Raw genomic sequence first — 140,687 nt, forward strand, 5'->3', positions numbered from 1 at the left:
AAAAGCAAAATTTTGGCTCATGGGTTATGTTCGGAAATGTGTTTTTAAAAACAATTTTGAGAACAGTTTGTTCATAACAGTTTATGATATTTTATAAAACAAAAATTTATTTGAGACCCTAAAATATTAATATATTTTCAAAAATAAATTTTATATGTTATATTTTATTTTTAATTATTTTTAAATAAAAAATAAAAAAAAATGAAAACAATTAAAAATATTTTCTCTAAAAATATCATATTTTTTAAAATAAAATTTAAAACATAAATAAAAATAACTAAAAGATATTTTTAGAAAATACCATGTTCCTATTTTTTGGTTGTCAAACCGTCATTTCTTGTTTTTTTTTCTAAAAATAGAGGTGTCAAACACTTTGAATCTTTTCTATGGTTTATAATAAAAAAATATATAAGAAATTATTTAAAAATTCATGTGTATTTTCAAATTTTATATTAGGAGATTATTTAAAAAGCTATATGGAAAATATAGGTATATGTAACAAGTTCAAATCTTTTTTTCATTTTTGTATTTTTTTTTTCTCTGTTTTATTTTCCACCTCCCTTCTCTCCCCGATTTTCTGAGTTCAGAAGAAGCTTAAATAACACACTCAAAATTTCATCTTATTGATGCTTTAAGACAGTAGAAACCACCTCAAATATTTTGCCAGACCATAATAATGAAGAGAGTTTAATTTAAAATTGAAATTTCATGAGCTGATGAATAATATTCAACCTAGACATACTCTACACATGTAATGAAAAAATCTTTAGTTGTAATATATCTTCCTGTCCATCTAAAGACATATTTTAGTTCAAAAATTGTAAATGATTTGGGAAAAGTAAAACAATTATGAAAAATAATTTTTGAAAATAGTTTTTAAAAATTGTTCTCTAATATTTTATAAATTAAACAAAAGTTTGGAAACTTAAAATGTTTTTAACTTATTTTTAAATATATTTTAAAAATAATTTTTACATCCAGTACTTTATTTTTAATTATTTTATATGCTTATATAATTATTTTTCAAAACAATTCTAAAAAAACAAGTAAAAATAATAGGAAACAACTAAATGATGTTTTTTGAAAATAAAAAATAGTTTCTAGTTACTAAACATATTTTCTTATTTTTTTTGTTCTAAAAAATAGAAAATTGTTCTTAAAAATAATTATCGAACATACTCTTAAGTTATTCTTTTCTTCCAATCAATTACATGTATAACCTTTATTTGAAATTTCAACTTTCCTTATACTTCAATTCACATCACCATTACAATATTTTTTTTAAAGATTTTCAATATTTGAAAATTGTATTTTTCTTTTAATTTTTTGAAAGTTTTTTATCATTAAAGATTTCTTTGAGAAAAGGAATAATATTCATATGCAAAATTAGTTTGGGTAATTTTATCAACTGTATTTTGAACTCTTTAATATTCTTCAACTCCTTTATTGATTATTATAGGAAACAATCCTAATCCGAGGTTGATGGAAAGTTAAGTCATGTAATGTTGATTTGAATAAAAAGTCTAGCCCATCACTAGTCGAGACAAATTATCATCAACCACAAAATGCAAGCACATCCTAATCAACCTAGCTAATTAGGATGATGATCGATAGCGAATTTAATCCAAATTCCAACTTATCCAATTGAGAAACAAATTTATAAGATACACAAACCAAAGGTTTATAGTCCCTATTTGGTAGCAATCAGCATTATCGGTATACATGAAAGCAAAGATGAGTACACAACATTTGCACAATTAAGATAATTCAGGCATAATGTAATATGGCTATTGGTCTTTTTTGTGTGTAATCACTCTTTATTTAATGAGATTTTCCTTAACAATCCCTCTTGCTATAACAGCATCCTTCATGAGCTTGAGTGATTCTTCAATATCATCACATAGCTGGTGAGGGTCAGGAATGGTCGCTTCATCAACCGATAGAATAAATGTCATTTTATTCGTGTAACTTTGAAAGTGAACCATCAATCCCTACACCAAAACACAATTATTATGCTTATTAAGACTAACCAAACTCATCTCTATGATATAAATTGTAATACTTTCATAGCCAAATGAAATTAAACAAAAGGCATATTTTGGCTTAATGAGATGTATATATATACTTACATGGGGTTGCCCATAGCAACTTGGAGCAATGAAAGCCAATGGATGACCATAAAAACCGATTTCTTCTATAGGTCCAACTATGTTTGAGAAGCACAGTGTGGTGTGATTTGGAACTCTATGGAATAGAAATGCTGCCGCCTGTTTTACCAAATGATTTCCAAAGTAGAATGATTAATTTAGACTAGAAATAGTGAAATTAAACAATCAAGAGGGAATTGTAAGCATATGTATATGTGTCCAATTTTTCGTGTATTTGGTTCCAAAAAATTTCATGGAAGTTCATACGTGCCTTAATTCCAAATAACTTGAGGACTAACTTAACAATGAGAAATGTGTATCCAGCTTCTTGAGACTGCTTCTTTCTGTCAATGGTAGCCTTAGCTTGGCGAACATAGTCTAACGGGTCATCTCGTAACGCAATAGCAAAGGGGAGAAGCACAGATCCAATGCAGTTACCCCATTTTGCTTTGGTTCCCTTCTCCATCATATCAGCTAAAGCCTAGCATTTTGATGATATGATACGATATAATCAATCAAATTTACAGTACATGGATAATTAATTTACTCGAGTTCATTTATAAATTTGAAAATTCAGATTTGATGTATACAAAAAATGTTAGCTGCACCATCATTTTTACTATCTTAACGACCATATTTTCATATAAATCTTTCGAATTCAACAGGAAAATGTCTCACATGAATCCCTGGGGAAGGTCTTATATTAACCAGAAGAGTGGCCCTGAGGCGAATGTTCTCAGGAATATTATTTTTCTTCTGTGTAGCTATTGCCTCTCCCTTAGCCTCACCTGCCATTAAGGAGATATGTTAAGAGTCTCACCTTACATTAGATGAAGTATTCTAGTTGTTTAGGTATAAAGTTGTAAGCTCACCATATCTTCTGTTGAGATATTGAGAAAGACCAGCCAGTGACACCCCCATGACCACATCGTTGATAGTCTGCAATGCACAAAACCACAATGATCTTTTTAGTTTATAATAATGTTTTTTGGAATAATATGGTGGTGTTTTTCTTAATTACTAATTATAGAATACAAGAATGGGTGTTATCCCATAAAATTGACTTAAATCAAGCTAATAGTTTATATCGATAATCTTTCTCTAGACTTATCTATAAGATCAATAAAATGTATTGGAACCACTTTAATATCATATTAAACTATTTATTAGCCCATACCATGAATAATCTTTCTTGAATTTACACTTGTCAATAAATTTGGTAAATCAAAACTCTAATACCATATTAAACTACTTACTAACCCAAAGGTGAAGATTTTAATTCACACCTTATGTATCAATGGCCGGGACAAAAGCCCTAGCAAAGAGATGGACTAAAACTCAAGACCTCAAACAACTTGTTAAGTTTTCTAATATTGACCAAAAAGATTAGGTAACAAGGCATAATGAATATTAAAATAAAGAATCAAAACTAAGGTTATATTTATTTCTCAAAAAGTTTGAAAGAAACTATAACATAAAAATAAAAATAAAAAATAAATAAAATAAATAAATAAATTTAAAATAAATAAATTTTTTTTATATACTATTTTAATATTTTTTTTACTTGTTTATTTCATATATATATATATATATAAATTAAATAATTTAAAAATATATAATTTTTTTTAATAATTTTAATTATATTTGATTTTTTTTTTTGTATTTTTCATACTAAAATCAAATAAATAATAATAATTTTTTTTCTAGCACTTTTCGAACAAAGCATAGCCTGAAAATATTACAAATAAACCTATTTTAGGTCATTATCATCAAAACATTTTCATTTCAGAGTCAACGAACCTAAAATCATAACACCAGTAATGGATAATACAAAATCAACTTACAGTGTTCATGGCATTCTTCACCAGCTTGATGTCATCAAAACTCACCGTCCGGTAAGCAAACCTCCTCGACTCTGACCCAACACCTTTTTTCCGGTGACGGGTGAGGGGCGTCACAGTATCCTTCAAGAACAGCGCCGTCGCAATAAACATCAAAACATCCACAAAAGTATACCAAACCATCTTTATAAGCGACCAAACCCCACCAGACTTGACTGGATTAGGATTCGAACTCTTCTGCACCGGCAGGGTTGGGAGGGCCTCCGAGTCGGAAACTTGGCGGGTGCAAGCGAGGACAAGGGACATGAGCGACACACCATCGCCGAGGGAGTGGTGGATTCGGAAAACTCCCAAGGACTCCGCGTCGGAGGTCTTAATGTTGAGAATGTGGAACTCCCATAAAGGCTTGGAGAGGTCCATGGAGGTTTTGCTGAGGTCGGAGATGTAGTCTTCCACCAACTTGTCCGCTGACTCCGTCTTCTGATCCAGGTCGGGCATGATAATGTGCTTGTCTAGATCAACTTTAGTTCGAACCCATCTCATTGCTCCACCTTTGTCATCGTCCTTAACCTAACGTTCCTCAGGTTAGAGGTATAACAGATCATGTGACAACTATATTTTTTAAATTAATAAAATATAATAAATAACCTTAAATTAGATTAATTAGTGTTTATTAGAAATATGAAGGTTGAATGGTATTTTTCTCTGGATATTTGTATTTAGAATTTAGGTAAATATAGACTTATTTAAATTCACAAATAAAATGCAAATGTAGTCATGCTTTTATCTTTTTGAGCTTTTGTTTATATTTTAAAAATGGGTAGGTAAGAAAAATATTAAAGATTTGTTTGGTAACTGTTTTTAAGAATAATTTTTTATCCTTCATAGCAAAAAATTATGTTTGTCAATTAAAATTTTTTTTTTTATTCTTTAGAATAAAAATAACGTATTTTCAAAAAATATATTTTAGTTATTTTCGAATGACTGTTTTAGAAAATAATAAAAACAAACTATTTTTTATAACAAATTTTTCTAGTTTTTTTTCATAAAATATTTTGAGCAACAATAAAAAAAATATATAGAAAATAAGTCAAGAAATCTGTTTTTCCCAAATAGAATTTTTTTCATAAAAATAATTGACAACTAAATGGTACCCAAAACCTATTTTTTTGAAAATTGTTTTTACAAATGTTGCCAAACTAACCCTAAAGATCTTAAGTCTAAGAACTTAAAAACCCATGAGAGTTAGAAAAATACATTTTGAAAAATATTGTGTAGAGCAAAATATTAATATCTTATGCAACTCGATCAAATGTGTAACCTTGAATAAAGATACAAATCATATCTCACTCACGGATAGCAAATAAGAATGTGACAATGCATAGCTTAATACCGTATTAGGTTACCTATTAATACAAAAGCTTAAACAATACATTTCTTTCTTTCTTTTTTTCCCTTTTTTTTTTGGTTCCATACCTGCAAGCTTGAGAAACGGGGGTGCTTAAGCAGTGTGCGTGGGAATTGGGCTTTAACAACCTGTAAATCCATCTTGGTTTTCCATCCCATGATGGCTATGATGTAGACATTGAAGTTTGGTTCATGGAAAATTCGAGCTGCTGGACTCAATGGCTCTTCTTCCTCCTCCTCGATATCGTAGGGTTTTTTCCCAGATTCTTCTTCTCCTGCTGCTATCTTCGTTCGAATAGGCTTGAGAGCTTGCTGCTTTGAATCCAGATCATTTACGGACTCCATGGCAGTGAGCTGATCAGCTTCTGGACTCAAAAAGGGTATGAAATATTAGAAACTGTTCCTCCGCTATCTCAGCGGCAATAAAAGCAAAAATGCTTGCAGAACTGTGAGCTTAGCAGAAGAGTTGTCAGTATTTGAAGGGTTTCACCAGATCGGTCCGTCCACTCCCCAACCTCTTTTGCCTAAAAACATAATTGAAGATAACCGAGTATGTGTCTGACAGTTACTCCGGAACTATGTGTTACATTTGTAACGATTATATAAAAAGTTTATACGGTGTTTTTATTCTTTCTAATACTTTAAAAAATAAAAATTTTTAAATATCAAAAATATTAAAAACACTTTTTAAAATCACTCAAACTCAATAACCTAAACAGTATTTTTAAAATAAATTAAACTTTTGACAAAATTTAAAAAATGCTTTTAAAATTTTCAAAAATCACTTATAATATTTTTTTTATAAATAATTTTTCTAAAAACATTTTTAGAGAAAACATTATCATTAAAAACATTTGGAATAAAAATATCATCGAACATATTTTAAATTAAACGAAGAAAGTGATAAATATTTTAAATTAAACGAAGAAAGTGATAAATAATAAATCCGGTTGATATTGTCGTAAAACTTCAAACAAAAAAACACAAGATTGTTGGTGTGGATTCAATGACTCAACTTAATTGATAATTAATATTCATGCCAATAATCTTCACAGAGTAACTAACTGAGTGAGGTTAATGTTCCTCATAAAGTCATATTTTTTTAACACTGCAATTTTCAAATAACATCTAAGACTCCAATTTTCAAATGAATTTCAAAAATCCAGTTTTCCTTCGAATAATTTTAATTTCCGTTTGGTGATGCATGTGATATGTTTCGTGCTCTATATTGTGTACTAACCCTCTCTATTGATAGCGCATGGTGGCTCGTTGCCCAGGTATGTACCCATTTTCCCTTTAATTGTTGTCTATGCATATTCCGATTCTCACACGTGCATGATCACCCTGAGTATTCATTGATTTCCACATTAATTGTCACAACAACTTCATTTTATTAGTAGAGACTCGACTTTAGGGACTTAGAGAGGTGCTATGGTCTTTACCGTACCTTCCCGATAAGTAACCTGACCCCCGAGCCCGATCCGGTTTTTCGTAGATCACCTTTTCCAAAATAAGGAGTCGCACTTAGAGTTTTCTTTCTTATTTTGTTTACCCTTTTAAAAATAAAACAAAAATATGTGACGACTCCAAGTCATTTTCAATAATAAAATCATTTTTCAAAACAAAAATAGAGTTCGCCATCGAATGGGAAACGAATAAGCCGAAATGCGGGTCCACAATAACATACTTAAATGAATTGATAGGGAGGTTATTGCTGGTCATTGGAGTGCTAGGACACGTCTTTCATATGGGACACCAGTGACATGATTTACATCAATTTTGATAGGATTTTTAATGGTCTGATGTAGTTCAGATGTTGAAATAATTGACCTTAAGAATGTGTGAAAGGCATAGAAGTCCAAAAGGTTATATAAATTAATTGGAAGGTGGCTGGTATTATTTCAACTAATTTCACCAAGGCTTCTACAAGTGATATTTATGTGTTGTATATTAATCATCTGATTCATTCGTGCATGCTTCATTTGGCTCAAGGTCATATAGTTCATTTGATAGAGCTTCACTTTTGCAGGTGGGTCATTTATTTGTCTAATAGACATCTTGTACTTGAGTAAGCAACTCTATTTTTTCAAAGTAATGGAGAAGAGTAACAAAGACTGCCGATGAAGAATGATAGGTATCATCAATGGGATCAAATATAAATCGTACATGAATGCTACTTGGAGTCATTTATCCTCCCGATCGAAGCTTCTCTCATCCGGGATTTTTGGGAAAATTGTTCAAGTTAGCTTTTACAAATAGCTTGGTACATCATCTTTTTTACTATCAACCATGTGTAAATGATGTAAGTTTTGATGTATGAAGGTTCTTCTAATTTGACAAACAAAATAGTAGAATCAGAAAAGGACAAACAGACAAACCAGACGTACACTTGGTTTAAGGAATGTACCGAGGTTCGTGAGATTTCCTATGATATAAACAATAATTAAATAAATAACTGGTATGCTTAGATTCAAAATTTGCTATATAACTTTTGATTAATCATTATCCTGACCAATCCTTGTAATCCCTAAAAGGCTTAATGATAATATTAAGAAAATCAAATCATTCCTCCCAAAAAACAAAAGAAGCCATTTGTTAATTATGTAGGTAGGTAGCCCTTTCAAGTCATTAAAACCATTGCCAATCACTGTTTTCGCCCTTCAAGGTTACGGCTTCTTCCATGGAGGCCTCGTCATCTAGAAATAACTTTTGATTGCCACCCGTCAAAATGTTATTGGCCTGTGCATCGAGTATAATAATAGTCTATTTTCATATAAAAAGATTGATTTGATGACGAGGGAATAGATTTGAATCCAATTAATAAAGTTCGGCAGACACACACATGGAGTGGAAGGTAGCCACACAGAGCATGTGGCAGGCTGGCTGCCGTGTAGACTGTTTATGTACCAAATATGAATTCAAATTCAATATGCTTTAATCATTCATTCATTCTCAGTCGGTTGAATATTGGGACCATCTAGACCTGCATTTAATTAATCGTCTGCCGCCCAGCTGTATGCCTTCACACCATGCTTCTCGTATATCAATATCAATACTCTTTCAGAAACGTTGCACCTGGGGAGGAACGAAAGAAAATGATTACGCTCCGATTACGTTTGAATTACAAAAGCAAAATTTTGGCTCATGGGTTATGTTCGGAAATGTGTTTTTAAAAACAATTTTGAGAACAGTTTGTTCATAACAGTTTATGATATTTTATAAAACAAAAATTTATTTGAGACCCTAAAATATTAATATATTTTCAAAAATAATTTTTATATGTTATATTTTATTTTTAATTATTTTTATATTTATATAATTATTTTTAAATAAAAAATAAAAAAAATGAAAACAATTAAAAATATTTTCTCTAAAAATATCATATTTTTTAAAATAAAATTTAAAACATAAATGAAAATAACTAAAAGATATTTTTAGAAAATACCATGTTCCTATTTTTTGGTTGTCAAACCGTCATTTCTTGTTTTTTTTCTAAAAATAGAGGTGCCAAACACTTTGAATCTTTTCTATGGTTTATAATAAAAATATATATAAGAAATTATTTAAAAATTCATGTGTATTTTCAAATTTTATATTAGGAGATTATTTAAAAAGCTATATGGAAAATATAGGTATATATATCAAGTTCAAATCTTTTTTTCATTTTTGTATTTTTTTTTCTCTGTTTTATTTTCCACCTCCCTTCTCTCCCCGATTTTCTGAGTTCAGAAGAAGCTTAAATAACACACTCAAAATTTCATCTTATTGATGCGTTAAGACAGTAGAAACCACCTCAAATATTTTGTCAGACCATAATAATGAAGAGAGTTTAATTTAAAATTGAAATTTCATGAGCTGATGAATAATATTCAACCTAGACACACTCTCCACATGTAATGAAAAAATCTTTAGTTGTAATATATCTTCCTGTCCATCTAAAGACATATTTTAGTTCAAAAATTGTAAGTGATTTGGGAAAAGTAAAACAATTATGAAAAATAATTTTTGAAAATAGTTTTTAAAAATTGTTCTCTAATATTTTATAAATTAAACAAAAGTTTGGAAACTTAAAATGTTTTTAACTTATTTTTAAATATATTTTAAAAATAATTTTTACATCCAATACTTTATTTTTAATTATTTTATATGCTTATATAATTATTTTTTAAAACAATTCTAAAAAAAAACAAGTAAAAATAATAGGAAACAACTAAATGATGTTTTTTGAAAATAAAAAATAGTTTCTAGTTACTAAACATATTTTCTTTTTTTTTTTGTTCTAAAAAATAGAAAATTATTCTTAAAAATAATTATCGAACATACTCTTAAGTTATTCTTTTCTTCCAATCAATTACATGTATAACCTTTATTTGAAATTTCAACTTTCCTTATACTTCAATTCACATCACCATTACAATATTTTTTTTAAAGATTTTCAATATTTGAAAATTGTATTTTTCTTTTAATTTTTTGAAAGTTTTTTTATCATTAAAGATTTCTTTGAGAAAAGGAATAATATTCATATGCAAAATTAGTTTGGGTAATTTTATCAACTGTATTTTGAACTCTTAATATTCTTCAACTTTTTACTCCTTTATTGATTATTATAGGAAACAATCCTAATCCGAGGTTGATGGAAAGTTAAGTCATGTAATGTTGATTTGAATAAAAAGTCTAGCCCATCACTAGTCGAGACAAATTATCATCAACCACAAAATGCAAGCACATCCTAATCAACCTAGCTAATTAGGATGATGATCGATAGCGAATTTAATCCAAATTCCAACTTATCCAATTGAGAAACAAATTTATAAGATACACAAACCAAAGGTTTATAGTCCCTATTTGGTAGCAATCAGCATTATCGGTATACATGAAAGCAAAGATGAGTACACAACATTTGCACAATTAAGATAATTCAAGCATAATGTAATATGGCTATTGGTCTTTTTTGTGTGTAATCACTCTTTATTTAATGAGATTTTCCTTAACAATCCCTCTTGCTATAACAGCATCCTTCATGAGCTTGAGTGATTCTTCAATATCATCACATAGCTGGTGAGGGTCAGGAATGGTCGCTTCATCAACCGATAGAATAAATGTCATTTTATTCGTGTAACTTTGAAAGTGAACCATCAATCCCTACACCAAAACACAATTATTATGCTTATTAAGACTAACCAAACTCATCTCTATGATATAAATTGTAATACTTTCATAGCCAAATGAAATTAAACAAAAGGCATATTTTGGCTTAATGAGATGTTTATATATACTTACATGGGGTTGCCCATAGCAACTTGGAGCAATGAAAGCCAATGGATGACCATAAAAACCGATTTCTTCTATAGGTCCAACTATGTTTGAGAAGCACAGTGTGGTGTGATTTGGAACTCTATGGAATAGAAATGCTGCCGCCTGTTTTACCAAATGATTTCCAAAGTAGAATGATTAATTTAGACTAGAAATAGTGAAATTAAACAATCAAGAGGGAATTGTAAGCATATGTATATGTGTCCAATTTTTCGTGTATTTGGTTCCAAAAAATTTCATGGAAGTTCATACGTACCTTAATTCCAAATAACTTGAGGACTAACTTAACAATGAGAAATGTGTATCCAGCTTCTTGAGACTGCTTCTTTCTGTCAATGGTAGCCTTAGCTTGGCGAACATAGTCTAACGGGTCATCTCGTATCGCAATAGCAAAGGGGAGAAGCACAGATCCAATACAGTTACCCCATTTTGCTTTGGTTCCCTTCTCCATCATATCAGCTAAAGCCTAGCATTTTGATGATACGATACGATATAATCAATCAAATCTATAGTACATGGATAATTAATTTACTCAAGTTCATTTATAAATTTGAAAATTCAGATTTGATGTATACGAAAAATGTTAGCTGCACCATCATTTTTACTATCTTAACGACCATATTTTCATATAAATCTTTCGAATTCAACAGGAAAATGTCTCACATGAATCCCTGGGGAAGGTCTTATATTAACCAGAAGAGTGGCCCTGAGGCGAATGTTCTCAGGAATATTATTTTTCTTCTGCGTAGCTACTGCCTCTCCCTTAGCCTCACCTGCCATTAAGGAGATATGTTAAGAGTCTCACCTTACATTAGATGAAGTATTCTAGGTGTTTAGGTATAAAGTTGTAAGCTCACCATATCTTCTATTGAGATATTGAGAAAGACCAGCCAGTGACACCCCCATGACCACATCGTTGATAGTCTGCAATGCACAAAACCACAATGATCTTTTTAGTTTATAATAATGTTTTTTGGAATAATATGGTGGTGTTTTTCTTAATTACTAATTATAGAATACAAGAATGGGTGTTATCCCATAAAATTGACTTAAATCAAGCTAATAGTTTAAACTGTTATTAATAAGTCAAGCTTTATCGATAATCTTTCTCTAGACTTATCTATAAGATCAATAAAATGTATTGGGAACCACTTTAATATCATATTAAACTATTTATTAACCCATACCATGAATAATCTTTCTTGAATTTACACTTGTCAATAAAATTGGTAAATCAAAACTCTAATACCATATTAAACTACTTACTAACCCAAAGGTGAAGATTTTAATTCACACCTTATGTATCAATGGCCGGGACAAAAGCCCTAGCAAAGAGATGGACTAGAACTCAAGACCTCAAACAACTTGTTAACTAATATTGACCAAAAAGATTAGGTAACAAGCCATAAAGAATATTAAAATAAAGAATCAAAACTAAGGTTATATTTATTTCTCAAAAAGTTTGAAAGAAACTATAACAAACAAAAAAAAATTAAAATAAAAAAAAAATAAAAAAATAAATTTAAAATAAATAAAATTTTTTTATATACTATTTTATTTTTTATTTTTACTTGTTTATTTCATATATATATATATATAAATTAAATAATTTAAAAATATATAATTTTTTTTTAATAATTTTGATTATATTTGATTTTTTTTTTCGTATTTTTCATACTAAAATCAAATAAATAATAATAATTTTTTTTTCTAGCACTTTTCGAACAAAGCATAGCCTGAAAATATTACAAATAAACCTATTTTAGGTCACTATCGTCAAAACATTTTCATTTCAGAGTCAACGAACCTAAAATCATAACACCAGTAATGGATAATACAAAATCAACTTACAGTGTTCATGGCATTCTTCACCAGCTTGATGTCATCAAAACTCACCGTCCGGTAAGCAAACCGCCTCGACTCTGACCCAACACCTTTTTTCCGGTGGCGGGTGAGGGGCGTCACAGTATCCTTCAAGAACAGCGCCGTCGCAATAAACATCAAAACATCCACAAAAGTATACCAAACCATCTTTATAAGCGACCAAACCCCACCAGACTTGACTGGATTAGGATTCGAACTCTTCTGCACCGGCAGCGTTGGGAGGGCCTCCGAGTCGGAGACTTGGCGGGTGCAAGCGAGGACAAGGGACATGAGCGACACGCCATCGCCGAGGGAGTGGTGGATTCGGAAAACTCCCAAGGACTCCGCGTCGGAGGTCTTGATGTTGAGAATATGGAACTCCCATAGAGGATTGGAGAGGTCCATGGAGGTTTTGCTGAGGTCGGAGATGTAGTCTTCCACCAACTTGTCCGCTGACTCCGTCTTCTGATCGAGGTCGGGCATGATAATGTGCTTGTCTAGATCAACTTTAGTTCGAACCCATCTCATTGCTCCACCTTTGTCATCGTCCTTGACCTAACGTTCCTCAGGTTAGAGGTATAACAGATCATATGACAACTATATTTTTTAAATTAATAAAATATAATAAATAACCTTAAATTAGATTAATTAGTTTTTATTAGAAATATGAAGGTTGAATGGTATTTTTCTCTTGATATTTGTATTTAGAATTTAGGTAAATTTAGACTTATTTAAATTCACAAATGAAATGCAAATGTAGTCATGCTTTTATCTTTTTGAGCTTTTGTTTATATTTTAAAAATGGGTAGGCAAGAAAAATATTAAAAATTTGTTTGGTAACTGTTTTCAAGAATAATTTTTTATCCTTCATGGCAAAAAAATATGTTTGTCAATTAAAAATTGTTTTTTTTTATTCTTAAGCATAAAAATAACATATTTTTAAAAAATATACTTTAGTTATTTTCTATTATTTTCGAATAACTGTTTTAGAAAATAATAATACAAGCATGAAGAATGATTAAAAATAAAACACTCGATATATAAATTATTTTTAAAACATATTTAAAAAAAATTTAAATAAATTAAAAACATTTCAAATTTTCAAACAAACTTTGTTTTATAAAACATCATAAAACGGTTTTCAAAAACTATTCTCAAAACGATTTTTCAAAACTGTTTTCAAAAACAGTTACCAAATAGGGCTTAAAACTCTAATTGAAACTATTTTTGAAAATTATTTTATGTTTCTAAAACAAAAAAAAAAAAAAAAATTGTAACTCATAAACATGTTTGATAAACTTATAATAAAAACATGTTTTTAAGAACTTTGTTTTAAAAACAAACTATTTTTTATAACAAATTTTTCTAGTTTTTTTTCATAAAATATTTTGAGCAACAATAAAAAAATATATATAGAAAATAAGTCAAGAAATCTGTTTTTCCCAAATAGAATTTTTTTCATAAAAATAATTGACAACTAAATGGTACCCAAAACCTATTTTTTTGAAAATTGTTTTTACAAATGTTGCCAAACTAACCCTAAAGATCTTAAGTCTAAGAACTTAAAAACCCATGAGAGTTAGAAAAATACATTTTGAAAAATATTGTGTAGAGCAAAATATTAATATCTTATGCAACTCGATCAAATGTGTAACCTTGAATAAAGATACAAATCATATCTCACTCACGGATAGCAAATAAGAATGTGACAATACATAGCTTAATACCGTATTAGGTTACCTATTAATACAAAAGCTTAAACAATACATTTCTTTCTTTCTTTTTTTCCCTTTTTTTTTTTGGTTCCATACCTGCAAGCTTGAGAAACGGGGGTGCTTAAGCAGTGTGCGCAGGAAATGGGCTTTAACAACCTGTATATCCATCTTGGTTTTCCATCCCATGATGGCAATGATGTAGACATTGAAGTTTGGTTCATGGAAAATTCGAGCTGCTGGACTCAATGGCTCTTCTTCCTCCTCCTCGATATCGTAGGGTTTTTTCCCAGATTCTTCTTCTCCTCCTGCTATCTTCGTTCGAATAGGCTTGAGAGCTTGCTGCTTTGAATCCAGATCATTTACGGACTCCATGGCAGTGAGCTGATCAGCTTCTGGACTCAAAAAGGGTATGAAATATTAGAAACTGTTCCTCCGCTATCTCAGCGGCAATAAAAGCAAAAATGCTTGCAGAACTGTGAGCTTAGCAGAAGGGTTGTCAGTATTTGAAGGGTTTCACCAGATCGGTCCGTCCACTCCCCAACCTCTTTTGCCTAAAAACATAATTGAAGAAAACCGAGTATGTGTCTGACAGTTACTCCGGAACGATATGTTACATTTCTAACGATTATATAAAAAGTTTATATAGTGTTTTTATTCTTTCTTATTACTTAAAAAAAAAAAAATTAAGAATCAAAAATATTAAAAACACTTTTTAAAATCACTCTTAAACTCAATAACCTAAACAAGATTTTTAAAATAAATTAAACTTTTGATAAAATTTAAAAAATGCTTTTAAAATTTTTGAAATTCACTTATAATATTTTTTTTATAAATAATTTTTTAAAAAACATTTTTAGAGAACATTATCATTAAAAACATTTCGAATAAAAATATTATCGAACATATTTTAAATTAAACGGAGAAAATGATAAAAAAAAAATAAATCCGGTTGATATTGTCGTAAAACTTCAAACAAAAAAACACAAGATTGTTGGTGTGGATTCAATGACTCAACTTAATTGATAATTAATACTCATGCCAATAATCTTCACAGTACTACTAACTGAGTGAGGTTGATGTTCCTCATAAATTCATAGGAGAAAATTTCATATACATCAAAAGTACAATTTTGCAGGTGTAGATTTAATTAATGACTCAACATTATTGACAATTACTACTCACACCAAAACTCATCAAGCCCATCACGTTACATGAATGTGTCCACTCCATATATAGATATAGAAGTTTATTTTGGCATTTTGTATGCAACAAGAACGAATTATTCCAATGTCTGGTCCAATTAATTTAGGGATTGCCCCATGGATGATGTACACATGACCTAGCGTAGTAGGTCACTGAGTAAATGTGGGAGCAGCCATTAAGACTATTATCTCTTTCACCTCACACTTTAAACTCTACCTGAACACTTCATTTCATAAATTCAGCTGATCAGACTTCAGATCTATTCCTTTCATCTTCACAAGTGGCTGTTGATGGAAGGGTAGTACACTGAATGGATTTATTATCTATTGGCCGACCTTTAAAGTCATTCGGTACAAGTATAAAACTGAGATAAATTCATTGGAGATTTTAGAAATCATGAGAGAAAATAATAAATTTTCCTTGTTAGGCGGTGTAGAAGGCTTCTCTTACATGTTCTATAAATTTTTTATAAAATTAAAAATATTTATATATTGATATTTGAAAGATATTTCATATACAATCTTTATCAAATTCAAACATTACATTTTATAAAAGTAGTAAAGTTTGATATATTTCACCAATATAATATGAATCAACACCTTTTTTACAAGTTTAAATTGAATATAAATAGTTTTGAATAAAATTCATGTCAATCTGTATAATTCATTTAATAAATAGGATAATTTTTAGGTCAACTTATATAACACGAATTTAATGATAATTAACCTATTTAATAATCTTGTTATTAATTTAATTATATTTTTAACCATTTAACTCATATTTGATTTATTTTAAATAAATAGATCAATTGAATTATAAACATATTTGATTAAAATATTAATAATATAAACATATACAAGTTGAATTCAATCTGATTTATTAAATAGAAAAACTTAATTATTAATTTGCTTAAATAAATTATATTACGTGTTATCAATTTAATAATTAGGTATTGTATATTCATGTTAGATTTTGGTTGAATTATATAATAAAATATTTAAACTTTAACATGACACCAACAAGATCTACCACCACAAATTATCACCCCAACTTTTGGTCTTAGCCCATCTTCCATTTTGTCTTATGTAATAATGAACAACTTGTATCTTTCGTTCATAAGTGAATATGGGTGTCAGGACTCTGTATGATAGCTTTCATGAACAAAAAATACAAATAGACATCAATCCATGAAATCACTACTCTTCTATATCATCTGCAATTATAACTATTTGTACTCTCATTTGTTATGGGTTGAGGCCATTTTAGTTGTCTAAAATAAAAACTTTTGATAAATAAAAAAATAGTTGCCTTGCTAGACCCAATATTCTTTCTCCTAATCTCCATCAATTTTATTTCAAAATTTTTAAAAACTTAGAATTTCATTTTATTTTGTATTTTGCCTTTAGGAGAATTAATTGGAGGATCCTTCATTTTCTATCTATTTCCATTTTTTCTTTTGAAGGTTCAAACAATATAGGATTTTTTTTTTTTTTTTGTGGAGATGGAATTTTTTTTATCTCAACATCAAAACACAAGCATAGAGAAATCATGTAGTATAAGTGAGATGAATAACGTTTAAAAACTGAATTTTAACCATATGCAATGCATCTAATAATTTAGGTACGAAAAGTCATCAAATTATAATTATGAAGGTAGGTGAAGATATAATAATTAATGTTAAATATGGAAGGTTTAAAATATCGAATACAGTAAAAGGTGGATGATGATTTAATGGATAACAACAAGTAATGTAGTAAGTGCATTAAAAAATATTTGGTCATTTATGTAAGAATTAACGGGTTAAAATGGATGAAATAGTACTCATATTTGTAAATTTAACTTCTTTCATGTTTTTACTTAAAGATTTTGACATAAATATAAAATATCTTTGATAATTTCAAGTATTTATATTTAGGTTTTAAAAGAAAAGGTTATTTCTATAAGAAAAGAGTAAAGACATTTTATCAAAATATGACCAAAAAAAAGGATGAAGGATTAGATTTTCGAAATTGAGTTTTCAGTGCCCCTTTTAATCCAATATTTATGTAACTAACTCTTTTATCTATAAGAAAATGATTGATTTTTCATCTATATTTTGTTTCCTAGTATATAATTTAAAAAAAACAAACAAAGTAAAGGGTATGTGGTAAAAATTAATACTTATTACTTAATGAATTAAGTTGATTTTAAGTTAAATTACTTATTTTTATTTTAAGTATTAAAGTTGTTTAATAAAATAAACTTAAAATTTATTTTAAATCATCAAATCAACACATTTACCTTCGTTAATTTTAATTAATATTTATCTTCATTAATTTTAACTCATTTATTTTTTATTAATTTTAAACAATAAATTTATTTATAGAATATTTATATTTAAATTAAGTTATTAAGTAATACTTTCTTAATTTGATGAAATTAAATTTTATTAATGCAGGGAAAAAGGTCTACAATCTATATCTTATACTATGATTTTTCTCTACAAGAGGAAATAATGACAATTTGAAGCTTTGAGTGCTACGTGATTAAAATTATATTAAAAAGGACATCAAATGTGTTGTTTAGAGACTAGAACCTTCAAACATTTTCTTCGAGGATTTTCAAAATCTTCAAGTTAATCTATAAGTAATCTCTCTAAGTAGGTTCTTGTGTTATGTTTTAAAAACTTTGAAGACTTTATTTATAGGATTTGAGAGACAAATTTGGATAGTTGTACGATTCCTTCTACATATTATTTCTTTTTTGTAATTAATATTTAAACATGATTCTTAGAATAGTTTTTATTCTTAAAATATTATTCTTTAATTATGGGACATTTAGTAAAATTTAATACTCATTACTTAATGATTTAAGTTGACCTTAAGTTGTAAATTATTGATTTAAAACTTATTACTTAATTTTTACTTTTATGTATTAAAGTTTTTTGATAAATAAACTTAAAATTTATTTTAAATTAAAATTTTGAAATATTTATCTTCATTAATTATAACTAAGGTAAAAGATGTTAAATAATAATGGAGGTCTTAGAATAGCAAAAAAGATGATGAAGGTAACTAAAACAAATAGGGGTAAAAAGGTAAAATAAAAATATGAACTTAAGAATAAATTAATTATTTTTACTTATTATTTAAAGTTATTTTTTACTTTAAGTAATATTATTAAGTTATTTTACCAAACATACTTAATTTAATTTCCAACTTAAATTAAGTTATTAATTTATTTTAAGTTATTAAGGTAGTGTATAAAACACTTACTAAAACTTATTAAAAAAAGGACGAAATATCATATTTAAATTTTTTAATTTATTTTTTAATAAAAATTGGTACTTACCTTTCTAATTATCATATGCATACATTTTATTTATTTTGATAATTATATCTTAATTTTCAAAATTCTTTAATTCTCTAATGTGACATTAGTCGTAATTTAATTAATTTGATGAAGTTATTTCCTATGTGATAATTTTTATTTTGCCACACTTATCATTGTATACCTTACTACATATGGAAATTTTTTATTTGGCTATTAATAGGCACATATCATTTAATTTTTTTATCACTCTATAAAAACATATTCATTTTCATTTTCTTATATGATTAATAGTATTTATATAATTTCATATAAATCTCCTTATAATAGATTTAGAAGAACGAAATGACTCTACACACTATAATGGTATTTTTGAAGCATATCCTTGCAATGTTCATTCCATGGATGATGAACAACCAAAAAGAGGATAAAAAAATTAAAATTAAAACACAGCTAACAAATCTTGCCTTTTCTTTGATGACACATAGCTAAGATCTCTTAAATTTACATTTAAAACATATTGATAGTAGATTAATAATTAAATTGAGTAATACTTAAGGAGTTAGGAGTGAGGTGGTTTCATAATTTTGAAACTTAATAAATTTTTATTTGATTTAGAGCACTTAAATTTACATTTAAGACTTATAGGTAGTAGATTTATAATTAAATTGAGTAATACTTAAGGAGGTAGGGGTGAGATGCCTTCATAAATTTGAAATTTAATAAATTTTTATTTAACTTTGGATTTAAGGAGATATACCTTTCGTTTCAGGTATAAGCAATTTTTAATTACAAATCATAAAGTAGTTGTTCATTCAAACGGTTAAAAGCTTCTCCTCCTCCATCGATGAGTCAATGATATTGTTCGTTTTAGGTATAACTAGTTTTTAAGTTCAAAGCATATAGTGGTTGTTCATTCAAAAGTTTAAAAGCTTCTCCTCCTCCATATAAAAAATCACATTTACTCTCTTATACAAATGCATCTCCATCATACCCTATGGGGCTAATGAATGGCCAAACTCGGCATTGTTATTTTAAAGAATAATTAATCCAACCTCAAAATATATCTAAGAGGGGGGATGAATTAGGTGGTGATAAAATTAATTGTTTTTCAAAACTCATGAAAGCAAGGAATAGAGTAATGAAAAAATGACATCAATATACATAAGATAATGAGGTGAGAGAGAGAGATAAAGAGAGATTACTATCAATGATTTATAGTAGTTTAATGATACCTATGTCCACTCCCTTCGAGTTTTTTCTTAAGTTTTTAGACCTTTTCACTACTTCAAGGGTTTTCTCAACCAAATCTCTTAAATGTCTTGTACACTTGGATTCCTAGGTTTCAAGGGAATTTTACATCAACCAAGAAGAATTCCACAACTCTTTTCAAACTCATCTTCTAAAGTACAAGGCTCAAGTAGACGTATAAAGATGTAAAAACTCAAGTGTAAGCGCACTTACTGAGAATGGGCAAGTTTGGATTTAAAACACTTATTTGAATTTAAGAGAATTGAATGAGCAACAAATACATTGTTAGGTTCTTGTTACTCTTTAAATATACCAGAAGTTGAGTTTGAATAGGTTTTAGAGTTAGACTAATCATTGGAAACAAACTTCCCAAAATCGGACATCTGCTTTATTTGTCCACTTACTAGTCATTAGAGCATTTAATGAGTGTAGAGAGTCATGGGAGGCTAAATGACAAATGTAGACATCCAACTAGTTGTCCACGTTGTCAAATGGTTGTTCAAGTGGATGTCCACTTAGCTTCCAACAGCTCAAAGAAATAATTGGTTAAAAGGAATGAAATACTCTTCATATTTTTAAATTTATTCATTTTCATGTTTTTATTTAAAAAGTAATTCATTTTTTACATAAATATCCTTAATTATTTTAAGTATTTACACTATGTTTTAAAAAAAATGATTATTTTTGTAAAAAAAATAATAAAGACATTTTTATCAAAATGAGGCCAAAAAAAAAAATTAAGGATTATATTTCCAAATTTCCAATAACAATAACCCTAGCCAAAAATAATTCATTGGCAGGCAAGTGGTCTTCGAGATGGGCGTCCACTTGAGCTCTACCTAGTAGCTAAAATACCCCTCACCAGAGCATGTGGCCATCCAAGTGGACGTCCACTTGGCCCATCTAGTTGCCAAAAGATACAAAAATAGAGCATCTAGGCGTCCATCTAGACATCCACTTGTACTCATGCATAAATAAAATGGTTATTTAGAGGGGGTTTCGAGGTATAATTGATTTCCAATGAATTTCGCTGAAGCTTAATCAACATTTTGAATATATTTTCAAAGTTAAAAGTGTCTTGGTTAAATTGAAAATCAATTCTATTGAAACCTACAAATTTTTATAAAAGAAAAAAAAAAAAAAAAAACTTTAAGTCCAAAGGTGTCTCTTATCCTAAATAGCTTAAAGACATCTTGAAATACAAACAAAAGATATTAAATTAAGAAGATTACTAAGATGCCATTTGTTTTTTTTTTACTAAATAAAAAAATTAAAATATTTTACTTTTTTTATTCAACTAGAAGTAATTTGTTGATATCAACTAATATACTTAAATTGAACCTATTAATAATTACTTTTAATTGAATAGAAAAAAATTTAAATATTTTAATTTTTTTTATTCAGCTAAAAAACAATTACTACCTAAGATCTTTAAAAAAGTATCAACTTTTTTTTTTGAGTAATTTTCTTGAATCTTGTATTTTAAACATACTTACGACACAAAAAAAAAAAAAAAAAAAAAAAAAATCTATCTTACACACTTGAATAATACAAAGATTACTATCATTCAATTTTTATTTTGTTATCATCAAAATCAAAATTATTTGACCCTTAAATATATATAATAAGCTGAAAGTCACCAATTAGAACATGAAAATTAAATTAAATTAGTTAAAACATACCACACACATGCTAATTAATCACAAGTCATGCATTTGCAGCCATGCAATTGTGACTCTCTTTATTTATTAATATATATCATGTACCCTCACACTCTTTGCATAACAGCATTCTTTATCAGCTTCAGTGATTCCTCAATATTATCACATCGTCTTTCTTGCCCTCACCACCTATAAATGCAATAAATTAATAAGAAGTATCTCTCTCTCTCTCTCTCTCTCTCTCTCTCTATGTTGAAAAAGGAAGTCAGAATAACTAATTTTGTGAAGCTTACCATATATCCTATTGAGATATCGGGATAAACCAGCTTGTGTAACTCCTGCAAAAAATAAGTGAAAATTATTTACTAAAATAATTTTTAAAACAAAAGGAATGGAAAATTGTGGATGATATTAGTCAAGCAGAATGCGTTAAGTTATGATTCACAGCGTTCATCTTATTCTTCACTAGCTTAATGTCATCCAAGCTCACCGTCCGGTGAACGAACCTTCTAGGCCGGAACTCAAATCCGGGGGTTCCTTTGATCGGCGTTTCTGTATCCTTCAACCACATCGCCGTCGCCATGAACACGACCACATCAACCACAGTATTCAAAACCCATCCCAGAGCCCACCAAATCACCATCACCCACCCCCACAACCCACCGTGGCTTTCGAAATCGCTCCGCCTCTTCTTCACCGGCACGGTGGAAGAGACTCGGGGTCGTGGAGGTTGCGGGTGGAGGCGAGGAGGAGGGACATGAGGGAGGTGCCGTCGCCGAGAGAGTGGTGGATGCGAAGAACGCCGACGGCGGCGGCCTCGGCCGTGCGGAGGTTGAGAAGGTGGACGTCCCAGAGGGGCTAGGAGGGGTCGATGGTGGTGGTGCTGAGGCCGGATACGTAGTCTTCGATGAACTTTTCCGGCGAGTCCATGGTGGGGTCCAATTCTGGGACTGTAACGTGGTTTTCTATATCCACCTTGGTTCGAACCCACCTAATTTTTCCGCCATTTTTCTCATCTGCAACCTGAACATTGAAGAAGAAGAAGAAGAAGAAGAAAGCAATATAGTAATATAATTTGAATAATTATTGTTTGTATGATATGACGGTGGAGATAACTCCACAAGGGTTGCAGTATGAAGTCGTCGACTTTGTGTGTCAGTCAGCTTGAGCAAATTAACACTTTTGAGACATAAATTAAAATACAGAGATTGTTTTTATAATTCATCCACAACAAATAAAAGATGAGTCTGGATGAATACAAAGGAATTTAATTTTTCTGAGCCGTCACCTGCAAACTGCAGAAACGGGGGTGCTTCACCAAAGTCTCCATCAATCTGGCTTTAACGACGTCAACAGAAATGGAGGTCTGGCACCCAAGTACTATTATGTTATACACGTTGAACCCCGGTTGGTGAAACATTATCGACGCCGGGCTCAACGGCTCCCCCTCCGCTGACTCTTGTTCTCCTTCTTCTCCTTCCCTCTTTGTTCGAATGGGCTTGAGGGTTGGCCCTCTCCATCTCAGAGACTCCCTGGATGCAGAGGTTGTAACGGTGGAGCAAACTTTTAGAGTTCCTCTTTTTTTTTTTTTTTTTTTTCTTCATTTTTTTAGGCTTTATGATTTCGGATAGGAAAAGACGGAAGAGCCCACCCCCATGAGACGGTTGGGATTAAGGCGAAGTGGGTAGGCATACTTATTACTTGTTTTGTAGCTTTGCGGAAAGAGGACAATTTAGTCAACAAGTCACCGCTAGACCAGAGTAACGGCATAGAATAGAATATTATTATTTAATTATTACAATTCTTTTGAAGAACCAAACGATGTGGGGGTGTAGCTCATATGGTAGAGCGCTCGCTTCGCATGCGAGAGGCACGGGGTTCGATTCCCCGCACCTCCACAATTTTCGTTTTCGATGTAAAGACCATTTTCGCGAGGCAGAGTGTAGAAATTGAAATTTCTCTCTTATAAATTCTACATTGGGGTGATCACATTACATTGAAGCCCACCTGATTTTACAAAACAAGTTGTATTTGGTCAAAATACAACTTATTTCTACATGAAATAAGCATTTTCCCCCCAGTTTATTTGATCGGTTTTGCATCAATTAGTTATTGATTATTAGGTATGTACCCCCCAGTTTATTTGGTCGGTTTTGCATCAACTAGTTATTGATTATTAGTTATTACATACCGTTTAATCAACCCAAAAATGGTAAGGCAAGACTGGCTTAATCAGAATTTTACAATGAACAAAAAGGCATTGGCAATATCAGTCAATAAATTAGAGTTTTACATGGAAAATAATGTCCTTTCTACCTGGAGCTGCCAACTTATGAAGAAATGGAAAAAAATAAATAGTGGATACAATCAGAGGTTATCATGTCTTCCGCAAAGCTGCATTCTACCGGAGGAAGCCGTGTAGCACGTACCCTACTCAGCTCGTAAAGAATTGGTATCAAGAATAAAAGAATCACAGCATTCCTATAAGACGATTCAAAGACTGAAGAATATGTATATATATATATATAAGCTGCAAGCTCTACTTAGACCAGGCCACTGCATCGATCTCTGCCTGAGCGCTTCTGTATAACTCCAGCCGCTTAGCGAGGTTGGTCCGGCGCTGCATGACTGCAGGGTCCTCATCCAACAAAGAACCCAACTGCTTTGTCTGCAGAGAAAATAACAAAAGCGTAAATAAGCATCGGTAAGGGTTTTCAGCTGGGGGGGAGGGGCTGCAGTGAGATCCTCACCTCCTTTTTTCCCAGATCGGCAAAGAAATGGTCGAGTAAGCTGCGCTTCGCCTCACGGACTTGACAGTAAACAACGGACTTGGGGATGGAATTCCTCAGACTTGCAACCACCATAGTAACATAAGACAAGACGGTTGTTCCTGTTTTTTGTTCAAGATGACGAAAGGTAAAAATTAATAGACTTCAATAAGTGAGAGAATCAATCTTATTCCGTCTCAAATGGCATATTTTCTAGTTTTTTCATGTAAGTAAAGAATCATCATGATCATATAGGCATTTTTCTAGTTTTTTTCTTTTGTACTCACCAATTCGGCGAAGATATGAATCATTATATCTATCAAAAATTGAATGCGTTGGATTGCCCCCCTTCTCAATATCTTGAGGAAGTTTCCGGAAGAATTCAACTGTCAGGTAACTCGTCTCCATGTCAACAAGTTGGACAGTTGCTCTCCTACTTTCTTCCTTCATCCTGTCCAATGCTTCACAGGCTGCATTTGTGACCTCCACTCTCAGAGAGGGATACTGCTTTAGTTCCTGCATGTGATAGGAAGAAACATCCATTTGGAAATCCAGAGAATTAGAGATTAAAGGCTTTATCAGAGTAGAAGTATTTTCTAGTTTGTGTCTAATTAGCATACACCATGACTACAATAGAATGAAATACAGATAAAAATAAAGCAATTTGGAGATTGCATAATTTAAAACGATCAGGAACTTGCCAGAGTCTCACTGATAGACTTGTGAACTAGGTCCTTGAGTATAGCATGAACCTGAAATCAGGGAAAAAGAAACCAAATAATACTGATTAGCAATAATGATATGATATTATGGAGTATATCTGCAACAAAAGGACAGCAATTTTGAAAGAAAGGATAAGGATATAGAATAAACCAAGTTTGCATCCCATCCTCCGTAGAGAAAAGAGAGAACTCTAAAACTTCAACAATTAGAAATTTAACAAAGCTCTATGTCCAATGCTTGCCATGATATAATAATAATTAAAATGGGTAACCCTTGAAAAGGAAATTACAAGGATGCACAAGGATTTAGCAGTTAGGCAAGCAGGAGAAAGAAATGAATTTAAGAGAGAGAGAGAGAGAGGAACAACAATGTAAGCTGGCTCCAATCAAAAATCTAAAAATCCATCAAAAGCACTTGATGACATTTTGTCAAGCTCAAGTTTAATTGGTGTTCATGAAACCAAACCTGAAGCTGCCAAAAAACCATTTTTCTAAAGATGGTTGATGGGGCGTCAGCCCCCAACACCACCTCCCATCCGTTAGCGAAGAAAGCATTTATTATAGTGCAATAACAATATGGAATAAAACCCAGACTGAAATAATTATTGAATTTAAGAGAGAGAGAGAGAGAGGAACAACAATGTAAGCTGGCTCCAATCAAAAATCTAAAAATCCATCAAAAGCACTTGATGACATTTTGTCAAGCTCAAGTTTAATTGGTGTTCATGAAACCAAACCTGAAGCTGCCAAAAAACCATTTTTCTAAAGATGGTTGATGGGGCGTCAGCCCCCAACACCACCTCCCATCCGTTAGCGAAGAAAGCATTTATTATAGTGCAATAACAATATGGAATAAAACCCAGACTGAAATAATTATTGAATTTGAATGCCTACCGCATCAACAGCTGCCTCCGCTGGACCTCTAATAGTAACTATAGAAGACTCAATGAGACGGCGATATCCTTGTTCAGGAGCTATTAGATGAGGTTGATATCCATCAGCTTCGGTAATTAGCTTTTTTACATTCTCCATTGAAAGTTGCTTGTCAAATTGCAGCCTTTTCAAAGCAGCAGGTAGCTGGGAATCAAAGACATTGTAGACTTTGTCACCACCAGGGCGTCTGCAGACATCATTAGAACCCAATACTAAATTGGAGATATCAATGTGAATAAACATATACCGCTACAGTGCAATACAGAAAAAAACTAGATATTCATAAATTTCAAAAATAAAATCATATTAATATGAAACTTACATCCCATCAAGATGTTCTTTGAATATTTGATCGAAACAACGACAGATTTCCATTATCATGTACAATTTGCCCTGCATTAGTGGAGAAAAAACATCATCAGTGCTTCACATTTTATCCATAATCTAAAGAACAAGCATCATGGATTCTGGGAGTACAGTAGACGCTATGCAGAGTGAGAAAAGACCCAAGTTATTGTAGCCTATAACAAAGCCATCTCCAAGAACAAGATAATACATCTCACAGATATATTAAGCTAAAATAAAGAAAATCAGTACAAAAAAACCAAAATAAGAAGCAATTCTTACCCCAGCATCAGAAGCTATTGGCTTCCCGAGCCGGCTCAACTCTGACTCAAGTTCAGCAATAGTTTTGCTAATTAGAGATTGAAGGCCTGGGATTCGAGACTTAATGACGGTTTCCAAATGCTGAAAATTTAACATAAATTAATTTCCATGATAAGGATAATGTGTTTTGAGTAAATTTGCCAAGAAATAATCAAAACAGTCAACAAGAATATAAAGATCCCAACTCTTTAATCAAAAATAAGTATCATGAGGGAAGTGATATTTGGACACATATATCCCACTAAAGAAAATTTACATCAGAACAAAAGAATCTGTGTACCTTAGAAAGCATCTTTCCTAAATGCTCAGAACCCATCCTGTGAGAAAGATGCCTGTACTCTGGGCTGTTGGAAAAATACTCCCGCTCTCGACGGCGAGCAGCAATCATGTCCACACTTTTGTTAATATCAGCTTGAGAGCGATTAACAACACCAATCCAAGGAAACTGTAGCTTATATGACTTCCCTTCCAAGATCTAAGAAAGCCAGAGGATGAATTAGGAACAGTTTCCTTAGGTGAAATTTAAAACCTTCATATAATAAAATCTTAAACACACATAAATGAAATGAGCCTTGTTTTGTAGGTAGCATTTTTGTTTATTTTGGGAATCAAACCCAGAACATCCCATGAAAAGCAGTGAAAATTTAACTGCAACTGTTAAACTATCCAAGAATGAAGAAATCTCTATTTATGATCTAACAATTCTATGAAGTAGCATACCAAAAGGGAGAAATCAGCAAAAGATTGCAGCAAACAAAGAACATTGAAAACTCTCTAGTAATACATGCAAACATTTAGAATGGTTAAGAATCACAAGAGGGAAGAGTCTGAAGACAAAAATAAATGGAAGGGGCTAATGTGTAACTTCCATGAAAAATGATGGAAAATAAGCAGTTGAACAAAAGTTCATATTTTACCCCTATCAGCGAACATGCATGTGGAATTGGGGAAGAGTGATGTCACTAGCAAGAGTTCGGACTTAAGCCACTATGAGGTGGCCAATATATAGACAAAAGATGTCTGCAAGTGCTCCATATCATTAGGTTCCTTTTCATGACATAATTCACTTAACAAAAAAGAACCATTGTAGCAAAGTTCAGTAAAAATGAAGCAGGCTTCACCATATTTAAATCCCAGAAAGAATAGCTTCTGAAATAAAATAAGGGAATAGTACCACAGTAGTTTTTCTATATCAATCAAAAGCTAACTTACATCCACTGCATCAGTACCCTTGTCCATAAGATCAATCTTCGTCAAAACTCCAAATGTCCTCTCCCCTGAAAATTGGACACAAAAAAAATTGTGAATTGGATACTAAAAGAAGAGACTTATAAAATCACAAGGAATCAGAATTTCCAAGTTCCAAAAGATTTAACTTGCAGATGGTGGACACCTTCAAACCAATTTTAAACAAATATTAAACACTTTTCCCTGTTCAAATAAACAGAGCTTCAGATATGAATTTCATAATAACAATGTCTTTTTTGTTTTTTGGATAGTCAAAAAAGTGGAAGCACTCTTTGGAAAGGATGCTGTCCAAGAGAACACCAAACTAATTAATTCACGTTTGTTTTGGCTGCCTTCTTGTCCCTCTCCTTGCTTCCCAAACTACTTAATGCACATTCTCGCTTTGTGCTTATCTATGAATTAGACTGTAACGAGATTCTGCCAGAATTAGACACAACTTTCACAGTTTTTCCAATGTTAAAGAGGCAAGTCTTAATTCTCTAAGTAGAAAAAATAACAAAACATCCATAAAAGGAAGGACCAAGTGCTCTTTCATAATATACGGCAGATGGATAAACAACGACTGACAATGAAAAGAAAAAAACATCTTCCAAAAGGACCCAAAGGGACCCAAGAATCCCCATCTCAAGATGAAAATTTTAATTGAATTGGGTTGTATCTCCAATCTGCGCAAAGTATTTGCAAATCCAACTATTTAGTGAAGTGTATTTTATATTGCATATTATATCAAACAACCCATTCTGATGCATTGGACACTATCCAAGTCAAGATGGATCCAATCACACTCCAACGGTAGGAAGGTGAACTTATGTGAACTTTTCTTTTCAAGGTTCTCTTAATTTTCATATTCACCACCCGTATAAGCATGTAGGAAGCTAACTCCCCTAAAATATTGATCCGCTTAAAGAGAATGAGTCAATCCACCCAGGTGGAATAGATATCACAAGTGAAAAAGAAATTGATAAAATTTACCTCTGGGATCAACTTCACGAGAGATCTTAATTGCATCGGATGTAGCAAGATCTTGATTGGCAGGGGAAATTGCTAGAATTATACAGTTGGGCTGCCAGATAAAGAACATAGGTAAACCAATGTAAAATTTCACTTGCTAACATTTTTCTCATGCAAAAGAGTATGGAAAATCACCATAAAAACAAATTTCAAGAATCTATAGAGCTTATAAAGAATTAAATTATACCATGAAATCTGTAAAGTAGAAAGCATGTAAACTTATTAAAACAACAATCCTTGAAGATTTCTAGACATTTTCACCCTAATTCATTGAACTGTAATGAAGTTCACATATTTATGAAAAAAAAACAGACCAAACTTGAACAAAAGTTCTGAAGAACTTCAATGCATACAAAATCAAATTCTTCAGTTGAATTAGACACCTTCTTAAAGCACAGAAATCACCTTCTCAATAAAGGACCGAACCATATTCTCAATGTCATGCACAATGCTGTCAGGTTGACCCTCTACAGAATCCCAGCAACCATAATGTCAATTCACCAAGTATTAAATGACACAAAACACATATGACATGGAGAGGCATATGTAAACATAAACATATAGCAAAAATTAAAGGATAACTCACCAACAGCTACTTTTGTAAGTCCAGGAAGATCAATCAGCGTCAAGTTCACAACTATTAATGTCAAACAATCAAAGAATACATTATGTTACAACTTCTAAAAAATTATTCTTAGCAATGAGCAGCAACATGAATAAGGAAACTCCAAAAAAACAAAAAACAAAAAATGAAACCCATAACACTCTCACCGTTAGGGGAATAGATACTCAGATGAATTGGAACAGAAGAAATTTGTTTGGAGCGGCCTGTCTCTCGATCAGTTTCATCAGAAATTTCCTGCCTTACAGCAGCTACAGAAGAAAGAACCAAAATTAGCATCTAAGATGGGGCTAAGAGGGTATCAATGGACAACACTTTCCTACACAATAAATAACCAAGACCAAAACTAACGATACAACGAAAGCAAATAAATACTAGAAAGTACTTTTCTGAGAAGAAACATACCAAAATCAGTGAACCTCTTTCTCGGGAGGTGAAGGAACTCAGCATATTCTCTTCCTTCATCAATCTTATGAAGCTGTAAGACAAGAGGACGACGAGTAACAATACCTGCATATGATTTGCATCATTACTGTGTTTGAGTAAATGAACCTCTCTGATTATATTATTTATAAGTTATAATTTAGTAAGTTCATAAATGTAAATGAATCATATTAACACCCTTAATTACCAGATCCACGAGGCAAGAAGTCCTTTCCTACAACACTCTCCAGCACTGAAGACTTCCCAGAGCTCTGCAAATGAATAATTGATATCATGAAACCAAATTATATTTCAGAGTTTCGAGACCAGCTAAACCATGATTGACACGAATCCAACTGCATACGCCCAAAGAAGCCTTATGGTGTCACTAATCTTAAAATATAAGCGTCAAGATTAAAATTTTATTGTTCGTTTTTTCCCATGCCTTCTCTGACCAAACACACAGCTCAAAATTTGAGAGCTTAATTCCTTCATTTCTTATCATTTTTCAGCAACCAAGTAGGAACTTTGAATCCAAAATTTAATTTCTTTCGCTTCACAACTTTTACGAGCAACCAAATGGAGCTTAAACTTCAAAAGCTTAACACTTATCGTTGTCCTACCATTTCTCATCAACCAAGACGAGCTTCAGATCCAAATTTTAATTCATTTTCTTTTCATAACTTTTCTCAATAACCAAACGAACCTCTAGCTCCAAATTTTTAATCTCCTTTCCTTTCATACCTTTTCTCAGCAAACAAAAGTAGTTTAGATTTAAATTTTACATTTGATATATTATATTTTATTTTCTGTTCTTTTCCTTCGTTCTCTCGGCATCCAAACGCATGGCAAAGGAACAAATAAAACCAAAACGCACCAACAATTCAAAAAAAAAAAAAAAACTCTTAACGTCTAAAACCAACAAAGAATCTTTCAAATCAAAATCCGAATACGAAATCGAGATCTGACCTGGCCTCCGACGACGGCGATAGCCGGCAACGCGTCCCAGAGAGTCGGCAACGTGCTTTCTTCACCGTAATCGCCGAGAGCGGTGCAAGCCCTCTGGATCTTGTTGACCAATGAGATGAGATTCTCCATAAGAGGATCGGCGAATAGGCTCCGACGGTGATTTGTGGCGGCGAGGAAGGTCGGTTTCGGAGATTGGCGAGTTGACTCGGTGCACACGGAGAGAATATTTAAAATTGTGAATGCAGCGTACGAAACGAACAGAGATTGAGAGTTGTTGGAGCGTGTCAAAACTTTTAAATGAGATTGGCGGTTCGAACCGGGTGAAGAGTGAACCTGGGCCGTATTTAGAAACCTTCCACATTCTTCTCTAAATGACAACCGCTGTCAGAAAATGTTTTTAAAAATCATTTTTAATCATAACTTTTTCGCCATTTTTATATTTTTTAGGTTATGTTTGATTTTTTAAAATAAAAAAAAATTACAAAAAATAATTCTCTTGTCTTTAATTTCATTAAAAAAAATACAAAAATAAATAAATATAATTAAAATTAATTTAAAAAATATATATTTTTAACTATTTATTTGAAGCAATATTGGATATAAAAATTAAAATTTGAAATATATTAATTATGTTAGATTTTTACAAGTGATGTGATGGTAAGATGTCCTTCCAAACTGCATGAGTGGTGTAGGTGATCAAATTTGAAAGGAGAATTAGAGTGAAATGATAAGGGGAGTTAAGCAATGTTTGGTTATAAAGAAAATACCAAAAAAAGAAAAAAAAATATTATTATTCTATGCTTCAAATTATAATGAAAAGAAAATATAATAAAAAGAAAAATAATAACTACAATTAAAATCAATAAATTATTTTTATATATTTTTAAAATTTTATTTTACTTATTTTTTTCTCTTATATAAAATATTAAATAATTGAAAAATCTATAAATTTTTAACTAATATTAATTATGTTTGATTATTTTCATATTAACAATGAAATTCTTTCATACTACTACATTTTTAGGACCAAACATAGCTGTTATCATATAAAATATAAAAGAAAATGAGAAAATAATTAAAATTATTTAAAAGTTTATACATTTGATTCCCAAAAAACACTAGAATTAAAAAAATGTTGAGAAAAATCATTTTCTCAAATTTGTTTTTGACATGGAAAATAGTACAAAAATAAATAAAATATGATTAAAATTTGTAAAAGAACTTTTTTTAAAATATTTAATTTTTATATAGAAAAGTTAAAATAAATTAAATGAGTTTGAAATGGTATATAAAGTAAATTATTGATTTTAAACCTATTTTTTATTTTTTATCACTTTTTATCTATGTTTACTCTCCCTCAAACTTTACGAAAACCAAATACACCTTGAATCTTTTTTTATTTTCCTTCACATTTTTCTTTAGTTCTTAAATCTTCCAAGAACTAAACATAACTTTAAAAAAATTTATGACTTCGAGATATTTATTGTAACTAAGGATGAAAATATTGAAAATTAATGAAACATGGGTGATGAATTTTATGAAATTTTTTAAAAAATATTGAAAATAGTGGATACAAATTTGAAAATGAAAATAAAAACAAACAAGATGTCTTGATGTATAAACCCGAGTCATGATATATGTCAAATAAAATTTGTAATATTTGATAATAATATGTAGAACTTTGTAATATCCTAGATCTAATAGAAAAAAGCTATCTACGTTTTTTACATGTATAAACTTCTTTAAATTTTATAAACACATTTTAATGTCACATGCACACTATAAGCCCAAAACATATAATATTTACATAGTTGGAATCAACTTATTATAAATAATACCAAAATTGATCATCAACCCTGACATAGGACTTTGTTTGTTTGATCCCACAACTTGGATGTGAATAGATGTTTATTTGGTTAATCCTACAATCATGTGATATGGAAAACATTTACACATTTATGATATACACATATATATCATAAATTTATGAGCTATCAGTAATTAGATTTTACAAAAAGTTTCAAAAATATCGAAGATATTGGATGGGAAATTTGAAGAAAAAAATGGATCAAAACTAGTTAAAATGTTGGGAAAACCTGTAATAAATGATAAAACAAAAAAAAAAAAAAATACATATATTGAAATTGTTTTATAGAAAAACCTCTAAAATTTGTAATGTCAACAATAACAAGCAAAACATAAAAAACATAAAAAAAAAAAAATGTTTATAATTGTATTTACTAATATGTTAAATAAAATTATTTAATTTACTTTAAGCATATTTAGAAGGAAAAATGTCAAAAGTGGTAAAGGGTAAAGGAAATTAGGTGGTATTTTTTTTTTTTTTTTTTATGGAATAAAGAGAATAAAAAAAAATCAAATATTTTGATTTTTTTTTTATTTATTAAAAGTAAAACGTTGATATCAACTTTACCCTTAATATCTCATACGCATTCATATACATTTGTTTTTTTTAACTAAATAAAAAAAAAAAGTTAAAAAAGCCAAATATTTTATTTTTTTCTATTCAAATTTAATGTTTCATATGCATTTATACACATCGGCACGAAAATGATATATTAAAAAAAAAAAAAACCCATTGGTTAAAAATTAGACCTCATGGAAGGATTATAACCCTTAAAGGGCAATTTTACCCTTAATGTCTCAAGTTTTATGTATTATTGTGAAATATTTTATCATATTTTTTTTTTCAATAAAACAATTTTGATACGTGTATTATTGTTTCTTATATTTTTTAATATTATTATGACTTTTGATCAATTTTTATCCCGTAAACATTTTTTTCTAAAATTTTATCAATATTTTTACCTAATCCTAACTAAAATTATGTAAAAGAAAAAAAAGGGAAAATTAAGTGAGTGTATGATAGAACTTAATACTTATTGCTTAATGATTTAAGTTGATTTTCAATTAAATTATACTTAAATTGTTGAGTTAAAACTTATTACTTAATATTTACTTTAAGTATTAAAGTTTTTTTTTTATAAAATTAACTTAAAATTTATTTTAAATCATCAAATTAATATATTTATTTTCATAAATTATAATTAGGGTAAAAGAGGTTGAGTAACAACCAAGGTTATGGAACAACAAAAGAGATCATGATTCATGAAGTTAGTTAGGATAAATGATGGTAAAAAGGTAAAATTAAGATGTTGATTTAAAAATAAGTGAATTATTTTTAGTTTTTACTTATTGACTTGAAATCATACCATTAAGTTACTTTATAAAACATACTTAATTTACTTAATAACTTAAATTAAGTTATTAAGACACTTTAACTTATTAAGTTGATTTATCAAACACCGAACCTTATTTATAATAATTTTAAAGTATTCTAAATTCGTCAACTCCATATAATTTAGGAAAATTTTCTACTATTCTAGAATTTTACATGTATTTTTTCATAATTCCTGATTTTTTTCTTGAATTACTGGGTTTTAATTAATGTGATATCACTAAAATAATTTAAAATCAGACACATGAAGCAAATTTACTAATTTTCATTTTTTTTTAAATCCCTAAGATTTAATTCTTAATTATGTTTTTTTATTATTATTATTTTTACTAATTTTCAATTGAAAAAAATCCTTGCAGATTTAATTCCTGATTGCCTAGAAAATTTTCTATAAATTCCTTTAATTCATACCTCCTGTATTCTTCCATGACTCCACCTCTGCCAAGTCTTCAGTAGCCTGTCAGGAGTCTCTTCAAACTCCGTCGCCTTTGGACTGGTTCACTGATTTGGCTTCTATGGCGGATCGAGAGAAGAAATTCTTGAGTGAAGGAACGATAACCTACGCTTATATTCTTCTATACATTGCTCTCTCAAGTGGTCAGATCTTCTTCAACAAGGTATCTCTTGAATTTTGTTTATATTCGCAGTTAATTTTGTCTTTTTCTGTCCATTTCCCTGCGTTTCAGCGCTGGGAAAGTTGTTAGATTTGGGATTGAATCCGAAAATTCGTATGGGTAGGGACGAATGATGGTTCATGGGTGTTATTTGGAATGGGGTTTTCGGGTTTAATGGGTCTTTTTGAAATGGAATTGACGGGTTAATGGGGTTTTCGGGTTGAATGGGTCTTTTTGAAATGGAATGGAAGGGTTAATAGGTGTGATTTTGCCTATTCCCTTAACCCAACACTTAGAACATTCTATCAGGATGATTTTAGGCTATCTGATATGGGATTTTGGTGGTGATTGCAGTAAGGCTGTTTGTGTTTGGGGAGAGTTGGATTTGATTTGGAAATTGGAGCTCCAATTTGTGGAATCTCAGAAACATGCAGTTGTTTCTGGCGTTTGGTGGAGTTAGGTTTATGAATTTTGAATGTAATTCCGATTCCATTGGTTCATAAAGCAACCAAACAGTGGGATTGGGACCTTTGTTTCTAATTGCAATTCACAAGTTCCCTAATTCAGTGTAAATAAATTCACCTAAATGATTTGGAGCAATATAAGGAATGAGGAAAAATTGGAAGGTTCCAAACTTTCTCCTTGTTCTAATTCTTTCTCAGTATTACCCTTTTTGGTTAGGCCCATTGTTTTTTGATTCTTGAATCCTTGCTTGTTAGTCTTGTGTAGTCAAGTAGATGTGTATGAAGTTGTCTGAGTGCTTAAACGGACTCATTTTGAATTAAGGGTATGCGGATTTTTCATGAAGAAAAATGGGTAACCATGGCATACCTTGAACAAAACTTAGCCATGAAGTGCAATAGTTAAATACATGAAAAATTATGTTAGATGGAAGACAGCTAGTCTTTAATTTTGTGCGTGGATCGGATTTTGGCATGAAAGTCATAGACCTCATGCTTCAAACCTCATATCTTGTGCATTTCAATGTTTTAAAAATGGATTTTCTCATATTTCCTTCGTCATTGGGAAATATTAATACTGCTCTGCTTGATGCAAAGTTGCATTTATTGCCATCATTCTTGCACTTGCATTAAATGTTTTCTTTCTTATAAATTGAAAAGATTAAGGTGTTTTTTTTTTTCCTTTACCTCTCTCTTATCCTTGATATCTCTGTTTGAGCTTTGCTTCACATGGCTAACAGATGATTTTCTTCTAAAATTGTAAAATGTAGTGGGTTTTGTCATCAAAGGAAATAAATTTCCCCTACCCACTTGGACTGACTCTGCTTCACATGGTCTTCTCCTCTGTATTGTGCTTTATTCTCACCAGAGCTTTCAAGGTATTTGGTTTACTTAATAGCATGTTGGGCTTTGTCATGAATCAGTTTCAGTTTGTCTGTGCAATTCTGATCTCGATATTTAATTCCTCACAGGTTTTGAAGGTTGAGGAAGGCATGACTCTAGAACTGTAAGTAATGGCATACTCCTTGCATGTGATGTTTTCCCTGCACAATGTCTCATATTGATCTATTTGGCCCTTCTGTTGTGACTTACTACAAAAAACTTTTATGTTCCCTTTTTTGAAATACAAGAGAAAAGAATTATCATTGGGCAAGAAAATTAAGTTCGCTTTGATCTTTCTTTACAAGAAAATGAATATCTGCTTATGGTCCAATTGGCCAATTTTTTGAAAAAATTGCACTTTTTAGGAAAGAAAATGGACTGCTGGAGAGTCAAATTGCTTAAAAAATTTTAAATTTTGTGCACAAGTTGATTAGAACAGAACGAGTTCCAGTAATTAACACTAAATGGGGCTGAGAATACTTGGATGTAATGCTGAAAAACAGAAAATGTTTAGATGTAGTTCCTGCAATACCAGCACAAAAGCCTTGAAATCTACATGCTATAGGGCTAAAGATCAAGTTCTTATTAAGCAGGAAAGGAGAAAAGATATAGCAAGTTGAAATCTTATGCGCACAATGTATTCTCTCCACACCCCCTCCTCCCTTCTCTCTCTCTCTGTCTCTCTTGCACATGTGGATAGCATGTTTATTCTATTGCATACTTGATGATGTTCCTTCCTTTAGAACAAATATAATTAAATTTTCAATGTTCAGATATACTACATCTGTGATCCCTATTGGTGCAACATTTGCAATGACTCTTTGGCTGGGGAACACCGCTTACCTGTATATTTCTGTTGCATTTGCACAAATGTTGAAGGCAATTAGTAAGTTCTTGCAATTCTTCTATTTCATCTATCTTTCTGACAAGAGATCTATACTTAATGATAAATACTTTAATTGCTACAGCTTCAAAATCTATATCAAGTTATATATTTAGATGGTAGGACTGCTTTCAGATGGTTCATATGATGGTTCCCCCCATGGGGGCCTATCTGTTTTCTTGGCAGGAGCTTAAGTTGGTATAAGCCCTGGGTCAAGTGTTCTTTATAATCATTCATCACAAGAGAGCTTCTGATTTTTCTTTCACAGTGCCAGTAGCTGTGTTCATTCTCGGAGTAGCAGCCGGCCTTGAAATTATGAGCTGCAGAATGCTCTTAATAATGTCAGTGATCAGTTTTGGAGTTCTAGTGGCTTCTTATGGGGAAATAGATATCAACTGGGTTGGAGTTGTTTACCAAATGGGTGGTGTTGTTGCAGAAGCTTTAAGGCTTATCTTCATGGAGATTCTGGTCAAACGGAAGGGTCTTAAATTGAACCCTGTATCTGTCATGTACTATGTTAGTCCCTGCAGGCAAGTAATGTTTGCTCTCCAAATTTGTGATTAAAAAAAAAAAGCAGTTCCTTCTTTTGAATCCAGAAAACTTCTCCCCTTCTGAATCAAAATTTGGTTTCCTATGCAGTGCTCTTTGTCTTTTCATTCCATGGATCTTTCTAGAGAAGCCGAAGATGGATGCTCAAGGGACATGGAATTTTCCACCTGTCGTGCTAGCGCTCAACTCACTCTGTACTTTTGCACTCAATCTCTCAGTTTTCCTTGTGATCTCCCATACCAGTGCTCTAACCATTCGTGTTGCTGGAGTTGTAAAGGATTGGGTTGTTGTCTTACTGTCAGCAGTTCTGTTTGCGGACACAAAACTGACAATTATAAATCTGTTTGGTTATGGAGTTGGTAAGTATTTGAACGAATGTTTTTTGCATTTTGATACTTTGATCTCATTGGAACCTGGCATTTCCTCTTAGAAATGGCTGATGAGTATGTCATATGTGATATGTAAATGACTTACATACTCAATAATCTACCATGAAAAACTGGAACTGGAAACTGCACCCTTTTCCTTAGATAAAAATTGGTGCTATTTTAGCATTTTCTTATGAGACCATGCCATTTCTCGTACTTATTTCTGTGAAATAAACTGGCTATTCTTTGTCATATTTAATTTTTACTTCCAAGCCTCATTCTCAGTATTCTATGGGTTGTTTCCTAATTTGTTTGTTTATTTACTGGTATTTGTCCAATCGTCTTCTATTTCGGAGCTTGAACAACACTTAGAATTGGTGTATGATCCTGTTACATGAAACAATCTGTGTCCCAAGTTCTGGAACATTGATGTTCCCCAAGCTTTTTATTAGTAAATTAACATGCTTGGCCCTTAAATATAAATAGGTAAAAACAAATGAAATGAAGAAACTTAGTAATTCATATAGATAACTTGCATTGAAACATAAGTAACTTGTCATTGTTCATGCAGCCATTGCAGGTGTGGCGGCATACAATAACAGCAAGTTGAAAAAGGAAGCTTCACGAAACACATCTGGTGAGCCTCAACATTTGGAATCTATACGAATGGTTTCACCATCAGCTCCTAACAAGTGATGGAGAGAGTGGTATGGCTAGCTACTCTTAGGTATGTAATTACTCATTTTTACAGTTTCCTTGCATTGAAGATTGTCATTTCCAACTTTCTCAGAAAGATATTAGCCGTTTCTCAACTTTCCACCCCTCAAATTCATGAGCCACCCACATACCCACATGCCCACATACGAATAGCTTTGGATGTTGGCTTGTCGGGCACCGATGTTTATGATCCTAAAATCCTTTCAATTGATTGTCGCAGCTGCTCCTTCATTCAGAATTTTTTTGGGGGGATAGTTTCAGGCCAAAGCAACTGGGGAAGAGGAGAAAGTGGTGTACTTTTTTGAGAAATTCATACATTTGTTCCACCTTGGAAGAGGCTGGAAGCTTGCAGAAGATTCGGTGTTGAGATACCTTTTTACTCATGGAGGTTTTACCTTTTTGTAAAGTATTATCAGAACATGACAAATAATGATGAATAACAATCTTGAAAATTGTCATTAGTCCAAGTATTTTCAGGAAATTTTAGAAACTGGGTTCCTTGTTGATCTTGCTGATTTTCCCTTCTGGCAGTTCAAATCCTCTATGTGTTTCTGTTGTACAACTTTGCCTTTTAGCCATAACCGAAAAGGGTTTAAAGTATGAATCTTTCAGTTATCCCTTACTGCTGAGACTATTTTTGGGCTTGGCATGGAAATGAAATCATTTCAATCTGTCACATAGCATTTTTTTAATCAAGTTCATTTTGTTCTTATGCCATTTAGAACAAGTCAATTTGGTTAAATCAGGTCCGGTGAGGGCCACCTTATCCTTCTACTAAAGATATTGTCCAATCGATCAACTCTCCCTTATAAGAAACAAGAAACCATCCTAAACTACTTTTTTAAATATCAAATTTTATGTATTTTCTAATAAATTTAATGGGATTTTAAAAAAGAAAAATAAATGTTAAAGCAAGTGGGTTTTTTTAGTTGATTTATTATGGAAAGTACAAGAAAAATATATATTTAAATTACTTAAAAATTTATAGATTGTTAAAATATTTAATTTTTATGTAAAAATTATAAAAAAAAAAACATAAAAACAATTTATTAACTTTAATTCTATTTAAAATAATAATAATTTTGTTTTCTAACTTTTATTCTTAAGAATCACTACCTAATTTTCACATACTTACATCTAATTTACAACAAAGCAAAGAACAAATATTTTTAAACTATAGTTTTTAATTTGAACTCACTAAAAGCAAAAAAGTTTTGATTTTTTCATATGTTTTATTAATTATAAAAAAATTAACCATGAAAAAAACTACATTAATTAAGAATAAAATAAAATACTAGGTCTTATTTTATAATATTTATTGGACAATTAAAATATATAAATTTAAAAATATTGCACAAATCATCTTACCATTATGGACCACTACTCCAAATCTAGCATATTCTAGGAGCCGAAAGTATAATGATGGCATCTTCGATATAATGAGACCAAACAAGGGCTCTTTCTCCTCCACACGATTCTCTCTCCCTTAACCCATGAACCCCTGTTCTCTCTCTCTCTCCACCTTCCCCACGGCTCCACCAATCTTTCCCTCTCGTCTCTCTGTTTCTCCCTCTTCTCTTTAAATATTTCAATGCAGACTCAGCTCATAAGCCATGGGTTCTTTCGTAATTAGCTCGACTTTCAGGGCATTTAACTTCAAATCTTCACCTTCCTTTTTCAGACCCAGAAGTTCTGTAGTCTCTCTCTCGCTCTCAAATCCCAAGAACCCCAGTCCAAAACGGAGTAATAACAGTTCAGTCATAAACCCTTTTGTAGTTTTTCACACCATTAGAGGATTGGCTTCGAGGGGATTCGGGTTTAGGGAGGAGTTCAATGGCGAGTACTATCAAAACGGTGCGTTTGGTGTGGCACTACTGAGCTTGACGACTAATGCGAAGGTGCGGTTCAGCCCCTTTTTGGCGACGCTGGCGGCGAACTCCACTTTTGTTTCGGGGGTTTTCGCATGGGTTGTGGCGCAATCGGTGAAAGTAGTATTGAATTTCTTTGTAGAGAGGAAATGGGATTTGAGGATTATGTTTGCTTCTGGGGGGATGCCGTCGTCGCACACGGCGCTGTGCACGGCGCTGACGACGTCGGTGGCGCTGTGTCACGGCGTGGCGGACTCGCTTTTTCCGGTTTGTTTGGGATTTAGCCTCATTGTGATGTATGACGCGACTGGAGTGAGGAGGCATGCTGGAATGCAGGCTGAGGTAATGTGCTGTTTGATTCTTTTGTGTTTTCTGCTAATTTTTATGGAACAGTGTTGATAGTGTAGATTTTCATGATTTATTTGGGTTATTTCATTGGAAAAAGGTCTAGTAGCTGTTGTGTGGATTCATGGATTGGTTTGTGGAGTTTTCTGATCAATTTGTCTGCTAATGCTGGTTGGGGAATTTGATAAATTGGTTGTTCATGAACACTTTGATTAACTCTCAATTAAATTTGCATCTTCCCCAATGGAGTCTTTTGACAAAATGAAAATGGATTTTTCCGGGAAAATGAACGCTATTAACATATTCAGTTTTGAATTGTTTTCAATGGCTGAAGTGTCTGTGTTTTGAGGTCTTCAACAGTTTAAACTGTTTCTGAAGATAACTTTTTGAGGTCTTGTTATTAAACATGCTTTCCGTGTTATTTTCATTTCTTCTTTCTTCAGTGCCAAACTGGACTAGGGTGATCATATGGAACTCAAGCAGAGGGAAACAAACATTGTTTTCCCAATTAACTATAGTGTAGGTTGGATTATTTAGAGCTATGCAGGACTGAGATTCATGAACCTGTGCTTATGCTACTAGTATTGAGTTCAGAATCACAAAATGAAGGAAAACAATTATTTGTCTTTCCTCTAGGAAGGAAAGTTTAATTAGAAAGACAAAAGTGATATATAGGAAGAAGGGCAAGGGCAAGTTGTCCAGAGAGCTCCACAAAGAAACACTACCAGACTAGGATAGTGATGTTCCGTTGGGGTTTCAATTGTAGTTGTGAAGGTACATGAGATCATGGGATCGTGAAGTGCATGGAAATAATTATTCATTGTTTTCTTTTGATTAATGGAAGGGTTTATTAGAAAGTGAAAAGCGACACAATGGAAGGGGAGTTATCCTTACGACTCCATCAAACCCGCTATTTGTTCCACCAGACTAAGAATGGTAAACAAAGAGATGTTCTATCGGAGGCTTAGAGCCTGGGTCATAGTCGGGAAAGGTATGTGATTGTGAGGTCTATGTCATGAGGCTCTCATCAAGACAATGCTCTACCTAACACATTTTGGTTCTGTTTAGGAGAGGCCATGTTGAGAATTTACAAGCATTCATGAGCATGTAGTGGTCCCATTCATGCTTGAGATGATCAACCTCGTACATTAATCTCTCTTGTCCTCTCTCTCAGTGTTTGTTGAAGCAGATGGTTTCATTTTAATGAACTAGAATTCTGAAAAAGAAAAGAAAAAAGGATAAATTGTTGGGCTCACTTCTGCAGCTATTTCATTTAATACTGAGATATCGATTGATGATATTTTTTTCCCCTTTCTATCTTGTATTAATTAAGGAAAATCTTAATGCTGGGGGTGCATGGTTTCCACTGAAACCTTTGTTTTACCCCATCATCATAACTTGTTTTGCGTCTGTCTGCTTTTGCTGCAACAGAGAAGTTTTAGATTTTGGGTTAAACCTCATGCTTTGAGTTGTAAAGGTCTTAAACCCTGTCTTAATACCTTCCTTCCCATGCGTACCTATGAGTTCTAATGCGTTGAATCTAGTTGAAACATATATACTGGTGTGGTTTTTGCTTGAGATTTCTTTGAAACCACTCACCATTGATTACCCATTTGTTCTTTTTGAATTTAGTCAGCAAATCATTTCATTTTCCCTGCCTCAACCAAAAGTGTGCCAATCTATGCAGGTACTCAACATGATCGTTGAGGACTTGTTTAAAGGGCATCCCATCAGTCAAAGAAAGCTCAAGGAAATTCTCGGCCACACTCCATCGCAGGTTCTTGCTGGAGCTGTGCTGGGCATCGTGATTGCATGTATCTGCTGTCAAGGTTGCTTAGTTGCAACCTAATCCACCGCTCCTGCAGGTCATTTTTCCTGATTGATCTGTGATTCATTGGGATGGATTCTGACTTGTATTTCATTTTCCTTGGAATTTTGAAATAATGTTGTAATTTCATAAATGCAAAAGGGAAGTTGTTTCTATGATATAGTATAGTTTTTACCTAGTTTTTTTACATCTAGAAGTCAGCTGGGAGGAATTCTGGGCGAGGTGAGAAGGAAAAGTGGAAAACCCAATTCCAAAAGGAAGACCATTAATGATGTGAAACAAGCCTCTTTTTCCTTATCTTTGTTCAAAGGGAATGATCAGACTGTTGGGAGTGTGGGTCCTTTGGGTCTTCTTTTCCTGGTTGGTGGCCAAGCTTGATGGCTTATATTCCACAGACACTGCTTCCTGGAAAGCTCCTACCATCTAGACGGTCAAGCTCTCTTCCACACTTACATAATGATTCTCTTCTGAAGATCTTAACCCTCCATTTATTTGGACATGGAAATTAATCAAAAAAATAAAAAGTTAGTTTTTTTCTAGTATTTTCTCGGAACCAAATGTAGTTTAAGATTTAAAAAAAAAAAAAAAACAGAAACAAAATATTAATGAAAATGTTTTTTCAAATAAAAAAAATTATCAAAAGATTTTGTTCTTCATCTTTCTTGAAAACAGATAAAAAGAATTTAGAAAAAATATATATATTATAAATTTAATTTTCTTTTTCTCAAAATTTTCAGGAAAAATAAAAAGAAAAAAATTATTTATTTATTTTCCTTTCACGTTTTTATTTTATTTTATTTTATTTTTCTTTCAAACTTTTCAAAAATCAAATATAGCATAAAAGTTTTATACTTTGGTCATAGTATTTATATATTTTTGGTCATATTTTCATTTGGGGGCATGTTCAACTGAGATGGGATGAGACATTTAATAGGGAATAGAGGTGAGGTGACCCCACAAAATCATCTTAATTATAATAATGTCATTGAATTAAATTCCATTTTGTTGGGTTTTGAAAGTTTGGTGGAAACCAGCTTGGAGAAGGGGCAAGATGGAAGAGCAGAATATTTCTTACCATATCTGTCAAAGTCAGCGGTTCTACTTGTACACCCTCCCAGGCTCCCCTCTATATTCCTTTCCACCCACCCCAACACGCGTCTTTCTCCATTCTCCATTCCAAATTCTCAGCTCTCCTAAAATAGCTGCTCCCCAGCCTCCTCGACTCCTCGCCAATTCATCCGACTTTTTGCTATTTTTGCCTCTCAATTTAAGCTCTGATCCGCCCCACCATTTTCTTTGGTTCTTCCTCTTTGGTAAGAACCCTATTTTCTTCTTTATTGTTATTATTTTTTTCATTTGATTCTAAAGCCCCGATTTCAATAATCCTACTGTTTTTAATTTTCAGAATAATTTCGTCATGGGTTTTTTGCTTATTAATTCATTTCTACGGTTTGTTTACGAGCAGTTGGTTCATACATGAATCTCCTGGCTTGAACATTACTTGTTATTTAGGGTGTTTTTTTTTTTTTCATTTTTCTTGTACAGTTTTTTAATATTTAGTTTCAAAACGATGGGTGTGTACCAATGGGAATTTCGTTTCAGTATAATCATGGGTCGACACTCGTTGATGAATTTCTAGGGTTTAAGGTTTTAATATTGGTTTAAAGCTTCAAATTCTTTAATTTTGTTGTGAAAACAATGTCATCTGCGGCTCTTGTACTTGCCTCAATTAACACTGAGGCAATATTTTCTCACAACCATTTTCACACCCAACCTGGATTGTTTTCAAACGAATCAATTCTGATTTATCTGGCGTTTTCGGGTTCAATGATTCCAATGCGTGTAATGGGGTCTGATTCAATTGAGGCTGTGAAACTTAGGATCCAAAATTGTGGAGGGTTTGTTGTGAAGAAACAGAAATTGGTTTGTGGGGGCAGGGAATTGGCAAGGAGCGATACTCTTGTCCGAGACTATGGGGTTTCAGATGGGAATGTTTTTCATATGGTTCTCAAGCTCAGAGATCTGCAAATCATCAATGTTAGGACTGCATGTGGAGAAGAGTTTACTTTCCATGTTGAGAGGTCCAGGGATGTGGGGTATGTTAAACAGCAGGTTGCTAAGAAGGGGAAAGGTTTGGCCGATGTTGAAGATCAAGAAATTGTGTGTGATGGCAAGCGGGTTGAGGACCAAAGGCTTATTGATGATATATGTGAGCACAGTGATGCAGTGCTTCACTTGTTGGTTCGGAAATCTGCCAAAATTAGCTGCAGGCCTGTTAGAAAGAATTTCAAATTGTCTGTTGTGACAGCAGAGCTGAATGAGAAGAAAGATTATGATGGAGTGGATGGAGAACGCGGCTGTGTTTCTAAGGATATTGTGCTGCAAAAGCCTCACAACAAAGATGTTTGGTTGGAGCCCATTATTATTAATCAAAAGGTTGAATTATCTCCAGTGATGAGGAGTTTGATTAACTCTACTTCTAATGGGCTTGATGCAGGGAACTATCCATTGAGGTCTTCAGAGGGTACTGGGGGAGTTTACTTGATGCCTGATGTGTCAGGGAACAGGTATATTTCTGTTTTTAAGCCGATGGATGAGGAGCCCATGGCTGTGAACAACCCTAGAGGACTCCCCATTTCAACAAATGGTGAAGGCCTCAAAGGAGGCACAAGAGTTGGAGAAGGAGCATTTAGGGAAGTTGCAGCTTACATTTTGGATCACCCAAGGAGCGGGCATCGCTCATTTTCTAGCAATGAGAAGGGGTTTGCTGGGGTTCCTCCCACAACTATGGTTAAGTGCTTGCACAAAGCATTTAACCATACTGGGGATGTAATGGTCAAGATTGGTTCCTTACAGAGCTTCATGGAGAACAGTGGAAGCTGTGAGGATATTGGTCCTGCAGGTTTTCCGGTGGAGGAGGTACATAAGATCACCGTCTTGGATATTAGATTGGCTAATGCGGACAGGCATGCTGGAAATATTTTGATGAGCAAAGATGATGATGGCCGGACTCTATTAATCCCAATTGATCATGGCTACTGCTTACCAGAGTCGGTAAGTTTGGTGAATCCTCACTTTCACTTGAGACAGTTCATTTTTTTCCTACTTCATATATGCCATTACCCTGCCTTTGCTTGCCATATTTGCTTTGTTATGGAGTGATCTTGTTATCTGAAATGCTCGGCAAATCTGTTGCTATTGGATACTGTTAAGCTTTAGATTTAGCAGTTAAAGTTAGGATTAACTAGTTACATTTTGCATAACTTTTGCTGATAGTTTTCCTCAAAAGCTCCCTTGGGGATGCATTTTTAGAAATAACCTGGTCTAAAGTTTATAGTTCTCGTGTTTGTGTAATTGTTATGGGTATTACAAAAATCACCCCAACACTTTCACCCGAATCTTAATTTAGTCTGTGAACATTTTTTTTCAAGTAATGTCAACTCTAAACTATATAAATTATGCCCTTTCCCAACATTTTTTAAAAAATATATATTTTTTTTTTATAAAAGATTTTCCATAAAAAAATGGATGAAGAAACCCATGAAAGGCGTATAAAAAAACTTGGACATATCCAAACATATCATATAAAAACTCATGTCAATGTCCATGTGCTTGTCATACCAGTTTCTCCATGCATTTATTTTTTGGTGGAAAATCTTTACAAAATGCCCTTTTTGAGATTTAAGCATAGTTTAGGGCAAAATTATTTTTCATTTTGTTAAGCAAGACAACATAGGTTGGTTGGTCATTCATGATCAGCTACTCACATCTTTGCTAATCCTTTCAGTTTGAGGACTGTACCTTTGAATGGCTTTACTGGCCTCAAGCTCGGGTGCCTTACAGTGCTGCCACCATCCGCTACATTCAATCACTCGACGCTGAGGAAGATATCGCCCTCTTGCAGTTCCATGGCTGGGATCTACCGCTTGAATGTGCCCGCATACTTCGTATCTCTACCATGCTTCTGAAGAAAGGAGCAGAGCTGGGGCTCACACCCTTCACCATTGGAAGCGTCATGTGCCGGGAAACCTTGAATACAAAATCAATGATTGAGGAGATTGTCCTTGAAGCTCAGGCCTCCATGCTCCCAGATTTCAGTGAAGCTTCATTCCTTGAATCTGTATCACAGATCATGGATCGACGACTTAGCGAAATCTCAGAATGAGATCAATGGAGAATGTAGGTAAGTAAATACAGAGTGTATATGGGTTTACTACATGCTAGGCTTCAATTGGATGACAGATTCTTTCATCTGTTCATTTGTTTCTATGTATTGTAATTTGTATTGGGGGGTTACCCACAGATTTGTGTTGAAAATACTATGCAAATCTTTTAAGTTTTAGTACTTGGAAGCTTTTTCTTTACATGGCAACAAAAAAAGATCATTAATATAAAAATTAAATTTCATTTTTATTTTTTATTTTTTATTTTTCTATGTGAAAATTCTGATTTACATTTATTTTTATTTTATTTTCATTCCTCCAGGGTCCGGACATGAAATTTTGTCATTTGTAATTACTATTTTGAACGGGGAGCGTAAGCCGTAATTATTACTTGCTCCAATCAGCGTTTGACGCATCAGATGGGACCTACATATGGGGCCCCAAGGGCTGAAATCCCTGCGGTTGGGAGCCCAATTTGGAAGTGTAATAATGGAAATTAGAAATATACTAAACGTAACTCTTACTCAAAAAAAAAAGGCATCAGGCAGTGATCCTCTGCACTCAACCCTTCTGAGAAATTTTTTCAAACAATGAAATCTGCGACGTGGCACTTATCCAGCCACTGTAGAATCAAATCTTGTCTCCCTTGCTTTTGCTAAATTCTAACTACTCCTTTGAGTCACTCTCTCTCATTTTACTCCCGTCACTTTCTCGGGAAAATACACAGAAAAGAACCAAGAATTGCCGAGGAAGTTTACAATTCAGCCATGAATGAACCTCGGCGACCAGGCCGTACGAACCTAGCTTCATGTATAGTGGCTACGGTCTTCTTAGTCCTCGCCGTCGCAGTTATTGTCATCGTTTACCTCTGCGTCTTCAAGCCTAAAGATCCAAAGATCGCCGTCCACGCCATGAGGTTCCCGACGTTCTCAATCTCCAACGGCTCTGTCGACTTCACCTTCTCTCAGTACGTGGCCGTCAAGAACCCTAACCGCGATGCCTTCACTCACTACGACAGCTCAGTCCAGCTCGTCTACTCCGGCAGCGAGGTAGGGTTCATGTTCATTCCGGCCGGCAAGATTGATGCCGGGAGGACGCAGTACATGTTGGCAACGTTCGCCGTGAAGTCGTTTCCGGTGACGCAGGCGCCGTTGAGTGGGGTGACGGCGTTGAATGATGGAGTGGGTGGGGTGGGCATGGGAATGGAGCCCACGATGGAGATCGAGTCAAGGATGAAGCTTGTGGGTAGGGTTAGGGTATTGTGGTTCTTCACACATACAGTTGATAGCAGAGTGAGCTGCAGCGTTGCCATTGAAGTGAGTAACGGCTCTGTACTTGGATTTCATTGCTGATGATTTTGTCAGAACTCCAAATTTTATGGGAAATTGCATATAATTTCGTCATTCCATGCCATTATTTTTTGATAGTTCTCTCTTCCCCGAGTTCTTTATCTTTTCGAAGTTATGACTCATCCTGATATGAACCTTAATTTATGGTCCCTATGATCTCTTTTTAGGGCAAAATAATGGTGAATTGATAGATAGTTAGGGCTCCAATTTTATTATAATACCGAGCAATTGGACAATCCTACTTAGGAATTGAAATAAATTTGTAATATAACCCTCAACATATCAGGCATTTTGCTAAAATCCTACTTTCTAAAATTATCTTGGCATCTCGAGGGAAGCATTGGGAATTCTGTACACCCACAAATAAAACTTCGCAGGTGGAACAGGACAAGGACTCTATGAATTTGATGAGATAAACTTCATTTCTTGGTCTTCTGCTCTTGCATGCCCGGAGGAGCCAGCAAAACCGGTGAGGACATACAACTGAGCCAGCTGCATGATTTGTGCGGGACTGCAAACAGGGACACCCCGTTAAAGCTCTCTTTTAAGGTCCGGGAGGGCAAGACGCCTGCACAAAATCAAAATCTTTCTGAGTTGTTGGCATCTAGCCTCCTAAAAGATTTAGGGCAAACATTCAACAGGGTGGTGGTTTCTGGCTCCCGATCTTGTTGGGAACATGATTAAAATTTTATTGGAAGTAAGACCGTGCCTACGAGGATCAAGAAGGCGCAAGTCAGTTTTGGCAATGTTACTCAGGTAGGTTTCTATATGGGTGCAAAAACAAAAAGGGATAGGGTCTATTTGGGAACATTTTCAGCAACAGTTCTCAAAAAACAATTTTTGAATCTAATGTGGAAATGGTTTTAATCTGTTTTTTATATTTCTAAAAAATTTCTTAAAAATAATTTTTATTTATAGTTTTATATTTTAAATTATTCTTCGGTATAATTATTTTTTAAAACAGTTTTTAGAAACAGTTTAAAACAATTAAAATATGTTACTAGAAAACATAATGTTTTGAGAACAATTGTTAATCAAATATGTTTTTAAATTCTTTTTGTTCTGAAAAAAAAAAAAACTACTCTTAGAAAACAGTGCCCAACACAGCCAAAGACACTCAAAAGTGAGAAATGTCAAAATGAAGGGGCAATACCTATAATGGAAGGGGTCCATCATTGTCTCTCCTGGTAATGCTCTAAGGTAGGAGCAGCCTTCCTCATTTGGTAGGCTTCTTCCGTCTCCGCTTCAATCTTCTTCTGGAAAAAAAAACGGAAGGAATTTAATTAGACAGACTGAAGCATCCAAACTATTTTGAGAGCAATGAAACTGCAGAATCTGGCCAAAGTTGCTTCAACAAGGTACAGAAATTACCTCTTAGAAGGCTTGGTTGGGTTGATGGGACCAAACACCCCCTTCATCAATGCGCTTATATCTACAGAGCGTTCTTGCGTGATCTTATCATGGTATATTTTGCTTCCAATCTCGATGATTTGTTCCTCCACCTCTTCCAATGTTTGGTCCACATTGAGCTGTAGCTGCCCTTTTCTAATCACGGTTACACTGAAACCATTTCCTTTGGCTTCCTGAAAAGCATCCTGCAGAGGTTTTAGACAGTTAATAAGAGGAATAACAGGGCTTCACCTCTGAATTCACTTCATCTTAGAACAACAAAACAATCAACAAAATTTCCTCTTCACTGAAAACTGTGAATAAAAGACTGAAAAAAAGATAGCCTACCTTGGGCGGTCTTGCGACAACAAAGGCATGGCCATTTCCAAGCATATCCATATGAGCTTGTATGATATAGCAAAGATTCTTGCAATCGCCAGGGTCTTCAAAAGCAATCACATGATACTGCTTTGGTTCCAATTCAAGGTCTGCAGCCATCTCCAATGAATAAAACCCTACTTTATGTTCCTCATTTTCAGTTGTGTATAGTTCAATGCACTGGAAGAATGGGCAGAAGATAAAGATTTTCTTCAGTAATTTTTACACCCTTGATGAGGAAGATAGGCTAAAAATTGGAAGAATCTGATCAAGATAACAGAGGAAGGAAGATGGGTATTTACAAAACTTACCAGTACAAAGGGAACATCTAACCACCATAGGTAATCCTCTTCCTTCTCGTCTCCATACTCGCGGTACTTGCTAACTACAGCTTGTGGTCCAAACAATTCCATCTCTCTTTTGAGCTTCTCAAGCCTCTTTTCCATGAGCTTTTTATTTCTTTCACGCATTTTGGTAATCAGATCAGCTGATTCCTGTATTTCTTTATCAGTGATCCATCGATCTAGGTCCTTCCCTATATCCTTCATGGCAGATTTAACTTCTGGGTCTGTCTCTGCATTATATGATTCCAAAAACCCACGAGACCATTTCTTTGTGTGTTGCCAATACTCCTTTCCTGATTTTTTGCTAGCTTTAATGGAACCGTCACTACTCTCTATAACTGTCTTCGATCTTCTTGAGGCCCCATCATGAAATTTCTTCTTTGGATCAAAGACTGCACCAGAAGTGGAAGGGCTTTCATGTGGGGGAGATTCTTTTGATTCTTGATGAGAAACTTGTTCATCATTCTTCATAGGGTAATGGCTTCCTGCATTTTCAGCAAAAAACACCTTCCTTTGCTCCACAAAATTATTGAGGAACTCAGGGTCTTTCTCTATGGGTGGACCTTTCCAGCGTGGTATAATTTTCTCTGGTGGATCATACAAACTAATACCATCTAGACCAAAAGCAAGAGACCCTATCAGCAACCGAAGCTTTCAAAAATTTGAAGTTCTAGGTTTTGTTAAGTAAATTTATATTTGAGCTATTCGAAATGTAAGAAACTGATGCTTATTCAGCAGTATGCAATGTTGGCCATCTGGAAAATTTTAACAATTCTAAAGAAACCAATATAAACTCGGTGGATCTCAGTGTAGGGTTTCAATATACATGTAAGTGTATTTTAAAATAAGTTAAAATATGTTCATTCCATGTTAAGAAAATATGAGGGGAATCCCAGTAAAAAGAACTACCTGTTCCATAATCAATGTTTTCGACGTTTGAATGGATCCACCCATGCAAATTCAACAGCTTCTCATTCTCCTTCTCGACTTTCCTCTCAAGACCCTTGAAGAATGCAGCTTTATCTTCATCATCCATTGAATAAAATGGATCAAGCCCTGCTAACTCATTTTCCCGAACTTGAAAAACAATTTCTCTAAGATTATCATCTTTCATCCACTCAAGTTCACTGTGGTCTTCACCAGAGTCAAGCTCTGGTACCTCCAAACTCATATTTAACTCTTGATTTACTTTCTCCCTAACAACCATGTAATTTTCTCTAAAGCCTGTTCCAATCTTCTTAACCACTGGCTCCAATTGGTGAAAATTTTTCTCCATCCAGTTCTCCTTAATCACAGATGGTCCTGTCTCTGGAAAGCTGTCATCGCCTTCATGATCCATGGAACCTCTCAATGCTTGAAGATTAACCACTCCAACTTCTTCCTCAGCATCTTCAGGGCCATTATCATCATTATCCAGTCCATGGCTTGTATCGCTCATCAATGCTTTATCAATAGATAGCTCTAAATCAGTATTACCTTCATCACTAGCATTGGCAGCAGGTGTGAAATCTGATGTTCCACGTACAATGGAATGTTCAAACACATTATCGTTCATGTCCAATCCATAGCTTGAATTATTGACCGATGCTTTACCATTCAATAGCCTTAAATCATCATGGCTTTCTTGTGCGACTCTAACTTGGAGCTCTTGTTTGTCTTGCTTCTTAGAGAGGTAATCCCTAGCTTCCTTCACAGACATTATGACCCTTGGTATTTTACTGGTAGAACCTTTCTTTGGCATGCTTGTTTGACCGTAATGACTATCAGTGGACTGGATTGCTTCTATTGCGTCCGGAGAGTCAGAAGTATTTTCACTATCTTCTAGATCCTGTGTAGTGCTTTGCCTGTCATATGGACCACTTAAAGCAGTTAGAGTTTGCATATCCTTATTCTTTGGAGAAGGTTCACTAGATAATCCAAGATCATCTCTTTCCTTTTCACCTAGAGATGATTGCTTTACAGTTCCATTAATGCCCATTGCTTGCATGGGAGCTCCTTTCGAAAGATTGTTTAGAAAACTCGCATCTTCTTCTGTATGCTGTTCGATCACTTCAGCCTCATCAGACAATTCCTCAATCACTATCTGATTTTCCTCTCCATCTCCATCAACAAGTGAAGGATCTTCTCCCTCGATTTCCCGGGCTCGCCTGGCCATTTCTCTGATTTCCTGAATTTTACCATCAAAATCCTTTGATGCCAAGTCATCTTTCATTCTCAAAATGCCACTCATGAGTTCTTGCTGATCAAGCTTAGGCCTTTCAGTGGACACCATAGGCAGCTCAGGGGAAGGTTGAACGACTTCTACACTAACATTTTCCACCTCTTCTTTCCCCATTCTGGACTTGATCTTTCTCCTCATCATTTCCTCCTCCAGACTTGTGAATTCCACCTTCCTATTTCCAGTAGTGAAAATTTTTTTCACTGCCCAAACAACAACAAATCCGCATAACACTGAAAACCCAACTCTCGATAACTTCTTGGACAATTCCGGTGGAAGAGTAACATTCCGAATTACATTCACAATACTCGATTTTTCACCTGAAACTACAAACTTAGCTATCGAACTGTTCCTTGGAATCACATTTTTCCCACTCTCCATCTCTCTAGCCAAAGACTTTGCATACGAAATTTTCAAATTCACTTGTGATAAATCCTCAAGTTCTCCATGCCCACTTCTTCTTAGAATCTCATTCTCACCAACAACAACCCTTTCAACATTACCATCTGAATCCTCGAAAATTGTAAAAATGGGACCCGACCCAATACCCCAGTACTCAGCATCTTTCCTGTACTGATCAACCCAATTCTCCAGCTCATTCAACAAAACAGATTCACCCAGAACTTTGGATTTCGATTCTTCCGCAGTGTGATTCTCTTTTACACTGTCATAATTCAAAATTTCTCGAAAACTTTCTGTATCATTTAAACTACTACTTGGGTTTTGAAAATCAGAATGTGGGTTATTTGAAATTGGATTGTGACGCACCTGTTGATCACCAACGAGCTTTTTCCTAAGCGAGTTTCGACGATTGGAAGGCCGGCGGAAATGAGCGGAAATTTCCAATTTCTTTGCGTTAGAGAAGGGTGAATTAGCGAAAAATGGGAAACACAGAGGAGATTTGAAGTGGGGTATTTTGAATTCGAATGAATTCTTCTTATTTGCAGTTCTGGAAGAAGAAAACGAAACCCTAGACAGAAACTGAGGGCGGTTTAAGAAAGGGGAAGTGAGAAGCTCCATGGACGAATGGCAGAGAAATTTTTGGAAATGAAGCTATCTATGATTCACAGGAAGGATCCTGTAACAAAGGTTAAGAAGAGAATCATCCTTTTCTTTGCGAATACGCTTGAGAAAAAGGGGCAAAAAACCCCTCATAAACCCTTTGTTCAGGGACAAGATAAACACCCACTGACGTCGTATATTAAACGACGCCGTTACATGTCAAAACGCAACGTTTTGGACTGCACCTAGACGATGGATTTCTTTCTTTCTTTCTTTTTTAATGGCTTATTTCACTGGAATGAATAAAACAGTCACGTATCCAAGAGAGCAACCTCCATGTTTCAAAAATACAAAATATAATTATTTAATATTTTTTAGCAAAATACTCTTTATCAAATTTTTTTTATTGAAAAATAAAAATATCAAATTAATAGATACTTATTTTTTAGAACAATTTTTTGTTCTCTAAAATAAATAAATAAATAAAACACGTTTGATAACAAAAAAATTATTTTTTGTTTTCTGTTTTCAAGAATATTAAATAAAATACAATATTTTCAAAGAAACTTTTAATTATTTTTTACCGTTTTCACTTATTTTTTAAGTACTATTTTTTAACAATCAATAGGCATAAAAATTATCTTTAAAAATATTAAAAGTTGATTAAAAATATTTTAAGATTTTCAAATAGAATTTTATCCCACAAAATATTATAAAATAATTGTTAAAAATTGTTCTCACAAGTTATTTTTAGAATTGTTTTCAAAAACCATTTCAAGAGGATGTTTTTTAAAATGTGAAAATTATATTATCCTTTTAGCATAAATATCACTTTTGAGAGTCCCTATTTTATTCCAACAAGGATGAGAAAGTGTATTGCAAATAAGAAAAAGACTCTTACTTATAAGACATGAAATCAGTACTAAAGGAAAAAAAAATATATAAACATTTGTAAAATCAAGAATTTTTATATCATGTATGTGGGGATGCATTAATTCAATCCACGAATCTACCCAACCAATTCTTTCGTGTTCTGCTCGTCTTCTTCGTCTTTGTTTACAGAGTGGAAAGAAAGATAAACTACAGAGGGAAGAATCTCATATCAATCGATCAACCAGTTTTATCCACACATGCACACACTGGAATCTGGGATTTCCTTATCCCACCTGTAATTTCAAGTTTTGGCTCTCTCGTCTCCCCTCTAAGGAATGCACCATGCTTCCCAGCACAATGAGGCTGTCCGCACTCTCCAAACTCCTCCTCTCACTCTCTCTAATGCTTCGTGGGATGCCCTCAAAAGTAAGCTTCCGCCCATTTTCCCCTATCTCCAGGCTGTAGCTGTAGTTGCAGGCCTCTGCTTGGTTGCCCATCAGGCTGAGGAATACCACGCAAATGGGAGTCGACGCTGAAAAGGAGGCTTCAGTATGAACACAGAAGTATTTGCCATAACAATTGATGATCTGAAAAAGGCAAAAGAAAAAATTCAGTTATTTGCCATAATCCAACAACCAACCATGTTATCATATTGGGACTGTTTTTCAGCAAACCTGTGAATCGTGTATGCAGTGTTTTTGGCATCACTCTCTTAATGTATGGTGCCAAGGTGTTTATCTTAAGGTCATGTTTTCTGAATCTAAATTTATGGCAATGTAAAAAAAAGTACTTACAACTGCTATCCATCTGCAGCCTGAGTGTTTACGGAGATCTTCAATTAAAAATCTAAGCTCGAAGTCGCAGCCATTGAACATGACTGCCTTGTGATAATCTGTCAGGTGAGAAACAAGGAATGGAATATCCCCAACAGCAGAGCACGGCAATCCAGGCCATGGGCAGCTGTACGGCCGGAAGTTACACGAGTCTTCATGCATGAGCTTGGCGTAGTAAGGGATGATCTCAGGGCATCCAAACTCCTCATACTTACAATGCAGTTGAAGTGATTCGGCCATCTTCTCCAGAGCTAGACACCTTATATCACCGAGCTGCTGCCTACAATTGGGACATTTGTTGAGTATCCTTGCTTTACAGCTTGAACAGAGTGTGTCCATTGTGGCACTGCAGGAACAAAAACTTTGTTTCAAACATCAACGAAAAACAAAAACTTTGGGGTTTCCTATTCCTAGACAAACAAGAAGACATCATTTACATATCTATAAAACTGGAAGGGACATCTAGGCAATATACCGATTCAAGGCATTCATGATCAAAATCACTCTATCATCAAAAGTGGAGGATGCGGATAAAAGAAAAGACCAAAGGAGATATAACCATTTTCAAAAGACACAAAAAAATGGAAGAAAGATAAAAAGGGGATGTTCAAGCTCCAGGGAAGCAATCAAACCAGGCCTGGGATAACCTCGCACAGGCGCTAATAACAGAGCAAGTAGGCACCTTATTCAGATACATAACACCATATTTATGACAGAAGAGTGATATACCAGAAATGGCAAGACACGGAAGTAAATTTCATTTCGAGCAAAAAGCACGAAGAATCTGTTTCCACTTCACTCTCCTATGATCTCCCAAAGGACCAACGTTCCAAAGTTTCCAATACTGTCACTCCCTCTGAAAGATTGGTGTGTTAATAAAGGCACTAGCAGGTGCCAAGTAGCTCCAAATTCTTCATCTCCCAAACACAGCTTTCAAATGACAAAACTATTCAAATTTGATCGTGCAACAGTCACATTTAGTTTTTCTGATACAAAGTTACGCATGCACCAGAAGTCCGCCTCCTAAATCCATCTGTTCCGAGGCCTATTGATAGTCTCTTCTCTTTGGTAATGCAATCCCAACACCTTTCTCTGTTTCTGCACCATTAGTATGTCATCTACTCTCCTCTCTCTGTAATTCCAATGACCTTCCTTTAGACCTTCTACTTTATCATATTTTCCCTGATCAAAGGAGTTTCAGATATCACTTAGTTTGTGTGAGGCATTGCAAGGTGTAGTCTTTGGAATTAAATAGGCAGAAACTCAATATAGTGTAACACCTCTGTGTGCAATAAAAAGGCATGTAAGGCATCACGAATTCTCAAACTCAAAGCCTTGCCATACTCATACCAAGAGATCCAAGTGCTTGATGCATAGAGGTAGGCGTATGCTCTTCTATAACCGTTCCTCTTTCTTGACAACCAAGGAACTGGGCAAGGAAGAGAACCAGTATTGTCAATCAATTACCACAAGCCCCAGGGGCCAGGGATAGGGAGAGGCTGTTCTAAAACCCAGTTGGCAATACAAATTTAGTGGCAAAAACCAAATCCAATTCAATCCAACTCAACCAAAAAAAAAATGCAATAAATAAAATCATCTAAAAATTTTTAATCCAATCGACAACTTCAATTTGGTATCCGTGCATCTCAGGAAAAAAAAAAATCCAAAACCTTCCCAGCAACCAACCACCACCAAAAATGAAAAGGGAAAGAACAAACGCACCTGATAAATAGGACGGTTCATATATTCAAAACAAACGGAGCACTTGAGCAGCTCCTCGAAGATGGTTAGGGAGTGAAGATCTCCGGGAACAACGCAGTTTCCCATTCACCGCCAGAGAATTCACCAACGCCCCAATTCCTGAGTGTCGCTCAGTTCTTATTTGTAGAAGATCCAGAGATGAATACTTGAATAGTGTTAGTTACTATTTCTGTAACTAGGAGGTAAGCTTTCCTTAATTGATTTAGATGTTTTTTTGGTTTTTTATTTTTATTATTTTTAATTTTTTTACTTTCTATTCTCAATATTATTTACTTTTTATTTATTAAAAAAAGTTTATAATATGTTTCTAATTTCTAAATTCTAAATGAAATCTAAGATAATCAGATCATATTGAATAGAAATCTTTTTACTATAAGAAAATATAAATAATAGATATACTTGTTTATAAATCCTTTTGTATTTTAACCATAAATATGCTATTACAATGTTAGTTAAGTGCATCTTTTAAAAATTATTTTAAAATCAATTTAGAAATTATTATATATATATATATATATATATATATATTTAAAAAAAAATCAAACTATAAAAAATATAATTATAATAGAAAATACAATGAATTATATCTATGACATTCAAAGATATAATATATAGGAAAAAGTAGGTATTCTTTCTTCACTAATTTAAAAAAATATAGAAAAAAGGATTTCAATTTTTATAAATCAGTTTTATTTTCATCCATTTAAAAAAATTTAAAAATATTATAATTTTTCATAAGTCACAATAATTATTTCTTGAATTGACCATTTTACTTGATAATATTAAATAAAATTTTCCAAAATTAATTTATTATTCTAATTTGTTAAAACTCTTTTACAAATAAATATATTATAAATTTTTTATTATATAATATGAGATACAAAAATTCTCTAGGATCCTCAAGGGATGAATAAAATCTTTCTAATCTTTTAGTTAATAATGATATTATATCTTATATTATATAAGTTCACTCGTACTTTTTTTTGACAAAATTGAATAAAAAATTTATTAATTGACATTAACAACAAAATAAAAAATTTTAAAAGTTAAAATACAATTAAAATTAAAATACATAAAAATATCTAAGTTGAAGTTATATTTACACTTTTGAATAAGTGAATATTATTATTCCAAATACGAGAATTATCTTCTTTTTTTTGGCCCAAATATTTCTATTAATTAATAAATGGAGCATTTGAGTGAATTTACAATTACAAATTCATTTTAGTAAATAAATCTTTACATTGTATTCAATACAACTTATTTTAACCCTTCTAACCAAATATTCCTATTTTATTTTTAGGATTTTCTCTATTTTCTATTCTTGATATTATTTATTTTTTATTTATTACAAAAAGTTCTTAATATACATGGAAAGTGTATAAATTATCTGACTATTTTAAAAAATAATCCAGTGAAAAACGGAGGGTCCTAGTAAAAATAATTTATTTTAAAAAAAAAATCTTCAAAGTAAATCCCTATCAAAATAATTCCAAAAAAATAATAATAATGAAAAATTCATACCACAAGGACATTGAGAAATACCAATTTAAAAATTAATTTGACTTGTGGATTTATAAAAAGAGAGTCTAGGTCTAGGTATAAGACATGAAATCAGTTCTATAGGAAAAAAAATAATATAAATATTTGTAAAATCAACAATTTTTATATCATGTGTCACTGAATGGATTAATTCAATCCACGAATCTACACAATCAGTTGTTTCATATTCTGTTCATGATTCTTCGTCTTTCTTTACAGAGTGAAAAAAACATAAATTACAGAGGGATGAATCTCAAAAACCCTTGTATCAATCAATCAACCAGTTTTATCCTGGAATCTGGGCTTTCCATATCCGACCTGTAACCCGAAGCATGGGCATTCTCGTCTCCCCTCCTAAGGAAAACGCCATGCCTCCCAGCACAATGAGGTTGTCCGCACTCTCCAAGCTACTCCTCTTACTCTCTCTAATGCTTTGTGGGATGCCCTCAAAAGTAAGCTTCCGCCCATTTCCACCTATCTCCAGGCTGTAGCTGTAGTTGCCGGCCTCTGCTTGGTTGCCTATCAGGCTGAGGAATGCCATGTAAACGGGAGTCGACCCTATAAGGAAGGCTTCAGCATGGAGACAGAAGTGTTTGTCAAAACAATTGATGATCTGAAAAGGCAAAAGAGAAAGTTCCGTTATTTGCCATAATCCAACAACCAACCATGTTATCCTACTGGGACTGTTTTTCAGTAGCCTGTGAATCATGTATGCACTGTTTTTGGCATCACTCTCTTAATGTATGGTGCCAAGTTGCTTATCTAAAGGTTACGTTTTATGAATCTAAATTTATGGCAATGTAAAAAAAGTACTTACAGTTACATCCCATTTGTAGCTTTGGCATTTATAGAGATCTTCTATCAAAAATTCAAGTTCGAACTTGCAGCCATAGAGCATGACTGCCTTGTGATAATCTGTCAGGTGAGAAACAAGGAGTGGAATATCCCCAACAGCAGAGCACGGACATCCATACCATGGGCAGCTGTATGGCCGGAAGTTACACGAGTCTTCATGCATGAGCTTGGTGTGGTAAGGGATGATCTCAGAGCATCCAAACTCCTCATACTTGCAATGCAGTTCAAGTGCTTCGGCCATCTTCTCCAGAGCTAGACACCTTATATCACCGAGCTGCTGCCTACAAGTGGGACATTTGTTGAGTACCCTTGCTTTACAGCTTGAACAGAGTGTGTGTCCTTTGTGGCACTGCAAGAACAAAAGCTTTGTTTCAAACATCAACAAAAAACAAAAACTTTTGGTTTCCTAGACAAACAAGAAGGCATCATTTACATATCTATAAAACTGGAAGGGACATTTAGGCACTATACCGATTCAAGGCATTCATGATCAAAATCACTCTATCATCAAAACTGGAGGATGCAAATAAAAGAAAAGACCAACAATAATATAACCATGTTTTTAAAGACAAAAAAATGGAAGAAAGATGAAAAGGGGTGTTCAAAGTCCAAGGAAACAATCGAACCAGGCCTGGGATAACTCCCCAGAGGCGCAAATAACAGAGCAAGCAGGCTCCTTATTCAGATACATAACACCATATTTATGACAAAAGAGTGATATACAAGAAATGGCAAAACACAGAAGCAAATTTTATTTTGAGCAAAAAGCATGAAGAATCTGTTTCCACTTCACTCTCCCCTATGATCTCCCAAAGGACCCACATTCCAAAGTTTCCAATCCTGTCACTCCCTCTGAAGATTGGTGTGTCAAAAAAGGCACTAGCAAGTGCCAAGTAGCTCCAAATTCTTCACCTCCCAAACACAGCTTTCAAATGACAAAACAATTCAATTTTGATCATGCAACAGTCACATTTAGTTTTTCTGATACAAAGTTATGCATGCACCAAAAGTCTGCCTCCTAGATCCATCTGTTCCAAGGCCTATTGATAGCCGCTTCTCTTTGGCACTGCAATCCCAACATCTTCTCTGTTTCTACACCATTAGTATGTCATCTACGCCTCTCTCTGTAATTCCAATGACCTTCCCTTTACACCTTCTACTTCATCATATTTTCCCTGATCAAAGGAGTTTCAGATATCACCTAGTTTTTGTAAGGCATTGCAAGGTGTAGTATTTGGAATTAAATAGGCAGAAACTCATTTTACTGTCACACCTCTGTGTGCAATAAAAAGGTACGTGAGACAAACCCTTTTACGACTTTATCTCACTTGTAAGATTGGCATCGCGAATTCTCAAACTCAAGAGCCTTGTCATACTCATACCAAGAGATCCAAGTGCTTGACGCATAGAGGTAGGCGTATGCTCTTCTAGAACCGTTCCTCTTTCTTGACAACCAAGGAACTGAGCAAGGAAGCAAACCGGTAATGTCAATCAATTACTACAGGTCCCAAGGGACCGGGATAGGGAGAGGCAGTTCTAAAACCCAGTTGGCAATACAAATTTAGTGCCTTTTGCCAGAAAGATTTAGGATTGGACTCTTAACAATTTATCATGCATGCATGGAAGTTATTCGTAAGTTTCATCACCAACTTCATGCAACCAAGAAACTACGTGGAAAAAGAAGCGAGTTCAATCAACAAACTCAGGAGAAAATCTTCCTCAAAAGGGAGAAAAGTTTTCAAGCAATCAATCCTATCAAAATTCAGAGCCTAAAAAACTCAAATCCTCACCAGAATCATATTTTTTTACTCATAAATATCCTTTACCCCACAAATTCACCTTGTTTCTTCTAACCAAATCCAAATAATAAAATCATCTAAAAATATTTTAATGCACAACTTCAATTTGATATAAAATAAAATCCAAAACCTCCCCAGCAATCAACCACCACCAAAAAGTAAAAAGAGAAAGACCGTACACACCTAATCAAACCCTACATTACAATTTATATAAAAGCAGAGAAAAAGCCCAAAAAGACCCTGTTAAAAAATTTTCTCAAGAAAATTTCTATTTTCCTTTTAAATAAAGTCAAAGAAAAACAACTAAACTTAGAGAGAAAAGAAGAACACATTAAGCAAAATCGATCAAAAAGCAAACCTGATGAATTGGAGACTGCATAAAGTCGAAGCAAACGGGGCACTCGAGCATCTCCTGGAACTTGGTTAGGGAGTGAAGATCTGCGACGCGGTTTGCCATTCCCCCAACGCCCCAATTCTACAGAGACTAGAGAGAGACTGAAACTGTGGAGAGATTGGTTTTTTTCCCTTTTTCTCTCTTGATTTGATTCACCTCGTGAGAGTTGTTCAGTTCTTATTTATAGAAGAACAAACCAATACTTGAAATAGGAATAAGTCTATAGTTACCATTCTTATTGAGTAGAAATCCTTTTACAATAAGAAAATATAAATTGTTTATAAATCCTTTTGTATTTTAATGATAAACATGATATTTCTGTGTTAGTTAAGACTTAAGTGTATCTTTTATAAAATATTTTTAAAATTAATTTAGAAAGATATTGTATAAATATTTAAAAAAAATCAAACTATAAAAAATATAATTATAATATTAAAATAATAAGAAATACAATAAATTAGATCAAATTAAAAAATAGTCGCTATCTTTTAAAAACATAATACATATATACATATAATATTTTTTTTTCCTACGTATCCAATAGAGCAACCTCCATGTTTTTTAAAATATAACTATTTAATTTCTTTTTTTTTTTTTGCAAAATACACCATACCAAATTTTTTATTGAAAAATAAAAATATAAAATTAATAACCGATTTGATAATTGTTTTCTAAAACAATTTTCTATTTTCTAAAAAAACAAGAAAATATATTTAACAATGAAAAATTATTTTCTACTTTCTTTTTTAATTATTTTTTACTATTTTCACTTATTTTTTAAAAGATTATTTTAAAAATTAATTATACAAATATATAAAATGATTAAAAATAAAATAATAAATATAAAAAATATTTTTAAAAATATTAAAAATTATATTATCCTAAGATTAAGCGGATATTTTTTAAAATATGAAAATTATATTATCCTTTTATATTATCATCTTATCTTATTTTATAACATAGATATATTTTATTCAATTGACCAATGTGTTCACGATTCATTTCCAGTCCACAGTTCACAGGTCAGATTGATGGTCAACGATTCATTTCTAGTCCACGGTTCAGGGGATGGTCGAATTTACGTCATAAATATATAATTTATATATATTATTAAAATTTAAAATATTTATAATAATAATAATAATAATAATAAATTATATATTATTTAAAAATTAACATTTTATTTGAAAAATCATAAAATTAGTTTCAAATTAGAAATTTAAATTAAAATCAGAATTTTAATTTAAAATTTGAAATTTTAAATCAAAAACTTATTTTATAATCATAAATTTATTTAAAATTATAATATTTATTATTTTCATTCATTTTAATTAAAATCACAAGTTTTAAAAATCATGGAGTAAAAAAATAATAAATATAAAATAAAATAAATAAAAATCTTGGCGGTCAAAAAGGGCGGCCAAAAAGGAAGGGCTTTGGGGCACGGAAAATGTCAAAAATCTAGGTGGAAGCACAAAGGAAAGGGAAAAAATCTAGGTAGGGAAGGGAGGGGTAGAAGGAAGGGTTTTGGGGGCACCGGAAAAAGGAAAAAATCTAGGTGGGGAAGGGCGAGGAAGAAGAAAGGGTTTTGGAGGGGAAAAAATCTGGTTGGGGGCATTGCGGGGCGGCGGCGCTGAGCCGGGCTGATGAAACGTTGGATGGGGGAGGAGAACCGTTCTGTTCACCATAAACCGGTCGGGTCATCCGATTTATCAGTACGACCACAGTTCCGGCGATCCGGCTCCGGTTTAAAGGCCCCGGCTCAAATGGCCGAACCGGACCGGACTGGTGACCGGGCGATGGTCAAACCGGTTGGACCGACCGGTCCGATCCGGTTTTTAAAACCAATGAGACCGTGCAGTACAAAATTGAATAAAAATTTTATTAATTGACATTAACAACAAAATAAAAAAATTTAAAAATTAAAAATAAAATACATAAAAAAATATCAAAGTTGAAGTTATATTTACACTTTTGAGTAAGCAAATATTATTATTCCAAATACGAGAATTATCTTCTTTTTTTTGGCCCAAATATTTCTATTAATTAATAAATGGAGCATTTTAGTGAATTTACAATTACAAACTCATTTTAGTAAATAAATCTTTACATTGTATTCAATACAACGTATTTTAACCCTTCTAACCAAATATTCCTATTTTATTTTTACGGTTTTCTCTATTTTCTATTCTTAATATTATTTATTTTTTATTTATTACAAAAAGTTCTTAATATACATGCTTGTTTATAAATTATCTGACTATTTAAAAAAAAAAATTCCAGTAAAAAATGGAGGGTCCTAGTAAAAATAATTTATTTTTAAAAAAAAAAATCTTCAAAGTAAATCCCTATCAAAATAATTCCAAAAAAAAAAAAGAAAGTTCATACCACATGGACATTGAGAAATACCAATTTAAAAATTAATTTGACTTGTGGATTTATAAAAAGAGAGTCTATGTCTAGGTATAAGACATGAAATCAGTACTATCTGTCAGGTGAGAAACAGGGAACGGAATATCCCAACAACAGAGCACTCCCATCCAGAACATGGACAGCTGTATGGCCGGAAGTTACACAGTCTTCATGTATGCACTTGGTGTAGTCAGGGATGATCTCAGGGCATCCAAACTCCTCATACTTGCAATGCAGTTCAAGTGACCTGGCCATCTTCTCCAGTGCAAGACACCTTTCACCAAGCTGCTGCATACAACTGGGACATTTGCTGAGTGCCCTTGCTTTGCAGCTTCAACAGAGTGTGTGTCCATTGTGGCACTGCAGGAATGGGAGCTTTGTTTCAAAGCTCAACCAAAAATAAAAGATTTTGGGTTTCCAAGATGAGCAAGAAGATATTATTTACATATCTGTAAAACTGGAAGGGACATTTAGGCACCATACTGATTTAAGGCATTCATGATCAAAATCACTCTTTATCTCAAAAGTAGAGGATGCCAATAAAAGAAAAGACCAAGGATAATATAATCATTTTTTTAAAGATGGAAAAAAAATGGAAGAAAGATGAAAAGGGGTGTTCAAACCCCAGGGCTGGAATATAACCTCCTGCAGACTACTAATAACAGAGCAAGTAGGCACCTTTAGATGCATACCACCATATTTATGACAGAAGAGTAATATACCAGAAGTGGCAAAACACAAAAGCAACTTTCATTTCGAGCAAAAAGCATGAAGAATCTGTTTCCAGTTCACTCTCCTATGATCTCTCAAAGGACCAACATTCCAAAGTTTCCAATACTGTCACTCCCTCTCAAGATTGCTGTGTTAAAAAAAGGAACTAGCAAGTGCCAAGTAGCTCCAAATTCTTCATCTCCCAAACACAGCTTTCAAATGACAAAACAATTCAATTTTGATCATACAACAGTCACATTTAGTTTTTTCTTATACAAGGTTACGCATGCACCAAAAGTCCGCCTCCTAAATCCATCAGTTTCAAGGCCTATTGATAGTCCCTCCTCTTTAATACTGATATCCCGACACCTCTGTTTCTACAATCCAACACCATCATTAGTATGTTGTCTACTCTTCTCTCTGTAATTCCAATGACCTTCCCTTTAGACCTTCTACTTTATCATATTGTCCCTGATCAAAGGAGTGTCAGATATCATCTATGCGCATGACAACCTAGTTTTTGTAAGGCGTTGCAAGGTGTAGTATTTGGAATTGAATAGGCAGAAACTTATTCTAGTGTAACACCTCCGTGTGCGATAAAAAGGTATGTGAGACAAACCCTTTTACGGTTTCATCTCACTTGTAAGATTGGCATCACGAATTCTCAAACTCAGAGCCTTGTCATACTCATACCAAGAGATCCAAGTGCTTGATGCCTAGAGCTAGGTGTATGCTCTTCTATAACCATGCCTCTTTCTCAACAACCAAGGAACTGAGCAAGAGAACTGGTATTGTCAATCAATTACTACAGGCCTCAGGGGCCAGGAATAGGGAGAGGCAGTTCTAAAATCCAGTTGGCAATACAAATTTAGTGCCTTTTGCCAGAAAGATATAGGATTGGACTCTTAACAAATTTATCATACAGTGGAGTTATTCTTAAGTTTCCCCAACAACTTCACATCCAAAATGAAACCAAGAAACCACGTGAAAAAAGAAGAGAATTCAATCAATAAACTCAGGAGAAAATCTACCTCAAAAGCCATAAAAGTTCAGAGCCTAAATAACTCAAATTCTAACCAGAATCATTTTTTTAACTCATAAATCTCCTTTATCCCACAAATTCACCTTATTTTTTCTGACTCCAATTCAATCCAACTTAACCAAAAACAAAAAAAATAAAATCCAATAAATAAAATCATCTAAAAAAATTTTAATCCAATGTACAACTTCAATTCGGTACCAGTGCAGCTCAGGCAAAAAAAATCCAAAACCCTCCCCAGCAATCAACCACCACCAAAAATAAAAAGAGAAAGAACATTCACACCTAACAAAACCCAACATTACAATTTCTATAAAATCCAAGAAAAAAAAAAAAACCAGAACAACCCTATTTGTTTGGACGAAAAAAAATTTCCCGGGAAATTTTGTGGTTTCCTTTTAGACAAAGTCAAAAGACTAACGTAAGAAAAACAACTAAACTGAGAGAGAAGGGAAGAACACATTAAGCAAAATTGATCAAAAAGCAAACCTGATAAATAGGTGAGGTACATAAAATCGAAGCAAACAGAGCACTTAAGCAGCTCCAGGACCACGGTGAGGGAGCGACGAAGAACCCCGGAAACGACGCCGTTTTGATGATGCCTCAAGGAGGACCTGTGGTGATGATGACAACCAGAACTTGCAACACATTCACTGCTTTCTCCGATTCCATTCACGCAACGCCCCAACTCACAATGAATGCTAGAGAGACTAGAGAGAGAAACTGAAACTGTGGATTTGATTCTTTGGCTCTGTACCTCTCTGAGTGAGTGTTCACAGTTTGCTTTTATGGAAGAAGAAATTAAAGAGAGCATGGATTTGGATTTTATTTTTTATATTTATTAAAAAAAAAAAAGAAGAAGAAGTAAATGAAGTATTTTTTCGATAAGAAAATATAAATAATAGATATGCTTTGTATATAAATCCTTTTAAATTTTAAGGATAAACATGACATGGAAAGCGTATCTTTTAGAAAATATTTCTAAACCCAATTATTAAAAAATAATCAAAGTATTAAAAAATATAATTATAATATAAAAATAATAAAAATAAATAAAAGTACAATGAACTAGGTCAAAGAGGCATATTCAAGAATAATCTCTATCTTTTTGGCTTACTTTTTTTAAACAAAATTATCCTCATTAATTTTTTTTATTTTTTTTGAAACTAAAGATAAAAATGTAGAATTAAAATAATAATTATAGTTTACTTTTAGAAAATGAAGATTATTTTTTCAAAGAGGAGGATTTTTTTTTTTTTTCCAAATATTTGTGGTTGTGGAAGGAGCTTCTCATGTTTATTCTATTCTTTCTCATAATTTAAATTTCAAATTAATTGTGGGTAACTTCAAGTAAGGTAATTTGATTTATTTTTAAAAAATATAAGCATAAATAAAATAAGGAAAGGATAATTTTATATAGATATTTAAATCTAATATTACTTTAGATAAGCATTCTATTTTATTATTCGTAAAATATTATTATTATTATTATTATTATATTTATTGAATGTACATGAGAGTAGAAACAATGAGATCAGAATATAAAAATATAAACTAATAAGACCCGGAAATTTTCATTTGGTACCACTTGAATGGCACCAACAAACCAGCGAATCATCAGACCTTAACTTTTTGATTGATTGTCAAGAAAATGGAGGAAGAAAGTGGAGGAAAGGGGTCCATGTATTTTCTCCAGCACAACCCAGGTAGTGATTCAGACAAAATTATGGATTTCAAACTACAAATTTTGTTAAATCCCAACAAATCTTCATTTCTAAGATCACATGTCAATGACCATAACAGTATTCATCATTCCAATATTAAAAGAATTCTAATTCAAATGTTTGAGACGCCTACTGAATTCTGAACCAAAGAATTTCGTTAGTCATTATTGAGAACTTTCAATCTAAATCTTTATTCATCTCCAATAAACAAAATCTATCAGAAAGATTTAAAGAAAAATGTAACATACAAACAAATATCTTACAAAATTATAGACTGGACGGCTCCCCTTGGATCATTCACCATTCTTCAAGCCCGGATTGCATTAAATCAGCAAATGGATTATCAGAAGGCAGACAGCAACAAGTTCATGCTCTAGGTTTGAGAGTTTGAATAAATAAACCTGAAATGCACCTGAGCATTACTGGGCGTATGAATCCATTGTACTTCCTGCCTCCAAGAAAGCCAGCCTATGGTGCAACAGGGAAAAGAGTTCTACCACTGATTTGGGAAGGCTTCTCTGTAGTTTGCATCCTCACCCAGCGTTAGCTGTCTCATAGTTTCATCCCTTACCCGGGTGTTCAAAAGTTTTTGACCTAACCGATCTTTTGTTGTTATTTTCTTGCGCAACATGGATGCTAGAGTTTGCTTCTTATTTCTGGCCAAGGGTTTATCCATATTGGTAGCCCCCAAATCCTCACCAAAAGCCTCCGATCTTGAAGTTGATGCCATTGCAGCTTCTCGTAAGACTGCTTCATTGTGTTCTCGGACTTTTGCAAGCTTTGCACGCTTCAATGCTTGTTTATCATATTCTCTCTTCTTTGTTTCTTCTTTATCTCTATCTCGAACATTCTTAACAGCCTGCTTTGCTAATTGCTCTACTAAATCAGACCCTAAATCAAGAGTTATCTCTTCTGTTGAAGAGTTCTCATGGATTGGTTTTCCTTCATCATCTCGAGGTATTATGGGCCCGTGAAAAGGGCAAACTCTCAAATCTTGTCTCTGACAAAGCCCGCCTTTGCTCAATGGAGCACGGCATGGTTGGATATCGACACGTTCTTCCTTGTAAACAGTTGTCTGAATGTTCAACTCTGCAATTTTTTCTGCTGGAATAACTGCATCATAATCTACCCTACCCCAGTGGCCTTCAAGCTCCAATCCTCTCTGGTTAGCCAAAACATCTTGCTTTGAACCCCAGTTATCCAAGAAGGAGCCCCAATTCATTAATGGAGCTTCAGCCAAAAGCTTACTTCTCAGGGAGGTTGAATCACTTTCATTGCTTTCCCGACCTGACCTCTTATTGCCATTAGACTCTTTATTACTACATTCAGGAGCTTCACTTTTTGCTTTGCTGGAAGTTGATGCCTTGGCAAGATCTTTACTTTGCTTGTTTGCTGCAGTAAAACTATCACTCTCAGATAGTTCTATCTTACCCTCCTCCCAAAAATCCTCTTCCTCATCATTCATAGTATTAGCAAGAACACAGCCTGATTCTTCACATTTCTTCTTCACTGACTGGATATGATTCCGGATATCAATGAACTCCTTCAGCATCGAGTCTCTGGATCTGTTATCTGCCACTTCAACCCTTATAAGAACAGAGATCCATTCTTGTGCTGAAACCAAATGCCTTGTCACTAGGACCTTGTACAGCTCCCTCAATGCATCAAAAACCACTTTATTATCACTATTCTCATGAACTTTTTCTGCTTCTTTCAATGAATCAAGACGGATCTGCCGCAATTCAGAACTACAGAACTCTTCCATTTCATCATCCTCTATGAAATCCAGCGGCACACTTTCATCTTTAGGACGTACAATGTCTAAACATTCCCTTATCTCATCCATTGTTAACTGAATTTCCTCTTTAATAGAAGAAAACTTTTCTTTCAGTGTTTCAAACTTCTTCAGTAAAATCTCTTTTGACCTCATCTCCCTTTCCTTTCTCTCTTGTTGAATCCGGGCAGCATTTGCTTGTAGATTAGGAAATTGAAATCTAAGAGTGTTTTTCAAGTAGTCAAACCCTAATCTGAGCTGTCTGTAATGAATCCCAAATGAAGTGTTCCACTTCTCTAAGAATTCAATTGCCTTTGAACGCAAAATAGATGCAACAGCAGCAGGAGCAGGGAGTGGTTGATTTCTTCTAAATCCGACACTTAAACTCAATAATTGATCCAAGTTCACAACAAGGAGGGTTCTGAAAAGCTTTGATCGCATGAACAGTTCATCAATTATGAGAAGTGAAAGGTACCGCACCTGCGGAACACATCCAAAGTATCAATTTTTATCAGCCAAAATTCTTCTCTCCCATGAGAGATTATCACTATGAGAGAGAGCACAAACAACTGAAAATAAAAAGAAGTAATTTAATACAAACCGACCCCAGAGCTATTAAACAAACAGTCTTTACTCTTAAGCACCCACCCTCAACCCGAAAAATGTTCACAAATAAAAGAAAATCTTTCAACACATAATAACACCACAAATTCAACCCAATAGGTCATCTCTATACCTGGATAATAACCTCATCAAGAATGCCTCAAGTGAATAACAACCAACACACATTATTTTTGTTCAACTCAACTCCCCATAATGTCATTCGAACTAGTTGGATTCATATGAATAAAACCAAATGATACAAGTATAACCGTAAACTATAAAAAACAGTGACTTATGCATTTCATATTTTCATTTCATCTTCGTCAATTTTTCAAAGAATTCCCATTAGAATCTGGAAATATTGATTTAAACAACATATTCTCTATTGTGAATTAGGATTCAAAGGAATTCTGAATTCGATTGAATCCCAACTGAGTTACATCGAAGCATAAATTTTCATTCGACATGCAATTCAACCTAACTTCGTAACCAAAACCTAGCACAACAAAACCCTAAGATTCAATCAATCTCTCAAAACCAAAACAAAGAACAGAAAATTTAAAACTGTCGTTTCTCTTCTTTCTTTTTCTCGGCTTTCTCAAGAAACCAAACATCAAGAATACCAAAAATAACAAACAAGGATTGAAGAAACGGAACCTGAGCATGGTCTCGCTTCATGAGGTCCATTAAGGTTTGGGCGGCGATTCGGAGCTCCGAATCGGAAGATCGTACCACCGATTTGATGGATTTGAGAAGGCGCGGGTCAACCTCCGACGCCGTGGAGTTCGTCGCCTTCTCTATCAGCGAAATCGCCACCACCCTCGGCCCTCCTCCGCTCTCTTCCTCCATCGTCCACGATCTCTCAATCTACACCTCAGTGCTCAAAGTCAATTGGATCGGGTTTATGCTCTCCGTAGCTTCATCCTTGGTACATTTTGGGCCTGGTTGGCCCATGAATCAATCTGGGCCTCAGTTTGAGACATCTGGGCCACATGCTGACCCCCTTGTCTAGTCCAAACAAATCAAGCCCAAATGAATTACTAAGCTTCAATCTATCTCTCTCCCTAAAGGATTAGACAATTGTTCTATCATCCAACGACCAATTAATTGCTTATATGTTTCATGTTCTTTGGTCAATGTCACATGGGGTTGGGAGAGGATTTAGGGTTTGGTATTCTCATGGAATTTTCTTATAGTGGGTGGATGTGGCATCTTGGACCCACCATAATCTTTGGGAAAAACAAAAGAAATCTTTCTTTGGGACTCATGGATAAAGTGACAGCAGTTACAGCTTTTGAAAAAAGCCCACTCACCTCTGCTGTTAGGTGTTGTAATAATGGGAAGGATTTGGTGGCCACCATTTTTGACTTGCTGCCATGTGCCTCCTCCTGAGTCCTGACCATCCTGGGGATGGCGGCATCTGCACTAGTAGTAGTAGTATTAGTGTATTACCATTACTAAGCATGGGCTCTCTCTCCATTTATGCTGGTGGTTGTGACTCGTGAGATTTGATTCTCAGCCATGTGTCTCATGTCTAGGTTTTGTTTGTTTCTAAAATCTAAAATAATAGAAGTTTGAAAAGTGTTTTTCAAAATCATTTCCAAGTCAGAAAATTACACCACCCCTTTGTTCCTTTGTTTTTCTTGTGTAGCTGATGGAGCTCGAGCTATCATATAAGCTGTTGGTACGAATCTAGACGTCATATATGACAAAAAGGGATTGGTTTGGTCAAGACAAAGCCTGCCGCGAATGGCTCTTGTTTGCTCCCTCTTCTATCACGAAAATCCACCTGTTGGAACTTGAAATTAAAATAAAATAAAATAAAAATTATATTTGATTCTAATTAAATTTTCTTATATGTTTAGATTTATTTTTACTTTCTTATCAAATAAAAGAATGCAACATCTATTTGGTAATATTTTTAGAAATAGTTTTTAATTATTTTTTAAAATAAAATTTTATTTAAAAACTTAAATATAAAATAGGGGTATTTTTGTACGTGATAATAGATATTTCATTTCTTTCATTCCTTGTTCCTATGCCATGTTTGGATTAACATATAAATGATTTAAAAAATCCAATCTCGCTCCATCACAAATTGGTGATATTTTGATTTATTCCTTTCATAATAAATATAAAATAATGTAAAATTATTATTTTACCTTTAGATTTCATTCAACAAATCTCATAATAAAACTATCCGTTTAGTCTTATTATTTAGTAAAAAAAAAAAAAACTCTAAAAATTTATATTTTTAAAAATAAAAATAAAAATAATATTTTAAACTATATATAAGGATATCATTTTTTTTTTCATCACTATTATTATCAAATATTAAAATAAAAACAAATAATCATTCCAAATATTCATTCAAACATTAAAAATAGAATCACCAAACTTATTAAAAAAAATAGGAATAATAAAAACAAAATATTCATTTCATTTTCTATTATCATGTACCAAACACCCTTAGATTATTTTATCGAAATATATATATTAAAAAAAAACCTATAAATTACCAATAATTTGTATAATATTTGGAAATGTCTAGTTTACCCTCAACTAGTCACATAAGTAATTTTTTTATACCGATTTAGGATTATAATTGATGAAAGAATTTAATTTTTTTTTGGTAATTAGCTATCCAATACTTAATGGTAATTGGGTAAACAAGATTGATGATTAAATACCACTTGGTTTCCACCTATAAATATCATTTTTCAACCTTATCTTCCAAACCACAATAAATTTATATAATCTCATCATTCACAATCACGACTAGAAGATAGAGGTAAACTCAATTTTGTATTTGACCAAATTACCCCTGTATTACACTTACATAATATATATAACCCACACGTGCGAGGCACGTTCCGCTTCCATTCCAAATCCTACTTCCTCTCTTTCTCTCTTTTTGCTGCTTAGGTTAAAATTGAAACTTAAAGAAAAACTTAAAAAAAAAACAAAAAAGAGAAGAGGGTAAGAAAGAGATTTGACCCTCCATGGCCTGACCCGGTTCAGGCACAGCCGCGGGCAGCGAACCCGATCCGTGAAGCCGCCACGTCGAAGACAACCCGGAACCCTTGTTGCTGGATGTTCCCTATGATGGACAGGCCGCTCATGGTTCCGGCGAAGGCGAAGCAGAAGACGCCGTTAGTGTCGACGGGAATCAGATAGTTCGTCGCTGGAAGCGACACGTCAGCTCCGCGGAAGTGCATTACCACTGTCGGCACCTTCACCTCCGTCTTCCCCGACAAATCAAAGCAGGTATCGAAGAGTGAGTAGTCTGGGGCCCGTTTCAAGTCCGCTGCTCCGGCCCGGAAGGCGTCGCGGAGGCCTACGTAAGCTCGCCGGGTGAGGCGGGTGACGGAGGTGCCGGAGTCGATGATGACCCCGCCGTTGCCGGCGGCGTCGAGCTTGAAGAGAGAGGCGGTGATGCCAGCAACTCTGGCGCCGCCGACACTGATTCCGGTGAGTTCGAGGTAGTAGAAGGTGTCGAGTTTAGGGTTTGTGATTAAAGGAGTGAAGACAGCGGTTCGCGAAACGGCGGACTGTCCGAACACAACGGAGGACGGTTTAGACGAGGCTGACCTGTCCACCAAGCAGTATGAAAACTTCCGGCCGAACCGGAGACCGGTTTGGGTGGGGAACGAGAGTCTCCCACGGCCGAGACCCAACAAACCGGCGGCACCCACGAATAAGCCCTCGTTGTCGTGGCCGCAGCCGAGAGCCACCTTCGGCACTCTAGTTCCGCGAAAGGTGAGCGTTTCAGTGGAGAACTCACCAAATGTGAACGACCCATCACCATACGCAACCTGGTACAGACACGACTGCCTCGAGTTGCAGCCGGGCGAGTCAAGCCGGAGACACAGAGGCGACCTACACGAGATACTCGAAAACGACCCAGATTTCTTCGGATCGAAGACAGGATCAGTCTGAGAATAGCATTTCCGGCACGGGGCACACTGGATCCACACGACATCCGATCCGGTATCCAACACCATGTACACGTACTTCGGAGGAGTCCCAACACCCAACCGCGTGAAGTACTCGCCGCTGCCCTGAGCGAGCCCCGACGTCACGGAGCTGCTAAAACCTCCGCCCTGGGCATGAGTCCCGTTTCGTCCGGCACGCCTGCCTCCGGCTGCGGCCGCCATTTTCGACAAGGCCTCAACCCGAAATGCGTCCCTCTGGAGCCTGAGGTTGAAGAGGGCTTCTGGGGTGGCGTTGAAAGCCAGAGCATCCCTGTGTTCGAGATGCATAGTCATGGTGGGGTCCGTCTCCGACACCGGCAGGGTACTGATTTGGGTCTCTGTTTCGGTCCATGAAAGTTGAGACTTAGTGGTTGGATTTTCACCCAGTGGACGCACAACCAGAGACTGGTATTCAAGAGGCTTATCGGCACCGGTGAAGGAGAAGAAAGAGAGTAAGAGGAAGGAAAAGAGGATAGCAAGTGCTTCTGCTTTTGCTTTTGCTTTTGCTTCCATGGTAGAGAGAGAAAAAACACTGAAGGGATTGCAGAGATGAGACAGTATATAAATAAAAGCGAGAGTGAGAGAAAGGAGAGAGAAAAAGCGGTTAAGGTGTGAATATTGAACTTTTAATAAAAAGAATGAAAGAAAATAATTACGACCCCACTAGTCACTACGCAGTGGGGCCCAATTTATATTATTTATTTAAATAAAATATTTAAAAATATAATGCTATTTCTTTAAAATATATCAAATAAATGTCAAAAATGGTTGCCAATTTTAAAAATAATAATAATTTTTAAAAATAAAATCTTATTTAAAAATATGAAAATTAATTTTCTCTCTTCTTTTTCTTCAAGGTGTTAAAATTGTAAAAATAATATAAATATTTTCTAAAAAATAATATTAAAAATTATTTTCTAATTATCAAACAAATCCAGATATTTTTATTTTCTTTTAATTAGAAATTAAAATCATAATTTTTAAAGAATTACAAAAACTTTATTAAAAAATATAATAATTTTTTATTAAATCAAGATTTTTGTTGGAAGCAATTTTTCTCCAATTTTTTTAATTATAAATAATTTAATTATTTTAAAAATTCAGTCTAAATTTTTTTACATTTTAATCACTAAATTTTCAAAATTCTCTCTATACATTAATTTTTGGTCATTAGTAATATTTCTAAAATAAAACAAAAGATAGAGAATCTTTAAACTTTTTGACAAAAGTGCAAGAAGACGAATAAGTTGACTGACAAATGACACATTTGAGGTACGTGTATAGCATAGTGGGGTGTACTCTAATGTACAATCTTTATGGAAAGATATCAACCAATAATTTTAATTTATTTTTGGGCGAAAAGTCCAAAATGCCCTTATGGGGACAAATATCCGAATTTCGTTTACTTTGTTTGGTAAAGAGTTGGGTTTGTATTCATTGTTTAATTGATGATTTTTTTCTAGCACTTACTATTGCTTTGAGTTTTTTTTTTTGGGAATCGCGCTTTCCCATTAGAAGAAAAATAATCTTGTACATGCATTCCCATTTAGGGAAGTTCCAATGCCATGTGTTGGAATCTCTTTCATGACGTTTTAGAAATCTAGATTTACATGGTACTCAATCTTTATTAGTATGCATTTGTGACATATTTAGATAAGTTTTTAGCCACTTAATAATGTGACGAGAGATTAAGATAAATCCAAATCAAATTTGAACACTCCTAGACATATTGACATCAATTAAAAATCCAATCTATTGCCTTGAGAGATGATTGGTCCTCAAACTACTTACAACCTTTTTTTGTCATACTATAATGTGGGTATTAGTGCAACTCTCCTTTAAGTATATGACCTTAAACAATAGAAGCCTATTTACCATGTTATCAAGATATTGATCAATTTAGGGCAAGGTACATGAAGTTCGAGAAAATTGTAGTGTCCCTTCGCACAATTATGAAAATCGTTTGTACTTATAAGAGCACACAATCAACATCTCGATGTAGCAGCCAATCCGAGAAACACTTTATAAGTTAAAGTTGTCTAAGCAATTAGTAATATAGGTCATTGAGTTGTGGGATTTTAGTACTATCTATAAATCAAGTCACATCTTGAAGGACTAAGTCTCAACAAATATCATATGAGAGCTCCCACGCTGACATGGTGTCTCTTATGGTTGAATCATCAAGGTTGAAGGAGAGAACGTATTGATCTTGAGCATTGAAGATTCCTCACAAAGAAAAAGAACAAGAGATGACATTATGTTATAACCTAATCAACTTATGGTATTTGAATTGGGTGATGGTTAATTTTTACAAATTTATCAATTATGAATGCAAATAGATAACTTAAGCAATAATATCATATAAAACAATAAAAGAAAATTTGCTTAAAATAAATAAAGAAGGGAAAAGAAAATCTAAATTCCAAGTTTTATAGTAGTTCAACCTAGTCTCGGCCTATATCCACTTTACAAAAGATCCAACAAAGTGAATGTTTCACTATCAATGAGGTCTTTCAAGCCAAAGCCTCCAAACATTTTACACTTAGATTGTAGTTCAAAAGACCTTTACAATTTTCAAGTGATATTGTACACTTGAGAACCCTTAAGTAATACCCCACACATAATTTTTTCCTTATAGAAAATTTGTTGAAGATTTTTCCTCACAAAAATAAAAACAATTTAGTTTTACAATTTGGCTTAAGGGATATAAATAAAATTAAAATTGAAGTGTACTAATTAAAAATGCAAGATTTTGAACAATGGTATACTAAAAAAACATTCTCCCAATGAACGATAATCAATATTAGGTTCTTAGAAGAACAACAATGATAGTTAAAAGGCCTTTTATACATGCATTTGAAGCAAACTAGCTGTCATGGATATTTTCTAAAGGCTCTAATCAATAACTTGATCAATTACCCATCTAACCGGTGGGCATTTAATACACTACAAGTTATCCTTATTGGATTGGGCAAGTGGATCCCTAAGGACTGCCACCTCTTGCATGGCTAAGGCTTCATTCTATTAACCACTTTTTTCACCATCTAGAGCTTTGTAGTTATTGTTATCTTTTTTACTTCCACCATAGTGAGGTTCATAAGCTTGAATTGAGTTAGTAGGACTTGGTTTGTCATGCAAATAATTGAGGCACTGATCAAGGTCACTAATGCCCATGTAGACCTACATAAGAGAACAAGAAGGAGTAGAGCCAAAAAAAAATAAAAAAGAAAAAGAAAAATAGTCTAAGTAACACCAAAGATGGTAGCAATAAAGAGAATAACGGTTGAAAAAAAAAATGATGGCAAGCTTGAAAAAAAGTAAAATGTGGCATTGTAAGGAAAGATTAGCTATTTATAAATGAAGGTAGATTGGGGATTATGTAGCCACCATTTGACGTCAACCTCGACCCATCGATGCACAACTACTTAATGTGATGCATGGTGGTGCCAAACCCTATGTTGCCACATGTCTTACATTCAAAATTCGATTTTTAGAAGTCCCATACTTTCTCCTGATTCCTTCTTAAGTTGAACCAACTTCCCATCCATAGGTGTACAGAAAGTCCAAGCATCATTTAACCTCTCATGCACCATATGGTCGAGAATTGCAGCATTGAAGCAATGGGTCCTCCTAGACAAATCTAAACCCTAAAAAAATCCACAAAGACCTTGAGGCCAACACCGTTATGGACAAGCAAGAGTTATCATTCCCCAAACACTACGAATCTACAAACAATTAGTCTATAAAAAAGCCCTTAACAGTAAGCCTGAACATTGATGCACAACCAGAGCTATTAACTTGATTGAGTATTATATAGCCTTATGTAAAAATCCACAACTACAAGGCTACTTAAATCCTTTAAGTAGGTTCACTCTAAAAGTTGGCACAACTATGGGCATGTGGATGTTGACTTATCCCATTAGTATGGAGCATTTCTGATTGTCCATCAAACACTATTTGGGCATCCCTAATCAACTAATAATAACTAAGGCATGATAGCTCATATGTCGCCTAGGAGATCAAGAGTTTACTAATAAATGGTTTCTAAACTTTATTACTGTAAGCCAACTAAATGTATATTAACCTAACTATGGTAAATCACCCATGGTTAGGTCAATGACGACTAGATGAGAGTACTTAAGCCTTGGAAGAAAGCAATCATATTTGTCACCCTTTCAACCCTAATTCATCACCCATACTCAACTTTAAACTCCACATTTGTTGCTAAGTTTGAACTTCCAACCCTGAGCCAATTGTTTTATGCATGATTAGGCGTCCTTAAAATAACTTGATTCTAGAAAGGGCAGAAGTTCATTCCCACAAAGCAAGCTGCCATTTGCTCACTAAGCAAAGGTTAAGATGATTTTAGGCTTGGTCATCTACCAACCTACAAAACTCCTTACACCAAGAAATACTATTTATATTTCATTAAATATGAAAATATAAAGTTAATTAAAATATTTTTACGAAAAATAAATTATATTGAAATTTTTTTAATACAACCATAGTCATCCTTGTTTGAAAGTCAAAGAGGTCTCATTTGTAAATTCTTCCTCAAAAGGTTATGAACCTTGATGCATGTTCTTTCATATCACCCTATTTGGTCGTCTAATCCTCCAAGTGAGTCCATTATTGTGATTTTTGCATCGAGATTCATAATTTAAAAATCAAAATAAAACATTCATCACAAAACTCCCCCGTGAGGTTCGTACTGTCCTCGGATAACCCAAAAGTAGACTACTTCACCTTTTATCCTTAAACCTTGTGTCCAAAATTTAAACTAAGCTCCAAAATAGAGATCTAATCAAATTAGATGGAGTTGAAAGGAGTAAAATCTCATAGACAAAGATTCCGATGTCATTTACTTGGACTTAGAAATTCAAGTATGATAAGCTTTTCTCAAAATGCCAAAGCCGCATCTATTACAATACTGTATTAAAACACTTATTTAATTTAAATAATAGCCTTTCACATCTTAAAACCAATCCAACAAAACTTAACAATCAACTCAAAAGCATACTTTGGTAATAGATGAATAATTGCATATAAATCCAATGAGTAATATTAAATACATACTCTCATCTTCATAAATATTGAATGACCTATTAATAATCATTGAGTTATATGTTAATTAGAAATATAATTAATTTAATAATAGTCAATAATGTATTTTGGCTGCATGACACTTGCATATGTGAAAATTTTCATTTAATCAAATCATATAAAATAAAGAAAATAATTGAAAACCAAGAAATAAATTTAAAATTATTATTAATGTAGCTATTAAAATTTTATTTGACTACAATATTATATTAATAAAATTTTAATAAAATCAAAATTTCCCTTTTTATAATAATAATAATAATGAATCCAATGAAATTTTCCATGATTCACATCCCATGTTTCATGTCCCCAATCAATCCTATCTCTCCCTTTGAAACTACATTCATGGAATTCTCATGTTCTCATTTATAAATTTTATCTCCACAAATGAAAAAGAAAATACAAAAATAAAAAAGCCAAAAAATGGGTGAAAAAAAAAATCATGCTCTTTTGCAATGGCATTGGTCACTCCACGTGACCTTATGCATGGGGCCTTATCTTGTGAGTTGTGTGCCCTTATCTTGTGAGTTGTGAGTCTTGTGACTTCCTTCTATAGATATTTTCCACCGTTATTGCCATGACTCATGGAATTGTACGTTCAAATCCTCCATTTTTTTTTAATAACCCTTCACGACATTTCACATCACATCCTAGAGGGCTTTTCAGTCATTGTATCTAAAAAATAATTAATTATTTTATCTGAAAACTAATTATAAATTTTTCATATACCATTTTAATATAATTTATCATTTTATTTAAAAATTAATTAATAATTTTTAAAATTTATCATTTTAAGACTTTCTAACAATCTAAACTCATGGTCTTATTAAATCAAGATTTATATGTTATGTTTTATTTTTTTATTTTTTTATTTTTAATATCGACAAGGAATTTACTTTACAACCATCTATTTATCAATCGTGATCATATATAAAAATCAATTATTGCAAATATTTTTAAAATGAGAATTGTTTTTATTATTATTTATCATAAATAAATGATCATGTTTCAAATAAGAAGAACGAAGAAATTTGATTCAATTTATTAACATGACTTGAACCTTATCATATTTTTTTTGAATTTGCATAGAGTGTAATCATATTTGAATCAAATTTTTTTCCACTCACATAACTTATTCAATAAAACACTTTTGTCTTTTTTAATCTAACTTAAATAATATAAATTTAATCTGAAGCAGTCTATCTAATAATCATGTTGGTTAAGAAACTACAATTATAACTTCCTTAACATGTAACTCATTTAAAATTTTATTTTTTATAAGTAAGTAAATTAAATCATGAATATGTCAAGTTAAGAAATTAGTCACGTTAACTCAAAGAAAACTTAAGATGATTATTAAATATGTTACACAACGTATTACATATTTAATAAATATATCGTAATTTGTATCGTATTTGAGTTGACTTATTTAGTCATGTATATAACTGACAAAAGAAGATGGGAGGGCACATCTGGATGGTCCCTTGTGAACGTGCATGAACCATCATGTGGGCTACTTGCATGTGGTCCATTTGTTCTTATAATGGGAGGAAAACTACCACTCATTCCCCATTAAAAAAGTTGATTGTCCAAAATTTTAGAAATTTTATTTTCAAAAAGAAAATAAAATTCATATATTTTTATTTATAAGTGCCATAATTTTAAAAAAAATAATCAACCATTAGAAAAATATAGATGCTATTTGGAGTTATTTTTAAACCTTATTTGGATTAACTTCTAAAAAGGAAAAAGTTCTTTATTAAATCTATAAAAAAACTTTATATTATATTTTTTTTAAATTATTTCATTAGTTGAATTAAAAACAAAAAAAACAAAAAACAATTTACAAGTTGATGTTTTTTCTCTTAAAAGAAAAAAAAAAGGAAAAATCTAAATATGTCTAAGCTTTTCTGGAAATTTGAATAAAGATTTATACAAAAATATGACTCGTCTATGTTGTATTACAAATTTAACTTGTTTTTCATTTAGAAAAAAATCCAAAAATAAATTTAAAAACAAAGAGTTAATTTCATCGGGATTTTTACTAAATAAACTAAATTTAAAACTTCACCAAATACCTCCCTTACCATTTTCATTTGCAATCTCTCTCAAGGTATTTTCTAAAAAGGTTCAACACATTTTACCCATCAACATTTGATGTATTTTACTCTTTATATTTAAAAATCAATGTTTTGTCTTCTAAACTTATTAAACGAAGAACAAGATAGAAATGGAAAAAAAAAAAGTGTCGTCTAAATTTGAAGTTACATGCAAAAATAACTAACACTTACGTGATCATCTATTTAAAATTAAAAATCAATCATATTTTAGAAGTATTTGAAAATTTTCACTTCAAAAATTGATACTGCCCAAATTCAAATTCGTGTTCAAATTAAAATACAAAAACAACAATCTCTTCAAAGATTTTATAGCTAGGAGCATAAGTGTATCTAACCCTGGATGAAATTTCAAATCAATTAGGAAGTGTATTTAGTAAAATCCAAAACAAATATACTTGGAATCTATTTGGTAATAATTGTAGGAGTGTTTCTAGTCCTTTTAATATTTGAAATATATAAATTTTCAAATGTTAAAAATACTAAAAGCGCTTTCTATAATCAATACCAAATGACTCTTAGAACCCATTTAGCAGTAATTATAGAAAACACTTTTAATATTTATAATACTTGAAAATTTTTATCATTCAAGTATTAGAAATATTAAAAATGTTTTATAGAATTATTCTTGAATGCATTTTTATAATCTATTTGATAGCGATTTATACATTTTTATAATTTATTTGATGGTGATTTTAGAAAAGTTTCTAAAATTTTTAGTCTTAAATTTTTTTATTATTCTTTGTGTTAAAAGAAATTTAAAAATGTTCCTTAAAATCATTAATAAAACACATTCTTCATGATGGGTTACAAGTGACATTGATCCGTACATAAATAATAATAAAAATATGTTAATTTAAGAGAGGAAAAAGAAAAGCAAACAGGTTTTGATATTTTTCCAAGCAACCGACAAAAAAGGAAAGTCACTTCCCTCTTCAAGGAGACAGGTGCCATACTCAGAGAAAGCAAAGCCCATGTTGGCTGGGCCCACAGTGCTGTCTGGGCCTACAATGAAGTGAAGGTTCGGGCCCACCACACCTCACCGCCTCGTTTGTTATTCGTAGATCTCGATCATCGCCGCTGATCACGCAACTCAATTATTGCTCGTGCGTGCCAGCACCGCTCTGCTCTTGCAATATCCACTTAGGGGCTGCCACGTAAGTAAAAGATGAAGAAACAACCCTTAACCAAAGTTCACTCCAACTTTAGAGATATTGGTTAGATTAGTCTCGCATTGGATTCAAAATTCATTTACAATATTTTTTTAAAACTTTTTTTTATATATATTTATATCAAAATTTAAATAATAAATAAGATAATAATAAAAAGGTAAAAATAAATTTATTATTTAATAATTTAAAAAAATAAAAATAAATAAACATTATTATAAAGGACAATAAATATTATAAATATTATAAAAATATTAACTTAAATTCAAATTAGGCTTCGATTTTACAAAACTTGGATCCCGATTTGAATATAAAAAATGATTATGCAATCCGTCCAAACATCGAGTTAGGCTCTGGTCAAATAAGACTAACCCACCGAAATTATCCCTCTACAATTGTCAACCTTAAAAGTTATAAAATTACATTATAATCTTATAAAATTTGACAAAATAAGGTATTAATTAATTTAAAAGGTTCCTTTAAAAAATTTAAATTAAAACGCTCTCACCCGAACACTGATGCACGTCACCTATATTTACAGTAGAATTTCCGTGATTCAGAAAATTTTCCAAATACTAAAGTATTTAAAAATTAATTTTAAACATTAAAATTAAATTAATGGGTAGCTAGAAATTTAAGATAGGTAGCACAAGGACACCACTCGAATTTAAATACCATAGTGAAGTGTTGTAAGTGGATTGGCGACATGTGATGTGAGAAAAATTTATGACTTCCAATTGCCAACACCTAGAAATGCATGGTCAAGGCAAGGTGGTTAGGCATCAATGCTCACTGTGACTAGTTTTAAGGTATTTGGGTTTTTTATTTAAAGCCGGGAAGTCACCTGTCTTAGTACTATTATCATGCAAGTATGCTTAATTATAAAGTTTAATTTTAAGATTTTAGGATTTTTTTTTCCCTTTAAAGCCGTGTAAGAAAAGGAATATCCATCTTGTACTAACCATATAAGTGTGCTTAATTATAAAGCTTGCTTTTAGGGTTTTTTTTAAGTCATGTAAGCCAAGAATTTCGGAAAGTCGCCCATCTTAATACTACTCTCATGCAAGTATGTGTAATTATAAAGTTTAGTTTTAAATTTTTAGGGTTTTTTCTTTAAAGCCGTGTAAAATGAGGACTTTTGGGAAGTCATCCATCATAGTACTAATTTCATGCAAGCGCATTTAATTATGAAGTTTTGATGGGATCCGATGCATCACTATTAGCATAGTTGTGAATCTTGTGATTTATGGGTCGCTCTAAACAAGGATTCACAACTACATTTTCAATCAAAAGAAGAGCTAAAAGGAAAATGAGCTTTCTAAGGCTGTACGGATGCCATCTAATTCATAGAAAAATGGTATCTTTGTAAGGTGTCTTGGCACAATCACCACCAACTTATACTTAAAAGCAGCCTGTTTCTTAAACAGTTGAGGGTGAGCATTTCTTAAAAGCAAAAGGGAAGATCAGAGGAAAGAAAAAGAGGACTCTAGTTGGAAAAGAAAGATAGAATGTAGGACATCACATCAGGGGAAAGAAGGATATGGAAGTAATAACCAGAAGATTAAGCCTTTGGACCACACCAAAGTAAAGTTTTTTTCCCCAAGAGGAAACGAAATCAAGACCATTCTATATTTGAAGGGTGAAATTTTCAAGAGTAACAATTCTATGTTGGTGATTGACCTTGATGATTGTGTTTTCACTAATGTCAAGAGAACAATCAAAGACCGATGATCATTGGCAAACATGAAATTGAATATGAACTTGTACCTAACAGTGTGTTAGAGGTCCATCACTCCTTTCTAGTCCAGTCCCCACTCTTGCCACCAGTTTTACGCTCAAGTTGTATGCCTGTGATCTGAATATCCTTTGAAGCAGCCTTGCACATATCGTATACTGTTAAACCAGCAATGGACACAGCTGTTAGTGCCTCCATCTCAACCCCGGTTTTCCCAGTGGAAGCTGCTTCCCCTACTATGTCAACACTAAAGTCAGTTGGGTTCAATGTCAGATCAACGCAGACATGAGTCAGGATAATGTTGTGGCATAATGGGATCAGGCTGCTAGTCTGCTTTGCTCCATTTATTCCAGCAATTTTTGCCACACTAAGAACATCTCCCTTGGCCATTTGGTTAGCTGAAACCAAATCGAACACCTTCTTGCCCAGAATCACTTTGCAACTAGCAGTGGCAGCTCTCTTAGTACTTTCTTTAGGTGTGACATCCACCATTTGAGCTTCCCCTTTGCTGCCAACATGGGTCAGGCCAAGTCCATTCCCGCCCATTTTTGGAGACACAAACTGATGTTCTTGAGCCATAAAATCTTTGCTAATAGAACTGGAATGACTAGTTGAGGATGGTTCCCCAAAGACCGACTCCATTTCCTGTAACAGGGATCATCACATAAGAAGGAGAAGATTGGACAATGTCCCACCTCAGCCATGTATTGCTTCACTCAGAGAGAAAACCCCATATCGAATATTGATTTGCGGAATGATTAATTAAGTAAAATTCTCTTAGATATGACTACATTCAATTTAAGCTGCAATTGTCTAGTTCAATGAGAAACTTTCAAGCAAGCACAAATGCAGGGGTTCACCCATCTTAGGACCATACTTTGCCAGGAGCAACACAGCATAATGGTGGTTTTGGATTCAAACCTCTATCTGCTTTGTCTCCATTCAGGTTCTAATTGAAATTTCTACAAAAACCATTGATTTCATATGGGTGAAATTTCAGACAACCAAGCTTCCACTAAAGGAACATATGATGGAACATATTTTCCCTTTCTTCAATATCATCAAATCAATTCCATTTCCGTCTTTTCACATGAACTCATGCCACTATCTCATTATTCCATCACGCTACCGTCCACTTTCTCACAAAAAAACGAACCACCCACTATCGCACTGTTCTAGTTCAGTACACCACCATAAAAATAAATAAATAAAAAGGGGAGCACATTACCTTATTGAGCTCAGCAATGGCGCTGGCAATATCATGGCCACCATGACTGCAAAAGCACCTCCTCGAGAGATTCAACGCCCGAAGCAACATGAGGCGTGCGATTTGCAAAACCCTTTAGGCCTATAGAGAACCCCATAAATTCAAATGAGCAAGGAAGAAAAAGTACATCAAGTTAATCATGAGAAAGGCAATAAAGACTGAGGCATTTCTACAAACATGTAGAGGGCATACACCATATGACTGTGAGATTCTCAAAAGTAAATCATGGTGCTGTGTTTTTATAGAATAATTGATTACAGAGAGCATTCAGATAATCAACTTACTGGAAATTTGTACTTTCGATTTGCGAAGAAACCGATCGCGTGAAAGAAAGTTGAAAATTGGGACTTCCCCGTAATTTTTTGAAGTTGAGAAACTTTCCGGGTTGTTTTTGTACTTTGCCCTGGCGTCTTAAATCCTAGCGCGAATTCGAAGGCCTCAAAACGTCGTCGTTTGGATGAATCGAGTAGTTTGGGAGTACCGGTTAACACAATATTTTGGAAAAATAAAAATCTAAAAATTTGTTTTGATTTTTAAAAATAAATATATAATAAATTACAATTTTCTTTTACGATTTTTAATTTTTAAGACGTTTGATTTTGTAAAATCTATGATAAGATGAAGACCAAAATTCTCGATGTTAGGTTTTTAGGACCAAAAATTCCAAATTGGCATGAAAATTCTAAGGCCCTTTCCGCTTGTATGCCAAAATTTGGTTCATAACCCCACTGGTATGAGAATGTAGTCAGCTTTTAAAGTAGTCCAATTTCCAAGGAATTTTCTTTCTTCTTTAAATGTGCCCATTTCAAGAGGAAACTTCGGGATCGTGAGTGGATTTTTCCGAGAAAGTGACAAATACGTTATATGTTTGGAAGTCCATCAATAATGGGTTTTTGCTTTTCTATTTTTTAACTGTCACGAATGATTCCACCTGCTTTATGGACGGTTCAAGAAAGTGATGATAATTACCCACAAAGTAAAATCAAAAGCATATTCCCGTAGAAAGCGTAATGGGAAGTTCCATCCGGTGCTTTCCAGCCTTTCCACCACACATCTTTCGATTCTAGAAGATTTAGGAGAAAAATCAGAGAAATTACCAGGAAAAAATATTTTAATAAAAAAAAATAATTAATTAAAAAATAAGAAAAATTTTAATACTCTTATTAAAAAAAAAAGAATAATTTTAATATTTTAAAAAAATAATTAAATAAAAATCATCTCGTGTAATTTAAATAAAAAACATCAAAAAAAAAAAAAGTCACAGTTGGAAACGTCATAATTCAAAATATTTCATAATTCAAATAAAATTTCACGTTGGATTTCACTCTTGTAGTTCTATTAATCCACTAGGAAAATATATTTTTGGTTGGTGAAAGTTGGATAATGTACATAATCTGATTTTTCTAATCAATGCTTCTGCAGACATTTTTTTTTTTTTTAATAAATTTTATTCTAAAAGGCATGATAAGGGGGTTTTATTTTTACATGATGAAACTACCAACAATTTGACTAAGGCTGTATGCAGTTATGAACAAAAGGTGTTGTAACATCATTCAGCAAACAGATTAAAGTCTGGTTGAACTGAAGGGAGCTAGCTCAGGAAAACTTTTATTTGAAGAACTTGCCGGGAGGTCAGTTACTATATATGATACACATTGAGCACAAGAAAACCTTACTTGAGATTTGAGATGATTTTCTTAGCTTCTCTTACAGCTGAACTTACAGCATAAAGGGTCATCTTTTTAACCTGCAAAGAGAAGAGAAACTGGTAAAGCTTGATTCCGACATTCAGAAGAATGCATGAAGGGTGATCGGTAGAAGACATGAAACATGGTCAAGTCGGTTATGTGAGTTTTGGATGACTTCTGAGAGGCATATAGAAATGCTTTTATGGAATTCTTGATTATGTGATTTGCAAGGCACATAGCATGGAGCGAAAAAGGCTTCAAAAAGCCGAAAACAATCTGGAACTAGAGACCACTAGAGCCTTCATTTAAGGACAAGACTTCCAAGCACATAAATGATAACTAAATTTGGATCTCCTTAAATCAAATCTATGAAGTTTGAACTGACTAGTGCACATCATTAGATTCAGATTAAGACGATTGGGGTTAGCCAAATGCAGAAAACAGAATGATGGAAGAAAGTATCCAGAACATAGCATGTATAAAAATAAACTTTTGTTAAATGACTAGATTATGATGATAGGCCAAGAAGTCTTGCAGAAAAAAAAAAAGTCAATATTCCCATAGATATCCTCAGAAATTATAAAATCAGAAAGCATCATAACATCCTTAATAGTTTGAAGCTTGATGTAGCCCAAATAAACAGAAAATAATGGAGATGATGTAATGAAAGACTTTTGAATAAAAAGAGAGGTACCTCCAATTTATCTTCCTTGGCTCTATGGTTTTTTGGGAGTAGACGAAACTCATCAGTTAGCCGAATACATTCTTGAACATTCTCAGGGGAAACAAAGTCAAGGGCCACCTTGATGCATGACTAGAAATTAAAAATAGCATTGAATCAACAACTAGATAACACACTTCATCAAGGGAAATAAAAATAAAAATCTTAGTAGCAAAAAGTGGGTAAGGAATTTGAAATATGGGAAGTTGCCATGGGCAACAATACAATATGGCCCAAGGCAGTTCCTATATTTTTTTCATTGTTTGCTTGTCTTTCCTGTGATTCAGCATGACCTACATGACACCAGTCCATACAGAATCCACATATATCTTGATATGAAAAGTTCATCCTCATGCCTAACTTGCTACACAAAAGAAGCTTGTACTTAGCCAGTGAATTACTTGTCTATTTCTCACTTGATGAGGACACCCTGCTGGAATGAAAACAGCCTCACCAAGGTTTTGCTCAAATGTCCAGGGCTCAACATCTGCAAAGAAAACCAAAGAAGTAATTAGAACTACAGCAGTGTATTTCATATTGCAAGACTTGGCCACACAAGTACAGGGGAGTTTCTTACTGTACTCTTCCTTCAGTTGTTTTTTATGCCTTTCATTCAAGAAAAGGGTCTGATCATGAATAGGATGGATGACCTGAAAGAAATATATAAGTAATTCACATCTCTCTCAAATATGAATATGGTGTATAGAAACAAGTAATGATACTTACAGACTTTATAGAAAGATTATTTATGTGGCGAAATTCCTTTTGGTGCTTTTGCAAGTACTCAATCAACTTAGGAACATCCTGCCTGCGAAAGATGTCCCAAACAGCACCACCATGGGCCACAGTTGAATCATCTATATTCTGAAGAGAATCGTTTGTAGTTGTGTCACTAGAAGAGTTCAGGCCATCTTGATTGGATGCATCTTCTTCAGCCATAGTTTCATTCTCAACTTCAAGTCCATTGGCATGATATAAATTTTCAGTGGCAGAACAAGTGGAGCTTGTACCTACCTCATTTCCTGAGGAGGAATCCCTCTCAGCATCATCCCTGCAATTCGAAGGCTGGTATCCTCTCTTTTCAGATCGTGCTGTTACCTTTGCTTTTAACTTCTCATTCATATTGTCAGTTGCATTTGACTTGGAGTCTGCATTGTTAACATCCTCATCCAGTTGATCCTTTGTAGGGTGATGTTGAACTCCATTCTCAGTAACAAGATTTGCTATATCACATGGCTTCACCTTTGACTTTTTCTGTTCTGGTAACAAATGGTCCTTCTCAACTATGTTCTCACTTTCATCCACAGCTTCACTTATTCCACCATAGAGTTCATGCAAATCTCCAATAGCATGTTTCTTCTGCATTGTTTTTATTCTTTTATGCTGCCATGGGGCAACCTTCACCTTCGCAGTATGTGTCAGTACATTAACCTACAACCAAAGTAAATGACAATTAGGCATCATGGCTCAAAACACCAAGTAAGACATTTTAAAAAGAATAATGCCATATTAAATACAATGGACCTAGTTATATGAGAAAGAAAGCATCAGGTTACTGTAATAGTCAGATAAGAATATACCAAATAAAGTTCAAAGTCAAAGTTGTGGCTTGAATACTCTACACAAAATAATTTCACAGAAGACTGGCTGAAGATTAATAAAAAATTCAACATCCAGTATATTTATTGGAATTGGTGGATTCTTGGGCATAACAGTTGCCCTATAAGATGGAGAGTAGGAAGCACACCCAAACTTGAGGGAGGAAATGCAGTATGATGGGGGCACAAGTAAGAAGCTCCAGAGTCCCTTGTGGATGAGCCTCAATAAAGGTCCCAGCACAATTGGACGTGCCTGGAGCCAACAGAAAACCTCTAGTTGCAAGTTCAGAGTCCAGCCCCTGAAGGGCCTACAGGCCATCAAAAGGGATCTGTAGGCCAGGCGGGCCTCTGCTGCAGATAATAGAGCCCATCACTCTTTCCCAGGTAGATCACAGCTCTTATGGGCGAGGCAAACATCTGACTTAACAAGCAAGTTTGCAACAAATCAGTAGGAAATCTTTCAGAAGTCATTATGAAAACATACCGCATCAGACATGTCACAATGCAGCTTTGTCACTGAATCTCCTCTACCGAGCTCCAAAGGAAATCCATATGCAATATATGTTTTGGGTCCTAAATCGGGTTTCAGGGACTCAGTAGGAAGTTTTGTAGCAATGTTCAAAAAACCTGATTTTGGATCAGTATAGTCACAATATGGGAGTGCTGCAATAAATTCAGCACCATGCCTGGGCAAACGCTCTTCGAATAGAGTTGATGAGGGCCAATCTTTCAGCTTCAACATCTCTGGCCATCCACCCTTATGCATACGACCCTCTAAGTAGCCCGCAAAAAATTGATGAATATTAATCTCAACCTATAGGACAATAAAAATCAAAACCTTAGTTTAGGTTTTAGTAGCTGCAGATATGACAAAACTCCCAAGAAGAGCCTACTGATCGACTCTAACCTACAGTGAAACTGAAAAATTGATTCCAGAGTTCATAGTTATTACCTGAAGATCCCAAATTTTCAAGTCAGGACATAGTTTTACAAGTGTTCAACAGAGCCACTCCAAATAAATAAAAGACTCCTAATTATCAAGACATGACTATTTAATAGAATAATTTCTTAAACTATCTATTATGGTGTCCTCTTAATGCACCATTTCTATGTGTCTATGTGCCAATACATTCAGCGAATTACACTACTCCGGTTACATGACACAAAAAGGTAGAATGACTAGGGAAAAGTCAGGAAGCATAGCTAACCTCACACCAATCCAGGCAATCTATGGCCTTCACACTCCGTGTCTCCTCTTTGAACTTTGTTTTTGCACCTGTTTCTCTAAAAGCCCTCCACATTACCATTGGTTCCCAACTAAGGCCAGATGTCTTGTCAAGAACATTTCTGACAATCACAGGTTCCCCTCTCATCCAATGCCTTTGGAAATGCTCGATTTCATCATCAGTAATGTTGACAGCATTTGGGCAGTACAAGAAGTTATCATGACCATGCTTCCTGAAAGCAGCCTTCCTCATTTCAGAATTTTGTTCACTGTTCCTTCCAGTAACATTTGGCCAGCATAAAGAACAACCTTGAGAAAAATTATGATCTGGTAACTGATAATGGCAAATAAGATCCTCTGAACTCTGAATCAACTTCATTACCCAATTAGCTTTGAAATTGCGTCTCAACTCCAGTATTGCAGTACCACAACCTCCACGCTCTTTTGGAGGGCATGGAATGCTACCATCACCAGTTGCTCTCCAATCAGGAAACTGATTGGAGACATCAGCTTTAGAATCATCAGCAGCAAGCTCCACTTCACTCACTCTACCATTTCGTTTTCTTTTAGTTGTAGCCTTGCTCTTCCCATCTGCGACTTGCCCATGAGCTCTTTCTACAAACTGCTGGTGGGATGTTTCTGCTTCACTTCCTCCAGGCTGACGACCTTCTCGTAGCTCACGACAACATATGAGACAGAGATCATAAGAGCAATCAGGGTTGGGGCAGCTTCTATGAAAATCAACAATGGATGTATTGCAATTATCACTGTCAAATAGGGAGGCGAACTCAGTTAATAAAAGACAATGTAATAATTCTTATTTCAGGATATCATGCAGAATTCAGGAATAGTGAAAGCCAAAGAAAAAAAAACAAATATGACAACCGTATCAAGACTTATTCATGCTGCTGGCTCTGATCAAACTCAGAACAAGCACAGAATCCCCACTGAGGAAATTAATGCATGACACAGTCATATCCAACATAAAATACAGAAACAAACCGTTGCTAAAAAAAACAAAATGACATCTCAAAATCACATTTACATGTCCACTCCAAACACCATCCTTTCATGCCTAGAGAAGCATGGACACGCTTACTGAGAGGAGGACTAGGATCAAATACCAGAAAGCCAATGGTTACTCGCATGAACTACCTATATACTTCAACATTTTGATAATTAGAATACTACAAAAATAAAGCCAATAAACAAATAAAACTGGAAGTTAAAATTACAACTGCAAGCATACCAGTAAACACATAAACAAAATCAAATAAATAAAACTGGGAGTTACAATCACAAATGCAAGCATACCAGTATAATCGTTCATTTTTCTCAAGTTTAGACCTTGTTATATCACTCTCCATCAATTGAACACCTAAACAGAAAAGAAGAAATGATATAAAACTACAAGAACCCCCTATGAAAGTGACACATTCATTAAATCATATATCAAATTATGTTACCTCGTATCTTGGCTTCTATCTCTACTTCAGATTTCTGCTCCTGGTGAACATGCCTGAGAACAGGCAGGGCTTTGAATAGTAAGTACTGCAGTCGCTGCAATTTGACACTGTCATCTAATTCCTTATGATTAGCCTGCCAAAAGAATATATATATATTATGAAAGAGCAGCAAACAAACAAATGAAATGTGGTACAAGAATTTTTCCAGAAATTACGGTAAATATAACAAGAAACTAGAAGAGAGAGAGAGAGGGAGAGAGAGGAGGAGGAGGAGGAGCAGGCATTTACCTTCACAAACAAAACCTCCCGCAGGCAAGCCTTGCAATTACAATTGCCACAACAAAATGGGCATGCACTCTCAATTTCATCTCTTGTTTTTTCAGGGTACCTGTTTCATTTGTTTCAAGCAATGTAGTGTTGTTAGTACAAAATACATCAAATAAGCCAAGCAGCATAAGTCTATTATCAAACTTTTTCAAGCCTAATAAACAGGAATATGGACATCCTAATTATCACATCAAGAGAATCCAGTTCATAAGTTGGTAACCAGAATGGCCAATTATGACTGTTCATGTGATTTTAAGCATATTCCTGATGGAAATGGTTACCATTTTGCAATGCACTCAAAGCAGTAGCGTTTCCTTGTACAGCTGGAACAGTGAACAACACCACTCTTATCATTTCGCTGACATTGATGACACATTAAGCTACCATGCTCTTTGTTCTTATTGAGTTTGTCCTGAAAAGCAAAGCTTATTAGAACAAAGTTCGAGATTCATTATTGAACATTAGATGAAACTGTCAACAAAAAGATAGAACTACAGAATGACTCAAATAAAAGATGCTATCTAATTTAACTTCTGGGAATGAACAAGGGTCAAAGTTTAGCTCCTCCTTACCTGACCAGAATTCCTTACACCCTTACAATTACTGCCACTATTCTTCTTATTATCACCAAGAACCCCATTTTCCTGTAAAAATTTCTATATGTTACCAAAAGTCGCTACTTTCTTATATTCATCTCATTATTTCCTCAAGTTAGCCAATGTGTCATCAATCAAATAATCTCAAAACCATGTTCATATTTCATATTATCACCCCCAAATCTTCAAGCCACTGTCTCCTAACCCTCTAATTCCTGCTTCATCAAGCAAATGCCTCTGCAACCTCAATCACTTACTCATGATCATCTAAATTTTAATGTACTCAATTGCAACAATGCAAAGCCAATTGAAAGTATACTATAGAAGCACCAAATTTTCACAATCAGATGCAAATTCAAACAGTTCAATTTTAATTTTCCTTTTTCAAAAGGAAAATATGAATGTGAAAAGACTTCTACAGTAAAACCCTAAATGAATTTTCTGACAAAAAGAATAAAAAAAAAACAACTCACAGGTATTCTAGAACCGGATTTGCTCTGGTCTTCAGTTGAACTCCTCTGTCCTCCGCCGGATTCCGCTTTTCCATTACCGCAGTTAGACTCAATTTTATCTGAATTAATATCCACAATCCGGTTCACTCTATCCTTTTTAGTGATAGGGTGTCGTTTGCGCAGGTCTTTCACCAGAGTCGAATTGTCATCTGATCCATCGCTGTCGGACTCTTTCCTCCTCCTCCTCTTCTCACCGGTCCTCTCTCCACCACCGCCACCGGCGAATTCTCCAGAACCGATTATCTTTCCTTCTCTCTCCCTCTTTTTCCTCTCGCTTTGATTCTTTATCTGCCAACAGTGCTTCTCACAGTACGATTTCCCCTTCGACGCCGTCTCGCTGCACCGCCATTTCCCGGCAGATTTTTTGCACCGGAAATCGACGGAGGCTTCCATTCGATCAGAATTACCAGCTGATATCTTTCTCCGGCGGCTATCAGAGAACAGCGGCCGCACAATGGGACCCGGTGATCGGACGAAGAGTCATCAAGTTCGCCGGAGAGAAATCAGAGCTCGAAGTCTGACATCATTCGAAAAAAGGTCATCAACATTAGCGCACGAACAATTGTGAATTTCAATTCATTCTCATTTGATACTGAGATCAAAGGATGAAACCACCTGAAAAAAAAATTAATAATAATAATAATAAACAACCAAAAAACATACGAAGTTTGAACAACTGCTGAATCTAGAAGAACAGGTGGTGTAGAAACTGTATTTTCGCGAGTAAAAAAAACCATGCACTCGCTGCTTAAAATGGACGCGTTTAATTGAAATATTAATTCTTTTATTAACTGAAATTAAAAAATAATAATAATGAAAACTGAAATAAAATAGACGTGTAAATGAAACATTAATTTTTATTATTAACTGAAAAAAAATAAAAATAAAAATAGAATAATATGAATTTTTTTTTTTTTTTACTATGAATTCATTATCTTAATCATTTTTAAGACCTAATATATTTTTTATTATTTATTTTTAAACATAACTTTCTTAATATTAATTTTTTTAATTTTCTTTTTAATATTAAATATTTTTATTTTACAAATCTATATGATAAGTTTTTACATTAAAATTTTTTCAATCATTTTTATTTTTATTTCATCTTGTAATTGATAAAGTTTTTAAATGAATAAATTATTTAATCTTAAATATATTATTTAATATTAGATTTATAAAATATTAGTATAAATTTATTGAATTAAGTTTGCGGTTTTTCTACAAGTCAACTACTAAAGACATACTGATGATGTGTCATGTACGCTTATACGAGGCAACTCGATTTGCCTACGTGGCATAAGCTGAACATGCATCATCAATGCATGTACTTTTGGGCACCACCCTGTGGCCACGTCACTACTTGTGAGGACGACAACCCAAGATTCAACATGAGAGTATATAAGAGTTTTTTTTTTCCGAACTTTTTTTCTAAAAAATAAAATTGATGTAGATTTTGTTTTTTTTTTTTTTTAAGGAAGTGATAAAATATTTACAAATTCTATTAAAAAATTTTAAAATTAAGTTAGTATTTATTTTTTGACCCAATGAAAAACTAAAAGTAACATATTAATTGACATAAGATCGTATCAATAATTTTTCGAATGCCCATTTTTCAATTTGTTTTATATTATCCTCTAGATTTTTTATATTAAGTTTACTATAAATTTTTACTTTTTTTCTAGATGCTAAAGTTTTTTTTATCCGTTGGAAAACATTAGAACCTAAAAATCTAATCCTCCTGAATTTGTAACCAAAATTTCTCACATTTAAAGGGTTTGGTTTTTATCTTTATATTAATTTTGTCTAAGTTCAAGATCATAGGTCCATAATCAAACTCCCATTATGAGTAAATTTTTAACTTTAGCATCCTAAAAGAAGAACACTATTAATTATTTATAAGAACTTTATCGAACTTTTCAAATTAACGAAGAGTTATGTTTATTATTAAGAATACGTTTGATTGTAATTTTAAAAAGTGTTTCTAGTCTTCTTAACACTTAAAAAAAAAAATATTTTTCAAACATAAAAAAGACTAAAAACATTTCCTAAAATTACTATCAAACTCATTCTAAGAATATGTTTAATAATGATTTTATAAAACATTTCCAATATTTCCAACATCTAAATGATAAAATTTTTAAAGTGTTAAAAATATTATAAATATTTCCTAAAATCACTACCAAACAGAGTCTAAATTGAGTATATAGTAAACTAAATGGTTAGATAAGCCTTAATTTTTATTTCCAATAAGAACAAAATATCAAAAGAGCATGACCTTTTTATAACTTTCAAACTTAGGGACACAAAATCAGGGTGACCAAGCCGTCTAACATCCAAAGCAACCTAGGTCACAAGGTGAGAACAAATTATTCAAGGACTTCTTGTCCACTTTTTCCTTTTTCTTATTCTCTTATGTTTTTGGTTCTTTCCTTAGCTTTAGTTCTCCACTTTGGTAGGACTTAATCCATGGTTCTTATTCCCTTCCAAAATAATTCCTCTTGCAGACTTGTCATTTTCACCATCTACATCATTTCAGTTCATAATCTTATTTCCAACTTTCTTTTCCAATTATAGGACACTCTTTAAGGTTGTAATAAACAAAACCAGATCTAAAACAACAAGGTTTTGAATTTAAGTTTATAGTTTTAAACTTAAATTTAAAACTTGGCTCTATTAAAAAAAGGCTTAAAAGATGGGATCGAACTCATTATTAAGATGACATATATAACGACTCGCACCTAACTATGTAGATATTGTCCGCTTTGGGCCCAAGAGAGTCCGACTTTAAAACGCGTCTACTTGGTTAAGAGGAGTCTCTACATATATAGCGCTAGGGGAACATTCTTCCCTAATGTGGGACATCACAGCATATTTAACCCAAATGAAAGCCCACAAGGAAAAGAACCACCCAAAACTAACACCCTTAGCCCAAGTCCCATACCCATTAGTTAATTGACATAAAAATTAATTATATTTTATTGAAGCATTTGCTCCAAAATTCGTCATCAACTTAAGTTCTGTATGAGTGTGATAGCAAGAAAACTTAAGGTATGTTTACAAATTGTTCTTGAGAACAAAAAAACATTTTTCTCAGTTAAAATACTCATAACTAAAAATAGTATTTTATAAATTTATTTCCTAAACAAATTATTTTTTAGAATAAATTCGAGATATTTGAAAGTATTTTGGTAGAACATTTTTAAAAATTAATTGAAAATACGAAGCATATTTTATAAACTTTTCTCTCAATAAATCAAAATACTATTTTTTATATTAGAATTTCTAAACAATTTCATTCTTAAAATAATTGAGACACCTTCAAAATTATATTTTTAGTTTCCATTTTTTTAAAATAAATTTAAAAACAATAAAAAAAAATCAAATTAAAGTCTTAAATGTCTTTTTTTTTTTTTTTAAATACCTCATCAATCACATTAGATCTTTTGATAAGGGGCTTTTGAGTGGTTTTACTTGAATACTTTTTATTCATATTAGTTTGGTAAAATCAAACATTACTCAGCTCAAGCATTTTTTATAATAAAAAAAGATAGCCATTTTTCGATGATAAGTTCAAAATACAAAAAATATGAAAGGCATATAATCATTGGTACATATGGGCCGCCAGTCGAGGGCTTGCTATGGCCATCAAGGGCTGGGCCTTGGGCATTGTCATTCCATAAACTTCCCTAGTATCAATATCTTCGGGCCGAAGCCCATCAGGCGGAGTCCAATCAAAACAGTGCAAGAGCCGAGCCAACGCCATCAAAACCAGCGTCACACCGAGCGGCGCGCCGGGACACTTTCTCTTCCCGGCGCTGAAAGGCAGAATCTTGAAATCGGCTCCGTGGCTTATCTCGACTCGGCTCCCGTCAGCCGGCCAGTGCCTCTCTGGCCGAAACTCCTCGACATCGGCCCATAGCGAAGTGTTTCGGCCCAGCCCATGGGTGTTGATGAAGACACGTGTCTTCGAGGGAATGTAGTAGCCGTTGATGGTGGTGGCGCGTGTGGACTCGTGTGGGATGAGGAACGGTCCAGCTGGATGCATGCGGAAGGTCTCGCGTACGACGCAGCGCAGATAGTTAAGGCGGGGAAGGTCTGATTCCGAGACCATTCGGTGCGGGCCCACAACCGAATCGAGCTCATCTTGGATCTTGCGGAGGACACGCGGCTGCTTGATCACTTCCGCCATCGCCCATTCGTTGGTCACAGCGGATGTATCTGTTGCCGCAGCTATCATGTCCTAAAGCGAAATGAAAGAACATACTCGAGATTGAAAATGGCAGTCACTTAAAAATAAAAAATAAAAATTGTTTAATATTTTATTTTTAACATTAGCAATTTAATATATATTTTTTTTATTTAATTCTATCTGTTTTTATTAAATAAATAATTTTTTGACAAAAAAAAAAAGATAAAAAGAAATAACTTTGTAGAGATTTTTTATTCTTTTTTTTTAATAATGTTGCAAAATTAGAAATAATCCAAAATCTTCAATTACTCCTTTAAAAGTGTTTATATTTTCCATATTTTGAAAATAAAAATTAATTAATTAATTAATGTATTGTATATTCAAATGCGAAGAGAGGGTTTCACCTGCATTAGAGCCTTGATCTCAACATCATCCATGTGGGGTTTTCCATTTTCACCAGGCAAAGACAACAAAACATCCACAAAATCCATCTCTCCACCATCTTCATTTCCTCCAACCCCATTTTTCTTCTTCTCCTCTCTCATTCTTCTATGTTCTTCAATGATCTTCATGTGAAACTCATCGACCCTCTTCTCCACTTCTCTCATCTTCTTCTCACATCCATAAAACAAGTCCACCCACCTCCATATTGGAAGATAATCACCCAAATATATAAAGCCCAATAGCCAAAATAGCTCATGGGTTATGTGCATGAACTCATGGGCCTCTTGTGGGCCTGCTGACTCCACCCCAAAGTATTGCTTCCCAAGCAACATCCTAGTCACATTATTCATTGAAAATGCCCCCAAAACCTCCCTCAAGTTGATGGGCTTTTGGGTTTGGGCTCGGGTCCATACATCTTGGACTAGGTATTGGGCCTCATGGGCCCGATGATTCACAAACGACTCAAGCCGCTTTGTTGTTAGTAGGTGTTCCATGCAGATCCTTCTCATTCTTTTCCAATGTGGGCCCAATGGAGCCAAGGCAACATCGCCGCACCCATATGCCAAATGGATGGCGGCAAGGGTCCGTGGTCGAGAGGCAAAGATGTCATCTTTTCGGAGAAGAATTTCACGGATGATGTCCGGGTCGTTGGTGGTGATGGCATCGACGGTACCAAGGCGAAGGTAGACTAATGGGCCATATTTGTTGCAAAAGGAGGCTAGGTCCCTGTGGGGGAGTTGGCCCAATTGGAAGAGGTTTCCAACTATGGGCCACCTTGGTGGGCCTGGTGGAAGGATTCTACTCCTCCACAGTGAAACTCCGATGAGCCATTGGCGTACGATCAAGGCCACTAGGGCTAAACAGAAGAGAGTTGAAACAAAGGTGGAAAGGTCCATGATGACCACGAAAAGCCCAAGAGAAAATTAAGCCCAAGATTCCTATATTCCATATTGGAGAAGATGGGAGCTTAGGACAACAATTTATGGTTGTTTAACCCTCTAAATCTCAGGTTTATTGTCGAATTTAAAAATGGTTTATCGATCATCATGATCTTGGCATGGATTTGTTACCGGGTTGACATGTCAAACATAGATTGGTGGGTTCACATCCATGTGGCTTGAAGTCAAGTCTTCATTGGTAGGTAGCATGGTTGGTGGGGGACGCGATGAATGATGTTCTCCTACTTCAAAGAAACGGCATGAGTGTGTTTCCTAACAAGAGAATTCATGGTAGAGGAAGAGTAATGGGTGCATGACCACATACTTTCTTACAATGTTTTCTCAAAACACTTATTTGACAAAAGGTGATCAAAGTTTAGTGAAGATTATTCAAAATATTCAGTCAAAGTTATTAACTTTGAATCATTCAGTCATTGATGAAAAAGAGAAAAAGGCAATTTAAAAAAAAAATTGAAATATTAAATACTTTTGTGAAAGAATTTAAGCATTTTATTAAATTACTTTTTAATAAAATGATTACTTTAAATTACTCATAAATTGCTTTAAATTCCAAAAATGGTTGTTTTATTATTATTATTATATTTATTTATTTTATAATTAGGCTTAATAATTATTATTAGTAGTCAAGATTCTCACCTTTGACTAGATTTTCAAGTAAAAGAAATTGAAGTCCACCTCCAAGCCTTTAGTCCATTTGGAGCCTAAGAAACGTGCTTTGTGGGTTTGTTCCTGATTTTGGTGTTTGGACTCTACTGCCCAAGAATTCACCAATAACCCAATGCCACGTGTACTGCATAATTTTGTTTTTTTCTGCTTTCCCAAATTTCTAATCCGGTAAAGTAGACACAAAACAGTTCAGTGGGGGCCACCAATCACGGAAACGAATAGGGTTTATAGATATGGAATGGAGTATGGCTTTGACCAGGCCACGTAATATCAAAAGACATTAGCCATTAGCCATTTGGAAGTGTGTGGTGTGCTTTTAAACGGAAAAGAAAGACACATGGGAACAAGTGTATTTAAAGAAAGGTGAGCAAACGGGAATGAGTAATTAAAAAGGGTGTGGAGGAAAAATGAAATGTGGGCCAAAAGAAAAAGCTTCTGGTCCTCTCCACCCCCTTTTTAACCAAGAATAAAATCTCAATATTGAATGTAACGTCAGTACGAAGTTATAATTTTCAAATTTTTTTAAATTAAAATTATTATAATATAATATAATTTTACTTGATTTCCATTTTTAATGGATTTGTTTGAATTGGAAATAGAAATCAAATAAATATCTGGACTGATTTTTCTTGGAGGAAAACTACTTTCTCCCTTCCCAAGCATTCTCCCACAAACTACTCACAAAAGAAAAAGAAAGATAAATGGATTTTGGCAAATTACTTTTTCAACATTCTCTTCCACAGGGAACATTTATGACCAGTAAATCTTCCATCCTCCATCTTCCACCACAACTCAACTAACAGCCTTGAAATCAAAATCTTACTAAAAAGGAATGATGATTGAAAATCCCTAATTAGCCCCACAAGGAACATTCAAGGAAGATCAATAAATAAACATGGTACAACAACCATGTGTATCTTCAATATTCCTGGTATAAAGCTACAAATAACTTTATTCTATTTCAAACATCAATGGTCATTATACTTGTAACAGTCTCTTCATTTTTCCTTTTTCCTTTTTCCTTTTTCCCCCCAAGAGATACCTCAATACCTTCTAATAGTAGAAAAGGGGACATTAAAAGGATGGCCTAGAATTTCACAACAGCATATATTCTCTCCCAGTTCCTCACCTCCATCAGAACAAGTCCTACTTGTTTGTTTCTCAAGAAAACTAAAGAGGAAAAGGTGAAAAACAACACAAAAAGGTTTTTCAACTCTGGGGGCTTATACCATGTTGGATTCAGATTGTAAAGTCACATTCCTTGCTGGCTCACAGACATACTAGTCCAAATATAAGAAAATCAGATTCAAAGCCGCGTTAATCAACAAGATTTTTCAGGGAGGGAGGAACAGGCACACGAAGAGGCTTACCTCAAGCTGATGCGGTTTCCGGGAAGCTGGCTGTGTTTGGGTCAAGGATGGAGACCCATTTCTTCGCCCACCTCAAAAGCATGCTGGTTGTTGCGAGACCAAATGATAATCACTAGAAAGTGACAGGAGTGTGGGACACAAGAAGATAAGTGAGAATCAGGTTTAACACGTTTAACAGGAAGAAAACGCGGAAATGAGCATCCTGAAGATAGTGCAGGACAGGAAAACCTGAAAAATTATCATAGTGTGTACAGGACATTCAAAGCTAGGAGGATGAAGATTAAAACCCAGAAGTGGGAAACAAGAATCAGCAAATCAGCATCATGCTTTGTGAAGAAAGTTGTGATTGTATAGTACATTCAGCATGAAATCCCAGAAGGGTGGTGTGGAAATGGCAAAAGGGAGACAAGAATCATCAAGAATGCATCCGTATAAAAAAACAAAACCAATTTTTCTGGCATCTTAATAAACAACAATTTGAGAGTTAAGCTTACAAATTTAAAAGACATTGCAAGATGAATACTTCCTTATGACAGAATATGTATACTATAAACAAACATAAGAAAATTTGCTGCCCTACTTGGTTAATAGCTAGTTATTTTCTAAGTTCTAGCTGGTGCGGCCGTTCCTTTTTATCATCCCCTGCTGTATATCAAAACCTTGGCAGAAGCTTTCAAATAGGTTCTTAGGTTTTTCTTGACTACATAATACATCTAGAGACTAAGTTAACTAGGGTTCCCAGTGTTACCCAACTGATGATGACAAGGGCTGTAAAGAATTGGATTCGCGCGAAAATGCAGCTGTGAGCTTTTCCTTCATCAGCTGCTCGGATCCCTGGGACTTGATTACAAAAGTATGGAACACAGTATCATTGGCTGCAGCAAGTTTCGACTCGATCACTGTGATCTGTGCCTCCTTGAATGTTTGGATGACTCTTGATACAGGGTGGGTATCCAGTGGGCAGCTTACTCTCACAATAACTTCATCATTGGCTGCTTGGATATCGACATCAGACGCCTGTATATGAGTTTCTGCCTCGGTGTTAGTTTCCAAAGATAATGCATCTCTTGAAGTGCTCCCAAATTTGTCCCGCTCTGATTCCATGTCCTTGAGTTTCTTCTGGAGCTCGGTGATGTAAGTAATTGCATCTCCCAGCAAGGAGGCTTTGTCCATCTTGGAGATGTTGGGCACAACAGCTCGCAATGCATAAAACCGCTGGTTCAGTTTCTCACGCCTCTGCCTCTCTGCTTCCACATGATTGAGGGGTTCTTCTCTTCCATTTGCAGGCTTTCTGCCCCTTTTCCGGGGCCTCCTTTCATCAGCTGGGCCTGGCCGCTCATCCTTGCATGAAGCCTCAACATCTGAATGCTCAGACTCCACACTAATTGGCCGAGCCAACATGGTAGACCTTGAAGCAGCCCCTGCAAAATCAATTTGCATCTGCACCTGCTTGGGAGGCTGGAACTGGCTAAGCCGAAACTCCTCTCTAACCCCATTAACCATCTCATGTAGATTATTAATTGGGACCTGAGGACTGTACATTTCTGCCGTACTTGCTGGTTTCACACCCTGCATGTGTGGCCAGCCCGAACCATGAAAACCATTTCTAGTGTTCGTAAAAGGAAGCCTGTTCCCGTTTTGGTAGCTGTCCCATGGCCTCTCTTCTGCCTTTCGAACAGCAAGTTTCTCCCTAAAATGGGAATGACCTGAGTTCAAATCCTGCCCAAAAATCTTTGGAATTCCCTCTACTCGCTCCCCAGTCCCCAGATTGGAAAAAGGGGCACTTTCATTTTTCTTCTCGTTCAACACTGGTAAGGCTGGCTTGCCCCTGATGAATGGCAAATACATCGAGAATGATGATCTTATAGTCTGCAACATCTCTAAGCTTTCAGGTAATGACCTCACAGAACCCAGCTCTACAACCCCAACATCAGTTGGGATTAACACAATGGTCTGAATTCCAGCAGATTTGGCAAGGAATGATCGAACACAATAATCTGATGGAGATTTCAATGCATCAGACAGCCACAAATGCTTCCCAGATCCAAAAGATTTCCCTGGGCCACCTTCTCCTCTGGTAAATGAGAAGTACATGGAAGCGAGAAAAAACATTTCAGTATCAGTGACTCGGTCCAATCCAAAAGCATAACTGTCCTCATCCGAGCCTCCAAACAATGTATGCAGCTTCTGAAGCACCCTTTTCCTCATCCTCTGCTGGGTTTCATCCTCGAGCCGAATATTTAAAATTCGGGTCACTTCGGATTCCTCCCCTTCCCTGGGCTCCCTACAAGACCCATCTCCCCATCCAAGCACCCAATCCCCAGACTTGGACTGTGAAATTTGCCAGAAAATTGCATAATTCCAACTGAAATTGGATGCATTTGGTCGGTCTACGAGATCCGAAAGCTTTGTCTGCAAATTTTCATCACTCCCCACTGCCATTAACAGATTCTCACTCACAACGGAGCTGGTCATCAAGTAATCAAATGCTCGAGTTCCCAAAACAGCCGCCACCATCGCTTTATCCTCCTCCGTCCAAGCCCCTCCTCCCATACCCATTTCAGTTTTCATCTCTCAACCCCAAAATCAGATTAACCAGAAGAAAAATAGTTTACAACTTCAGACACCCAGTTGAAATCTCAATAAAAACGCCCCAGAAAACCACTCAGCCAAACACCGAAATGAACCTAGTTCCCAAACCCCAACTCAGTTTTCAGTTCCAACCCCCAAAAACAACAATACCCACAAAAAGAAAATGCCTCGAATCTCCAGACCCAGGTCAAATCCCCACCCTAAAAACCGCTTAAATCAAGAAAACCCTTGCCCCTTCTCTGTAATTTCAAATCCAACGCATTCAACCAAAGAACAAAAGAACACAGTTCTCAAACCCACGTCATACCCAAACTTTCAGATCTCCCAAACAACAAACCTACGTTATCAGTAGCACACGACAGAGCAAAATCAATCCAAAAAACAGCAGAATTGAAATAATATACAGACCAGTTCTGACGGAAGCATGGTACCACACTGGTCCGGACACGCAGCCACCTAAATAACAATCCTCACGTACTGTAAATTTTCCGGGAAAGTGACGCCTTACTTTGGGAAATTTTCCCGGAAAACAAACACAAGCACCCTTCTCTCTTTCTAGCAAAGTAAGAAAGTACAGAAGAGGAGAGATGGGGAAGGTTTGTTTCTGCGCTCTAAATCCTAACTGCAATTGGGAACCATGGTTAGTAAATTAGGGTTTAAAAGCAACCATGGTTAAAAGTCCTATGGTTGGGAGTTGAGAAGTAGTCGGCAAGGATTTTGTGTACTTGGTTATATAATAAAATTTTAAAATAAGTTTTCATCATAGAAAATATTAATATTATTTTATTTTAAATTATTTTAATTTAATTAAAATAATAAATTTTAATTTTTATATTTTTCTCATGAAAAATATGTGAATTTGATTTCAAATGAGGCATCCAAAAATTGTAACATGCTTCAACTCAAACCCTTTTATTTTTTCAAATCTATTTTCTAGGGTTTTGGATCTCGAGATTTAAATGGATAGAAATTGAATTTCGAGTAAAATTCATTTTAAAATTTGTCTTTTACTAATTTGTTATGTATGATTAATTCATGATGTTACGGTACTCAATGTTAAGTTGTGTTATATTTTATGGTATATTATTAAATTTGTTTTATCGAAAGTACCATAATTTAAAAATATATATATTCGAATAATTCATACAAATGAATAAATGGTATGGATGAGTCCAATCAAAATCACTAAAGTTGGACCAATTCCACATTCAAACGTGTAATCATATTAATGTTACCTATTGATATTTCATATATATATTTTTAAAATTTTCGTATCCAATAATATTTTTTTTATTAATGTTATTTTGCACATTTATAAAGTAACTAAAGATTTGATTGAAAAGCACAAACATTCGACAATAACAAAAAAAGTAACACGAGCAAACAATTTTTACTGAACATCAACAAGTTATAAAGTTTATCAAGAATAAAAAAAAATAAAAATAAATAAAAAGAAAAAAGAAAAAGAAAAGAGAACCTCTAGAAAAGGGAAACGTTTGTGGAGTTTGAGGTATCAAGTAAAGTAATTTAATCGAAAGTTAAAACAATAATCAAATGCCATGGCCCTTAATTGAGTAGAATCTAAGGCAAAAAAAAGTTGAAAATGATGCGTACCAAGGTAAGTGGGCTCATTTCATTTTACTAGCTTTTTTATTAAATATTTATAAAAAATCATTCTTCTTTAGGGTACAAATATGGGTCCACCAATGTGCCCTTTGTGTCTATGACACTTTTGATTTTTTATAGGACGTTTTCACATTGCTAGTTCAATTAAGGACACCCAATTCATATTTTTCTTATGGTGATGTTACATTTGAGCAACCTTCTAAAGGAGGCCACAATAGACCATCAACTTGGTGAATTTTCAAAAATTCTCTTCTTTATTAAACATTGTGTACACACCATGCTTCAATTCTAAGACATTAATACCATATCATTACATAAAAAATAAAATATATTAAAAAAAAAATTCTATTTGGCCATGTGATTTAAAATAAAATAAAAAACTATTTTTAAAATTTTTTAACATTGTTCGTTATAAATAATTTTTAAAAATAAAATGAAATAAAAAATAATGTTTTAAAGAAGAAGTTAGAGTTATTTTCACTAGTTTTGTTATTTAATTTAAAAATAAGTTTTAAAAAACATGTGTAAATAAACCCTTAAACTATATTTTACATTGATTTTAGAAAATGTTTCTAATATTTATAATACTTGAAAATAAAAAATTTTAAGTATTATAAATTATAAAAATATTTTCTAAAATTACTGTCAAACATACTATTAATTTATATTTTTACAATTTATGATTCCTTTATTGAAATGATGTAATTGATATAATTGCATGTAATATTGAATATATTTTTTTTTTTGAAAACAAAATTCCATCCTTTTAGACCATTGAAAATAAATTATTTGACCATTTACTACCAAAATAGCATCAAAATATTAGACATTATAATCTTAATTTTGAGTGAATTTAAAAAAATAAAAATAAAAACCATTTTCCAATAATTTTAAATTTTATTTTTAAAACTCTAAGAAATAATTTTTTTATTATATAACACATTACTATAAACAGTATCAAAATATATTTTAAATTTAAATTATTATTATTTTCTTTAAAAAATATTAAAAATGTTGTTAATTAAAACACTATTGATAAAAATATTTTAATCAAAATCACTTCTTAATGAGTTAATTATACACACTCTAAATTTCTACCATTTTAAAAATTTATAATGATATTAGTAATTAAACTTCACACATTTTTCATGACAATTTTTAGCGTGGCACGTCAGCCTAACCTAGGACCACGTGGATCATGGTGAGACAAGAGGGTCAAAACGACACTGCCATCAAACCCACAAAACGTAAAAACACATGGTCCATAATAAATCTAAATCCTACCTAAAAAATCCCCAAAATGGGAGATGATTGGATCATTCTCACACGTAATTCAACTTGCTCACGGCGCGTGCTGACCATGCTCCTAAACCATTGAAATTTTGAAACAGAAGTCGCAACAACCATTCAAAATGGGATAGAGGGTGACGTGTCACTCGTCACTACCCACATCCCCTCTTTTTTTTTTTTTTTAAATATCCATTTTAAGGTGGGTGTAGATGGGTTTCCCAAAAATCATAAGCAAACATTTAATTAATTACAATAAAATTATTAATCTATTTATTAATTTATTAAAAGGGCTTGATTTAAAAAATAAAATTTATTATTTATTATAGAATTTTTATTTTGAGTTATCTATATAAAGTAATTCCAATAAGATAATTATAATTTCAAAATTTGTGTTTGTCTTTAAACATCCTTTTTGTTGTTTAACAAAGTTTTATAAATAAAATAATAATTTTGGACACATTTCCCAAATTTCTACCTTTTTTTTTTGTTCGTGGGTTGCTCTATTTTATTTTTAATAAATAGCTTATCACCATATTTTTAATTATAAAATTGATTTTAATTTATGAAATTCTACAAGGCATTATTAAAAAATAAGATTCCTTATATTATATCATTTTTTATAATATTTAGTACAATTAAATACATTTTATTCTCTCCATGCTTTCATGAAAATTAGGGATATTTATAAAACATCTCTCTAAACTAAAAAATTAAAATTAATGACAATTATGTTTTAAAAACATTTGAAAATTTTTAACGTTGGTTTTACCCGATTTCATGCTAATTTTCAAATCAAAGTATATAAAAAAATCAATTCTTTTTATAGTTTTATAAAGGTTTATAATTGAAAGTAAAATCTTAATAATTAGGAAGTTTTAAAAACAAATTGTCGGGTTTTGAATCTTTTGAGTAAAATGTAAAACATGTTAATGGTTTTGAATTTGATAAAGAAAAATGTAAGATAAAGCGTATTTCACCCCGTGAACATCAATGGGGAAAAGAAATTAAGAGAGAATTCGTTGAAAACCTATTAACAAAAATGAAAAAACTGACAAAGTCAAAAAGGCGCATGATGTAAACGTCTTATCGTGTTCCACACGCGCTTCCAGCAGCGTGGAGACGTGTAAAAAAGATTCATCATCTGTCACGCAGTGCCAGCTCGCCGATCACGCGTTTTGGGCGGCAAATCAGTACCTGAAAAAGGAACACGTTTAACATAGCATACATCATCCACGTGGCTCCCCTGCCATCAACTAACGTACACGTGTCATCATCGAAGGATCTCGATTTGAACGAAGCCCACCCTCGATAAGAGAAAAAATAAACACCTCGCCCAAAAGGAGTCGTAAAGCTCGTGACCGGCACGTGACGTGAACGTGACAAGGTGGCGTGTAAGAAGAACGTGATCTGCATTTAATACCATTGCTTTTAATTAACCTTAACGTGTTTGGCATGTACCGTGTCGACTCCAAATACGTCGTCGTTTTAAGAGACTCACGTGGAATCGTTGTCGCCCGACCGTCTCATAATGTAGTGTATTTTCGTACTATCACATTTTACCTTCATCGGTGATTTCAGCCGTTGGATTTTTTATCACGTGACATCGTGATCATATAAATTGGAGGGCCCTTTTCCCAATAGAATATCTATTTGTATCCTAGTATTTTTTTTTAATAAAAATATTTTTTTTCCCATCTATTAATGTATAAAATTAATAAAGGGATTCAATTTTTAGAAAGTAAATTTTTAAATTTACAAATATATTTTAATGACACGAAAAAAAAATCAATTAATCAATCTCTTTTTTTTTTTAATTTAAATAAAAAAATAAACGACCCTCATGCCCTCTCACTTTTTGGAGGCGTATCCAATTGAAGTAAATAGTAAATAGTCAATACAGAGACTTGATCCTCGCTATGACGTTGACATTTAAAAAAAAAGAAGGAAGGCATGTGAGAGTGACTTCTCAATTGAATTAAAAAGCGCGGCGATCTATTCTATGTGATTAATTATCGCTTTCTTGACAAATATGTCAAAAAAAAAAAAAAATCCAATTTCTTAAAAATTCACAACAGGATGAGCTGAGTGATATATTTAATATTTAATATTTAAATTGATAGTAGTTATAACACTATGTAAGGTGATTTATAAAAACTTCTAAAATATTAAAGTAGATCAAATATTTTGTATTTATATTTTAATATTTTTAGTTATAAATTTTATTTTGTATTGTATTTAAAATTATAAAAATAAGTCAATTTAAATGCAATTATACATCCAAAATAATGAAATTCGGTATGAATTACTTTTCAAATTCTATTTAGTGGTACGTCGATCCATTTATGCTAAGAATTATAAACTCAATTGATAACAATTTAATGATCTATCTATATCCATTATTTTTAAAATGTTAATTTTAATTTCAAGTAGACTTTTCAAAATGCCTCAAATGATACGTCGTTTGAAAAAATATTTTTTAAAAAGAAAATAAGATATGTAATAGTTAATAAATATCTTCGATCGTAATGATAAAACTAAGATTGGCTCGTGAGTGGATTTGAAGAATTGCAAAGAAGTAAATGCATTTGAAATAACTTTGAAGGAAAAAAATAAATTAGTAAGCAATTGAAATATGTATGTCTTTGTTCATGGGGTTCAAAAATTAAATATTATATAATTATTTTCCCTTTTTCGTATGCCAATTTTGTTCATACTATCAAATTACAAATTTAACTATTCCTTGAAAATAATTACAAGGATAGTTTAGTCTTTTCGAAAGTAAACCATTTTTAAAGTACAATGTCAGCTACCATCTGTACTGGAGTTTGAGTCGTTTGACAATTGGATTAGCAGGCTCGCCCGCTGTCACCAACGTGAATCACAAGCCCTAAAGCGGGCCCATTGCCGAGACGGAAATACCCTAGTACTCCCTAACTGCCCATGTCTTAAAGGAATGGGTATTACTGTAATATCGCCTGATCATTATCTACCGTATTCCAAAACTACCCTTGAGCCCTATTGTCATTGGTTATTACTTAATGCGGGAATTATCATTCCATCATTTTCTGCATAGTATGACATAGATTCAAACCTTAACTCATATATATATATATATGTTTTTTCTTCAACCTTCTTATTAAGGAAAAGGCTGTTAGGCTGTCTCTATTTATAAGGGCATTATGGTAATTTCGGGTTGACTTTAGCTTTTTATTTATTTATGGGTCTTTTAGGGAGGATCTAGAAGTAGGTAAAATGCTGGGTTTTTAAATTATTTTATTATTATTATTATTACAACACGGACCACACAGTTCACGTGCCGGAAGGGGACGTGAGACCCACCGTGGAGAATGCAGACAAATCGTCAAAGTATTTGAAACCACCCCTTGATTTCAAGTCACACATGGTTTGATTGGTTCCAAGATGCCAACACCGCCATCCACCGTCACGCCTTGCCACGTCGGATATTTTCTTTAAAAAAAAAAAATCATTACACCGAAAATAAAATATTGGAATTATTGCAATTAAATGAAGTTTCCATTGTCAGTTAAATTAAAAAAATAAAAAATACCTCGGTAAAATTGAAACTTTAATAAAAACTTTGTCCTGTTTTTACTTAATATTATATTATAAAATTTATTTATTTATTTTTCTATAGAGAAAAATATAGGAATAAGATAGAAATGGGTTGACCGTTATAATATTATTTTAGAAATAACATTTTATTTTTTAAATAAAATTTTTATGTAAAAATGGCCCATAGAAAATCTATTTTAGGCCTTCTTCATGTTTTATTTATTTATGAAATTATTTTATAATTTTAAAATGAGAGAATCTGCATGTTAGGAGGGATAAAGGCTAAGGCAGAGGTGGGTGGGGCCCATCAAAAGCGGGCATGCCAGAACGTGCGTGCTGCCCACCTGGACGCACATGCAATTTCCGACACCTCGCACGTGTAAAATGTGACTTCTGTGTCTTACATTGATTGGCGTGGTAGAAAATAAAATTTTCAATTTCACATTTTCCTCTTTTTTTCCCCCCCACCGTATCTGTCATCAGTCCAATCAAGCATATTTTCTAGAGAAAATGCTTTGTATGCGGACTGCCATTTTTGATTTCATCTCGATGTGCATTTTACACATGGGAATGTGTACATGAAATGATTGTAATTTTAGTTCAATCAATCACTCCTACGTTGATTTCATGGCTTGACTTCGAAGCAATGAGAGCAAGAAAAAAAGACGGAAAAGAAAAACCCTAATCACTAGTTTATTCGATGAATCGATTTAAAATATTTATTTTGTTGTTTTACTTTTGACTTTAATTTTAATAAAATATTAAAATTGAAAACATGATTTAAACATTAAGCAATAAAAGCAAACAAAATTAAAATCTAATCACCAACTTGTTCCATCAATCAATTTAAATTATTTTTTTACTCTATACTTTAACTTCAATGAAAAATTAACGTTTAAAACATGTTTTGAAGATTCAAGTTGAAAGTAACAAAAATGAGTACAAACAAATTTGAAAAACTTGTTGAATTATCAATCCGCTAATTTATAATATTTTTTGTTTTTTAACAACATTGTTTAACTAAAATTAAGGTTACAATTATGTTTGATTATGATTTTAAGAGATGCATACTTAATTTTTGGTATTAAAAGTTTAATTTAAAAAATATATTAGTAGAATTTTTTATTATTTTAGAAATAAAAATTTATAATTATATAAGATATTTAGAATGTATTTGATAATAATTTTAGGAAGTATTTATATCATTTTTAATACTTGAAAGATAAAAATTTTAAGTGTTAAAAATACTAAAAACGTTTTTTAAAATCATAATAAAATACATTCTTAATTATTTTGATTGTATCACTTACTTAAAATTTGTTGAAGTGATTTTGTAAATTTTAATTATTAAACCACAACATTGCAAACAATAAAAAAGAAAATTACATTTAGTATTCTAAATTTTTTATTTTAAGCAAGAGTTCAAAAGATATAAAGCTTTATTGCACAAGGAAGCTTACAATGCTTTGAAAGCTTTCAATTACTTGGTGCCCTTATCAAATGACACTCTCGTCTATTTATAGGCATTTTATGAATTTTTTAGAACATTGAAGGTTCCTTATAAATCATGAATTATCTATAACATTATATACAAGTCTTATGTACAAAGCTATATACAAAATAACTTTGAAATACTCTAGAATATTCCACATTGATCTAATGTCTGTTACCATAGTGTAAAATGTATGGATGACTCTGATTATTATTTTTACTTCCAAAAATTTCAAATAGACCTATTTTCCAAATCAATGTGAAATTATTATCATGAAGTTAATTTTTTTTTTTTAGTATATAGTAAATCTCATTGTACTAATTATTTTATTAATTTTATGCCAATTTAAGTCATTAATTTAATTTATTTTCGTAGGAGGATCATGTGAAGCCCTCTTCATATCACATGTGAAAACAACAAAAATGTGCCCTTAAAAACGTTGAAGACACTATAATTTTTTTTTTCTTGCATAAAATAATGAGTAATAAAATAAATTATTTTAGTCCTATACCATGAAACAAAATAATATAATCTAATGATAAAATATATTAACTCCAACAAAACCAATGGATTTGTCCAAGGTATTTTTAGCATCTAGCATTTGTTCATATACTTGTGCCCTTTTATATATTTTTTTTTGTTTGTATTTTAAATGTAACGTGTTCATCTGAATCATTGGTAACTACAATTGTCTTGATCGTCTTAGGTTTTAAAATTATAAATTTATTTACATGTTTGAGAGTAATCTTTGTCCTTTACAAGGGGTTTAATTTTAGTTATTTTCATGGGAACGAATATAGATATTTACAAAACGTGTAATTGAATCTTGGGGCATTGCATTATAATTATCGATAATTTGTTTAGTTCTCGATAGTTTCTTTCTATAAGAACAAAATTTTTGATAGATGTTTCGATATTACTAAAATTTAATATAGTTTAACCATGTGTAGCCCCTAGTATTTGTTTGCACCCTTGTGACTTTTTTTTTTTAGCTCTGTTTACATCTTAATTAAACTTATAGATATTTTTAATATAGTTTAAAATTAAATAAAATAGCTAAAACGGAGGCAAAGATTTGCTTTGAATATTAGAATATTATCATATTATTGTATAATGATTATCAAAAGAATTGAACTTTTGATGCCTTTGTCCGAACCAGCCCATGGTTTTCACCTAATTCTAGCCCTAGTATCTGTCCAGTAGCCTTTCAGGCGTCTTTTTGGGCCATAAAAATGTTGGGCCTCCCAAATTTCCAGCCTATTTATACTTTTTGGAAAAGCTAGTCTTGGACATTGAGAGTACCTGGGCTTTGTTCGAAGTGCTGGTGGGCCAAGTTTTTACCCAATGAAAAAGTGATGACGTCGGGGTAAGATTGGGATTTGAAATCTGTGGCCCATTTCATACGAAAAGTGGGTCTGTATGTTCTAATGTTGCCCAAAAAGGAGCTTGAAAATTTATTTTTTGGCCCAATCTGATTGCAATTTGGGCCACAATCCCAAAACAAAAAAATACTCCTGCTAAAGCGGCGAGAAGTCATGATGGTTGGTCTTGTTTGTGTTGCATCAAACACCTTACCCAATCAAGCAAATATGACACAAATAATAGTTAGATCGAAAACATAAATCCAAACACGACCTAATTATTAAACAAGTGATATATTGATATAACCTATGTAATATATTTAATAATAATGTATTATTTAATAATTAAATTGAATAGATTTTGTATGAGTTTATATGATTGATCTCGTGATATGTTTATAATTAAATTTTGACCAATTTATTTATAATCAAATTTTAAATGAATTAAATTTAAGTTAAATAGATTAGAGTTATAATTAGGTTAATTGAAACCCGGTTATTAAAAATATATTAATTCAAATTATTAATCTGAATTTTTATTTTTTATTTTTTTAGTGTTGTTTTTAATTTTAACAGTTCTTTAACTCAAGAACCCCGTAAAATGTAATTTTCAGGGTTTCATAATTTTGAATTTTATTATTTTATATATTATATAAAATTATGTTTTTTTTTTTTTTTTTTTTTTTTTTTTTTTTCTGATGATGATTGATGTTTAATTTGTACGTTAAATTTAGGCCACGAAAAAAAAAAAAACTATTCCCAAAAAATAAAGAATAAACGAGAGAAAATTATTTATTGATTTCAGCCAGGGTGTTGTTAGAGTTGTACATTTCAAGGGTGTGCCAAAAGGACATTGTAGACCCCCATTTTAGGGACCTCATTTTCCTCACTTTTCTGCAAATCTTTTAGCCATGTGTCACTACCCCAACGAGCCACGTGTCGTACCCTCAGTGGCCACAGGTGAATCAACCTTGCTTTTTGATGAACCAATTAGGGATGGACACTTGGAGGAATGTTCTAGAAGGAGGAGCGTATGCCGTTAGGCTCTGCAGGCTGTTAGAGGGGCAAATGCGGGAGAGAGAAAAGGTATTCTGCAGAGAGTAGTGCTTTGGGTGGGTGCTTTTTCTGCAGGTTGTTAGAGGTGGCAGAGGGGGCTTTAGTGAGGGGCCCTTTGGTTTGGTTATTTGGGGTGAGAGAGAGCATGATTCGGGGAGGTTAGGGATTCTGAGAAAAAGTTGAGTGCAGAGGCAAGGACGGGAAGGAAAAGAAACAGAGGTGACTGAGAGAGAGGGAGAGAGATTTTTGAGGGGAGGAGAAGGAGCTCGCGAGAGAGAAGGGGAGCTTGGAAGAAGGAGAGTGAAGGAGTAGAGAGCAGCTGCAGGTGAGTTTGAGGTGATTTTCTTGCTTACTTTGATTCATATTCTTCTCATTTTGGTTTGCTCTACATTACTCATCAGTTTGGGTTTGATTATATGCTGGAATCTCTTGATTTTCTGGATTTTTTTCCTTTTTGTTGTTGTGGATTTTGCTGTGATCTTTGTGGTTTGGCTTGAAGTTAATGGAATTACGTTTCTCATATATTTTGTAACTCTGGCTTGGTCTCCTCACCCGTATTAGCTCATGGATGTCACCTGAAATGAGGCTCTAATACGTTCATGTTTTCATTTCTCTCCTCGTTTATCTTCCCCCTGTTTTTTGTTTTGGCTCCTTTTTTTTTCTTCCATTTTGTTTCCCTGTTACTGGTACGTTGATGATGCTGAATATCAGAGCTGGGGGTTCAGTTTATGGGGATTTCTGATCGGAGATACGACGTTCACATATTGAGAAAGCCGTGCATTGTTATCCTGTACAGTCTGCATCTCCAAAGTTTTGGTCACTAGGGTGAGTAGATAATAGGTTATACAGGTTGAAGGGGATCCTCAGTTTTGGTTATAAAAGAGAGAGTATGAGATGATACAGCCAGTAACTATGGCTGTTAGTCACAATAGGGCGATGAGAAGCTTGTGATGACAACCGGCTGTAATGTTTTTGATTTGTTTTGTGATGACTATTTCGAGCCAAGTCCCCAGCTATGGTCAATCATTTGCAAGGTTCTTTGATATATATTTGGGAGAAAACAGATTTTTCAGCATCATTATAGCATGGAAGAACGTCTCAGGTAACCCTGTGAAGCCAGAATATGATGGCTCGATCACTGTTTTGGTGATTCATGCCAGAAATTCAGTAACAATGGCCTCATCACAAGGTTTAATACCCATGCTCACAGCACCAACCCAGCCATGAAATGCTCATCCCCTACCTTTCAGTCCAGAGCGATCCGTCTTTAGCCAGGAAGTCACCAATAACAATTTTGCTAAAGGCCATTATACAACTGAACAAGAGATCATGGAACGGTGTCCTGGCTGAATCAGAAAGCGTGCTAATGACTGCATTGGGCTCCAAGTTTTTCTTACTTCCCAGGTGGTCAGTGGTGGGGCCGACTCAAATCTTGGAATCCATACATATAGAGCCTCTTTTAGTGGATTATGAGCGTAAATGGACGCTGGGTTTCACTGTTAGCCTTTTATGCCCTCCACATGCCTATATTCATGTAAGCATGTCCTTTTAGTCTCATACACATGACAGTCGCTATCATGGCTCACCTTTTTGTATCCACATATTCATTTCTCTCATACTCTCCTCTCCACGCCCTTCAGGCAATCCCATTATTCACATAACCATTAAAGCAATACCTTCACATCCCCATGCATGTCATCATCTCCCATTCACCCTCCACCTTGCTCGTGCATGCGGCTATGGCTACCCTCCATACTTCCCACACCCATAATACCCACTTTTCCTACTTCATTCTCATCACCCCACCTTCATTATTTCATACCCATACCATTTTCTCTCTCCACCATGCCACTAACTCCATGCAAATCACAAACCACACATACCCGTCCATATCTTTCTCTCTCTTCACCACCATGCTCATTATCCCACCACCTTTCCTCTCTCCTCATGTCATTAACCCATCATTTGCATCTTTTTCCCTCATACAAACCCATTTCCTTCATTTCATTATATCACCATGTTCATCCTCTTCCATCTTTAATCCCGTGTATGCATGGTTTCCCCATTATCACCAGTCCGTGCCATATGCATCCATGGCTGCCAAACCATTGCTTCATACCCACATCAAACCCATCTCAAGCTCCTCACTACGCCTGTCACCATCTACCAGTCCCCAACCTTCACACTTACCCGATCCGCCTCCTCAACCTTCATACCCATCAAACTCATCACCTCCCACAAACCTACAAGTGTTCAAATTTCTTCCATTGTGGATGTGCTCGTTAATTCAAATGAGTCAAAGACCATTTCTATGCAGTCATCATTTCCTTTTGGCTCTGAGGGGAGTGGCGAGGCCAAGCCGAATGAGGGTCCGAACCGGTGCAACACTTGCAAGAAATGAGTTGGTTTGATAGGATTCAAATATCGATGCGGTCACTTTTTCTGTGCGACACACTGCTACTCACACAAACATGACTGCTGTTTTGTTTAATGCACTGCTGCACGTGATGCCATAGCTACAGCCAACCCTATTGTCAAGGCAGAAAAACGGGGTGTTCTTTTATATTGATGTATCTCCTTGGAGGCCTAACAGTCCCGACATCTTTGCAGTTTGAAAAAACTTTACTGTCAGTGCTGATGGAGGAAGAACAGTTGCAGCTAGAAACCAACATTTAGATGCTGGGAATTCAGCCAAGGAGCACGTATTAAGAACAAAACTGTAGACGGGGAGGTTGGGGAGAACAGAAGGTGTTTCGCTTGTGAAATCTGATCCAGTACATGCAAAAGTTAAGGGTGGCTCATCAGTGAATGGTTCAGATATTCAGCAATCTATGCCCTGCAGCAGCCTCCTCTTCCAGTTGGTGCAAGCATCAGTATACGTGTTTGTATATAGAGAATTTCTGAAGGTCCAGATGAGAAAGAGGATTGTTCAGTATCGGAGGTTGAACCTGGTTGGAGGAATATAGGTGTCAAAAGTTTCAATACAACTCAGTATGCTGGTAGGAGGTAGTGGCTTTTCAGGAGTAGCAGAGAACTTTAGAAAGAAAAAAAAAATAAAATGGGAAGACGATCTTCAGAGACAGAGCTCCTGAAATCAAGAAGAGGCAATCCTGTCTCCATTGTCTCTCTGCCAATGATGTATTGTGAGAGATATGGTAGGGGTTTTCAGGCTGAAGGATACCTCATTGAGAACCATTTGACTAATTGACAGGCCTCATGGGCAGCATTCAGTAATTTTGGCAGAAGACGTGCCAAAATTCATGGAAAGCCGGAGTGAGAGGAGTGACCCTAGTCCAATTGTAAGTGGTTCCCGGCAGATATATCCGACATTTCCAGCTGAGAGTACTTTTACTGAAGAAGATGTCTCTGACTACTTCAGCACCTTTGGACCAGTCGAGGATGTGAGGATTTCCCTGTCAGCAGAAACGGATGTTTGGGTTTGTAACCTTTGACAGTTCTGATACCGTGAAGAGCATTTTGGCCAAGGGAAGTTCACATTATGTTTATGGGGCTTGTGTTCTTGTGAAACCTTACAGAGGAAAGCAAAGGACTGGTGATGGGAAATATTCAGAGAAATTTGAGTCTTCAATGTATTATCCTTTGCAATATGCAGACATGGATTTCAAGCTTCACATGATGTCTAGAGGAATGGAGACCTCGAGATTGCTCAGCAAGCAGATCATGGAAGAGCAAGAGTTTGCACAGGATCTTGAATTTGAACAAGACGTCTCCCCAAGCTGCAGCTAGCACGAAATCCTCTGGCCAATCAGCTCCACCATGGTCCCCCCCTCGGATGATATTATTGACCAGATTGGAGGTCCAGATGATGTTGCAGAAATGACAGGGAGGCTGCATGCAAGTGTCAAAATGGTGAAAAAGACAGTCTAACCGTGGGCCCCACTTTTTTTTTTTTTTTTCTCTCATGGACTACATGGCCACCTTTGGGCCACGTGTTTTTTTTGTTTTGCTTCAGCATCTTTGATTTTAAAATAATTTCCCAACTGCCAGTTTTAAAAGAGTTTTCCCATTCCTAGATTTCCAAATAATTTCAAACTTTCTATCTTCCCATCCTTAGTATTTTTCTTAGTTTCTTAAAATCAATTTTTCAATAAAAATTTTGCTGCCATCTTCCTTCCAGGCAAGCAATTTTCAATAACCTTCATGATTTTAAAAATGCTTTAAAATAAACGTGAATTTATTCCCGTAATTCCAATTAATGGAAATTCATGGGGTTAGTTCATACAAAAATAAATTGGGCTATGGTGGGGGCTCGACATCAAATAAATTTTCTTCAAAATAAGAGTAAATTTGAATGAAAGGCTATGTGTGCTATTGATGCTTTATTTATCTTGTTTGGTGACATAAGTGACATAGTTGTGATCATTATTGTGCACTAACCCCCTCTCTTGATAGCGCATATTGGTTCGCCACCCAGGTACGTATTTTCTCACATCATGGTCACTCCTTATGCTTGTTTTGACTCTCACATGTGCATGATTGCTCCAAGTACTCATTGATTTTCTTGTTGATTGCCACGTCAGCTTCATTTTATTAGTAGAGACCCGACGTTAGGGACTTAGAGGGGTGCTACGGTATTTACCGTACCTTCCTGATAAGTAACCTGACCCCCGAACCCGATCCGGTTTTTCGTAGACCACCTTTTCCAAACAAGGAGTCACACTTAGAGTTTTTCTTTCTTATTTTGTTTACCCTTTTTAAAAATAAAACAAAAATAAGTGGCGACTCCAAGTCATTTTTCTTAATCAATAAAAATCAATTTTTTCAAAAATAAAAATCAAGCTCGCCATCGAGTGGGAAACGCATTGAACCGAAATGCGGGGTCCACAAAATGGCGACTCCGCTGGGGATTTTTAGAGGGTCAAACTTGAACTTAGAGTGAAGCAAACATGGCATTTGGTGAGTCGATCAGTGGGTACTCATTTCTTGATTGCACATTGAGGGTTATCGAGTTTTCACTCGGGACATTGACATGATTGATCGTATTGGTCGATTATCTTGATTGGGGATTCTGACACAATATTTTTCTTTGTGCTTCATTGATATATTTGTTTGACATATTGATTATGATGATTGATTCGTATTGATAGAGGATTCTAGGATAGCTATTTTCTCTGTGCTTGATTGCCATGTTCGCTTAAGGTATTGACATGCTGATTGTATTGATTGCCTATCTTATTTCGCTTGGTATAGTGATTATGATATTTGCCATGATTATTTTGATCGCCTTGCATGTATGGGTTCGTTGTTGGTTTGATTTGACATGTCGATTCTTTGGCTTATATATTATCTTGATCGTCCTTGAGCATGGTGTTCTTATCACTATTCATCCTGATTGTCATAGCTTGTATGCGTGCATGAGTGATATATCGTGTACTCCGCCTGACTGCATGTCGCATGACTGCCTTTCTTCTGCTTGATTGCATGTCGTTTGTCCATGTGGGTCGCACTTCTATCCCCCTACCTCCAATTCTCTTGGTTTCGGTCATTCCTTTCATCTCGGCTCTCACTATTGCAAATGTGAGGCCTTCTGTGTGCTTGCTTTCTGATCGAGCCAGAGATTAGGAGTAGGGTTTAGCGATGGGCTATATCGATGTACGGGAGCATTCTGGAGGAGAGTGACACTTTGATGTCAATTGGAGTCCGATCATTGAAGACCTGTATAGCCCCGAGCTAGGTTTCATGGATAGTTGTGAGACCAGTGTGTTTCCTGTTCTGCTCTAGATTCATAGGGTTTTCGGATGCACCCACACCATCACTGAGCACTCTAGTTGACTATTGAGCGTTGAGAGTTTGAGAGGTTTCACCATAGGAGCCCCCTGGGATGAGAGGTAGTGCATGTGTGGAGGTGATTACCACCTTGCATGGAAGCGCCCCGTCTCTTTGGAGGCGTGCAGAGGGTTGCATACCGCTGAAGGGTATGATCGCTTCTGCTAGGGATATTTTAAAGTCCACCCTTATCCATTTAGAGCCACCTTGACCTCGTAGGTTGAACCGTAGATCCTTCGATTAGGATTCCCTCCCTACACGTTGGTGCATCTGAGGGCTTTCCATGCCTCTGTAGCCGCAGTTTTGGATCCGATTTTCCCTCTGTTTAGTCTCCAGTTGAGAGTGCACTGAGATCAGGACGAGTTTGAGTACGGTCAGACCGCTCATCTTCACTTGGATGTTTTGCTTGTTCCTGTTCAGATTATCTTTTCTTCTATACATTCCCCGAGTCATATCCTTATTCCGTTCTTCGTGATTTCCAGGATTGGACCTTTGTTTCTCGTCTTGATATACCTTTGTGGATCAGAGCAGAGGAGGAGTATTTTCGGGATCAGGATTTTTCACTCTCAGTCTGGGTATAGTTTCGTGGATCAGAGTAGATGGCAGATTAGTTCGGGTTTCAGATACACCAGATATGGATCAGCAGGTCATCACAGTCGATCAGTTCACGGCCGCCATGGCTTCTATCCAGGGGGCTTTGGCTAGCCTCAGGCAGGAGATCGGTGGTTAGCAGGGTAGACCACCTACAGTTCAGGAGGAGACGCCATATGACCCACATCCACCTCTACCACCCCTGCCCATTCCTTCAGTGCATCAGGCATCACCATATGTATTACATGGGCATTCTGAGATCGCTCCACCTGTAGTCGCCCAGGCTGCTATCGTTGATGACACGCATGCGGGCATGGACCGCATTGAGCAGCGCGTGAGGCAGTTGAGAGTGTCTGATGGAGCTGCTGTTTGGGATGATTTGGAGGTATGCCGGTAGCCAGCTTGCCGGCTAAGTTCAGGATGCCAGATATTGAGAGGTACACTGGTATCGGTTGTCCACGCATCCATCTCCGACTGTATAGCACCGTGATGAGGGCTCATGGACTGGACGAGCTTCAGATGATCACTCTTTTTCCCCTATCTCTGAGTGGGGCGGCTCAGCGCTGGTTTGCGTCTTTGGAGTCCTCGAGACGCCGTACATGGGATGACTTGGCCCAGGAGTTCCTACGACAGTTTTCGTTTAACACTGTCGTAGATGTATCAAGGAGAGAACTCGAGGCTCTGAGGCAGAGGACAGAGGAGTCCGTTTCTTCTTTCATTTCCCGATGGCGCGGGAAGATAGCTGAGATAGTGGATAGACCATCAGAGAGAGACCAGATTCAGATGGTTTTGAGGAGCCTACAACCGAGGATTGCTAGACATGTGGTCGGGGTCCTGTTCGCAGATTTTGGGTCTCTGGTTATGGCTTTGTATGATGTCGAGGACGGCATTTCGAGAGGTTTATGGACAGATTCTTCCCCTAATGATATTAAGGGGAAGAAGCCCTTTGTAGGACTAAGGGCGATAGATGTTAGTGCTATCAGTTCATCCAGTCAGAGGCCTCTTAGGCGCCATCAGCCGATCCCGCAGTTTTCTGAGCCTCGTTCTTCTTATGCGTCTCAACAGTTCAGGTCACGGGCACCTTTCCCGGCTTTTGATCAGACATATCAGGCTTAGCCATTGACTCTACCTTACTATGCCACTCAGGGCATTGAGAGGCCTCCTGTTTCATATACGGCCACTGGACAGCCATGCTACGCTGCACAGTTCACTCCGAGGCCCGCACCTTCATACCCTAGGCCTCGAGCTCAGTAGACCTCTGCACTTTTTGCTTTGAGGGCGCAGAGACAGTTTTCGCAGATAGGCATGCCGTTGAGTCAGGCTCTTCGAAAGCTCATAGAGGCCGGTTTGTTGACTGGACTCACTCCGAGACCGCCCCCTCAGCCTCTACCTCCTCAGTTCAGGACAGATTTGCATTGTGCCTATCATCAGGGGCTAGGACATGAGACGGATCGATGCACCGCATTGAGGCATGCCATCCAGGACTTGATTGATCAGGGTTTGGTTCACTTGGGTCAGCCGAGTGTAACCCAAAACCCATTACCGGCCCATACCACGCATGCAGTTCCTCCACCAGACGGAGGTATTCATTTCCTGGATTTTGCTGATTCTGACGACCATGTCTGCATGATGAGCTGGGATGACACAGATCCAGAGCCCATAGAGTTGGGGGATATTTACGGGATGAGCGGCATATCTTTGGGGCCTCAGGTGCCCACTCCTTTCGGATTATTTCCTGAGACAGCCTCAGTACATGTGTCCATTGTTGAGCCTCTGACTTCCACGCGCTATAGCGTTTGGACGCCTTTCGTTTTAGTCCTAGATGTTGAGGAGTTTCAGACTCCACACAGTGATGATCCTCAGATTCCGGACGTTCAGTATATCCTCCAAGGAGGGAGAGTATTGGGACAGCCACCTCCAGCCGCTGTCGTTAGACCCTTAGGGGGTATGTCATCCCAGGAGGAGGTCAGAGTAGAGGATGACGAGATTTTGAGGCAGTTGCAGAGCACACAAGCTCGTATTTCTATCTAGAGCCTCTTAGCGTCTTCCAGTACTCATCGGGATGCACTGACCCGAGCTCTGAGCCAGATCAGAGTTGACACCACGACCACTCCCGAGGGACTCATTCATATGATGACGGCTGACAGAGCCACCTGTATCATCTTTTCTGATGACGACTTGCCACCGGAGGGTTCAGACCACACACGTCCTCTCTATATATCTGTTGGCTGCTCAGGTCGCCGAGTTCCATCTGTCCTTCTGGACAATGGCTCGGCCCTGAACGTGTGTCCTCTGGCCACCGCCATCGCTCTTGGATACGCACCATCTGATTTCGGCCCATCCACTCAGACCGTCCGAGCTTATGACAGCACCCGTAGAGAGGTCATGGGTACACTGGAGATCGAGCTGCTGATTGGTCCGGCCACTTTTGTTGCCATATTCCAGGTTTTGAGGATTCCTACATCCTTCAACCTGCTTTTGGGCCGACCGTGGATTCACCGAGCTGGAGCCATTCCTTCTTCACTTCATCAGAAAGTGAAGTTCATCCATGAGGGCCAGGTAGTCGTCGTACAGTCGGTAGGGGACATGTTCATTTCCGCTGAGCCCGTGCTCCAGATCAGCCATAGCGATGACGATATTTTTCTGATTGGATTCACCTTTGATGAGATACAGACTCTTGAGCTAGAGGACTTTTTTCGGGACTTCGTCGCTATGTCCTTTAACCAGCATGGCAGCACTGTAGTGCTTGATATTATGCGGAGTATGTCTTATCTTCCCGGCATGGGATTAGGGCGTCGTCAGCACGGGCCTCGCGAGTTAATAGCCATCCCTGATCACGATGTACCGTTCGGACTCGGATTCATCCCCACTGAGGCCGACTATCTCTATATGGCGCGATTGCGCAGGGAGAGGGTGAGAGCTCGACTGACTCATACGCCCTTCTATTATCCTGTGCGTCCGTACACCAGGAGCCTAGCAGATTATTTTGTGAGGGCATCGGGGCCGCATGCGCCATCTGATGGGATCATTGGAGGACTTAGCACCACTCAGGAGGCCGAGCTTCAGCGCCTTGTCCAACAGTTACGATTGAGAGATGAAGCTCCTGGTCCTTCGACTTCTGTGTTGATTGCTCCTTCCTCTCCAGATCGCACGAGCCTCATGACACTTTGTTTCCCTGATGAGATCGAGGATCATGGGGCATTTGCCGAGATCAGCCACAGAGTGGACGGAGTCGTGCCACATGACGAGTATTTCGACGAGATGCTCGCCCTAAGCCTGAGCCAGATTGAGGAGACTATTCAGCCTGGGCTTGCTTCATCCTTTGACCTTTTCGGGGTGTCCTTCGTCGAGATCGTTGAGGAGATCCAGACTGCCCCTGCTCCGGAGATTGCTGAGGATGCTATAGCTGTTGTTGATTTGATTGATAGCCATGTTGGCATTGTTGAGGGAGTGTCCGACTTTGTGGACTCACCTCTTTCATTTGATGTTTTATCGGGATTTGTCTCCCATCCTGACTATGTTTCCGACTTTTCATCTATGGATTTGAGCATTTTTGAGTATTTGCCTGTCTCTTCTGGTATTGATTTATCTGCACCATCTTCACCCACATCACAGATATTTGACATAGATGACGAGATTGCACAGCATGATTCAGATGATGACTCATCTCCCGATTTCGATTCAGATCCCGTTGATCAGAGGGTTTCACCTGCTGTAGGGGACACAGAGATTGTTGATTTCGGCACAGCAGATCAGCCTAGAGAGTTGAGGATCGGGTCTGATTTATCTGTTGATGAGAGGGACAGCCTCATCCAGCTGCTCAGAGCATACTTAGACGTCTTTGCATGGTCCTATGAGGACATGTCGGGCCTTGATCCATCTATCGTCCACCATCGTTTGCCACTTCTGCCCCATACCAGACCGGTTAAGCAGAAGTTGAGACGATTGCACCCTCGTTGGAGCTTGCAGGTGAAGGAGGAGATCCAGAAGCAGCTCAGTGTAGGATTTTTGTCAGTGGTCGAGTACCCGGAGTGGCTGGCCAATGTCGTCCCTGTTCCCAAAAAGGACGGCAAGGTGAGAGTCTGTGTTGATTTCCGAGATCTCAACAAGGCCAGTCCTAAGGATGATTTTCCTCTTCCACACATCGACATGCTAGTTGACAGTATGACAGGTCATTCGATGTTGTCCTTTATGGACGGATTTTCCGGGTACAGTCAGATCTTGATGGCTCCAGAGGATATGGAGAAGACGTCCTTCATTACCGAGTGGGGTACTTATTGCTATAGAGTCATGCCATTCGGATTGAAGGACGCAGGAGCCACTTATCAGAGAGCAGCGACCACGCTTTTCCATGACATGATGCATTGGGATGTCGAGGTTTATGTAGACGACATGATAGTGAAGTCCCGAGGTAGATCAGATCACTTGGCAGCTCTGGAGAGATTCTTTGAGAGGATCAGGCAGTTCAGATTGAGATTGAATCCCAAGAAGTGCACTTTCGGAGTGACTTCTGGGAAACTCTTGGAGTATATGGTCAGTGAGAGAGGCATAGAGGTAGATCCGGATAAGATCAGAGCCATCCTAGACATGCCTGCACCGAGGACAGAGAGAGAGGTCAGAGGCTTCTTGGGCAGACTTCAGTACATCAGCAGATTCATCGCCAGATTGACAGACATCTGTGAGCCCCTTTTCAGACTCTTGAGGAAGAGTCAACCTACTATTTGGGATGATCAGTGTCAGCGCGCATTCGAGAGGATCAGAGAGTACTTGTTGTCACCCCCGGCTTAGCGCCTCCTACACCAGGCCGTCCTCTGCTTCTATACCTATCCGTCTCAGACGTAGCTTTGGGATGCATGTTAGCTCAGCTCGATGATTCGGGCAAAGATCGAGCCATTTATTATCTGAGTAAGAGGATGCTAGACTACGAGATGAGATATGTCATGATTGAGCGTTACTGCTTGGCATTGGTTTGGGCCACTCGCCGACTGAGACATTACATGACCGAGTATTTAGTGCATTTGATATCCCGTCTAGATCCTCTGAGATATTTGTTTGACAGACCCGCCCTGGTCGGTCGCCTCATGAGATGGTTGGTACTTCTGACTGAGTTTGACATCCATTATGTCACTCAGAAGTCCATTAGAGGGAGCATTGTCGCAGATCACCTAGCTTCTTTACCAGTTTCTGATGGCAGAGCCATTGATGATGACTTCCCAAACGAGGATGTCACTGTTGTGACTAGTCTATCCGGTTGGCGCATGTACTTTGATGGCGCGGCCAACCATTCTGGATATGGGATAGGCGTCTTGTTGATATCCCCTCATGGTGATCACATTCCCAGATCTGTTCGTTTGGCATTCTCGAATCGTCATCCGGCCACGAACAACATTGTTGAGTATGAGGCTTGCATCTTGGGATTAGAGACAGCTCTAGAGCTCGGCATTAGACAGATGGAGGTGTTTGGTGACTCCAATCTGGTATTGAGACAGATTCAGGGCGAGTGGAGGACTAGAGATGTGAAGCTTAGGCCTTACCACGCATATTTAGAGCTACTGGTCGGGAGATTCGACGATTTGAGATATACCCATCTGCCTAGAGCGCAGAACCAGTTTGCTGATGCCTTTGCTACTCTAGCTTCCATGATCGCCGTGCCTACTGATGCCACTGTTCGCCCATTGTTGATCGAGTCGAGATCTGCTCCCGCGTACTGTTGTTTGATTGATGATATGGAGATAGACGATGGGTTGCCTTGGTACCATGACATATATCACTTTTTGAGACTCGGCGTATATCCTGAGGCCGCCACGACCAAGGATAGGAGAGCATTGAGACAGTTGGCCACCCGATTCGTGATTTGTGGCGAGACGCTATATAGACGATCACCTGATGGGATGCTGCTATTATGTTTGGACCGGGCCTCTGCCGATAGAGTGATGCGAGAGGTTCATGCGGGAGTCTGCGGACCACATATGGGAGGGCATATGTTGGCTCGTAAGATCATGAGGACCGGCTATTTCTGGTTGACTATGGAGACGGATTGTTGCCAGTTCGTCCAGAGATGTCCCGAGTGTCAGATACACGGAGATCTCATTCACGTGCTGCCCTCCGAGTTGCATGCACTTACTTCGCCATGGCCATTTTCCGTATGGGGTATTGACATCATCGGGAAGATCTCGCCCAAATCTTCCAGTGGTCATGAGTTCATCCTGGTCGCCATCGATTACTTCACCAAGTGGGTGGAAGCCGCCTCATATGCGAGATTGACATCATCCGGAGTTGCTAGTTTCATCAGATCACATATTATCTGTCGCTATGGAGTCCCTCATGAGTTGATTTCAGATAGAGGGGTACATTTCAGAGGAGAGGTTGACACATTAGTACAGAGATACGGCATTCGGCATCATAGATCGTCTGCGTACAGGCCGCAGACGAATGGGGTAGTAGAGGCCGCGAATAAGAATATCAAGAGGATATTGCGGAAGATGGTTGAGACTTCTCAGGATTGGTCAGAGAAGCTCCCTTTCGCATTGTGGGCATATCGGACTTCTTTTCGCACCTCTACAGGAGCCACACCCTATTCATTAGTATACGGCATGGAAGCAATGCTACCCGTTGAGATTGAGATGGGATCATTGAGAGTAGCACTAGAGCAGCAGATTTCCGAGACAGATTGGGCTCAGGCTCGATTTGATCAGCTCAATCTCCTAGATGAGAGGAGATTGAGAGCAGCAGACCACGTTCGTGCATATCAGAGGAAGATGGCCCGCGCTTTCAAAAAGCGGGTCAAGCCGAGACCACTACATGTAGGTGACTTAGTCTTGAGAGTCATCAGAGGATTGATCAGAGATCCGAGAGGGAAGTTTAGACCCAGTTGGAGCGGACCTTATTTCATCAGGGAGTTGACTCCAGAGGGCGCTGCATGGCTGATGGATTTAGATGGAAACCAGTTCTCAGAGCCGACCAATGTGGATCAGCTAAAGAGGTACTATGTTTGAGTTCATGGTCGCAGGATGGGTGGCCATCATTTCGGTTAGCTATATCCCTTTATTCCCCTTCTGATATATATAGACTATTGCTAGCCCATTGAGCCTCGCGCGCGCATTATAGCCTTTCTTTCTTGTTGCCTTGCTCACACTTTCTCACCGGGTTAGGGGCCCTTTAGTGTATGCATGCATCATTGTTTAGGAGTTTCATGAGCCTTGGACCTAGGGGCGCATTCTCCTCATTATATTCTCTATATGATCGCATCACTTCATTTTCATCTCACCTCATTGGTTGTATTATTCGTCTCATTTTGTTTATCCTATCTACTGCTCATTTGCATCATTTTCTCCCGCCCCGGGTGGTGATCCTCCTCAGTTCACTACATGGAGGGTAGTCATGTCATTTCCACTATCTATCCTACGGACGTTGGTCCAGGGATCCTTAGTTTGAGAAAGTCACATCATCAGAGAGAGTTCATGTTACATTGACATTTGAGAGTATGTTATCCTTTTTTGATATCATCTTTGGGATTTCTTGGTTTGTGTTCAGAGCATGTATACTTATGCAAAAAAAAAAAAAAAGACGCTTATGTGTATTCATTTTCTATTATTGTGTATGTTGATGTTCGATGGTCATCTGATTGATCATGTTTGTTGGCGGGAGTTCGTATGTGAGCTTCCTGGGATCCTTCATTCTTGGTATTCATTTTTTGTCATATGTTTTGAGAGTGAGATGAGTGACTTTCTCTTAGGAGCTCTGGGTCATCGTCCATTCCATCATTGCGTTCGTTATTGACATAACTCCCCTGCATATTTGATTTGAGCGTATTATCACTCATTCTTGTGTTCAGTGCTTCATCATCATCCTCGTTTTCACTTCTGATTCATCATCTTCATTCCACATTTTAGTTTTTTTTTTTACAGTGACCCATTTTCGGGTTTGATAGTCTCTTCACATCACCATTATACATCTCATTATCAGGTCGATCTATTTCATTTGTCTCCTCATCGACACTATGTTCACATTAGGCACCATTGGGTCCATGGCTCACGGGATTTACTATACTTGCTGCATTTCATACATGAGGGCATGGGTTTTGATCATCGGGTATTTGAGCTTAGTTTCCATTCGTTTCTATCACCTATCACCCCAGCCTACATTACGTCCCGTGTTTTAAGACCACCCTGAGGCCATGGGATCGAATATCGTCTTCTACAGCTTCTATGTGGGCAGGTGTTTGAGATTCGGTTGACATTTAGATATTTGTCATGCATCTCCTTTTGGGGGACACTTATCGGATGTTTGGACCCGTTTCGACCGTGTTTGGGTTACCAGGATCACATGTTTGATGAGGGACGATTCGATGTCACCTATATTTCCTGATTTGTCGCACGTCAGATGCCATACTGGGGCATATTCCATTTCGGATGATGTTTATGGATATTCATGGAGGTCACATGTTCGATGATCAGATGATTCCATGTCACCCAACCTCGGGCATATCATACATTTCGATGCCATACAGGGGCATATTTCCGTTCGGATGAGATTTACAGATCATGAGGGAGTTGCGTGCTTATCCTTATTTGCGAGATGTATGCAGAGACGATGATATATTCGCTATCCTCGCGATGATTCCTTAGTAGGGCCTATCGAGAGCCGTCTTTGCCAGGCCCACACTTTTAGACGCTTGGATGTCGTCATGTTTCTTTCCGAGAGATGCCGCTTTGATTTGTGGGTTTGATTCAGTTGTAGACATGGTTGACTTGGACCACACATTTGATGACAGATGATTTGAGCACATCTGGTTTTCCGACCTGTCACATTTCGATGCCACACTAGGGCATATTCCCCATCGTGATCGAGATTTATAGATCTCCACTAGTTTACATGATCATCCACGGTTATGAGATACACGCCAGGTTGATGATTGATTTCATTTTGTCCTGATACTCCGAGGAGCTTCTCTTGAGTCGTTCAGCCAGATTCTTACTATTTGATATAGTCGTGGTTCTGGGACGAAGTTATGTCGAGTGCCTAGATTCCCACGTCATCATTTCAGTGTGGTACACATCAGGTCTTTTACGCATCCCCATGGTGTTATTCTCGGGTCAGCAGGGCAGATCGGATACATCTGATGCCATACTGGGGCATATTTCCTTCATTTAGCCGTGGAGACGATCGTTCTCTCACAGATCCGTTACAGTTTCCATCACTCGGCCGAGAGATATTGTATTCGCCTCACTGACCATTATTCCCGAGCTCTTCATTGATGTGAGCTCTCAGTGGAGCGTCGTTCGAGACTCGTAGAGTTCCATTTCAGTCATTTCCAGCGGTTTGAGATTCGCAGCGTCATGCCACACTGGGGCATATTTCCCCCCTCATCATTTCCTTCCAATTTGGCATTTAGCGTCACCTATCATTCGCGGTTTACGACACTTAGAGTCACCATGTCACACATTTTCAGTTCAGCGTTCAGAGTCATCATCATCGCTTCTCAGTTTCGGCATTCAGAGCCATCATCGGTTTTCAGATAGACGTTCAGAGTTGCATTCTCGGTTTCGGCGTTCAGAGTTGTTATCACTTCTCAGTCTGACGTTCAGAGTCATCATCATCACTTCTCAGCTTCGGCATTTAGAGCCATCATCGATTTTCAGATAGACGTTCAGAGTTGCATTCTCGGTTTCGGCGTTCAGAGTTGTTATCACTTCTCAGTTTGACGTTCAGAGTCATCGTCATCACTTCTCAGCTTCGGCATTCAGAGCCATCATTACTTCTAGTTCGGCGTTCAGAGCCATCATCATCGCTTCTCAGTTTCGGCATTCAGAGCCATCATCGGTTTTTAGATAGACGTTCAGAGTTGCATTCTCAGTTCTCGGCGTTTAGAGCCACCATCACTGGGCCATCACCGTGTTTTCAGTTCGGCGTTCAGAGTCATCACCACTTCCCAGATTGACGTTCAGAGTCGCGGCGTTCAGAGCCATCACCATTCTCCATATTGACGTTCAGAGTCGCATTCTCGGTTTCGGCGTTCAGAGTCGTCATCACTTCCTAGATTGACATTCAGAGTCGCATTCTCAATTTCAGCGTTCGGAGCCACCATCCACTGCTTAGTTTCAGTGTTCAGAGTCACTATGTCTTCATTCAGGCTTCCAAAACCATCTCTGTCGTCTTATTTAGGCTTCTAGAGCCATTTCTGTCATCTTGTTTAGGCTTCCAGAGCCATTATCGTCATCTCGTTTCGGGCTTCCAGAGCCATTACCATCACCTTGTTTAGGCTTCCAGAGCCGTTACCGTCATCTTTTTTAGGCTTCCAGAGCCATCTCTGTCGTTTTGTTTAAGCTTCCAGAGTCATTATCGTCGTCTTGTTTAGACTTCCAAAGCCATCTCTGTCGTCTTATTTAGACTTCCAGAGCCATTTATGTCATCTTGTTTAGGCTTCCAGAGCCATTATCGTCGCCTTGTTCGGGCTTCCAGAGCCATTTCTGTCATCTCGTTTCGGCTTCCAGACCCATTACTGTCATCTTATTTATGCTTCTAGAGCCATTACCGTCATCTTGTTTAGGCTTCCAGAGCCATTACCATCACCTTGTTTAGGCTTCCAGAGCTGTTACCGTCATCTTGTTTAGGCTTCCAGAGCCATCACTATCACCTTGTTTAGGCTTTCAGAGCCATTACCGTCATCTCGTTTCGGCTTCCAGAGCCATGACTGTCATCTTGTTCAGGCTTCCAGAGCCATTACCATCGTCTTGTTTAGGCTTCCAGAGCCGTTACTGTCATTTTGTTTAGGCTTCCAGAGCCGTTACTGTCATTTTGTTTAGGCTTCCAGAGTTATTGCTTTCTAGTTTAGCTTTTAGAGTTAGTTTTTGGTTTGGCTTCCAGAGCTATTGCTTTCTAGTTTAGCTTTTAGAATTAGTTTTTTGGTTTGACTTCCAGAGCTATTGCTTTCTAGTTTAGCTTTTAGGGTTAGTTTTTGTTTAGGCTTCCAGAGCTATTGCTTTCTAGTTTAGCTTTTAGGGTTAGTTTTTGGTTTGGCTTCCAGAGCCTTTGTTTTTCTCAGTTTAGCATTTAGTGTCAGTCCCGCCATTCCGAGTCCCAGCTCCTAGCATTCATATTCTCTAGCCTTGCACGTCTCACCTTCATGGATTTGCACTTATTCTCACTCTCCTCACCTCGTTACCCGATGCTTATTGCCTATTCGTCTCGTAGTCCACATAGGGCAGTCTCCTTTAGACGCATTCTTGTTCGTACTCCAGGGTGGTTCGATCGTTACTCATCTTTGACATCGATCTTCGAGTCACTTTTGGAGACGTCTTAGAGGGAGTCTGGATCCTTAGTGTAGCTTCAGAGGCATTTTGTGATATGTTTTTCTTTTAGGATTAGAGCCTTTGTGTTCATCTGCTAGCCTGGGTGACCTTGCATTTCACCAGTGTCCCTATGGGGGTCTCTTTGATTCTTCGGTAGAGTTCACTTCATTCCACTCACTATTTACACTTGCTTTCACTCCATTGTTCATGTTCCTTACACTCGTGAGCTCTACCGAAGAGGGGCATATTTGTAGACCCCCATTTTAGGGACCTCATTTTCCTCACTTTTCTGCAAATCTTTTAGCCATGTGTCACTACCCCCAACGAGCCACGTGTCGTACCCTCAGTGGCCACAGGTGAATCAACCTTGCTTTTTGATGAACCAATTAGGGATGGACACTTGGAGGAATGTTCTAGAAGGAGGAGCGTATGCCGTTAGGCTCTGCAAGCTGTTAGAGGGGCAAATGCGAGAGAGAGAAAAGGTATTCTGTAGAGAGTAGTGCTTTGGGTGGGTGCTTTTTCTGCAGGTTGTTAGAGGTGGCAGAGGGGGCTTTAGTGAGGGAACCTTTGGTTTGGTTATTTGGGGTGAGAGAGAGCATGATTCGGGGAGGTTAGGGATTCTGAGAAAAAGTTGAGTGCAGAGGCAAGGACGGGAAGGAAAAGAAATAGAGGTGACTGAGAGAGAGGGAAAGAGATTTTTGAGGGGAGGAGAAGGAGCTCGCGAGAGAGAAGGGGAGCTTGGAAGAAGGAGAGTGAAGGAGTAGAGAGCAGCTGCAGGTGAGTTTGAGGTGATTTTCTTGCTTACTTTGATTCATATTCTTCTCATTTTGGTTTGCTCTACATTACTCATCAGTTTGGGTTCGATTATATGCTGGAATCTCTTGATTTTCTGGATTTTTTTCCTTTTTGTTGTTGTGGATTTTGCTGTGATCTTTGTGGTTTGGCTTGAATTTAATGGAACTACGTTTCTCATATATTTTGTAACTCTGGCTTGGTCTCCTCACCCGTATTAGCTCATGGATGTCACCTGAAATGAGGCTCTAATACGTTCATGTTTTCATTTCTCTCCTCGTTTATCTTCCCCCTGTTTTTTGTTTTGGCTCCTTTTTTTTTTTCTTCCATTTTGTTTCCCTGTTACTGGTACGTTGATGATGTTGAATATCAGAGCTGGGGGTTCAGTTTATGGGGATTTCTGATCGGAGATACGACGTTCACATATTGAGAAAGTCGTGCATTGTTATCCTGTACAGTCTGCATCTCCAAAGTTTTGGTCACTAGGGTGAGTAGATAATAGGTTATACAGGTTGAAGGGGATGCTCAGTTTTGGTTATAAAAGAGAGAGTATGAGATGATACAGCCAGTAACTATGGCTGTTAGTCACAATAGGGCGATGAGAAGCTTGTGATGACAACCGGCTGTAATGTTTTTGATTTGTTTTGTGATGACTATTTCGAGCCAAGTCCCCAGCTATGGTCAATCATTTGCAAGGTTCTTTGATATATATTTGGGAGAAAACAGATTTTTCAGCATCATTACAGCATGTAAGAACGTCTCAGGTAACCCTGTGAAGCCAGAATATGATGGCTCGATCACTGTTTTGGTGATTCATGCCAGAAATCCAGTAACAATGGCCTCATCACAAGGTTTAATACCCATGCTCACAACACCAACCCAGCCATGAAATGCTCATCCCCTACCTTTCAGTCTAGAGCGATCCGTCTTTAGCCAGGAAGTCACCAATAACAATTTTGCTAAAGGCCATTATACAACTGAACAAGAGATCATGGAATGGTGTCCTGGCTAAATCAGAAAGCGTGCTAATGACTGCATTGGGCTCCAAGTTTTTCTTACCTCCCAGGTGGTCAGTGGTGGGGCCGGCTCAAATCTTGGAATCCATACATATAGAGCCTCTTTTAGTGGATTATGAGCGTAAATGGACGCTGGGTTTCACTGTTAGCCTTTTATGCCCTCCACATGCCTATATTCATGTAAGCATGTCCTTGTAGTCTCATACACATGACAGTTGCTATCATGGCTCACCTTTTTGTATCCACATATTCACTTCTCTCATACTCTCCTCTCCACGCCCTTCAGGCAATCCCATTATTCACATAACCATTAAAGCAATACCTTCACATCCCCATGCATGTCATCATCTCCCATTCACCCTCCACCCTGCTCGTGCATGCGGCTATGGCTACCCTCCATATTTCCCACACCCATAATACCCACTTTTCCTACTTCATTCTCATCACCCCACCTTCATTATTTCATACCCATACCATTTTCTCTCTCCACCATGCCACAACTCCATGCAAATCACAAACCACACATACCCGTCCATATCTTTCTCTCTCTTCACCACCATGCTCATTATCCCACCACCTTTCTTCTCTCCTCATGTCATTAACCCATCATTTGCATCTTTTTCCCTCATACAAACCCATTTCCTTCCTTTCATTATATCACCATGTTCATCCTCTTCCATCTTTAATCCCGTGTATGCATGGTTTCCTCATTATCACCAGTCCGTGCCATATGCATCCATGTCTGCCAAACCATTGCTTCATACCCACATCAAACCCATCTCAAGCTCCTCACTACGCCTGTCACCATCTACCAGTCCCCAACCTTCACACTTACCCGATCCGCCTTCTCAACCTTCATACCCATCAAACTCATCACCTCCCACAAACCTACAAGTGTTCAGATTTCTTCCATTGTGGATGTGCTCGTTAATTCAAAGGAGTTAAAGACCATTTCTATGCAATCATCATTTCCTTTTGGCTTTGAGGGGAGTGGCGAGGCCAAGCCGAATGAGGGTCCGAACCGATGCAACACTTGCAAGAAATGAGTTGGTTTGATAGGATTCAAATATCGATGCGGTCACTTTTTCTGTGCGACACACTGCTACTCACACAAACATGACTGCTGTTTTGTTTAATGCACTGCTGCACGTGATGCCATAGCTACATCCAACCCTATTGTCAAGGTAGAAAAACGGGGTGTTCTTTTATATTGATGTATCTCCTTGGAGGCCTAACAGTCCCGACATCTCTACAATTTGAAAAAACTCTACTGTCAGTGCTAATGGAGGAAGAACAGTTGCAGCTAGAACCCAACATTTAGATGCTGGGAATTCAGCCAAGGAGCATGTATTAAGAACAAAACTGTAGACGGGGAGGTTGGGGAGAACAGAAGGTGTTTCGCTTGTGAAATCTGATCCAGTACATGCAAAAGTTAAGGGTGGCTCATCAGTGAATGGTTCAGATATTCAGCAATCTATGCCCTGCAGCAGCCTCCTCTTCCAGTTGGTGCAAGCATCAGTATACGTGTTTGTATATAGAGAATTTCTGAAGGTCCAGATGAGAAAGAGGATTGTTCAGTATCGGAGGTTGAACCTGGTTGGAGGAATATAGGTGTCAAAAGTTTCAATACAACTCAGTATGCTGGTAGAAGGTAGTGGCTTTTCAGGAGTAGCAGAGAACTTTAGAAAGAAAAAAAAAAAAAAAAAATGGGAAGGCGATCTTCAGAGACAGAGCTCCTGAAATCAAGAAGAGGCAATCCTGTCTCCATTGTCTCTCTGCCAATGATGTATTGTGAGAGATATGGTAGGGGTTTTCAGGCTGAAGGATACCTCATTGAGAACCATTTGACTAATTGACAGGCCTCATGGGCAGCATTCAGTAATTTTGGCAGAAGACGTGCCAAAATTCATGGAAAGCCGGAGTGAGAGGAGTGACCCTAGTCCAATTGTAAGTGGTTCCCGGCAGATATATCCGACATTTCCAGCTGAGAGTACTTTTACTGAAGAAGATGTCTCTGACTACTTCAGCACCTTTGGACCGGTCGAGGATGTGAGGATTTTCCTGTCAGCAGAAACGGATGTTTGGGTTTGTAACCTTTGACAGTTCTGATACCGTGAAGAGCATTTTGGCCAAGGGAAGTTCACATTATGTTTATGGGGCTTGTGTTCTTGTGAAACCTTACAGAGGAAAGCAAAGGACTGGTGATGGGAAATATTCAGAGAAATTTGAGTCTTCAATGTATTATCCTTTGCAATATGCAGACATGGATTTCAAGCTTCACATGATGCCTAGAGGAATGGAGACCTCGAGATTGTTCAGCAAGCAGATCATGGAAGAGCAAGAGTTTGCACAGGATCTTGAATTTGAACAAGACGTCTCCCCAAGCTGCAGCTAGCACGAAATCCTCTGGCCAATCAGCTCCACCATGGTCCCCCCCTCGGATGATATTATTGACCAGATTGGAGGTCCAGATGATGTTGCAGAAATGACAGGGAGGCTACATGCAAGTGTCAAAATGGTGAAAAAGACATAGTCTAACCGTGGGCCCCACCCTTTTTTTTTTTTTTTTTTCTCTCATGGATTGCATGGCCACCTTTGGGCCACGTGTTTTTTTTGTTTTGCTTCAGCATCTTTGATTTTAAAATAATTTCCCAACTGCCAGTTTTAAAAGAGTTTTCCCATTCCTAGATTTCCAAATAATTTCAAACTTTCTATCTTCCCATCCTTAGTATTTTTCTTAGTTTCTAAAAATCAATTTTTCAATAAAAATTTTGCTGCCATCTTCCTTCCAGGCAAGCAATTTTCAATAACCTTCATGATTTTAAAAATGCTTTAAAATAAACGTGAATTTATTCCCGTAATTCCAATTAATGGAAATTCATGGGGTTAGTTCATACAAAAATAAATTGGGCTATGGTGGGGGCCCGACATCAAATAAATTTTCTTCAAAATAAGAGTAAATTTGAATGAAAGGCTATGTGTGCTATTGATGCTTTATTTATCTTGTTTGGTGACATAAGTGACATAGTTGTGATCATTATTGTGCACTAACCCCCTCTCTTGATAGCGCATATTGGTTCGCCACCCAGGTACGTATTTTCTCACATCATGGTCACTCCTTATGCTTGTTTTGACTCTCACATGTGCATGATTGCTCCAAGTACTCATTGATTTTCTTATTGATTGCCACGTCAGCTTCATTTTATTAGTAGAGACCCGACTTTAGGGACTTAGAGGGGTGCTACGGTATTTACCGTACCTTCCCGATAAGTAACCTGACCCCCGAACCCGATCCGGTTTTTCGTAGACCACCTTTTCCAAACAAGGAGTCACACTTAGGGTTTTTCTTTCTTATTTTGTTTACCCTTTTTAAAAATAAAACAAAAATAAGTGGCGACTCCAAGTCATTTTTCCTAATCAATAAAAATCATTTTTTTCAAAAATAAAAATCAAACTCGCCATCGAGTGGGAAACGCATTGAGCCGAAATGCGGGGTCCACAGACATCCATTTATTAAATGACACAAGGCGACTCAAATGTGTTCCACTTTTTGGGATTTTTTTTTAAAAATCAATTTTATTATGCTTTGTCGGTTAACTAATTAGTTTGTAGGCATCGAGTTGTCCAATCAACTTGACATGTGATAATTAATGAGTTTAACTTTATTATATATTTAAAAGTAATATTTGATATTAATTTTGTGCTAAAAATATATAAAATAACAAATATTTTCAAATCACATATCATGATTTAAAAATAAAGTATTAATATACAAAAGATATAATCATAAATATAAAGAACGTAATTAAGATATGAAGAACTAATCTAAAGTATTAAGGTATGAAGAAAGTGATGCGAATATAAATAATGTGGTCAATATATAAAAAATATGACTTACAAAAATATAAAAAATGTGATTTGGTTACGGAATTTATGATTTAAGTAAAAAAAAACGTGATAATAGTGTAAAAGACATAATTAAAATATAAAGATATGAAATATACATATGAAATAAATAAATAATTTTTATTAGCACTCAACATAATAATTTTTTTGATATATTCGTATTTGTATAAGATGATTAAAATAAATTATATATCTGATTTGATTAAAATAAATTATATATCTGATTGGTTTAAATTAGACTCGAATGACCATGTTATAAGATCTTAATTTTTTTTTTAATGTAAAACAAATTATAGAATTAAATTATCCAAACCCACCTAGATTGCAACCATACGATGATATAGGATATTTAAAAAAACAAAAAAACAAAAACTGATTTTTTTAAAAAAAAAAAAAAATTAATCGGCATTTTCTATGCCACTCAATTGGAGATTCGAATGTTGAAACTTGGGACCCAAAAGTGAAAAAGGCCATTTAATTTGATTCCATAGTCCCGACCTCCCCTACAATAGTGATAGGTTCGACCTTATTCTTTCAACGGTTCGGATTAATCCTCCGGATAGTAACACTAGATCTCAACCGTACGAGACCTATTCCGGATGAAAATACACAGAATCCTATTGGCCCCCCCGATCTCCACCCACTTCATCAATAAAAAGAACGTGACTTTAAAACCAGCAACTGCGTGATGATTTGGACCACCACGGTCATCCACGTGTAATATAATAATTTCTATCAAATTTTATACTTAATTTTTATTATATAAAAAAAAAAAAAACCAAAGAGAGGAAAACTTGTTAGTTGATACCAATATCAAAATATTAACTTTGATGGGTATATCCCTTATTTGGTTTTATAGATATATTAAAAATATCAATGAAAAATTAATTATGAATTATTTTTTATTGTTTAAAAAAATTATTATTTTTATTATATTTTAATATACAATGATATTAATTATTAAAGTTTAAATTTTGGTAATTGGATATGTATAATGAAATTTAAACCATTGAATAAAAATACAAATAAATGATATCGAGATTTAATAATATAAATAACTAAAATTATGATATAAACTAGAAGTCTAAAAAACGTATATGTAACAACACTTGATTGTTGATGTTTTTTCATTATTTTTTGTGCTTTTCCAATACCCATCGAAAAATTTATGTTTGTATTGTACTCAAAATACTAAAAAATTTGAAAAATTTATAGAATTTAGTATTCCACTATGATTTAAAGAAAAAAAAAAGTGTACTACATGCTTATTAATGAATGTAATTTTTTTTTAAATTTGAAAATATTAATTTAAACATTTATCATCCTTGAATGATTTAGTTCAATTTTTAGTGGCAAATAATATTTTTTCTTTCAAATATCATATGTTCATTTGACCAAACAAATCTTAATTAGTTAAGCTTTTGTTTTTCATTTTGGATGAAAAACAAATATCATATTATAGAATAGTTAGACATTTTATTTTTTCATTCCTCATTCACATGTTTGGATGAATTTTATGAAGGTGAGAATTGAATAAAAAATTATTCTTGATAGAAATCAACTCCCACTTATAAGTGGGATTTCAATTCATATTGAATAGGTGGTATTCTTATTTATTCATCCCATAAAAAATTAAAACATAATCTAAAATTACTATTTTACCCTTAAATTTCATTCATTAAGCCATGATGCTTCTTCATTTGATAACAAGATTATTTTTTTAGTCTTATTATTTAGTAAAAAAAAAACTCTAAAAAATTATTTTTTTAAAATGAAAATAAAAAAATTATTTTAAATTATGTATAAGGATATTATTATCAATTTATTTATTTTTCATTTTCATTCTTGTTACTACAAAATATTATAATAAAAACAAATAATCATTTCAATATTGAATTCTTTGGTTCGTTCAAATATTATAAATTGAATCATCAAATTCATTATTATTGATAAGAAAATATGAATAAAAACAAAATATTAATTTAAATTCCAAGCCTTAAAAGGCTTTGACTCTTTGACCTTGACTTTGAGTTGAGTTAAGAGTTAAAAACAAATAATTATATCAAACATTATTTAATTTATACCCTCTCAACTTTTTAAGAGTTTTCTTGACGAAGACCCATGCTATAATAAGAAAGAAAGTACCATATACAAAAAAATAGGTGTCCGTGGATGAAATTATCAACTAAGCAAATATCTATCTCTTCCGTTAATTTAAAAAAAAAAAAAACTATTTAATAACATGTTTTCTTTATTCATATAAAATAAAAGGAAAGAAAATCATTTTCTTTTATCGAATTCTCTCCTTAGTTAATTGTGATGATAACTAAATTCATGGATCCCTGTTAATTATCTTACTCATTATTTTTTGTGATTATTTTATTTTTCATTTCGCTTCTTAAAAATCTGGTTAACATATCTTAAAATATAGATGATGTGTTCTCTCCAATACAAAAATTATCGATTTCATGTAATGATTACGTATAATTTTAAAATATAATTACATGATAGAAAGGAACTAATACATAAGTACTACATTTTTCTCTACCTAACACAATATTTTTCTAAATTTTGGTATTTTAAAAGGAAGAAAAAAAGAAAGAAAGAAAGAAATGGGCATGTGGTTTACATGGAAATTGATGTGAAGGTGGGGACAAATTTCTTAATTGTCCAACAGAACTTGCAACCGCTGCTATGCCCACCATACAAACTCCTCCACGTTTTATTTAATAATTAAATGTCCTCGTCCGCCCCACTTCTGGTCCTCCTCCTCCACATAGACGTAACAATCTTTCACCTCGAATATTCAAGAACAGTAGAGCCTTTAGTTTTCTTTTTCTAATGATGACATATACCGTCACGCTTTTTCCTCTTAACAGAGAAAAAAAAATCGTAAAAATATATAAATTGGAGGCCCACGTCAGATGTCTTCGATTGTGCCACGTGTATCGGAGGTACGCTGGTTCCCTTCACTTATTTAAAATAGTTATTTTTTTTACTTAAAATTTTAAATAAATTCTCTAGTGCACGCGCGTGGCGCATGCTTGCCGGCTTGTAATGATTTAAGTGAGGAGTTGGGCTCGCGGGTACCGTGGAATATCTGAACCTGGACCACAATTTGTGGTTAATGGGCTTGGACCATATCATCTCATAAAACACGAAAAAATAAAAAAGAGAAA

At 35.2% G+C, this 140,687-nt stretch overlaps 16 protein-coding genes, 1 non-coding gene and 1 pseudogene across 26 annotated transcripts; 5 read left to right on the top strand and 13 right to left on the bottom strand.

Moving 5' to 3' along the window:
* Positions 1-1,618: 1,618 nt before the first annotated feature.
* LOC117932329 (O-acyltransferase WSD1-like) lies at positions 1,619-5,949 on the bottom strand. 2 transcript variants are annotated; one of them, XM_034853536.1, is made up of 7 exons: positions 5,465-5,946; positions 3,992-4,558; positions 3,020-3,086; positions 2,826-2,935; positions 2,419-2,628; positions 2,130-2,267; positions 1,619-1,991 (listed from the first exon to the last, which is right to left on the bottom strand). In XM_034853536.1, exons 1-7 carry the CDS (start codon positions 5,738-5,740, stop codon positions 1,818-1,820), a joined length of 1,542 nt encoding a protein of 513 aa, XP_034709427.1. In that variant the 5' UTR covers positions 5,741-5,946; the 3' UTR covers positions 1,619-1,817. The 2 variants fall into 2 exon arrangements, with proteins under 2 accessions (XP_034709427.1, XP_034709429.1); XM_034853538.1 differs by lacking the exon at positions 2,419-2,628 and having other exon boundaries at positions 5,465-5,949.
* Positions 5,950-10,164: 4,215 nt separating this feature from the next.
* On the bottom strand, positions 10,165-14,868 carry LOC117932330 (O-acyltransferase WSD1-like). 2 transcript variants are annotated; one of them, XM_034853539.1, is made up of 7 exons: positions 14,383-14,868; positions 12,560-13,126; positions 11,566-11,632; positions 11,372-11,481; positions 10,965-11,174; positions 10,676-10,813; positions 10,165-10,537 (listed from the first exon to the last, which is right to left on the bottom strand). In XM_034853539.1, the coding sequence occupies exons 1-7, from the start codon at positions 14,656-14,658 to the stop codon at positions 10,364-10,366; spliced, it is 1,542 nt and encodes a 513-aa protein (XP_034709430.1). In that variant the 5' UTR covers positions 14,659-14,868; the 3' UTR covers positions 10,165-10,363. The 2 variants fall into 2 exon arrangements, with proteins under 2 accessions (XP_034709430.1, XP_034709431.1); XM_034853540.1 differs by lacking the exon at positions 10,965-11,174.
* Positions 14,869-23,535: 8,667 nt separating this feature from the next.
* On the top strand, positions 23,536-23,608 carry TRNAA-CGC. The gene has a single exon. It is a non-coding gene; the product is annotated as a tRNA-Ala (tRNA).
* A 317-nt stretch (positions 23,609-23,925) lies between these two features.
* On the bottom strand, positions 23,926-31,344 carry LOC117932660 (dynamin-related protein 5A). Of its 2 annotated transcripts, XM_034853937.1 has the most exons (16): positions 31,073-31,343; positions 30,312-30,375; positions 30,086-30,190; positions 29,830-29,931; positions 29,645-29,695; positions 29,464-29,525; positions 29,020-29,110; positions 28,012-28,076; positions 27,080-27,274; positions 26,761-26,880; positions 26,456-26,526; positions 26,095-26,320; positions 25,180-25,230; positions 24,766-24,994; positions 24,461-24,600; positions 23,926-24,378 (listed from the first exon to the last, which is right to left on the bottom strand). In XM_034853937.1, exons 1-16 carry the CDS (start codon positions 31,199-31,201, stop codon positions 24,250-24,252), a joined length of 1,830 nt encoding a protein of 609 aa, XP_034709828.1. In that variant the 5' UTR covers positions 31,202-31,343; the 3' UTR covers positions 23,926-24,249. The 2 variants fall into 2 exon arrangements, with proteins under 2 accessions (XP_034709828.1, XP_034709829.1); XM_034853938.1 differs by lacking the exons at positions 23,926-24,378; positions 24,461-24,600; positions 24,766-24,994; positions 25,180-25,230 and adding an exon at positions 25,253-25,788 and having other exon boundaries at positions 26,060-26,320; positions 31,073-31,344.
* A 3,392-nt stretch (positions 31,345-34,736) lies between these two features.
* Positions 34,737-39,420, top strand: LOC117931544 (probable sugar phosphate/phosphate translocator At3g14410). Its single transcript, XM_034852512.1, has 8 exons — positions 34,737-34,948; positions 36,177-36,284; positions 36,378-36,412; positions 37,062-37,174; positions 37,440-37,701; positions 37,811-38,079; positions 38,660-38,815; positions 39,026-39,420. Exons 1-7 carry the CDS (start codon positions 34,847-34,849, stop codon positions 38,782-38,784), a joined length of 1,014 nt encoding a protein of 337 aa, XP_034708403.1. The 5' UTR covers positions 34,737-34,846; the 3' UTR covers positions 38,785-38,815; positions 39,026-39,420.
* An 861-nt stretch (positions 39,421-40,281) lies between these two features.
* On the top strand, positions 40,282-43,120 carry LOC117931716 (uncharacterized membrane protein YuiD). Its single transcript, XM_034852749.1, has 2 exons — positions 40,282-41,015; positions 42,706-43,120. Exons 1-2 carry the CDS (start codon positions 40,419-40,421, stop codon positions 42,865-42,867), a joined length of 759 nt encoding a protein of 252 aa, XP_034708640.1. The 5' UTR covers positions 40,282-40,418; the 3' UTR covers positions 42,868-43,120.
* A 727-nt stretch (positions 43,121-43,847) lies between these two features.
* Positions 43,848-47,371, top strand: LOC117931771 (phosphatidylinositol 4-kinase gamma 4-like). 2 transcript variants are annotated; one of them, XM_034852835.1, is made up of 3 exons: positions 43,848-45,900; positions 46,634-47,029; positions 47,332-47,371. In XM_034852835.1, exons 1-2 carry the CDS (start codon positions 44,545-44,547, stop codon positions 47,009-47,011), a joined length of 1,734 nt encoding a protein of 577 aa, XP_034708726.1. In that variant the 5' UTR covers positions 43,848-44,544; the 3' UTR covers positions 47,012-47,029; positions 47,332-47,371. The 2 variants fall into 2 exon arrangements, with proteins under 2 accessions (XP_034708726.1, XP_034708725.1); XM_034852834.1 differs by lacking the exon at positions 47,332-47,371 and having other exon boundaries at positions 43,849-45,900; positions 46,634-47,210.
* Positions 47,372-47,475: 104 nt separating this feature from the next.
* LOC117931772 lies at positions 47,476-48,422 on the top strand. Its single transcript, XM_034852837.1, has one exon. The coding sequence runs from the start codon at positions 47,777-47,779 to the stop codon at positions 48,359-48,361; it is 585 nt and encodes a 194-aa protein (XP_034708728.1). The 5' UTR covers positions 47,476-47,776; the 3' UTR covers positions 48,362-48,422.
* A 96-nt stretch (positions 48,423-48,518) lies between these two features.
* On the bottom strand, positions 48,519-53,819 carry LOC117931770. 2 transcript variants are annotated; one of them, XM_034852833.1, is made up of 6 exons: positions 51,379-53,819; positions 50,437-51,083; positions 50,096-50,305; positions 49,730-49,953; positions 49,512-49,614; positions 48,519-48,869 (listed from the first exon to the last, which is right to left on the bottom strand). In XM_034852833.1, exons 1-5 carry the CDS (start codon positions 53,705-53,707, stop codon positions 49,575-49,577), a joined length of 3,450 nt encoding a protein of 1,149 aa, XP_034708724.1. In that variant the 5' UTR covers positions 53,708-53,819; the 3' UTR covers positions 48,519-48,869; positions 49,512-49,574. The 2 variants fall into 2 exon arrangements, with proteins under 2 accessions (XP_034708724.1, XP_034708723.1); XM_034852832.1 differs by having other exon boundaries at positions 48,519-48,926.
* An 861-nt stretch (positions 53,820-54,680) lies between these two features.
* LOC117931694 (E3 ubiquitin-protein ligase SINAT3-like) lies at positions 54,681-56,204 on the bottom strand. The gene is made up of 3 exons (XM_034852700.1): positions 56,125-56,204; positions 55,357-55,741; positions 54,681-55,149 (listed from the first exon to the last, which is right to left on the bottom strand). Exons 1-3 carry the CDS (start codon positions 56,154-56,156, stop codon positions 54,847-54,849), a joined length of 720 nt encoding a protein of 239 aa, XP_034708591.1. The 5' UTR covers positions 56,157-56,204; the 3' UTR covers positions 54,681-54,846.
* A 2,647-nt stretch (positions 56,205-58,851) lies between these two features.
* Positions 58,852-61,882, bottom strand: LOC117931693 (annotated as a pseudogene).
* A 2,302-nt stretch (positions 61,883-64,184) lies between these two features.
* Positions 64,185-66,722, bottom strand: LOC117932613. The gene is made up of 2 exons (XM_034853891.1): positions 66,398-66,722; positions 64,185-64,518 (listed from the first exon to the last, which is right to left on the bottom strand). Exons 1-2 carry the CDS (start codon positions 66,720-66,722, stop codon positions 64,436-64,438), a joined length of 408 nt encoding a protein of 135 aa, XP_034709782.1. The 3' UTR covers positions 64,185-64,435.
* Positions 66,723-67,765: 1,043 nt separating this feature from the next.
* LOC117932402 (UV-stimulated scaffold protein A homolog) lies at positions 67,766-70,989 on the bottom strand. Its single transcript, XM_034853647.1, has 2 exons — positions 70,667-70,989; positions 67,766-69,886 (listed from the first exon to the last, which is right to left on the bottom strand). Exons 1-2 carry the CDS (start codon positions 70,856-70,858, stop codon positions 68,126-68,128), a joined length of 1,953 nt encoding a protein of 650 aa, XP_034709538.1. The 5' UTR covers positions 70,859-70,989; the 3' UTR covers positions 67,766-68,125.
* Positions 70,990-72,740: 1,751 nt separating this feature from the next.
* Positions 72,741-74,530, bottom strand: LOC117932400 (aspartyl protease family protein 2). Its single transcript, XM_034853645.1, has one exon. The coding sequence runs from the start codon at positions 74,494-74,496 to the stop codon at positions 73,027-73,029; it is 1,470 nt and encodes a 489-aa protein (XP_034709536.1). The 5' UTR covers positions 74,497-74,530; the 3' UTR covers positions 72,741-73,026.
* Positions 74,531-84,161: 9,631 nt separating this feature from the next.
* Positions 84,162-84,749, bottom strand: LOC117932614 (cyclic pyranopterin monophosphate synthase, mitochondrial). The gene has a single exon (XM_034853892.1). The coding sequence runs from the start codon at positions 84,747-84,749 to the stop codon at positions 84,162-84,164; it is 588 nt and encodes a 195-aa protein (XP_034709783.1).
* Positions 84,667-94,251, bottom strand: LOC117932242 (lysine-specific demethylase JMJ25-like). 5 transcript variants are annotated; one of them, XM_034853375.1, is made up of 16 exons: positions 94,171-94,251; positions 93,469-94,024; positions 92,972-93,043; positions 92,681-92,811; positions 92,361-92,460; positions 92,073-92,205; positions 91,921-91,984; positions 90,590-91,373; positions 89,866-90,195; positions 88,510-89,214; positions 88,361-88,433; positions 88,185-88,270; positions 87,757-87,876; positions 87,051-87,121; positions 86,344-86,437; positions 84,841-85,455 (listed from the first exon to the last, which is right to left on the bottom strand). In XM_034853375.1, exons 2-16 carry the CDS (start codon positions 93,898-93,900, stop codon positions 85,450-85,452), a joined length of 3,201 nt encoding a protein of 1,066 aa, XP_034709266.1. In that variant the 5' UTR covers positions 93,901-94,024; positions 94,171-94,251; the 3' UTR covers positions 84,841-85,449. The 5 variants fall into 5 exon arrangements, 4 of the variants coding, with proteins under 4 accessions (XP_034709266.1, XP_034709269.1, XP_034709270.1 ...); XR_004654125.1 differs by lacking the exons at positions 86,344-86,437; positions 94,171-94,251 and adding an exon at positions 84,667-84,752 and having other exon boundaries at positions 85,336-85,455; positions 93,469-94,134; XM_034853378.1 differs by lacking the exons at positions 92,972-93,043; positions 94,171-94,251 and having other exon boundaries at positions 93,469-94,134.
* A 2,794-nt stretch (positions 94,252-97,045) lies between these two features.
* Positions 97,046-99,115, bottom strand: LOC117932706 (cytochrome P450 703A2). Its single transcript, XM_034853996.1, has 2 exons — positions 98,101-99,115; positions 97,046-97,747 (listed from the first exon to the last, which is right to left on the bottom strand). The coding sequence occupies exons 1-2, from the start codon at positions 99,034-99,036 to the stop codon at positions 97,109-97,111; spliced, it is 1,575 nt and encodes a 524-aa protein (XP_034709887.1). The 5' UTR covers positions 99,037-99,115; the 3' UTR covers positions 97,046-97,108.
* A 2,450-nt stretch (positions 99,116-101,565) lies between these two features.
* Positions 101,566-104,318, bottom strand: LOC117932276 (transcription factor MTB1-like). The gene has a single exon (XM_034853448.1). The coding sequence runs from the start codon at positions 103,704-103,706 to the stop codon at positions 101,880-101,882; it is 1,827 nt and encodes a 608-aa protein (XP_034709339.1). The 5' UTR covers positions 103,707-104,318; the 3' UTR covers positions 101,566-101,879.
* Positions 104,319-140,687: the final 36,369 nt, after the last annotated feature.

Source organism: Vitis riparia, chromosome 15 (assembly GCF_004353265.1).
Source record: "Vitis riparia cultivar Riparia Gloire de Montpellier isolate 1030 chromosome 15, EGFV_Vit.rip_1.0, whole genome shotgun sequence".
Classification (NCBI taxonomy): Eukaryota; Viridiplantae; Streptophyta; class Magnoliopsida; order Vitales; family Vitaceae; genus Vitis; species Vitis riparia.

What these genes read in the sequence shown, in the direction of transcription:
- LOC117932329 (XM_034853536.1), bottom strand. Translation starts at nt 5,740, where the DNA reads ATGGAGTCCGTAAATGATCTGGATTCAAAGCAGCAAGCTCTCAAGCCT. An exon ending in CCCGTTTCTCAAGCTTGCAG is followed by an intron (nt 4,559 to 5,464) that starts GTATGGAACCAA and finishes GAGGAACGTTAG; the next exon opens with GTTAAGGACGATGACAAAGG. An exon ending in GTTGCTATGGGCAACCCCAT is followed by an intron (nt 1,992 to 2,129) that starts GTAAGTATATAT and finishes GTTTTGGTGTAG; the next exon opens with GGATTGATGGTTCACTTTCA.
- LOC117932330 (XM_034853539.1), bottom strand. Translation starts at nt 14,658, where the DNA reads ATGGAGTCCGTAAATGATCTGGATTCAAAGCAGCAAGCTCTCAAGCCT. An exon ending in GACCTTCCCCAGGGATTCAT is followed by an intron (nt 11,175 to 11,371) that starts GTGAGACATTTT and finishes TCAAAATGCTAG; the next exon opens with GCTTTAGCTGATATGATGGA. An exon ending in TCAAGTTATTTGGAATTAAG is followed by an intron (nt 10,814 to 10,964) that starts GTACGTATGAAC and finishes TTGGTAAAACAG; the next exon opens with GCGGCAGCATTTCTATTCCA.
- LOC117932660 (XM_034853937.1), bottom strand. Translation starts at nt 31,201, where the DNA reads ATGGAGAATCTCATCTCATTGGTCAACAAGATCCAGAGGGCTTGCACC. An exon ending in AAAGAGGTTCACTGATTTTG is followed by an intron (nt 29,932 to 30,085) that starts GTATGTTTCTTC and finishes TTTCTTCTGTAG; the next exon opens with CTGCTGTAAGGCAGGAAATT. An exon ending in TCGTGAAGTTGATCCCAGAG is followed by an intron (nt 28,077 to 29,019) that starts GTAAATTTTATC and finishes TCCAATTTTCAG; the next exon opens with GGGAGAGGACATTTGGAGTT.
- LOC117931544 (XM_034852512.1), top strand. Translation starts at nt 34,847, where the DNA reads ATGGCGGATCGAGAGAAGAAATTCTTGAGTGAAGGAACGATAACCTAC. An exon ending in GTCAGATCTTCTTCAACAAG is followed by an intron (nt 34,949 to 36,176) that starts GTATCTCTTGAA and finishes TGTAAAATGTAG; the next exon opens with TGGGTTTTGTCATCAAAGGA. An exon ending in TTCTCACCAGAGCTTTCAAG is followed by an intron (nt 36,285 to 36,377) that starts GTATTTGGTTTA and finishes AATTCCTCACAG; the next exon opens with GTTTTGAAGGTTGAGGAAGG.
- LOC117931716 (XM_034852749.1), top strand. Translation starts at nt 40,419, where the DNA reads ATGGGTTCTTTCGTAATTAGCTCGACTTTCAGGGCATTTAACTTCAAA. An exon ending in ATGCTGGAATGCAGGCTGAG is followed by an intron (nt 41,016 to 42,705) that starts GTAATGTGCTGT and finishes CAATCTATGCAG; the next exon opens with GTACTCAACATGATCGTTGA.
- LOC117931771 (XM_034852835.1), top strand. Translation starts at nt 44,545, where the DNA reads ATGTCATCTGCGGCTCTTGTACTTGCCTCAATTAACACTGAGGCAATA. An exon ending in GCTACTGCTTACCAGAGTCG is followed by an intron (nt 45,901 to 46,633) that starts GTAAGTTTGGTG and finishes TAATCCTTTCAG; the next exon opens with TTTGAGGACTGTACCTTTGA.
- LOC117931772 (XM_034852837.1), top strand. Translation starts at nt 47,777, where the DNA reads ATGAATGAACCTCGGCGACCAGGCCGTACGAACCTAGCTTCATGTATA.
- LOC117931770 (XM_034852833.1), bottom strand. Translation starts at nt 53,707, where the DNA reads ATGGAGCTTCTCACTTCCCCTTTCTTAAACCGCCCTCAGTTTCTGTCT. An exon ending in AAACATTGATTATGGAACAG is followed by an intron (nt 51,084 to 51,378) that starts GTAGTTCTTTTT and finishes CTTTTGGTCTAG; the next exon opens with ATGGTATTAGTTTGTATGAT. An exon ending in CCAACCAAGCCTTCTAAGAG is followed by an intron (nt 49,615 to 49,729) that starts GTAATTTCTGTA and finishes TTTTTTTTCCAG; the next exon opens with AAGAAGATTGAAGCGGAGAC.
- LOC117931694 (XM_034852700.1), bottom strand. Translation starts at nt 56,156, where the DNA reads ATGAAATTTACTTCCGTGTCTTGCCATTTCTG. An exon ending in TCCGTGTCTTGCCATTTCTG is followed by an intron (nt 55,742 to 56,124) that starts GTATATCACTCT and finishes TTGTTCCTGCAG; the next exon opens with TGCCACAATGGACACACTCT. An exon ending in GCTGCAGATGGATAGCAGTT is followed by an intron (nt 55,150 to 55,356) that starts GTAAGTACTTTT and finishes TGCCTTTTTCAG; the next exon opens with ATCATCAATTGTTATGGCAA.
- LOC117932613 (XM_034853891.1), bottom strand. Translation starts at nt 66,722, where the DNA reads ATGCTCTCTTTAATTTCTTCTTCCATAAAAGCAAACTGTGAACACTCA. An exon ending in GTACCTCACCTATTTATCAG is followed by an intron (nt 64,519 to 66,397) that starts GTTTGCTTTTTG and finishes CCATTCCTGCAG; the next exon opens with TGCCACAATGGACACACACT.
- LOC117932402 (XM_034853647.1), bottom strand. Translation starts at nt 70,858, where the DNA reads ATGGAGGAAGAGAGCGGAGGAGGGCCGAGGGTGGTGGCGATTTCGCTG. An exon ending in TGAAGCGAGACCATGCTCAG is followed by an intron (nt 69,887 to 70,666) that starts GTTCCGTTTCTT and finishes TGTGTTCCGCAG; the next exon opens with GTGCGGTACCTTTCACTTCT.
- LOC117932400 (XM_034853645.1), bottom strand. Translation starts at nt 74,496, where the DNA reads ATGGAAGCAAAAGCAAAAGCAAAAGCAGAAGCACTTGCTATCCTCTTT.
- LOC117932614 (XM_034853892.1), bottom strand. Translation starts at nt 84,749, where the DNA reads ATGGAGTCGGTCTTTGGGGAACCATCCTCAACTAGTCATTCCAGTTCT.
- LOC117932242 (XM_034853375.1), bottom strand. Translation starts at nt 93,900, where the DNA reads ATGGAAGCCTCCGTCGATTTCCGGTGCAAAAAATCTGCCGGGAAATGG. An exon ending in GGGAGGTTTTGTTTGTGAAG is followed by an intron (nt 92,206 to 92,360) that starts GTAAATGCCTGC and finishes TTCTTTTGGCAG; the next exon opens with GCTAATCATAAGGAATTAGA. An exon ending in ATTGCCTGGATTGGTGTGAG is followed by an intron (nt 90,196 to 90,589) that starts GTTAGCTATGCT and finishes ATTGTCCTATAG; the next exon opens with GTTGAGATTAATATTCATCA.
- LOC117932706 (XM_034853996.1), bottom strand. Translation starts at nt 99,036, where the DNA reads ATGGACCTTTCCACCTTTGTTTCAACTCTCTTCTGTTTAGCCCTAGTG. An exon ending in AGATCAAGGCTCTAATGCAG is followed by an intron (nt 97,748 to 98,100) that starts GTGAAACCCTCT and finishes ATTTCGCTTTAG; the next exon opens with GACATGATAGCTGCGGCAAC.
- LOC117932276 (XM_034853448.1), bottom strand. Translation starts at nt 103,706, where the DNA reads ATGAAAACTGAAATGGGTATGGGAGGAGGGGCTTGGACGGAGGAGGAT.